General features: G+C 42.6%; 3 protein-coding genes across 6 annotated transcripts; 1 reads left to right on the top strand and 2 right to left on the bottom strand.

Moving 5' to 3' along the window:
• The first annotated feature begins 44,641 nt into the window (after positions 1-44,641).
• TCOF1 (treacle ribosome biogenesis factor 1) lies at positions 44,642-92,811 on the top strand. The gene is made up of 20 exons (XM_048487889.1): positions 44,642-45,067; positions 48,049-48,104; positions 52,845-52,975; positions 54,638-54,735; positions 56,463-56,814; positions 57,438-57,526; positions 58,080-58,314; positions 59,128-59,213; positions 61,613-61,726; positions 62,808-63,059; positions 66,415-66,604; positions 71,780-71,928; positions 74,596-74,823; positions 76,281-76,572; positions 77,530-77,609; positions 80,946-81,183; positions 84,990-85,493; positions 90,226-90,305; positions 90,924-90,957; positions 91,718-92,811. The coding sequence occupies exons 1-19, from the start codon at positions 44,957-44,959 to the stop codon at positions 90,951-90,953; spliced, it is 3,315 nt and encodes a 1,104-aa protein (XP_048343846.1). The 5' UTR covers positions 44,642-44,956; the 3' UTR covers positions 90,954-90,957; positions 91,718-92,811.
• A 1,040-nt stretch (positions 92,812-93,851) lies between these two features.
• Positions 93,852-112,484, bottom strand: CD74 (CD74 molecule). 2 transcript variants are annotated; one of them, XM_048487887.1, is made up of 9 exons: positions 112,224-112,484; positions 108,769-108,944; positions 106,715-106,797; positions 104,604-104,657; positions 103,304-103,399; positions 102,180-102,261; positions 96,829-97,017; positions 96,092-96,159; positions 93,852-95,019 (listed from the first exon to the last, which is right to left on the bottom strand). In XM_048487887.1, exons 1-8 carry the CDS (start codon positions 112,310-112,312, stop codon positions 96,092-96,094), a joined length of 837 nt encoding a protein of 278 aa, XP_048343844.1. In that variant the 5' UTR covers positions 112,313-112,484; the 3' UTR covers positions 93,852-95,019. The 2 variants fall into 2 exon arrangements, with proteins under 2 accessions (XP_048343844.1, XP_048343845.1); XM_048487888.1 differs by lacking the exon at positions 96,092-96,159.
• A 6,856-nt stretch (positions 112,485-119,340) lies between these two features.
• RPS14 (ribosomal protein S14) lies at positions 119,341-125,530 on the bottom strand. 3 transcript variants are annotated; one of them, XM_048489978.1, is made up of 5 exons: positions 125,373-125,530; positions 123,316-123,466; positions 122,213-122,374; positions 119,928-120,004; positions 119,341-119,450 (listed from the first exon to the last, which is right to left on the bottom strand). In XM_048489978.1, the coding sequence occupies exons 2-5, from the start codon at positions 123,462-123,464 to the stop codon at positions 119,383-119,385; spliced, it is 456 nt and encodes a 151-aa protein (XP_048345935.1). In that variant the 5' UTR covers positions 123,465-123,466; positions 125,373-125,530; the 3' UTR covers positions 119,341-119,382. The 3 variants fall into 3 exon arrangements, with proteins under 3 accessions (XP_048345935.1, XP_048345936.1, XP_048345934.1); XM_048489979.1 differs by lacking the exon at positions 125,373-125,530 and adding an exon at positions 125,182-125,350; XM_048489977.1 differs by lacking the exon at positions 125,373-125,530 and adding an exon at positions 123,962-124,121.
• Positions 125,531-144,179: the final 18,649 nt, after the last annotated feature.

Here is a 144,179-nt window from a genome sequence, read left to right as displayed (position 1 = left end):
TGTGCAGAAAGTACCACTGTAGCCCTATCCAATGGTAAACCCAAATCCATTGGGGGCGATTTTATTTAGGATTACACTGAACAATCTTACATACTTATCCTCCATGACCATGACAGAATTATGCATTTGGCTTGCACAATGATAGAGGTCTAAGTCTCCCAAGATAGTCAACATGTATCCGGGTGATATCACTTCAGAGTGCAGATAAGGTCATGGCCCCTCCCCAGTGGTAGGATCCAAAAATTTTAATAACAGGTTCCGATGGTGGTAGGATTCAAACAGTGGCGCCGCCGCACACACGCACCTCCAGTCCCTATTGGGCAGGGAGGTTGCTTTAATAACCCCTTCTCGGCACTCAGAAAAAATTAGTAACCACTTCTAGAGAAGTGGTGAGAACTGGTTGGATCCCACCTCTGCCCCTCCCTATACACCATATTTGGCCACCTCACATTCAGAAGAATGCACACAAAGTGCCTGATTAGACTGGAATACTATTAATATACCCAACAACACCCCAGACACACACACACCCCACCACCAGCAATTTGGCACCAGGAATTTTATATCCCTAATTCTGCTCTCTCGGCAGCCCCACAGGTTAGGACTCACATGACTGAATACCCATCCACACAGAGAACTATGAGGTTTGTACCTAACTGAACCTTGAACCTGATCTAGTGTCCAACCTGGAGCCAATGCATTTGACAGAGCACCAGCCAGTTATGCACCCACCAAAGCATCTCAATCAATACTCATGCTGCAGCATTCTGCACCAGCAATCACACTCATTGAACAATAAGACTGAAAGAATAAAAATACTTGTCAAATATTGGACATGAATGGCCTCTGCCCTATATGTTCTTCTGCTGGTCTGCCAGCACAGTGGGTATAGTCACCAGCACATCTGGCTCAGTCTTTCAAACTGCCTTGCTTGCCTTAGCGTTACCTGAAATGGTGGGAGTCTGCCCCTTGTAGAGTGGGTAATTAGCAAGAGCAGACTCTTGGCTTAGCAAAAGGTTGGGCAAGATCTTTATTGCCTGTGTATGCCCAGATCAGCTTTTGCAAGAAAATCCACAGGAGAGCAAATAAAGTTTAACAATTTTATTTTGGTATAATATGGGTACACAAGTACTCAATAATCAAAGCAGCAGAACACACACACAGTCCTATGATATATACAGTGTTGAGTCAATAGGCTTGGAATAGATGAAGAGAATGGGGGGGGATATGGGTTACTTATAATCATCTGACTTTGAAGCGGAAGGGTCCAATGAACAGAGATGAGCAACCTGCAATTAGTTCTGGTAGAAGAAAGAACAACACCTTGTGATACAGTATCAACAGACAGAGAGGTGTCCAGGAATATTGAACAATGGCTACTAAAAGAAGGGGCTTCCGATAGGGAAAAAGTGATCCTCATGGTTATGCAGAGTGGCCCTTAATCTCCTACGACAAAGAGGAGTCCTGCCTTTCCAGGGAAAGACAAGAGACAGACATTAACCTTAATGACACCCAGTTCATTCTGTCGATGGAGGGGGGAGCGGTCACCGCCCCTGCAGCTCTACAGCACTGTTTGGAGGCGGTAGCTGGTTGGTTGAAGCAGAGCAGGTTAAAGCTGAATCCAACGAAGACGGAGATTCTCTGGCTAGGCCGTGGGGGGGGGATTTCCAGCCGCCGGTGTGGGGGGGGGTTTCATTGGCACCGACCCCTTCCTGGGCCCCAGCCAAGCCTCCGGGGTCCACCTGGATCTTCGCTCTCTTTCAATGGAGACTCCAGGGTGGCCCATGTAACTCCTGGCTGGCGCTTTTTCATCTTCGACAAGCCCGGCGGACTGGCCCCCTTCCTCTCCCAGGCGGACCTTTGGCCACTGTAATCCACATGCAACGGGTCACCTCCAGGCTAGACTATTGCAACTCGCTTCTACGCTTTTCAAGCCTTGGCATGCGGCTGATCCTGAAATTGAAAACTGGTCCAGCATGCGGCGGCTCCGCTTGCTCAATACGGGAGGCAGTGCCTTCTCTTAGGAGACCACATCTACGCCCGTGTTGCATCAGCTTCTGCATTGGCTTCCAGCTGAGTTCTGGATCGACTGTCTCTCAAGGTATTGGTGTTAACTCCTTTAAGGCCTTATGCGCTGTCTGGGACTCTTCGTGATCTGGAGAGGACTGCCTGGGTCTCCATTAACTGCCCCATCGTCACGGGTTCTCAAGGCTCAGCAGGAGGCCAACCTTGCCTTCGTGATCCCAGCCCCCTCTATGATATTGGCTACTCCACTCAGGGGCTTGCCAGGGCTTTCCTACGGCCCTGGCCCCTGCCTGGTGGTGGAATGCTCTTCCATCCTTAACTGTCCGATTCCCTGACGTGGACCTTAACGAAGTTCCGCGAGGGCTCTGCAAGACCCGAAGCTATTCCGCCGGCTTCTTTGAGAGTCCAGCTGCTGATAGGGTGCCCAGAAACAACTAAAACCTGCTGCTCCCTTATGTAGAGATTTTAATAGCTGGAGGCCATCTTATTTTAATTGATATAACCGAATGCTGCTTTTAAATTGTTTTAATTTTCAACATATCCACTGTTTCCTTTATTTATCATTGTAAAACCGCCCTGATTCCTCTCTGGGAGTGGGCGTATAAAAGTGGGAATAATAAAATAGCCAAATAAATAAATAATGGTTTGAGTTATTAATCTAATGGTTGAGACATTCGCTTGATGGGCTAAGTTTGGGAATGCCTGAATGTGGGAGGAAACTGATGAAATTACAGTTTCTGACAATGTAAATGAGGTGGTCATTAGAGAGAGATTGTCAAAGGGAAAAGTATTGGGTTAATAGAACACTGGCAGGAACACATGGGGCAAATACATTAACAAGTCCTTTGTCTTCACAGGGTGAGTAGTCCAGGACTAGAGATGGGAAGCAACAGCTTCCAAGGCAGAGGCATTGTGTTCTCTTAATCCCTTTAGGAAGGGTGTGGCAGTCATTTGCACGCAGATGTGAGCGAGGGCAAGTCAAAACAGGATTTTACTGTGTCCTTGTGGGTACACTTGCCATTTTAGCACTGCATTGCTAGGCATCCCAAGGGTTGGCAGGATGGGTAGAGACACCATTCTTAAAAATGTTTCCCCCACCCACTTACTGTGGGTCAGTCTGGTAACATTAGGATTCCCTATATCTTCTCGCATGTCTAAGTCAAATATCTGTTTGCATCCTGCCTACCCTGCTATGCTAGCTGCTTTCTGGGATTGCCAAGCACATGCTGTATGCCTACTCTGTAGTGCAGGAGAGAAGGTGAATGGTCTGTAAAATAGGGATGCTTCTCTTGTCTGTTTGGAAACAGCAAGAAAGATACTATGTCTGAGGGATACAATTTCTTGCTAATGGAATGTGGACACACAATTTGCAGGCAAAAATGTGTTTCCTCTTGAAATCAAGCAAAATGACTCCAAACAAAAGATGTGAATCTCACCAGAGGTAATGCCAAAGATTATGAATACCAAGGCAACTAAGTCATAACAAGCAAAATTACATGAATCACAGTCTGGTTGGGGTTTTATTGTTGCTGTTGGCTATTTGGGAGGTTTTTGTTTGTTTGTTTACTTATCTTATTATCTGGTATTTACCCAAACAGTTTGTCCAGATAGCAGCTTCCCAAGGATCGGTTTAGCACTAGGGAGGTTAGTGTGCACTGATGAATGAATCAAGGTTTGCAAATAAACAGTATGAAATTACAGATAGCATTGCAATGACCAAATCAAGGTCAAAATATTGATGCTAGTCTATTTGTAGCACCATGGCAAACTAAAATAAAAATAAAAGCTGGTTTGTGGTTCCTGAACTCTTATTTAAATAGGCATTAGTCCATTAATCTCAGCATTAGTTATAAAGTTATGGGTTAATATATTTCACTTGTATTGCCTTAGTGACAACTACTTTATTCATCTCAATTGATTTATGAAAGTTTCTGAGATGTAGCCATTTTTAACTGTGTCATTCTTGTTGTTTTAATAGAGATTAGAGCAGTGGAAGGTAAAGCCAGAAATCAGCACAGTTTAGCTATATATTTTTGATTAGACATTTGTCTGTATCAGAAAGATCAGCATATTTGCACTTAGGGGAAAGACCACGAGCATAGATCCTGATGGAACTAAATAAACTTTTAACGGCCCTCTTTTAAACACAGACTTATTTGAATCAAAGCAGGAATGATTCCACCACATTTAAAGCTGACAAATACAGGGATGGCACCAGAAAATGAGAGAAAGAAGAAAATCAGTGGTACCCAGGTAGGCAAGGAGGAAAGCCACAGCCATTTTTAAGCTACAGGTTGCTTTATTTCTGTCCAGTGCTGTGTTTGTTTGCTTTGCTTGCAGCATATTTAAGGCAGTTGGCTCTGAAGAGGGCTTTTGTAATAATAAAAATGCAGCTTGCCAAAATACTTTGGGGTTATTTCCTGTTCCTAGGGATACATATTCATGGTTTTCTTTCCACCTTCCCAGATCCTCTTTTTTGTGAAAACTGTGCTATGTTGTTGCCATGTAATGATCCTGCTTCTTCTTTTTTTAAAGTAACTTTCAGATTTTAAAATTGTTCCACGAAGGAGATCATTGGTCTTTTAAATTTAGTGGGGTTGTACAACTGTATCAAATGTAAAGAAAGGGGATTAACTTCAGAAACAACAAAAATAGATGGGAAAGGGAGGAAAAAGTTGTGTGTTTTTTGAAATGTAACATATTGCACACAGCTGAAAGGTAAGATATCTGATTTACATCTCTGTGTTCCACATGTATTAGAAATACACCAAGTGAGGAAGGTGCTCGTGTTGACATGGTTTGGTACCAACATACCTGAACCTTTCTGACCACTCTGGTCATTATGATGTGAGAGAGAGTTGTTGGTATTCTTAAGCTTTCCCACTGCCTTGTGCCCTGAGGATTATTTTCCTTTACAATCCATGATTAGCAAGGATATCCATGGTATGATAAGGGGAAAATACATAAGGATTGTTCCAATCGCTGTATTAGAAGGCCTCTTCTATGTATATGGTTGAGTATAAAAGATTTGTTTTTATACTGGTTGTCTCCAATTAAAGCTTTTGCTAGAAAAGAAGTGAATATGCAAGAAAAATGGTCTACATAGAGAGAGTTGCTGAATTTCCAGAATGTTAAATATGAACTTAAACCTATGAATGATTTAAATGATATAGATAAAAATTGGTTCCGTTATTATCAACTTTTAGAAATGTTTAAACTTGATTATAAGAATGCTGGTTTTCGTCCACAAGTGACAGACTTTGAATGTAATCTATGTACAAATGATGACAAACTGATTATTAAAATGTGCAAGATATTACAAAAATGGGATATGAAAGATGAGGTGCCACTGAACTCAAATCTTGCTCTTCTACCTGAAGAATGGCTTCTCTTTCAGCTGTCTTTCTCATTGTTTTGTTTGTTTCCTTTCCTTGCTTGTTATGTCATCTCATTTTTCCCTGGTACAACCACTGCAAACTGATCATTTTCCAAGACAGTCCTTTCCTCTGTATCCTGGCTTGGTCTGCGAAGTCAGATGAAGCAAGGCTGAGATAACTTACACTTGAAGGAAATTAGATTTCTGCTCCCAATAAAAACAGCCCAGCAAAATAATAAAACATACCCCGCCTCTATGGTGACAGATATCAACACTCTTGGCCAAATTGGCCATTAGGGTAAAGAGACCAGCAAGCAGAAGGAACAGAAACAGACCAGAAGAGAAGAGAAGAGAAGAGAAGAGAAGAGAAGAGAAGAGAAGAGAAGAGAAGAGAAGAGAAGAGAAGAGAAGAGAAGAGAAGAGAAGAGAAGAGAAGGAACTAACAGTAGCATAGAACATACACTCATGCCAAGTAATGGACAGTGAAAACTGAATTCTTCATCTTCCATTTCATACTGAAACCATAAGATTTCAACTCCCAGCCAGCTGCTCTTAAAGATAACAAAACAGATAACAAAAGATAACATATAATAAAAACAGAATTTCCTATTGTGACTACGGAGGTGCCATACAGTGTTATTTCCCACCCCACATGGGGAGTTCAGAGGTATGCTGGGCAATTCCATTTTGAAGGGAAATTGACAAGGGGCTGTTGAAGTAAGGTACTATTGTTACCGCACTGTCCCTTGTCAATTTCCTTCAGCAAAAGCAATGTCCATTGTCAATTTCGGTCACTCCCAACTGAAGGCACATTGTATCTTTGCCTTAATCTGTCATCTCTCATTTGGGATTAAAATGGCAAAGCTATACCTGGCTTGTGCCAGTGCCCTTAGGTTACATCACTAACGCAATGCAGAATTTTTTAAAGGCTTCCTTTCAAAAATGGAGGCTAAGAGGGAGGAAAAAATGGCCAAAGAGGAGGTTGGGCAACTACACGAGGGTGTGGAGAAGGGACAGGTGTTTGGTAAGGCAGAGAAACGAAGGCCATTTCAACATGATCGCACACTCAAGCATTGCATGCTCAAGAAAAACTGGTTTGGAAACAGATTTTTTAAAATCATGGTAAAAGTGCTTGGGAAAACAACAAAGGGAACTTGAAGGGTAAACATTTCCAGAACTAAACTGTAATGTATTGTATTGATTGTGAGGTACTGTATTGTTTTAAGAGTCTGCAGCTGTTGCACTGGAATTGGTAATCAGTAGGTGTGTTATTGTAGTGATGCACTGCTGACCCAGCAGCACCGCAGAACGCTGGGGACGCCAACGTGGACTCCACGGCCTTGCTTTGGTTATTCGCATCCGCTACTCCCCACTCCCTCATCCCCCCAATGAGTCACGGGTCATGAACTGCCTGGCTCAATCAACCGGGCGCAGGGACAATGAGTTCTCTCGTCTCCCAGGTGAGAGGATTAGCTCAGACGCTTTACGCCTTCCTTCCTCCATCTTACCTAGCCAGATGAGATCATGCATCACATGATGATCTCCCGACCTCCCACTCTCCGCTGAACTCCCCGTCCTCCCCTTCCTACACGCCCCCGATAGAATAACAATAAAAGCTGTGCCAGGAACCGCAGATCGTGAGGACCTCTGCCATTAGGAACACCGGACCTCCGTCTCCCGCTGCATGGCGATCTCCACCAGATGTTATCTCCGCTGCCTCGCCTCGCTCTTTACGCCTTGACCACGCGGGTCGACTACATGTTATATTGGAGCACAGCTGCAGAGTGATTCTTTAGGCTTTGTGTGTGGAGCAAACCATGAAATAAAGTAAATTAGCTACGTTTTGTTCCTCTTGACTCTGATTTCTGAAGACATAAACATATTGGCTTAATGCAGGATGAACTTAAGGAAAGGTCTTGAAGGTTTTTAGTGAAGCGTGGAATGTGAGTAAATTATGGCCTTCTCAAGGGCAGCTGGAACAGCTTCTAATTTGGAGTTTCCTTTGAAGCGGCAGGAGTTATGAGGCCCAGTTGGAATTTTATCTTCTGGGCGAATGGGCATAACAGGACCCAGAAAGGAAAAGAGCCGTGTTTTTGAGCCCTCTGTGGTGAAGGGGTGTTTGACTTCTCACCAGAGTGTTAATAGCACCGCAGGGAATTCATCAGCAACGCCTAACTTGTAGAGATAAGCATTGACTGCAATTAAGGAGCCATTTCATTTCCCCAACCGGCCAGAAATAGCCAGGACGGAGTGTTTTTTACAAACGCGATCAGGAGTGGGACTGAAAGCATTGCAGATTATGTTGCAGCCTTAACCGACGGGTTAAGGCACAACAAATGCAATTTCTTCCCTAATTTGGGAAGAAATGTTAAGGGATCGCTTTGGTCTGTGGCCTTGAGAGAGGCATCATTGGTGAAAAGTTGCTGCTGGCAAAAGACAGACTCTGACTTTCCAAAACAGCATGTACCTGCCAAGAAGCCTTTGAATTTTGAATCTTCTGCTGCAGCCTCTACTCGGGAGGTGCATGGCTGTAGAACCAGTGAGCCCACAAGAGACTGGGCAAACAGCTGGCAGTGGGACTCGTAGACCCTGGCAATGGTGAAATCTAGAGACTGCAGCATTGGTGTAATATCGAAGATGGGGAGGAGACTCACTCACAACAGAGAGAGAGGAGGATGTCAACAGGAGAAATGCTTTGAGTTGTGGTGGGCCCCATGAGAGAGAGAAGGTGTAAATTTGAAAGAGGCGCAAATGGGGTTTCTGGCAAACATTGGGGCATATTGGGAGAGTGTGCAGAGAAAAAATAGGCATCAAGGACTTCGCAAGAAGACATAAGTTCCCGCTCATCTGCTACACACACCTCTGTGGATGCATCCTCTGCTGTCCCCATGTAGCTGGTCTTGGCTGGCCAACCCCACACTTGAGAGCAGTGTGATGGGTGTTCATGCAGCTGGATGTAATTCAACCAATGCGTGCAACCTTCCGAGATCCAGCTGTAAGTTGACGGTGACTGTGGGAGGGATCCAGGATGTCCCCTTGTGTGATGGAAGTGGACTCGGGTCAAGCACTTCCATCGCTCTTCACATGGGACACTTATAAGACATCTTTGCCCACAGGATGATTTTGGGACATTAGATCTGTGGGACGCATCTACCACCTCATCACGGATTATCAATAGCGACACATAGAGTACCTGTGGGTTGGCATGTGTAACGTCCATGTGGAAATATCATATGTTTCCTGATGGATGCTTTGCAAATTGTTAATAGTGGAAGGAAGGCGGACAAGCCTATTGGGGCTGGAGATCTGGTCTTCGAGAGGTTGGGAATTGCAATTACTGGAATTCATGAGGTTGGGGCAAGGTTAACATGGGAGGTGCTTAGTGGTAAGAACTTTAAGAGTGTTTGCTGAGGGATCTGGGGCATATGGTCCAATTCCTATATCATTGTAACCTTGATCCTTTCCAGTACCCCCCAATACGCCCAAAATATGCCCCATATGTCCCACGCCGGTCTCTGCTGCTCGGCAGAGGCCAATCTAATTGGAGGTCCCCGCCCCCTCTATGATGCGCGTTTGCTGGCCTTCCACTAGGCTACAGGGCTTTTACCGGCTCTCTGGCCCTCTGCCTCCGGTGGAACAACATGCTCTTCCGGCCAGTGCTGTCCGGGTTCTGCGTAGACCTCAGTGAATCTCGCGAGGGCCTGTAAGACTGAGGTTATTCCCGGCCGGCTTTGGGAGGCCGGGCTGCCGATAGGGTGCCCATTAACAACTGAGATCCGCTGTTCGTCACTCAGAGTCAGAGGAGTGGGAAAGGTTGAACGCCATCTGTCTTTAAAACATTTATAAGTTTTTTGGAGCTTTTCTGCATTTTAACTTTGTATAAATTTTAGTATTTTATCTTATTATCCACTCTTGTATGTATTATAGTTGTGAAATCACCCTGAGTTCCCTCTCTCGGGGAGAGGGCGGTATAAAAGTGGAAACAAAACAATAAAATAAATAAATAAATAAATAAATAAATAAAATCACGGCGTATTCCATTTGCTTTGCGCTCTAAAGTGGATGCAGAATTAGATCTGTTATTGGAACAGGGAATATTGGAGCCAGTGGTAAATGCAAAATGGGAAACTCCACCAGACCCCCCCCTGAAGGCCAATGGGGATGTGCGCATTTGTGCTGATTATAAGTGCACAATTAATAAGGCATTGCAGAAACATCCATATCCAGTGCCAGTTGTTAGTCAGTTGTTAGCAACATTGGCAGGGGGAAAGGTTTTTGCAAAATTAGATCTAGCGCAGGCATAAATTTTCAACAGCTGGAAGCGGATGACCTTGCCAACTGCAGAAGCTTCCAGACGAGATAGTGGGACTCACAGGTGGGTATTCAGAGTAAAGCGGCTACAATTTGGAGTGAGTGTAGCTCCTGGGATTTTCCAGAGTTTGATGGAAGAAATATTAAGAAACTTGCTGGGAGTCATACCCATATTTGATGATGTCTCTGATAGTGGGTGCAGCTTCGAGGAGGAACTGATGACATGGGTAACGGAAAAGTGCACTGCAGTGCTTCTGATGTAGGGTTGCAGCACAAGCGTGAAAAATGCGTGTGCTCTTGGAGTAGCTGCAAGTAGAGTTTTTTCTTTGGGATACATGGTTGATGCAAGGGGAATCCAATCCCGACATCAGGCAAAGGTGAGGGCCATCCAGGACGCCCCCAGCACCACAGTCAAAGCAAGAGTTAAGCAGGCACTTTTGGGATTGCTAAATTTTTACCATTCATTCTTAAAGTCATAAGGCCATTAGGTGAAGGAGGGAGCCACTGCACCGCTTTATTAGATAAGCCGGGCAGTGTGGCAGTGGACAAGTCAGCATGAGAAAGCATTCCGAGATGTCAAAAAAGATTGTTGTCATCAGAAAGCTGCATTGGTTCAATTTCGATGAGAGGAAGCCACTAATTTTGACGCGGTAGATGCCTCCCCGTGATGGGAGTTGGAGCAGTGTTGGAGCCATAAACTTGAGGATAAGGTGGAAGTTCCAATCTGGCGTGATTATTCTAGGAACGCTTGTTCACAACAGAGCCGCAATTACACGCAAATAGATAAGGAGGCATTAGCAATAGTGGCTGGGGTTAAAAAGTTTCATGATTACGTGTATGGGCGACCATTTGTGATTGTTACAGACCATAAGCCGCTGTTGGGATTATTTTCCTCAGAGCGCCAGACACCACAGATATTGTCTCCTAGAATGCTGCGGTGGGCAATGTTCCTGAATGCATATGATTATGTCTTGCAGCACCAGTCAGGAAAGAAAATTGGTCATGTAGATGCGTTGAGTCGCTTGCCAGTACAAAGGGAGGAAGAAGATCACTCCCCATTTTTGGAGGTTTTGATGTTGGAATCGTTATCAGAGCCTCCAGTGCAAGCGGCAGAAATAGCAGAAAGGTCAGCTAAGGACCCAGTGTTTGCCCGAGTCTTGAATTGGGCATGGAAGGGTTGGCCATTGGGTAAGTTAGAGGAAAAATTCAGACCATTTGGAATGAGGCAGCACGAGATATCTGTCCACAAGGGGTGCTTACTGTGGGGAAATAGAGTAGTGATCCCAGCAGCTTTAAGGATTAGGGTGCTGGAGGCCTTACATGTAGGGCACCCCGGAATAGTGAGAATGAAGGCATTGGCCCGTAGTTATGTGTGGTGGCCAAAGATGGATAGTGAAATAGAAGAATGGGTGGCCAGGTGCAGGGAGTGTCAGATAACGCGACCTGCCCCACCTCAGGCTCCTACCTATCAATGGGAGTCCACAAAAAGACCGTGGTCAAGGATACATATTGATTTTGCAGGGCCTTTCCAAGGCCAGGTGTTTCTCATCGTAGTGGACTCATATTCCAAATGGCTAGAAGTAGTGCCAGTAATGTCAATGACATCACAAACAGTAATTAGGGCACTGCGTAAGTTATTTGCAACGCAGGGCCTCCCGGATACGGTGGTATCGGATAATGGGACAGTGTTTGTATCCAAAGAGTTTAGAGTATTCCTGGCCAATGGTGTTATTCGCCAGGTTACCTCGGCCCCTTTTCATCCGGCTACGAATGGGCAGGCAGAAAGGATGGTGCGTACAACGAAGGATGCATTGCAGCGAATAGTAGAGGGGGATTGGCACCGGCCGGTTGGCGAATTTTTTGTTAACAAAGCACATAACACCGTGCACAGCCACCGGGAGGAGTCCTGCGGAGTTGCTAATGAATCGGAAACTTACAACGTTGCTGGACCGAATGCATCCCGATTCAGTTGATGATTGTCCACGAAAAGAAGATCAAGTGTTGAAAGCACCTCGGACATTTGATAGGGACAATACGGTGTATGTCCGCAATTATGGAGCAGGTCCGTGTTGGGTCCCAGCAGTTGTGAGACAGCCAACAGGGCCCTTGTCTTATAGGGTGGAAACTGAAGAGGGGCGGGTGATCCGCAGACATGTTGACCAAGTAAGAAAGAGAGTGCCAGGTCCAATAGTAGATCAGGAGCCCCTGGTCCTCGAGGAATCTAGGGTGTTAAGGATGCAGATGGAGCTGCAGGATGAGGAAGCAGTAAATAGTCCAATTGTCCCCGAGGAATCTGGGGCGTTAGGGGCGCAGATGGAGATGCAGGATAAGGAAACAGCAAATGGTCCAATTGTTTTGCAGAACCAGGAACAAACACAGACTCAGGAGCCAGAGAGGGAGCTGAGACGATCTCAGCGAAAGAGAATCCCACCAGATTATTACAGGAGTTAGGGGGAAGGGGTGTAATGTATTGTATTGATTGTGAGGTACTGTATTGTTTTAAGAGTCTGCAGCTGTTGCACTGGAATTGGTAATCAGTAGGTGTGTTATATTGAGCACAGCTGCAGAGTGATTTTAGGCTTTGTGTGTGGAGCAACCATGAAATAAAGTACCATGTTTTGTTCCTCCGACTCTTGATTTCTGAAGACATAACATAAACATAATGAAAAATGTGCTTGGCAGCAAGATACATTGTAAACAACTCATGTAGTAAAGGCCAGAGTTTGGATACACAGTAATCTATATCAATCAGCATTGTTATTCATTTGTCTGAATTATCACCACAGAAGGAATTAAACTGACCAGAGATCAGTCATTCAGAGTTTTCTTTCAACACCCTCTCTTCCTTTCCTAGAATGTCTTTCTTCACCCTACAGAGGATGAATTGTCTGCCTAAAAAGCAGGGTCATGGAGATTTCTGTAACGGTCTCCCATAAATTCACTGAACATGATATTCCTTGTGGGGGAATAAAGTATGAAAACAGAACAAAGGCAAGGTATGCATTCTTGAATTAACGAATACTTAAAGCCTTTTGCCTAGCTCTACCCCAATTTTAAACATATTTAATAGAATTGCCATTGATTCTACAGCATTGTGGGAATGCTTGTTTGGTGAGGAGATGAGAATTCTGTCTTCATCCTCACAAATAAACATAGAGCTACAATTCCAGGAAATTCTGATTTTGGCCTGATACTTTTGTGAAGTCTATGTGGATATTACATTGCTGCCATGAATGATCTCTTTGTTTATCTACATGCTTTTGGTCTTCATTTCCATTTTTTCATAATAAATCATTGATAGCCAACTTTTCTTCCCAATAGGGACCCAAAGTGGCTTACAACATTTTTCTGTTCTCCGTTTTATATTCACATCAACCCTTTGAAGTACGTTCAACAGAAATTGTATGACTGGCCCAGGGTTACCTAATAAACTTGCACAGCAGAATTAGAATTTGAACCTTAGTCTCCTATACCTTAGTCCCGTGGTGGCGAACCTTTGGCACTCCAGATGTTATGGACTACAATTCCCATCAGCCCCTGCCAGCATGGCCAATTAACCTTCTGGAGTGGAGTATATAGTTCTTACCACAGTGGCAATATTTTTTAAAAAAAATGGCTTAAAGGCACAGTAGAGGGTCTACTTACCAACATATTAACACAGGATACTCATTCTGTGCATAAAAAAAACTGTTAGGGAAGGGGGGTGGGTTCTTACAAGATCCTGGTTAGTTAGGCCAGAACCTTCACGTCTATATTGTAACTGGGAAGGAGGCTTATGAAGTGAGGTTGATAGTATTGTGTTAAACAGACACAAATTACATCTTTAAACTCACATTTCACATTATTTTTAGCTCTCCTCTCTGCATGTAAACTTTGTTGACTGAGCATTCCCTTCGCGTATGAGACAGAATGGGCAATACCCAGAATAATTCAATAAATCTGTTATTCTTTGAAGTGCCACAATTCTTCAAGGATTCCCAAGAGAAGGTAATATTAAGCCAGTTTCAATGCATTGTGTATCTTGGGCCTTCAGAATTTTTGAATCCTTGATGAGCCAGTTAGTATTGATGCAGGAGCTAACTGTGTTGGTTTGTAGTAGAAGGGTTAGATTTGAGTCCAATAGCACCTTAGAAACCAAAGAATTACATCTTTGACACAACTAATTTAATCCTCCAACAAATGGTTGGTTTTATACATATGTACTGTTTTAATTTCGATTTGTATTATTATTTTTAAAAAAACCATTCACAGCGCTAAGGTCCCTAATTGGGAACAAAGATGTAATCCTACTGCGAAGCAAACAGACTTGAGGTGGGCAGTAAGTGCCCAAACGTCCACTGTCTGATCCAACACACAGCTTTTCAAGATGGCTGAGACAGAGCCAGGGGCGGAGTGCAGGGGAACTGCTCCCGGGGCACGTGTGCACCCTGCGCCCCTGCCACGCCCCCATCCCAGAATGCCCTCGGAACACCCTCGCCACACCCCTGAAGGGGCGCGCACCCCATGTGTCGCATACCCCCTTGCCTCCTTGGAGCTACTGGACAGGGCTTTCAGGCTCAGTTTTGGCAAATGCTGTAAAAGCTACTTCCCAGCATTTTGTTGCACTGGAAAAATGAATAAATCTGATGTACTATTACAAAAAAATGTACCTCTCTGCCTACAGGACTGTTGTCTCGCATCATGAAATCCAACAACACAAATACTTCAGCTAGGAGGAGAGAATTTGGAGTACAAAGGATAGCTGTGGATTTTTTTTTCTGGTTTGCATTGCTTTTAGCAGCTTTATCATAAGAACATAAGAACATAAGAACAAGCCAGCTGGATCAGACCAGAGTCCATCTAGTCCAGCTCTCTGCTACTCGCAGTGGCCCACCAGGTGCCTTTGGGAGTTCACCAACATATTAACACAGGATACTCATTCTGTGCATAAAAAAAACTGTTAGGGAAGGGGGGTATCATAGTACTGGCCACAAGTATTCCATATTTTTATGTTACGTTGCCCAACACAATGCTTGCAAAAACTGTTCTTGTTGAATCTGTGACATGCAGACATTACAAAAAAACTCTCCTTGATGCCCACTGATTTGTCATTAATAGAGAGAAGGGGAGTGTCTGTCATTAGAGTGGGCAAAATGTCCTTTGACACCTTGGTGAGAGCACAGCATCCATCAACATGAAGTAATAAAGTTGTCATGTTCCTTGAGGTCAGAAGTTTGCAATATGAGAGAAAACATATTTCACAGCAGGAGGTGGACCTCCGCCATTGGTGACACTGACACTGTTAGAAACTACCAAGATTTTCATGGTATAAGCTTTCCAACTGTACAAACTTCCTCTGTCAGTTACCAATCAGCACTGTAACACTCTGATCTATCATTTTGCCTGGGAATCATGTAACATTCAGGATGACATCACATAAAGACATGTGGTCAGTGAACATATCACTTGATTGCCTGCATGTCTGACACTATCAGCATCACTAAACTGAGCAAGAGTGCCCTTTCCTGCATTAGGTAATAACCCCAAATGGAGGGATAAATCTTGTCCTATGGCAGACTACTATGCTAACAGTTCAAATGGGTAAACTAAGCCTTTTAGCCTGAATGTACCATTTCTGCTTCTAGGTACGGCATTCCACTCACTGGACTTGGCAAGCTTTTGGAATTATTCTTTAGTCATTCAGGCAGCTGTTTAATCCTGAGCACCTACAACTTGTTTAAGGCCCAGATGACTGGCATATATCCCATTATTAAATGTACAAAACCCAGTTCACAATTTGTAGAATTAGATTGATTCACCATTTGATTTTTTTATCCAGAAAAATTCACAGGGTGATTGTTGTGAGGGGGGAAAGAAAGGAGTTTGTAAGCCCCTTTGGGTCTTCAACAGGAGAGAAGGGGCGGGATATAATAATAAAAAATCCAACTGTTCTTCAGAAGTTGCAGAAACTCTGCAGGAAAGGGCAGCATCAGGTTCTTAACATCTTCAACAATCATCAAAGCAATTAAACTTGACCAACTTTGGACATTATTTATTACATGCCTTCTAAAGCTATAATAAATGCAACACGGGCTAACAAAATTGACCTTCTTAACTTTCAAGCAAAGGAACCAACATACATCAGCAACAGGAACAAAAACAATTCTATCCCACCCTTCTTCCAGGGAACTTAGAATGGTTTACACTATTCTTCCTCCCTCTGTTTTATCCTTATAATAAATCCCTGAAGTATGTCAGGCTCAGCTAATGACTGGCTAAAGTTACACAGAACTTTATGAGTAAATAGGGATTTGTCTTTTAACACTATACCACACTGATAAGAGCAGTCCCAATTACTTAGAAGCCTGGAGAAAAATGTCCTGTCCCTTTAAGAAAGGATTATGCGATTTATTTATCTCAATGCTGTGAAAAGCTTCAGCTGCCTTTTCCCACACATTAAACCTCTATTAAAAGGATGGGGTATTTTCTTCTGGGGCTGTTGACACTGGTATCACTCCAACAATTCTAAATTACAAAAAATTTTCTGGAGTTACTGCCAGTGGTGGGATTCAGCAGGTTCACACCACTTTGGCAGAACCAGTTGTTACAAGGACATAGGTAAGGGGGGCAGGTTTCCTCAGGTTCAACCGCCCCCCCCCCAATTACATGTCCGCAGCTCCACCCCCGTTTGTGTGGTTTTTTGTATTTTTTAATGTTTTTTGGTTTTTGGTCTGCAGAGGGAGTAGTTTTTAGGCTAGCAGCACCACAATTTCAGGGATTTGTTGGGAGACTCTCCTGATGATACCACCCAGGTTTGGTGAGGCTTGGTTCAGGGGGTCCAAAGTTATGATTCCCAAAGGGGGTGCCCCCATCCCTAATTGTTTCCAATGGGAGCTAATGGGAGATGGCAGCTACACCTTTGATGGTCCATAACTTTGGACCACCTGGATCAAACTTCACTAAACTTAGGTGGTATCATCAGAATAGTCTCCTTCAGATACCACCCAGGTTTGGTGAGGTTTGGTTTAGGGGGTCCAAAGTTATGGACTCTCAAAGGGGGTGCCCCATCCCCTATTGTTTCCAATGGGAGTTAATAGAAGATGGGGGCTATACCTTTGAGGGTCCATAACATTGGACCCCCTAAACCAAACTTCACCAAACCTGGGTGGTATCATCAGGAGAGTCTCCTAAAAATACCCTGAACGTTTGGTGCTGCTAGCTTAATAATTGCATCCCTGACAGCAGGCACCTCCCAAATTTCCCCAGATTCTCCTTTTAAATCCAACCCCTTTAACATAGATTTAAAGGGAGAATCTGAGGTCCCCAGTTTAAAAGTGTTGCTGTTTCAAGGTGGGGGATAATCCACCGCCAAACAGCATCACTTTCAATGTTGCTTTAACTGGGGACCCCAGATTCTCCCTTTAAGGTAGATTTAAAAGGAGAATCTGGGCTCCCTAGTTTAAACACCAAACACCATGCTGTTTGGGGGTGGATTCCAGCATCACAGTGGCCCCCCATGGGGGGGGGGGGAGTGCAAAACTCAGATTTTGCACCGGGCTCCATTTTCCCTAGCTATGCCTCTGCTTGGAGGGGAGGGCAGAAGGGATTGCCAGCTGCCAGCTGGGAGCCCAGCTGGTGGGGGGCAGGGCAGGGGCAGGGGAGTCTACCATTCCTGGCCTCGGAGCGCTGCTTTTATAAGCACTGAGGCTGAGGATGGGGCTTAGGGAGGCATGGCCCCACCCCCGATCCCCCCCCTACAAAAAATCTATGCCTACGTCACTGGGTTGTTAAAATGGTGCTTGTAAACAACCAGTTGTTAAATTATTTGAATCCCATCACCAGAACCAGTTGTTAAATTATTTGAATCCCACCGCCCCCTTAAATTTTGTTTCATTCCCCCTCTCCTTTTCCACCTAATTAGAGCCAAACCAGACAAGCCCTTTTTGGAGCAGACTGGCTATTGTCTTATTTACATCCAGGAAACATTGTTACATAGAAACAGGAGGTTTCCTACGGGTCGTAGCTACTGTTGGGCACTATAAGGGGTTCTGCCAGACTTACCTTTCTTCCCAACCTTGCCCCAACTCCATATTCCCTTGTTCTATCTCTTCATGGCTTCTGCTGACTGGGACTTCCTTAGGTGCTGGAACAGATCATTATAGTTTCATACACTGGTGTAACTTTTTGTTCTTTGGGGGCAACTTTTGGTTCTACTGGGGTTTTATTAGGTTCTGATCCTAACCCACCTAGTGGTATTACTGGAAGAGAGATACAGGCAATTCTGTATGACCTTACGTAGAATTGAGGAGTCAGAACTAAACTTCCAACAACTTTCTGGCACAAAAGACAAGGCCATGTTGGAACATCTGGTTCTTAATGAATCTGTGTATGCACATGCACACATGTGAATGGCATGTATTAAATCCCACTGTTATATTTTTGTTGTTTCCTCATTAAGTAAAATCATTTTACTCTGAAAGGCCATCAGATTTCAATTGAACTACTAATGAAGGCTTGTTTTTAATATTATTCAACTCTTTTGCCAGTCGCTAGCTTAGATCTTGTCAACTCTGGAAAATTCTGTCTCAGAGCCTGCTTATTCCTTGCCTTTTTTTTTTTTTTTTGGAGATTTCTCTTACATGACAAATTTATAGTGGCTTTTATGACTTGGACATTTTTAAATTAATGACGTGCCCGACACCATCTGTTTGATTCATTAAAATAATCATATGTCAGATAATCTGCTAATTCACAGTTATGGCCAGATTGCTGCTGCACTGAATGCAACACTCCATTCTGTACTAAAGCTTCAATACTGTGAGCTGGAATTAAAATCCGCCCCTAGAGCCTCTGAACCATAAAGCTGCTCTTTCATTTCACTGGCTGGAAGAGATGTTTTGAAAAACTCAAAGAGACCAATGACGTTTCAATAAAAATGCAGCTGCAGTTGCTTTATTTCCATCCATATATATTTATTAAAAACATATCTCCATATATAAGGATATCCAAAGGCTTGTCATCTCCATTTCAGTTACTTCATACTAGCAGTCCACACTGCAGTTGGTCATTTAATTTTTCATTATTTTAAAAAAGAAACAGGCTGAATCTCGGCTGCTGTGACTGCAGGGTTATTATATTATTAATTGCCCTAAAAACCAGCTTTTACCAAAGCTCTACCTTGGGGCTAAGTTTGTAAGTATTTCCTCATTAACGGACTTGGCAGCTAGGCTCAGCCTGCAGGCCAACATCAATAGTTACAACAGCACTTGTGTGTTTTTACAGATTTCTGCCATTCCATGGTTATGAAGTTTAAAAGTTTAACATAAGGGACTGTATTTATGTTCGCAAAGTGCATTTTTTGTAGTGCTTACTTTGTGGAGTTAAATTATGTTGTACACTATATGACAGAAAAGGGAGGAGGGATAGAAAGAAAACAGGCAATAAATTGCACACTGCGGAAAATGAGAGTTTACGAAAGTTTGTATGGGACAGTTAACACACTAAAGCTGTGAAGAGTTGACTTTTGGGGAGTGATGATCATTCTTGAAACCTATGCAACCTCATTTCGCAATTCTGAGATGTGGAAGGACTTCTATGCAGCTGAATTTATCTTGGGGACACACTGTATGTCAGACATGATGTGTAATGTTTAGCCAACATTCCTTTTTTCTTATTTTCAAAACTATTTGGGGAAGGTCAAATAGCACTTAGCACCTATTTGGGGAAGGTCAAATAGCACCTAGTTTCCAGGATATGAAACCTTGGGAAATTGTGTTGGTCTCTATGGTGCTACTGCTGCACATGATTGTCATGTGTTTGCTGGCTCTCCAGAGGGACAATTAGAACAAAAAGAAAACAACCATCAGCAAAGGTGTGATGTCATACTTCTTTAGGAATTGCTGCAAACTTTATGGTTTTTCCATAGAGTTTCCAGCAATTCCTAAAGAGGAGTGGCACCACTTCCAGGTTTTCCTAGAAGTGATACCTTGCAGTTGCTCACAGCCACTCTCCATGCCTCCCATCTCCTGTTGGTTGCCAGGTCAGGCCATGAAACCCTACTGTACTTGAAATTTGATCAGCTATAGGACTGCCACTTCTGCATGGGGAAAACCCTAGAGATTTTGGGGGTGGAGCCTAAGGAAAGTAGGGCTTGGGGAGGGGAGGGACCTTAGCCAGATATAATGCCATAGTAGAGTCTATCCTCCAAAGCAGCCATTTTCTCCATGGGAACTGATCTTGGCTGTCTGGAAATCAACTATAATAGCATGAGTTGCCCAGGTTCCACCTGGAGGTTGGCAACCCCATGTGAACCTGTCTTTGGGAAAGGTATGATAGATAGCTAACAAGGAAGGAGGGATGCCAACCCTTTCTCCCTGCCTCCTCCACACTGATTATTTGTCCTAAAATCGTCTTGGCACTACTCCTCCATCCACATTTGCAGGGTTTCAAATTCATGCTTTCAATGGTAAATATGAATTTGAAACCCATGTGCCAGAGATTACAGGAGTAGTTTGAAGATGCGAACTGGCCATTTTAAAACAGTAGACTCCTCAAGAGAAAGCCTGGGGACCATTTGGAGCTGAGATACAGCAGGCAGTGGAAGGCCCAGCTGCTTCTGCTACATGCTGATCAGGGGAAAAGGCAGCAAGTTATAATTTTCAACCATTAAGTTTTATTTCTTGAAAACACATCATCTTCAGAACAGTGAACTAAAATAACTTCAGCAATGGAGTCTGCTTTCCCCCTCTCTTTTCCCAGAGGGCCATTTGCTTGTTCCTTAAAGGGGCAATAGATTAGATATAATCAAGCACAAAACTTAGAGCAATTATGGTTACTTTTTCGACTTCTCCCCTGTCAGTTGTGCTTGGCTGAAGTGGCTTTTCATACAACTTAAGCTCTCATTTATAATAAGTTATATTTGCATGTGTATGGTTCACCTCTGAGAAACTGGTCTACCATGCTTGGTAGCCAGAAAAACTTTCTACAATTTGTTGTGATATGAGAGCAGTTTAGAGGGGGGAAACTTGCACGCATACCAACAACAGTTCCATTAAAAAAAAACCTAGATCCATAGCTACATTTTTTAAACTGGAAACATAACTAAGGTTGACACTTAGGAGAAGGGGATCTTCACACAACAACCTTTGCACCCTATTCAAGGACTGCTTTCTTGCATTAAGGTACTTTAAAAAACTCTCCTTGGTGTTTTAAGTGCTTGGAAAACCCACCATAACCAGTTGAATCCGGCTGTGAAAGCCTTTGACAATATATTATTTATTTGTTTGTTTATTTATTCATTCATTCATTCACCTAAAGGCTCAGGGCAGTTTCCGTTATCATGAGATAAGGACGCTCTGCTTTGCTCCCCAATGGGGACCCGAAGCAGCTTACAACATAGTTTTTCCCACTTCCATTGTATCCTCACAACAACTCATTGAAGTATGTGAGAAAGTTGAGGATCTCCCAAATTCTAGCCCAATGCTCCAACCACTTTACTGCACTGGCATAATGTGTCAACTGTCTTTACTGAAGGCCAGTAGAGTGCATGTATTACTTTTGTATATGTGCAGTTCTTTGTATGACTCCAATTTTGTATATAGAGACCAGTACCTTGAAGAACCCAATTTCGTATATGGAAATCAGTACCTTGAAAAATCAGGTTGTGTGCCATGTCTGTGTAGTAAACTGAGGTCTCAAGACAGTGATGAGATGGATGGAAACAAACTGAAACTTAATCCAGACAACAAGGAGGTGCTGCTGAGTGGGGGAGCAGATGATTTGGGATGTGGCATTCGATCCGCTCGTGAGTGGAATTGTACTTGCTCTGAATGCTCAGGTTTGCAGTTTGGAAATATTTCTGGTTCAGATTTTACTCTTGGAAGGTCAGGAGTGCCATCTCAACTGGTATAACAACTTAGCTCCTTCCTGGATCAGTCTGACCTGGCTACAGTTACACATGCACTAACAACTTCTAGATTGGAGTACTTTAAGTTGTATGTGGAAAATGCCTTTCAGATGCTCTTAGAAACTAATGCAAAATGTTGCTGTCCAACTTGTGTATGCGACAAGTTGCTTCAATCATATGAAACCAGTTCTGGTCCAGCACTGCTAGTGTTCAGTTTGCTTCTGGGCTGTGGGAATGTTTCAGAGGCACCCTATGCCTGCCTGGGCCCTCAAGGCCATTGAGTGAGTCCTAGCTTCATGCGCCATTGCTTACAAAGGTATGGAGGTCAGCAGCAAATGACAAAACCAGTGCAGTGGTGGTTTTGTAACTTCCTCCCCTTTGAGGTACATTTGGCACATTCCATTTTGGGTTTTTGTGCATTTAAAACATTTCTTTTCTTACTAGATTCTTTTGCAATTGGTCAACTAACGTTTAGTTGCTATGTTAATTTGATCCCCCCCCCCCCCATCCATTGAAGTCTCTCTCTCTCTTTTTTGTATGTGAAAAATCATGGGCTCTGGCATTTCCAAGAAAAATGCATTGAGTAGTTCCTTGTCTGAAGCCTTAGAGGACCACAGCCACTCTGAGTACTGACAGGGTGGTAATGCTAAGTTATATGGGCTAATGATCAGATTTAGTATACAGAAGTTTCATCCCATTTCTCTACTTTAACAGGAGATCTGTACTAAGGGAAGAAAAATGTATAGGGATGGACAAAAGGAAGTGAGATGTAAAAGGGAGACCTACAAATAGAGAAAAAAGATCAGTAAAAGCAATTATTTATATTTTGTAGGTTTCCCCCTCTCCCCCCAAAGAGGATGATGACAATGTATGGATTGAAAATCAGACTTCAGGGAATTAAAAAAGACGACAAGAACCAGGAAAACACAACAAAGGGAAAGGAAGGACTTAATCAGCTGTTAGTGTATTTTAATGTACACTTGCAATCATTCTCCTCGTAGATAGAGAAAAGGGGAATGGAGAATGTTGTTGCTGTGGGGATTTGAGTCTTTCTACTCTTTAATATCACTGCAGAGGCTAAATATATTTAAGTAACATGCTCAGGTATGTGTTGTTCAGGGAGGACTTTTGTGAGCATCTGGTGATTGTTTGATCAGCAAGCAAGAGGGCTGTTTTTCTAGGTCAAGGAAATGTGATTTTAATTCTAATAATCAGTTTCCACAGCAATATTGGTAGGGAATTCTCCTCCACTCTTGTCTCTGAATGTGAAACATAAGGGAGGAAATGCCATTTTAAAATGTCAATGCATCATAATGAAAAGCACCAGGATATTGATAAAATCCACTGAATCATTTCTCCATTTAACACGAAGAGGATCACATGTTCATCCTGTCTTAATATAGACACTCACTTTTGCACATGAAACTTTGCAGTAGCAACAAATACCCTAACTGCAGTTAACTTGCAGTCTTTAGATACTGGTTTCAGAAACAGTGTCCGAGCAACACACCCACTTAGGTTGTCAGCATTAGAAGATCATATTTTCTGTTTACAAAACAGAAACAACCTGTTTTGTTTCTGATGGTAAAGGAGATAAATGGAAAACTGTTTATTCAAGTCTTAGTATCTGCATTAGCAGAATATGAATGGCCAACATCATCACACACATAAAAATCTAAAATATTAATCCTCCTTGCCTGATTCCCAGCATCTTGTGGGCATTGTTAGGAGTTGCCAATTGCCGTATATCACAGAATAGAAATTACAGAGACTTTTCCTGTCCACTGCAACAAATGCTTACTCAAGTGGATGCAGCATCAAAACCAGGCAAAGGTGAATAATTCATGACTGAATGAAGGACTGTGAGAACTGGAGAAGAAGGTTCTCAAAAACTTTTCAAAAGTTATAAGCACAAAAAGCTGCCCCTAGAGATGAGGGATACAAGTGCGGGACTTGAATATTCATGTAAAAAGCTGGCTTCAAAAGTACTATACTTCTGTCCACCCACCTATTCTTCTTTCTCCTCTGGTTTAGCAATGGCTTCCTACTATTCCCTTCAGGATCCACATCCTCCTGGCTCTGAAACCGCATACCTGAAGGGCTGACTTTTTGAAATCTAACAGAGATGTCCCATCTTCCTAAAAATACAGAGTGGGCAAAATAGTTCCATCTCCTGTTGAAATAACATGAATGAGAAACCTCACCTTTTAATAATTACCTGGCGTTGTTCCTTCCGTACCAAAGTCTGGTCATGGTAGCGTTTTCCTATTTATAATGATGCAAATGTTTGCTCAGCTGAATAGCTCTATTTATTATTTGCCATGTTTACTAAACCACTCAAATACCTTCTGTGCCGGTGACTGTGGGATGAGAAAATTCTTGGATTTGTCCATTTAAGTGGGTTCCATTGCCGTAATACTCCCGCCTCCCCGCCTCACACAGACACAGTTTGCTGTTCATGAATGAAGCCTGTGAGCTCTTGGACTTATATGACCCTCAAGTACAAAAGACCTGTAAGTGGCCACTTCTTTGTAATAAGTCTCAACAGGAAACAAAGTTTTCATTTCACAGCTATTTTCACTTGGAGACTGTCAATATTTTCAAGCACAAGGCCTTGATGATAGCCTCCTCTGGAAGAGGTTAGCATCTGTCTTCTGTGCATCTGGTAACCCAGGATTCTCCCACTTTCCACTGTGGCTATAAATGACAAGAAACACACAAATAAATCACTGTTGAGATTACCATAGTTCTGATAGTTGATCAGGCTCAACACCGAGCCCTTCTTTCTTTCCTACAGCAAATGTGCCAAACAATGGCCTTTGTTGCATAGATTGATCTGTCATACCACTGGATAGTTGGCTTCTCTCATTGCAGAAGGTTGCAAATCATTTTGTACCTGTCAGGTGTATAATTATATGAGACCGTCTATTTGAGGAAGTCAAGCAGATAGTAACATTGCTATATACCAGAAAAATCCTGCTATTTTACTGCGCAGCCCTATGTTAACCTGTGTAAGTTCGTTAACACTCTGAGATGTCAAGCCAAAACTATATTGCTTAAGTTGCTGGGTGAGACTATACTATAACATTCCTTCCAAGCATGCAGGAAGAAAAGATGATAGAAGTTATGTAGATGGAAAGACACTTTGAAATGAAAGAATGGCCTAGCCCATAGGTAATGTAACCCAACTTAGAATTTAAGAGGGATATTATCATTAATGGAAAAGGAGTTCAAGTCTCTGACAGTGTGATCCCACCTTGTGACCCTTGCCATTCACCAGACTTACAACAAAAGAAACTTTTTAATCTGTTCTCTGTTTCATAAACAATAATGTGCAGTACAACAATGAAATATGGCAAACCAATGCATAAACTGTAATCAACATGTAATAGTTCCGGCCTGTTGTGCAAAACAGGCTTACAGGGTCTCAGTCCTTTGCAATTTTCTCTAGCTGTGTCCTTTGGCACTGTTGATGGACTTGCAGCTTTGCTGTTCTTTGCTGAGCCCTCTCTCCTGATTGTCAAGCCTTCAAGGATAGCCCTAAAATGTGCAAATTAAGTTCATAACAACAGAACTCTGTGAAGTAGGTTGGCTCCAGTTACAGGCCTCTAACAGATCTGAGGGAATGGAGCTCTTTCTTCCTTATATGGAAAATCTGAGCTCTTTAGCCCCCCTTCCCCAATTGGACCCTGGGTTACAGTAAAAGTTTTTTTTTCTTTCAAGATGTCTGACCTGTTAATCTTATTCTGAATGTATGTGTTGAGTAAGAGGGGATGAAGCATAGGAAAGTTGAATGATTTTAATTGTAATCTATGTTAGATTGAATATTTAACACATTTACCTCTTCCTTTTTCCAGTGAGTTCAAAGTAACCTTTGCTGGTTTACTATGTGTGAAGAAAGGCAGAGGTGGGATCCAACCAGTTCTAGAAGTGGTTACTAATTTTTTTCTGAGTGCCGAGAAGGGGTTACTAAAGCAACCTTCCTGCCCAATAGGAACTGGAGGTGCGTGTGTGCAGCGGCGCCACTGTTTGAATCCCACCACCATCGGAACCTGTTATTAAATTTTTTGGATCCCACCACGGAAGAAAGGTATTAATATACATAAGTATATTAACAAACAAATTGTTCTTCCATCCCCATTGTATCCTCAACTACAACCTTGCGAGGTAAGTTAGGCTGAGGGAGAATGACTGGCCCATAGCCACGCTACAGAGCAGAGTAAACATTTGAACCGGAGTCTCCTACAGATTGTAGTCTAACAACCATACAGCAGTAGGTGCCCAGGAATGTCTTCTACCATTCCTTTGAACAACACCCACCCACCCCCAGTACATTCACATCCCTGCTTTCTTTCTTCAAACTCCACTGTTCCTGTATAATTGTCAGTATGTACAAAATAAGGAGATTATGCTGGGAAACTGAATTGTTGAATTATCAGTATCAAAACCTAATCTCAGACTCGGAGCTTCGGAGTTCTTGGATTTGTTAAGAACTTTTGTAAAGAGAAAGTGGGAAGGATCTCAACTGCTCTGTTCCTCTTTCCTTCACTGCAGCACTAGTATGCTGCAACCTCTGGTGAACCTGTGGAGCAAAACAGCTGCCATGCCCCATAGGGGTTTCTCAGCTTATCGAGCAGCAGCCCCAGGCATACTAACTGACCTTTGTACCTAAGCTACTTCTATAGTTCCCTCCTTTTGCGCTCTTTTAAAAAAACCAGCACTTTTCACCCCAATTCCCCCTATAAAGCAAATAGATTGTAATCTCCACATTCCACCCATAGTAATTCTGTCATGAGGATATCTCTCAAATGAAACTCTCTTTTGCACAGCAAGCCACCTTTTGTTGTGGGGGGCACACCAAAGGAAAGAAAATTTGCCCTCTTTCTAGAAGCTATGTACCACATTCTTCTGCTTGCCCTCTGGAGCAAGACATCTTTGTCACGTTAGGAGCTACCTCTCTGCTGCTCAAGTTAGCGCTGCACAAGTTTTTTTAAGAGAAGTCTGCTCATGTCACAGTTCCACTTTTCCCTTATGATGCTGGTTTGTGCAAATTCTCATATACTTGAATGTACAATGCAAAAAAAATCTTATCTGGAGATCTTTTATTCCCATACATATACAATAATTGCTGGTTCTGCTGGAATAGTTTCATTCTCACTACCACAGAGAACAGATGAAAGATCGGCTGTTTTCCAAGGGAGGTCTCCCTGGCTAACCTATGAGCTAATGGTGGTACTATGAAAAGGCACAACTACATTGCCATCTAGTGCCACCTGGTAAGTATCACAAGCATTACATGCATTCAGACATGATACATTATTTATTTATTAAAACATTTATATACCACCTATCCTTGGGGTTCAAAGCAGTTTACAGTAATAGTTTAATATATTTTCACTTAAACAAAACTAAAATAGCAAATCTCCCTCTCTTTAAAAGATGGTTGCTGTTCAAGTTCCATCAAACGCTCTGCGAAACATGTTGCCAACCTCCCACTGAGGCCTAGAGATTCCCTGGTATCTTTATATATATTTAAGCAAGCCCAGATGGTGGAGACAACTCACTTCCAGCCAATCTCCATGCACACGTGGCTTGGGGGCAGAGGCTTATCCGGGGGGGGGGGAAATGGTGCCCACAGTCAACACTTGCTCCGGATGCCCCTTCACCCCCCTGCGCTCAGGGGTGGGGCTCAGGGGCGGGCTCGTCCGAGGCCCTGGGGATGGCAGGAGCCAGCCTGCAGGGAGACTGGGGCAGTGCCTCGCAGCGGGCAGCCTGGGAGCCAGCCCGCCACTGCGGTGCCTGTCCAAGCTACCCCCACCCCCAAGGGCCTGGGCAGGGAAGGAGGCGGACTCAGATGGGCGACCGGCAGCAGGCCGGCTCTGTCTTTAGGTGCCTCCCCCGCACTGACCCAGCTCTTCCGAGTTGGGTCAGTATGGGGGAAGAGGGGGGTGGAGGTGATTTTGCACCCACCCACCCACCCCCCGCCGGTGTGACAAGGGTCATTTGGCACCTCCTGTCCCAGTGGGTGGTACGCCCCTGCTTTGGGGCGGGGTTTATACTGAACTGGTAAAAACCAACATAAACCAAGCAGTGGAATGTAGTGGTTACTCTTGAAAAGAAACCACAAGAAGCAGCATCCGCCAGCCTTCTCTGTCCTTTGCCACCCAGCGCAACACCAGTTCTGTACATGGGGAAGTGGTGGGACTCCTGAGGAGGGTCAGGTGCTGCTGACACCAAATGGGGGAGGGAAAGATGAGGGTGTGTGGCCAGGCCTCTCTGTACCAGGGAGGGATGGAGGATGAAGGAAAGAAGGAAGGAAGTTGTTTTCTGCTTACCCACCTGCTAATACACCCAAGCTGCCAAGGACAAAGGACGAGCACCTGAGAGTGTGGAAAGTAGAGCCTCTGGTGCCCTCATTTTTTTCTTTCTACCGAGGCAACTGCCATATGCCCTGCACAGTCTGTGAAACACCACAGAACCCTGGATTACTGGATTGACTCACACACAAGCAGGCACATATGCACATATACCTACATTAAGAAACTGGTGCAACTCCGGGGCAGGGTGGCAGTGTGCTGGCCAAGTAGGCTTCCTTCCTTCCTTCCTTCCTTCCTTCCTTCCTTCCTTCCTTCCTTCCTTCTCCAAGTTTCTGGAAGCCTTTAGAATGTTGTAGCTTTAAAAATGTAAACAGCTACTTTACAATAAGACCAGTTAGAACATGTACAGGGCTGCCTGTTTGCATTTTTTCTTTCTAATCTCGCTCAATTTGTTGCTGTGCAGAGTATGTGTGTGAACTTTTCTTTCTCAATAAATCCTTTTTAAAATTTTAATTGCTAGCATTTGTTCTTCCTATCACATACACCTCCGCTGTACAAGCACACTATGTAAAACAGACCCCAGGAGAGGGGGTCACTGTTTACCCAGGAGTGCACAGGTGCAGTAAGCCATCTGAGAGCCATTGTGGTGTAGCGGTTAAGAGTAGGTGGATTCTAATCTGGAGAACCAGGTTTGATTCCCCATTCCTCCACCTGAGTGGCAGAGGCTTATCCGGTGAACCAGATGTGTTTCTGCACTCCTACATTCCTGCTGGGTGACCTTGGGCAAGTCACAGTTCTTCAGTACCCTCTCAGCCCCACTTACCTCACAAGGTATCTGTTGTGGGAAGAGGAAGGGAAAGGAGTTTGTAAGTCACCTTGAGTCTCCTTATAGGAGAACAAGGTGGGATGTAAATCCAAATTTTTCTTTTTTTTCTTCTTCTGCATGTTAACCAGTAGTTGGGTAGTGAGTGACATAGTGGCATTGCAAATTGAGTGGTAGGAATGTGAACTTTCTCAGCAGGTAATACTCTTGACCAGATTGTGGCAGAGGAAATACAAAAGTGAAAAAAACTGCTCAGAATTGGGCCTCAGAGAGCCAAAACAGAACAGGGCTCATGGATCAGTGGGGCTACTCTCCAATAAACCTCATAGAAGATTCTGTCTTTTGACCAAGGATAAAAGTTACATTCTTACTGGTATTGTCTTGCTTGTGGGGCCCAAAGCAGAATACATCAGGTACTGCTTCAGCAGTTTTCTTACCAGTACTCAATATCAGCTTGTACTGAATTACTTTCACTCCTGACTCTAACCCAGTAGCCATCCACCAGAAACACCATTATATGTATACATGTGTATGTGCATGCATAGGTATTTAGCACATACACACAGGTTCTTAAATTATGGGACAAATTGGGAAACAGCTTTGTGAACTGTAAGCTGTTTGATGGAGAATTTCTCCTCATGCATCAAAAAGAACACATTTGGGGTTTTTTTGGTTTAGGACAGTAGCCATAGCCTATTACATAAAGAAAATAGCTCTGAAGTCTGTAGAGTGATTCCTAAGAGTTTCATGAGATGTAGCTCTTGAGAAATGTGTGGTCCCAGCCAGGCCAGTTTAAGAGAGAAACTGTGGAAGTGTCATAATATTCCTAACTCCTACAAGTAAAAAACCACTGTGAAAAAGGGAGAATTGGGAGGGTGAATCCCCCTCCGGATGCAGCACAGGCTTCCACAGACGTAAATGCTCTCTCCAGTGCACTTACGCCGGCAGAATGGCAAATGCCCAGCTGCAATGCTTGGTCTCGCACCGGGGCTTGCACACCACCCCCAGCTATGCCAACATACCAGGGACATTCCACAGGTGGGGTAGGAGGCAGGGCCAACCTTAGTCAGCCTCCAGACCCATCTCAGCCCTCATACGCTGGTGGAACTGCCAGCGGAGATATGCTGCTCTCTCTATTCTCCCCCTATAGTAACCAGTTGGAGGTTGTTTTTAAAAACTTTTGGGGGGCTTCTTAGCCCTGTGGAGTGGGCAGAGCAGTGCTTCAGCAGTGCTGGCGCCATCCGCCTCAGCTCTGGATTGAGCTGTAAATTTAAGAAAATATAAAAAACCCTCAAGTTTAAGGAAAAAACTACCAAGATAACAGTAGAAAACAAAGATTTAAATACTTGTACCTTCATCCATTTCGAACTACAATATATCACTTGAGCTTAATCATCTCAAATTTCTCGGTTCTGTTAATCTGTTATAATCTACCTTTCCGTTATTGAAAATTTGTTAACCTAACTTTTAAATCCCTCAAAAAGAGACTAATAAAATTATTTAAAGTTGTATTTCAAAAAGCCTCCCAAGTTCCAACTGTTCCTGACCATTTTAATGCTCAAAATAACCCTCACCATCATAGGGGCCATTTTTTTTAATTTTAAATAAATTTTTATTAAAGTTAAAATAGTTACATAGTGTGTAAATATGATACAATGGTATAATGAAAAACAATGAAAGTCGAAGAAAAAAGAATCAAAATCTTATTATTACATCTTTGCTATAATCCAACACTGTTCCTAAATAAATTTACACAAAATGATTCTTATCTCGTTGAACATCAAGTGACTTCACAAGTGGTCTCTGTTGTGTTTATCTTCGTCCAGTACTTTACTGTATCAGTCTGTCTGTCATTCTAAGTTTTCAAAGGAAAAGAAAAATCACATACTTACAACCTCTATCTATTAGGAAAGTGAAACAATAATTTTCTTTATCCTACCTTTTTCTTATCTTCTTATAGTTTTCATCTATATAGCTCTTAATATATATGTTTAAATCTAAAATCCTATTTTCTCTTTCCCTCTATAAACGAAAAAAACGGTTGCCAAATTTCGTTACATTTTTCCGGGTTGTCTCTCAAAATCCATGTTAATTTATCACAGTTCATAATTTCATACATTCTTTCTTCCCATTCTCTGCCATATTTTTTTATAGATATGGTGTTTTCTTTTCCCAATCTTTGAGCTATTTCTTAATCTTGTCATTTCTGCTATTAAATAAAGGAAAAGTGACATATTTTTTTTAATTATTTTATCGTTTGTAATTCCCAAAATAAATATCTCTGGTTTCCTTTTTAACTTGGTTTTGAAAATTTTATTGATTGTGTTAATCACCTTAATCCAGAATTTTGCCACTTTTTTACACTTCCACCACATGTGGAGTAGTGTACCTTCATGTTTTGTACAATTCCAGCATTTGGAGTTAAAGTCTTTATTTATCTTTGCTAATTTGGTGGGGGTGTGGTGCCATCTATAAAATGTTTTATAAAAATTTTCTTTTAGTTTCTGGCAACAAGTAAACTTATTGTAGTTTTCCCACAACGTCTCCCATTCTTCCATACTTATTTCTTTTTTCATATCCTTAGCCCATGAAATCATATTTGTCTTGACTGTTTCTTTTTCAGTTTTAAACTTTAACAATAAATTATACATTTTTTTAACTATTTGGGAGTCATTTTTAAGTAAGTTTATATCCAATTCTTCGTTATCCTTTGCGAAATTCCAGTTTCTTCTATCCTTCTCAAAGGTCTCTTTCAGTTGTCTATATGTGAACCATCCACAATTTATTCCCTCTTGATTCAGTTCCTCTCTTTCTTTCAATACCCTATTTGAGTTTATTTGTTTGAGTGTGTCCTTATAAGTAGGCCACTTTTTTAGATCTGCATGTTCCTTATTTTGTATTGCCTCCGATCTGGAAATCCAAGTGGGTGTTTTTTGATAGAAAAAATCTTTATAATTATTCCACACTCTACCTAGTGCTTTTCTTATTTTATGTGCGTTAAAGTTTCGGTAATTTTTTGATTGGTCTATTGGCCATAAAAAATCGTGCCAACCTTTCATTAGGTTGAAACCCTCTAAGGTCAATAAGTGTTCGTTATCCAATAAAATCCAGTCTTTGATCCACAAAAAAGCATTTGCTTCAAAGTATATATATAGATCGGGTACTGACAGCCCTCCCCTTGATTTTGAGTCAATCATACACGTGTATTTTATCCGAGATTTCCCCCTCCCCCAAATAAATTTCATGATTTCTTTCTGCCACTCTTGGACTGGTTTTTTTGACACAATAATAGGTAGGTTTCTAAATAAGAACATCATTTTGGGAATAACGTATGTCTTGATTATGTTTATTCTACCCAAAAGGGACACTGTTATATTATTCCATTGATTGAGCATATTTTTGATTTCTTTCCAAGTTCTTACATAGTTGTCTTCAAATAAATAGTTATTTTTCCCTCTGAGCCAAATCCCTAAGTATTTAACTTTATTTGTTAGTTCAAACCCTGTTAACTGTGAGATTTCATCTTTTTCCTTTTGGGGTATGTTTGTTGTAAGAACTTTCGTTTTTTCTTTATTGATTTTTAAGCCTGCTATTTTTCCGTAATCTTCAATTACCTTGATAATTTTACTTATTTTTTCTTTCGTGGGGTTTTCTATAATCATGGTGACATCATCCGTGTATGCTTTGTACTTATAGTTCTGTCCTTTTAAATTTATCCCTTTCCACTGCTCTACCAAATTCATCTTTTTAAACAAAATTTCTATATAAATTTTAAAAAGTAAGGGAGATAGGGGCATCCCTGTCTGGTTCCTTTAGAAATCGGAAAGGGTTTAGATGGGCTTGTGTTTATTATTAATTGTGCTTCTTGGTCTGAGTAGAGATTGTCGATTGCTGCAAAAAATTTCCCTTCTATTCCTATTTTTCTGATTATCTCTTTTAGAAATCTCCAATTTACGTTATCAAATGCTTTGGCCGCATCAATGAATATTAAGCCGTTTTTTGATCTATTTTTTTTCCATAAATTCTATCAGGTTTGTCAATATCCTGACGTTATCCTTAGTTTCTCTGTTTGGCAAAAATCCTGATTGATGGATATTTATGTACTGTCTCAAACATCCCTTGAGTCTTTTGGCTAGAATTGAAGTGAAGATTTTATAATCCTGATTCAACAATGAAATGGGTCTAAATTGTTTTTTAGTTATTTCCTCGACTTTTTCTTTAGGTATAAGTATTATATTTGTTGAGGACCAGGATTTTGGTGGTTTCCGTCCTTCCATTATTTCATTAAAAGTTCTCTCTAATAATGGAGCGATTAGATCTGCATTAATTTTATAGAATTTATCTGTTAATTTATCTGGTCCCGGGGATTTGTCTTTCTTTAAATTTTTGATAGTTACCAAAATTTCCTCTTTCGTAATAGGATTATTTAATATTTCTTGTACGTCTTGTTTGATTTGTGGAATCTCAATATCCTTGAGATAACCTTCTATTTCTTGCTCACTAGGGTTAGAAGTTTCTTTATATAAGTTGGCAAAATAATTCACCAAAATCTCCACAATTTTATTTTCGTCTGTTATTATTTTCCCTTCTTCTTTTAATTTCCATATTGATCTATCATTAGTTTGTTTTTTCAGCTTACTTGTCAGCCATTTTCCAGGTCTATTCGCCCATTCAAAGTTTTTTTGTTTCAAATATTTCATTTTTTTTGCAATTTCGTTTGTATATTCACTTTCCAATTGATGTTTAATCTTGTCCATTTCTCTTTTTATTTTTTTATTTCCCGGTCTTTTTTTAAATTCCTGTTCTATTTTCATTAATTGTTGTTGCAGAGTATTTTGTTTTAACCGTCTCTTTTTGTTATATCTTGAGTTCATAGCTATCAATTCACCTCTAGTGGAGGCCTTCAAGGCGTCCCAAATCACCATTACATTTTCTACCGACTTATCATTAATTTCTATGAACTCTTTTGTTCTTTGAGTCAGTTCTTTTTTGTATTCTTCTATGTTTAAAATAAAATCATTTATTCTGTGATTCGTCAATTTCTTCCTAATATTTAATTTCTATACCACAGGACTATGGTCCGATATGGAGCATTCTAGTATCTGCGTATTTTCAGTATATCTCGTTAATTCTTCCGTTGCCCATATCATATCAATTCGGGTATAGCATTTATACCTGTGTGAGTAATAGGTATAGTCTCTGTTGTTGTTTTTACAATCTCTCCACACATCTTTCATTTTTATTGGCCAATCAAATCAAAAAACGTTTTTGGAAGTTTATTCGTATAGACACATTGTTTACCTTTTCTGTCAACCTCTGGATCCACCAACCCATTAAAGTCTCCCATCAATATTTGGCTTTCACATATGTTTTGTAACAATTCCTCCTGCAATTTACCGTAAAATTTACTCTTTTTTTGGTTAGGAGCATATACTCCTATTAACAATATTTTTTTCCCTTCACATTTAATCTCCACTCCTACATATCTTCCTGCACTATCACTAAATCTTAGAACCGGGTTTAGTTCTTCCTTTACGTAAATAACAACTCCCTTATTCTTTTTTGTAGAAGAGGAGTGGAAGATTTTACCCAGACCTTTGTAGTATAGAAATTTTTCTTCCTGTCTCTTAATATGTGTTTCTTGCAGGCATGTAATTTCTGGGTTCAACTTCTTCACATAATTAAAGATCTTCTTACATTTCATGGGGCTATTGAGCCCATTAACATTAAGTGAAAAAATAGTCATAGGCATTGTGTTCCCTTCTATAGATTTAAGTAACCGAGGGCTAAAGGCTGGGTTTCTTCTTAGCCCTTTCATCTTATCATTTGGTGTACTATATAATACATAATGAACTCTTTTACTTTTTCCCTATTCTTACTTATATTCTAAAGAAGAAAAAAGAAAAAAATTCACCAATTCTTAAGTCTTAATTATTAACTTCTTTTTCCCCCTTTCCCCCCCTTCTAACTTTCTCCCCATTACAACTAATTCATACATAACTATACTTAAATATCAATATGTTTTCAGTGTGCCACCAATTAAATACAAAACTGAGCAATCTACGGTATCTGTCACCATAATTGATTTCTCTTATATTTCTACACATATAACATACAAGCAAAAATAAATTATCTATCTATAGACTTTAGTTTTCCTCGCACCTTATTCATCCAGGTCCGTTATATCAGTTACATCAGTTTATTTTTCTGTAACTTTTCTAGGCAATCATTGGCCTCTTGTACGTTGTTTATATTACGACGTTTAGATTTATAAGTAAATGACAGTCCGTCTATTGTGTTCCATCTAAATGTTATTCGATTATCTTTCAGCCACGTAGTCAAAGGTTTGTATAATTGTCTTTTATCCAAAATAAATTGGGGAGTCTCTTTCAGAACTATTATCTCTTGACCTTGTATTCTAAGTCTGTCTTTCGAATGTTTCTGGAGAATATCATCTCTGGTCGTTTTCCTCCAGAAGGTGACCAAGACATCTCTCGGAGTACTTCTTGTTCTGGCCGTCCTAGTATTTATTCTGAAGACTTTTTCTAAGTTTTCTTCCACTTTTAGTTCTCGTATCTTAAGAAACGAGGCTATTGCGTTAGTAATAATTCCTCTTAAGTCCTCATTGTCTTGTTCTTGTAATCCTCTCAGCCGCAGGGTATTCTCTTTTGATTTTAGCTCTATTAAAGCCATTTGCACTCGCATACGATCAATTTCCTGTTTCATCATATCGTTTTGGCTTTCTAATGATGCTACTCTTTTGTACTTTTCACTTCGTTTTGGACCTCTTTTATGGTTGTTTCCATCTTCTTTAATTGATTTAGATCTTTCTTGATGTCTTGTATTTCATTTCCTAATTTATTATAATGATCGTCCAGTTTATTAAATCTATCTTTGGTTTCCTCCTGGAAATGTTTGGTATCCTCCTGAAAGGATGTTGATGCTTTTTGAAGGCAGGTAGTCATTTCTAACAGTTTTTCCAGCTTAAGGTGTAGTTCCCCATTTGTCTTTTCTGGAGTCATAGCCTCCATAGTCATTTTACCATTGTTCTTTTGTTTATTAGTGGCTAGCATTTCTAGAGTGCAGGGGAGATTTCACCCTCTGTTTCTGATTCAAAGTCTTTGGTTGTTTATTTCTCTCCCCTATATGTAGATTATTGTCCACCTGGGGGCACTATTGATAGTAAAAGTACACCTTCAATTTCCCCAAACCTCCGCCCTTAGCTGTAGTTAAGTTAGTCACACATTCTCCCTTTTCTTAGGTTGTTGAGAAATATCAATAGCAAAACTTAAGAACTCCTTCGTCTTTCTTCTATTTCTCTACCTTTCTCTTGTTATTTATTTCGCCCCTCTATCTCGTCGCTCCGTCTCGACACTCCGTGTTTTTTCCTTCCCTCCACCGCAACTCAGCTGTTTCCGCCCGTCTCTCAGTTCTGACGTAGTTCACCTTCAAACTCGGTGAATACTTAAAGTGAGAGGCACACCTCGTTGTTACGCTATACACACAGAGAGCACTTTCTATTCCTTGCCACGTTTTAATCCGTTTTGCTAAACTTTCACGAGAGTGTCAGAACCCCTCTACCTTCTAGCTTCAAGATTCCACAACCGCTCCTTCGCTTGCATTCGCCGCCGCTGGGCTCTCGCTGTGGCGCTCCCAAGCGCCGCTTTCACCTCAGCCGCTGCCCGAAACCACCGCTCGAAACCTCCGTTCCAAACGGGGTTTCCACTACGGTGGAAAGGGGTTATTTTGTCTCCAAGCTTCCCCTTACCCTTTTATCTTGCGAAGGGACCAAGGTTGGTGATTTACCTTGGGAGGAATATATAAGAAAGGAGGGTTGGGATGCCGCGCGACTCGTCTTGCGGCTGGTATCCTTGAGGGCTGACCCGGAAGTCCCATCATAGGGGCCATTTTGAGACTTAGATATTATTGGTTTTGTACTGCTCTGAGCTGCCTAACTCAACAATGGTTTTATATTCAACTGTAGGTTTTGACAGTCTATTTTAAATCTGTAAAGCCTCTTGAAATGTGGGCAGTTTTCTTCTTAACCTCCAGTAAATAGAAGTAATGGTTCTATATTTCAAGAGTAAAAAAATCCTCCCCGGATGGACATTATTAGCTCATCTAAAAATAGAGACATCTCACTGCCAAAAGGAAGATCCATTTTTTCCCCCATAAAGTATCAACTCTGGAAGTTGTGGCCACTGCTCACTTCACTTAACTGCTCCATACCTATGTATAACTTCTTATATTTTAATGTGATAGGATCAACTGAATGACAACAGCTGCCCGGAGCAGCAGTACACTTATTCAATAATCCAAAACAAAACAAACAAAAAGTAAACGAAACTCTAAAACCACCTGTTTGCCTCATTTGTTTGGTCTAGTAGGTGTCCAGAATTTTCAAATTTTCATATATAAACAGATAGTTGTAAAAACGGGAAGTACTACTTATACAGAACAATATTTATATAACTGCTAAATAGGGATATGCATTCTATGCTTGGGTATTTGGTGGGTTTTTTTTAGAAAGCCTGAGGTACCTTTTAATTCCCATGAAACTAATGGGTTTATTTGCAGATGAGTGGTTTTGTACCCAGAAACCATTAATTTAGGAATAATTTAAAGAGCTTATACTTAGCTATGTGTAAGTGTGCATGTGTTTCAGATGAGATGTTATGAAAATCCTGATTGCCCTGGATATTGTAAAGTGCCATATTGAGCAGAATGACATCTGTGTACATTCACTTAAAGTCCTAGGCAGAGCTACTCAGAATCCTACTCAGGTCTGTTCAATTGAGATTACCCCCCAGGATAGAGGACTGCATGGTTAGAACAGTGCATTCATGCATAGGATGGCACTAAAAGTGGTGGTATCAGATCTATACTTAAGTAATCTTGGAGTTGGGATTCAACAGTAATCAGGTCTAATGCTTTGAATCCACCATTCTTCAGTGATATTTAAATAATTTCTTATGTCTCCTTTAAAACTCTCCAGGATGCATGCTTTCAGTCCCTAGCATCTCTGTTAAAAGGTAACAGAATCTGAGACCATGGGGAGCTGGGGACAGAGAACATAAGATGACCTAGAAGGCCTTGAGCAATTTCATTTGTTCCTGTGACAATTTACACTTTCCTTCTCTCATGTGAAGGAAGCAGGAAATGACCACTGGTTTCTTCCCATTGCTACCAGTAGCATTTGAATGCTCACTCTTGTATTTCTGTATTGGGAATTTTCATGACAACATATGAATGTAGTCAAATTCTAAATTAAATAGACTGACTGAAAATAAAAAAGTAAAAAATGCCCATAGTGAAATAGTTTCATGAAACTGTGAAGGAGACAATTTTGCAAGCACCATTCCCTCTTGCGCCAGGAGATCAGAAAAGCCCTCACTGCTTTTCCACCTCTCTGTCCAAGAAGGCATCCTTTTCCCTTATTCTCAAAGAGCAGTAAAGGGGAGGGGCGCTATCTGAGTTCGCCATTCCCACCAGTGTGTTTGCTTGAAAGTACAGTAGAAGGCCACAGTACTGTTTATATGAGTGACTCCAATACTCACAGACTATCCAGGGAGACACAAATTGTTTTTATCTTTCACTGATATGCTTTGATAAGAATGCTAAAATTTCACCCCTTATTGCAAAATTTGGTCTGATGGCATATAGCATAGGTGTCAAACTCGCGGACCTCCAGATGTTATGGATTACAGTTCCCATCATCCCCTGCCAGCATCATGCTGGCAGGGGATGATGGGAGCTGTAGTTCATAACATCTGGAGGGCCACGAGTTTGACACCTATGGCATATAGGATTATAAGGTCCCTGGATAATTCTATCGATAGTTAAAGTGGTTCTAATGTGTACTTTTAATGTGTACCGGTAGTTTATTTTACTTAATTGATGTATTCATTTTGTTTTATCCTGTGCTGATCTTGGATTGTGAGATAAACCTTGATTGATAGCATGTGTGAAGCAGGAGATGTGGCAACCAGGCAGAGCCTTTGAACAGGTAGAGAATGCAGGTAGAGAATTCTAAATGTAGCAATTGATCTTGCAGATGATACACTTTCAGATGTGTTGATATCAAAAGTTACTTTTGATAATTTATAATCTCCTTTTGGGAGTCCACTCCACTTGGGCTCATTCACACTCTTCCTGAGCCAGGAGGAAGAAATACTCTTGCCCTTGGGCTTTTCTAATCTGTGTCCCTATTGGTGTGATATTCTAGCAGAGGTGTTTGATGATCTAGTTGGGCAACTGCATCTATAAGACCCCAAGTGTTCTGTGCTTAGGGTCTGATGACTCATCCCTGACTACTTTCCTATCTGCCAGCTAAGAACTAGCACCAGAACTCCAGTTCATCAATAGACTGAAGCCCCAATTTTTTTGGTATATCAGTGTGGTTTCTTGGATGGAGGCCATTTCTCTACAGAAACAAACAGGTCATTCTACATTGCAGGCCAATTACTAGTGATGGGGGCCATGAGAGAGAAAGAAATAAAACTACACAGAATAGTCAGGCATAGTGCACACTTGAAGGGAGGCCCACATAAGGGATAGAGTTTAGCAGCTAGAATAATTCCAATTAGTGTAAGGGAAAGTGTTTTCTTTTAAGAGTTACTGATAAGCATAGTTTTAGATGTTGGTCATGGATGTGCGTGCTTGGATTAAAAGGTACGCCATCACGTTTAACCAATGAAATAGCTATACACCTAGCATGACCATATATGAAATAAAGAGAACTATAAATTATAGCTGAAATTTCACTGTGTTGAAGAATACATTAAAGAGATATGTTGCTCTGTATTCTTCCTTTTGTCAGCAAAATAAAAGTGTCTTTTTTAAACTAAGCTCATCTCCTTAGGCTCTGTAATTGGAGGAAGATTCAAAACTAGTTCTGTGGCTAACATTATTGATAATTAATAGTGTGGGGACAATTTCAGTCCTCAAAGGATAGACGGATAGTTTTTAAATAATGAAACCAAGCAAATAAAATATACCTAATTTCCAAAGACAAAGGGTTTTATTTCATTTTAACATGCAGAGAATGATTTCCAGTCTGAACATCTCCAAGTCCCCCAGTTTTTTCTCATAGGACTTCATCTTTATTTTATTTGTTTGCTTGTTTATTTTATTGGATTTTTATCCCACCCTCCCCGACCAAGGCAGGGCTCAGGGTGATTTACAGTACTGAACTCTAGATACACTAGTGTCATACAAATTGATAAAATATAGAATATAACATTATCTTCTCAATAAAACAAGCACTATAATGGTGCCTCAACCCACAATCTTTTCCCTGCAATCAGTGACGAAGGTATAGATTTTTTAGGGGGGGTCGGGGGGCAAAGCCACACCTCCACCTTCTCCTGGGGACGTGGCCACACCTCCCCAAGGCCCGTCCCTGGCCTCAGTGCTTTTAAAAGCAGCTCTCCGAAGCCAGGGACAGCAGTGGACATACAGGAAGAATTTAGAAGGGGAAAATATACCAAGGAGCAACATGTAAATAGGCAGATCGGAAAGCTGTAACTCCAAGTGCCCTTAGCCAATGGGGGAATGGAGAGGGTGTGGTGAAACAGGGGTCGATTCCCCACTCACGATTAGATGCGTGCTCGTCACAGAAAATATCCAGATTTCCAGCAGAACTCCCCACTACACCAGCGCCAAAAACGGATTGACCCCGTCTCTGCTGCTCTCCCCACCCCCACCCCAGCACGCGTTATTTCAAAACCTGGAAGAAAGTAGAATTTTTGAAAAAACGTGCGCTGAATGTGGAGTGGTGGCGAATTTGGGGGTGAATCTGGTTTCGTTTTTCCTGCCACTGGTAGTGACATGGAGCCTTTCGTCTAATCAGGAAGCAGTGGGCTGTGCGCGATGTGCACACATCCCTTTAAAAAAATTTCACAGAGCAAAGATCTACGTCTAAGTGAAACAACGTGGATCCAGTTTGAATGCTTCACTGAGTAAAAGGCAGTACAAAGTAGCACTAAACGTCGTATCGTCGTATCCACGACCGCATAGGGTTGTTCTGCGCATGCTCACAGAGATGTGGATCCGTCAGTTTGACAATTAAAAAAAATTCCTGCCCCAGCACAACGCAGCAGCCAATCAGGACAGCCCAAGCGGATTGCGTGTTTGATCCGCCGACAGTGGGTACTCCTGCCTGGCTGCTGCATTGCTGCCGCATATGAGGCAGAAGCTGCAGTGGGGACCTTGAAACCGTGCTCAAAAGGCACATGGTCAAACCTACCCGGTTTGTATCTATTTCCATTTTTGAAGTGGGGAATCGACCAGGGAGAAGGGAATAAATATGCTGTGGATGTGTTGTTTTGGCGGAGTCTGCCCATATAAGGATGGGTCCCTTTCTTGGCAAATAAAGCTACTTAAACTTCTCTTCTCTTTGCCTGATGTTTGGTAAAGAAGTATTGGGCACCACATATCGATCTCTGTCACCTAGAGATCAGTTGTAACAATGGGACATCTCCAGCCACCACTGGAAGACTGGCAAGCTTACCAGACATGGAGGTCAACAACTACATTACCTGGTAAATAACATCCCATCAAGCTCCTGTTAGCGGTAACAGGATATTCTTTCTCCAGATTATTGGCAAGCCTACCTTTGGCCATGAAGGGTCAGATGGTGTTTAAAAGATCACTGTAAGCAGAAATGATTTCGCACAGCATATTTATAATGAGTTGAGGGAAAACGGATTCATTTATAACGAATGCAACTTGTGATAAACATGCTGTGCGGAGAGGTCTACTCAGACACTTTCTTGGCAATAGACATGAGAAGTCCGATTGCTTCTAAAACAAGTTTAGGAGTTATGTAGACTGCTAAAAAAAGGACTGTTCCGTTTCACAATTGAAGTGGCCAATACTTCTCACTACTGTATTGGGGGTGGGGGGAGGATGGACTATGCATAAGATGCCCTCCACATCTGATAGCTGAAGCGATACTGCAGTCCTCTCACTAAACTTTATTTGATAGCACGTCAATCAGGGCGGCGATATTCTTTAAGCGTGCTTGCCAACACTGTAAAACATGGAACTGCGCGAACTCTTGTGTCTTAAAACTCTACTCAATCGTGGGTTTTGAACCTCCCAATATCTTTCCAACACACATCAGTCCTAAAGTTAAATTAAAGATCTGGCCGCACAGAGTGCGTCTCTTCCCAAACACAAGAAAGGGTTCACCGAGGTCCACCGCGACTCCCGCCTCGCCGAGCCGGGTTTCAGAGGGTGACCTTGCGGAGGGTGGCCACTGGCACTGATGCTGTGCGCCCGGCCCCCCGGGCCCCCTGGACGGAGCCCTAACTCGGTGGCTCGATGCAAGGCGCCCTCCGGTGTCTCTCCCAATGACTCTTGTGCCTTACGGAAGGCTCTCTCCCGGCCCGTGAGCCGGGTGGGTGGAGTCGCTAAGATCTCCAGACTCCCCGGGCCCCCCCCCCAGAGACAGGGGATGCCCTGGTCTCGGCCTCCCGGGCTTGGCAGCGACTCTGCCCCCCTGGCGCTTCGCAGGTGTGCCAAGGCGAGTAGGCAATGAACGTGATGACCACTCGCGCTGCAGACGGGTGTGGGCGACGCCAACCAAAATGATGACCCGCAGTCTCTGGGAGGCTCCCGCCACCCCACTGCTGAACTCCCCCTTCCCCCTACAGTGAATCCGGGGCGGGGAGGGGCTGCAGCACAGCCTGCCAGGCCGTGGGTGGAGGTTGTGCCCGCCCCCCCCCCCCTCAGTGCTGGGAGGGGATCAGAGGAGGTCCGCGGCGAGCGGGAGGGAGGCGGCTGCCGGCCTCCGCAGAAGCGTCCAGCCCCCGCTTCGGGCGGGGGGCGGGTGAAGGAGTGAGGAGGCCCCGCAGCTTCGACCAGCCGACCAGCTGGGTGCCTTGTTCTCCATCCCCGCCAGCGGGTGGAGGCTCGACCCGGCTCAGCCCCGAGCGTCGCGACGCCGGTCCCCAGCTCCAGAGGCGTGGGGCTACCGGCCCAGTCGAAGCCAATCGGGCATAAAGAGCTCCCCTCCCCTGTTGTGGAAAGAAGAGTGAAGCCGACCTCTCTCTGCGGCGCTCGGCCAGCCGTCAGCGGCCATTACATTCCCATCCCCGCCGCAAGCGGGGGTGGGGCGGAGGCAGCGACGAGCCCGGCCGAACCGTCGTGAAAACTCCCCTTGCCGGGAGGGGGGGGAGTGAAACAGGTCCGCTGGCCGGGCAGCCAGCCAGAAATCTATCCCCGCCCATCACAAGTGGGGGCGGGTGGAGGCGGGTGGCCAGCCTGGCCTGGGCTACCGCTGAAAAAAACTAGCCCCCAGCCGGGAGGGGAGCAACATGAAGCCTGCCCGCAGCTCTGGCCAGCCAACCGACCATCGCAGCCCCATCCCCGCAAGTAGAGGCGGGCAGAGGCGGCGACTGAGCATTCGCCAAAAACCTCAACCCCTTTGCCGGGCAGGGGAATTGAAACCAGCCAGCGGCGGCTCGCCCCGCCGACCTTGAGCATCACTGGCCCCGCCCCGCAAGCAGGGGCGAATTAGAGCTGGCATTTTAGGCCGGCAGCCGCTGAGGTGATCCCCTCCTTGGCCGGGAGGGGGAGAGAAGCGAGGCCCAGCGGCTCCAGCCAACCGGGCCGCGGGCGTTCCTGGCCCTTCCGCGAAGCGGGTTAGCAGAACAGAAAGCGGGCGCTGGTCCCGGCCGAAAGCCGGGGCCCAGAAAAAATTCCCCTTGGCTGGGAGGGAGCGGAACAGGGCCGCGGCTCGGCCAGCAGGCCGCAGGCATCATAGCCCCATCCCCCGGGGGCAGGGCAAGGCGGGGGCGGCGGCCGGCCTGGCTGTGCCCGCCAAGGCTGGAAGAGCCCCCCTCCCATGGCCGGGAGGAGGAGCCGGCCCGCGGCTCGGCCAGCCGGCCGCGGGCGTCCTTGTCACCGTCCCCCGTGAGCGGGGGTGGGGGGGCCGCGGCTGGCCTTGCCGAGCCACCGCAGCAAAGCTCCCCTCTGCCGTTGCCGGGAGGGGAGGGAAGGAGGGCCACAGCTCAGCCAGCCAGCCGCAGGCGCCATGGCCCCTGCCCCCCACGAGCGGGGGCGGGGTGGGGGCGGCGGCTGGCCCGGCCAGGCCGCCGCAGGACCGTTCCCCCCCCCCCCGCTGCTGAGAGAGGAGGGAAGCAGTCAGCGGCCGGCCCGGACGGGCTGCCGAGGATGCGCTTCCCTTCCTCGTTGCTATGCGGAGAGGGGGTGCTGGGAGGGACGAGGAGGGTGCCTGTGGCTAAACGGCCATGCACCAGCAAAGGCAGGGGGAGCCCGAGGACTCCCTGCACACACACGCCGCAAACAACTGCCGGCTGGCAGAAGGGAAACCCCAAGGAGCAAAACCCAGCCCACTGAAAATAAGACTGACCACTGCGTCCCACAAGCTTTATTGTTGAACCATACTCACACTCGCGCACAATCGGTAGTTCCAATCGTCCAAATTGCTGGCTGGCCGAAGCACATGGCCAGAACAAAGGAGGGCTTCCCCTTTAAAGGGTCAATCTGCCCTCCCCTTGGTGACGTCAGCCCTAGCCCAACATGGCCCGGGCTTTGCTTCCACCAACAATTAGGCGGAAGCGGTCACCTTGGCTCCACCCATCCCACCCCCCAGAGGCAACCGCAGCCAGTGGGTGATTCACAGCTGTCTTTGCTTCTAAAAAAAGTTCAGGAGTTATGTAGACTGCTAAAAAAAGGACTGTTCCGTTTCACAATTGAAGTGGCCAATACTTCTCACTACTGTATTGGGGGTGGGGGGAGGATGGACTATGCATAAGATGCCCTCCACATCTGATAGCTGAAGCGATACTGCAGTCCTCTCACTAAACTTTATTTGATAGCACATCAATCAGGGCGGCGATATTCTTTAAGCGTGCTTGCCAACACTGAAAACATGGAGCCGCGCAACTTGTGTCTAAACCTATAATCGTGGCTTTGAACGCCCAATATCTTTCCAAACACATCAGTCCTAAAGTTAAATTAGACTGGCCGACAGAGTGCCCCAAACACAAGGGCGGGAGGGAGAAGCTCATGATAAGACTACATTTCCCAGAAGTCAGTGGGGGCGAGATTCGAGAACAGGAAGTGAAGTAAGCAGGGTCAAAAGGTGCAGGAGCAGGCGGCTAGGGGCATGTGGCTCCATGCCACCAGTCGCTGACCCTCGGCCTGTCGTAAGCGTCCTACGTGCTGGCTAAAACAGTAGGAAGGGCAGCATGGCAGCTGCAGCTGGTGAGCAAAAGGAGTTGCTGGCTCTGATGCACAAACATTTGGTCCAGATTGGCTACGAGAAAGCGGCAAAGGAGCTGCTGCGACAGAGCGGTCAGGTAAGGGCTACACCTTCCACGTGGGTAGACATGGGTCCGGGTTAAGACATTGCTATCCCAGACCGATAATTTTCCACCTGATTAAGGCCAACAAATGCATGGAAGCACTCGCTTAGAAATCAGGAAGCTTGTGTTTGGCTTTTTTTCTGCGGTGCTTTCTGTGTTATTGGAATAATCCTGTTGGCTTTCTTTAAAAGGTTGTTGTAAGAATTAGTGCACGCAGTACTTTGAACAAGTGAACTATCAGTGCTGGCGGCGATGTGTTCAGTAGTTCTATAGAGCTGAAGGTTACTGAAATGCAGAAGATGTGAGACGCTGGACAAACTGGCTTGCTCTCTCTCACTTGGAGTGGTGTCCAATAAAGTTTCTGTATTAGTCGCTTTTCCAAAAGTGACTGATCTGTATCTGGCACCAGCAACCCACGTGGAAGCTTTGCCAGTTTGCATGCATTGCTGTTAGTCCCAGTAGGAACTAAGAAAGTTACAAGACAGTTATATGGTTGTATAGTTATGACTAAGAAAGTTATATGGTTGTATAGTTACAGCCAATAGATCCATAGGTCTGTAAGGTACTGGCCACCAAATCAAGGTGACTAATAGCGATAACCATTGAGTTTTCAAGGTAAGAAATGTTCAGAAGTGGTTTACTATTACCTGTGTGGTCTGACAGAGTTCTGAGAGAACTGTGACTGGTCCAGGTCACCCTGCAGGCCTCATATGGTGCATAAATAGACAAAAAGTTTGGATTTATATCCCCCCTTTTCCTCCTGCAAGGAGACTCAAAGGGGCTTGCAATCTCCTCCCCCCCCCACCCACCCCCCCACACACAAATGTCCTGTGAGGTGGGTGGGACTGAGAGAGCTCCGAAGAACTGTGACAAGCCCAAGGTCACCCAACTGGCATGTATTGGAATGCACAAGCTAATCTGATTCCCACATAAACCTCCACAGCTCAAGTGGCAGAGCGGGGAATCAAACCTGGTTCTCCAGATAAGAGTGCACCTGCTCTTAACCACTACACCTCGCTGGCTTATATAATAAATATACACAACTCACTGCCACAAGATGTAGCCCCTAGCTGAAGTGCCTTTGGATGTAACTAGACAAGTTTGTGGGACAAGAGTTTCTAAATAGAACCTCCATGTTTAGAAGCTGCATGCCTCTGATTGCCGGCTGCTGGGTAGGAGCATTGGGAAAAACTGTTGCTTTTGTGCCCAGCTTCTGAAAAGTTTCTAAATGGCCATTGTGGGATACAGAATGGTGGACTAGATGTGCCCTTGGTCTGGTCCTGCAGAGTTTTTAGATAAACAATCTAGATAAGAAAAAATAACACTGTACTTTTATATATTATTTGATTGTTTCTAGGCCACCCTTTCCCATTCGGGCTCAGCACAGCTTCCAACAATAAATCAACAATTAGACCATAAACACAATCAATAAAATCATCTCTATAATTTCATGGCATCAAGAAGTAATACTAGAATCTCCCTCTGTGGTGTCCAAACTTTGAGGTTGTTTCGCATGTGCAGACTATCAAATGATCCACTGTTGCGAAGTGATTAAGAGTAGTGGATTGTAATATGGAGAACTGGGATTGATTCCCCACTCCTCCACATGTTCAGCAAACTCTTATCTGGTAAACCAGGTTTGTTTTCCAAGTTCTACATGTAAAGCTTACTGAGTAGTCACAGTTCTTTTATGGGGAAAGGAAGGGAAGCAGTTTGTAAGCTGCTTTGAGACTCTTATGGTTGAGAAAATCAGGGAATAAATCCAAATTCTTTTCTCTACCACATGTGTATGTGGACTTCAAAGAAGATAGTAGATTGATGTAGTGCAGTAATATTATACAGTGATAGAAGTATTGCCATGATCTAGTTCTTCTGACTTTCAACTTTCACTTTAAAAAAAGAAACAATGTCTTTTTCTTGCACAGATATTCTTCCTACATCCATGTTCAAGACTTACTTTTTAAAAAGTGGAAACTAGAAATTCAGAGGTTCTAACAGATTATTGCAATAGAATGTGATAATATTATTAATCTGTAGTAATCTAGCAGTTGTCAGCTTTTGAGGCAGCTCTTTGATGATGTTGAGACAAGTGGTGGCTTAGGGGATGAGGCAGGACAAATGGCATCACTCGTGAACAGGGCATTAAAATGCACACTTTCCTCTCCATATGATGTGTAAAGGTGCTTTGATTGCGGTCTTTTCAAAAAGATTACATCAAACCAGGTTTGGGACAGATTGCAGCAGAGCAGGGGAAAACATTCAAAGTGGATCATTGTGGGATTACGTTGTGTGGATTCTCAATAAAGAAGCAAACGCTGTCCCTTGGGGCACCAAGGGGAAAGAGAACATCTGTGTGGAAGCAACCTCTTTCAGTTTTATTGAAGAAGAGTTGATTTTTATTCTCTACTTTTTTCTACTATATGAACTCTCACTTACAATGGGCTTCCCTTCGCCACCCACACAACAGGCACTGTATGAGGTAGGTGGGGCTTGAGAGAGTTTTGAGAGAATTGTGACTGGCCCAAGGTCATCCAGCAGGCTTTGTATGGAGGAGTGGAGGGTCAAACTTGGTTCTCCAAATTCACTGCACCATGCTAAGTCCAGATTATGATAATTGTGTGCTGAAAAAAGTTTCAGTCATGTGTTCTATTGTGTTTAAACCCCATCCCTAAGAGTGTTTAAGACTTCAGGCAACCAGAGTTCAGTATCTAAGCAAGTTTACTTCATCATGAGTTCTGCTGAATTAATGTGACTTCTTTAAGGTATGCAGTAGAGCATACATCTGTAGAAGCTCTCTTCATGTCACCAAAAACTCAGTCTGATTTTCTATTATCTTTGTCTTGGGAAATGGTGCCGAGCTATACTGTTAACTGCCGAGCAATAGCAGCACGACAATGGTTTGACCCTGGAGCTGTGCACTTCTTTTGCATTCCTGAAGTATATTAAAGCTAGAACTATTTTTGCTTCTTGTACAGAAAAACTTCCCATCGCCCTCAGTCCCTCTTGAGGATATCTTCATTCAGTGGAAGAAGTAAGTATGTTTCTTTTTAAGGAAACTCATATTGAAAGGTTTCATCTCTAGCGCTGTCCAGAAGCCACATTTTTATTATTATTTGCGTACTTCCCCTTATGGAAAAATTACCTCAGGGCAAACATAACAATCAAGCCTGGATAAAGTGTTCTCAACCAGAGTCTCTGCATATTTTCTAGTACCCCTTTTTCCTCTATCTTTTTTTTTTTGAGATACCCATGCAGTCATTGGATTATAAAGGTAGGTGAAACCTACAGTGGTCTCTACTGGGAATCCTCAGATAAAATTATTGAAGGGCAGGGGGGTATCTTCGTGACTGAGAGATATAGTAGAATAGTAAAGTGGCTCTGACTTGCGGAAAAATTCCCGCTGTCCACAAAACAGGTATCTTCTTGGTCTCTTGGTTCTATATGAAAAAGCTCTGTTTTTCTTCTGGTTTCTGTGGGATGCACTCCTAAGGATGCAGTTTCCTGGAAGCCCCATTGAGTAATATGGGACTTATTCATATTTACTTGGGATTGCTTCCATAGTCTGCTCAATACTTATTTGAGAAGGATTGCAGAATATACACAAAATATTTGATTAGGAAAAAAACCACACATCAAGAATGGTTTAAACGATGTAGTTGCACAGAACCAAGGTTTTCTGTGCAAATAATTTTTACAGGAATAACACTTTATTTTGATAACAGTAATATAAAGCGTACTTCCCTTGCATTATTTAAATGTAGGAGCCAGTAGTACTGGCAACTCATGATACGCTAATTTTAGCATGCCCAAAAGAGCTGTGTATGATAAGCTGTGGACATGGTTGACCAGTTATCTGTTTGATAGGATTTGACTTTCCTCCATGGAGGTCACTAGGGCATGGAACATATCAAGCTGCTCTTCATTTCTTCTTTATCAGATATTTCTTCTTCCACTGGAGAAGCATATAAATAAAAATGTTAACTTTGGTTTTATCTGCATGGTCAATTGAGCAAATTCAAAATTTCACAATTTTACTTGATTATATATATTTATAGTTTTATTCTCCCCCCTCCACCTTTACCAATCAATAAAACAGACTTTCTCAAATACCGGTAATTCCTAGGGATTGTCACTTGAAAATCATGACAATCCCTTTGAAACTGCCAAGCTTATTTAATATTGTATTAGCAGTGGCATGCATTCATTGTTGCAAATTTTATGAAACAGTGAGTATTTGGAAATGAAACATATTTTTTACAGAAGAATGCATTTGCCTTTTATCTCTAACTTAATGCATCGTTAGCGTGCTGTTCCCATTAGTAACATCATTTGGGCTTTCTGTTTTGGGCATGCAATTAATTTAGTTTTCTTCCTGCTTTTATACTTCTAAAGGCTTGTATATCTGTTATAACAAATGTACTTTGAGGTTTCAGATGATCAATGATAATATATTATTCAAGATGCTCCATTCCTTTCTTCAAGTGAAAACCAGGCAGCTACATGAATACGTGTGTGACTTTAATATGCTACTTCCTTTTCAGTCTTGTGGCTTTTGACCTTCTTGTGGTCTCTGTGTCTCTCTCTCTGGTATGTCTGAATGAGAGTGAAGCAATCTACAGGCAAAACTTTTGGTTTCATCTTTACAGCACCATGCTTAAATAAGATACAGTGTTTGTTCTGTGACTAGTTCTGGCACACTTTTTTCCTTTGACTCTTTTTTGTTGCTTATTCCATCTAGCTTCAGGTACTGGGGTGGGTCTTGAATCACACATGTTTTGAACTGTCAGGAGGCATATAGTAGGGAACTTTCTCCAAAGCTGATTTGCAGTTTCCTGTGATGCTGTCACTGTGCAGCCAGGACTTACTAGTCCTGATCTTTTTGATGGGTTGTCAAAGTGTAAAGCAGACATTCCTACAGAAAACTCCTATACTCTTTTCCACCAAAAGATCTAAGTAGAATTCTAAATGCATCTGCAACTTCTTCCTGGACCTTATTTGTAGTTCAGTGCTCCATGGGGGACCTAGTGCCTGCCTTGTTCAGTTCCCCCTCCCCACTCAGTTCAAATGGAAAAATAAAAAACAAAAATTGTGTTGTACCCCTGCATTCTGACTCCAAAAGATCCCCCCTTTTTTTGTTAAACTTACTAGGCACATTTGAATCTTGTAAACAAAAGTTTATCATTTAAACTGAAACCCTATTCATTCCAGAGTTAGGAGAACATGAATCATGAAAAAAGTCATTACAGTGTATAAACACAGCTCATAATAAGAATACATTACTATATATTTACTCAAAAATTAATGAGGTGTGAAAATCAAGCCATCTGCAAAGGAATGCAGCTGCCCGCCAGTGGTTGGGTAGGGCATGCTTTGTCTTTCAGGCTGAACCACAACCATAGTAGAGGTGGAATCCGGGGCTCTTGGCCCGCCCCTTCCCTTGCAACTGACTCATGCAATCCTCTCCAACAGTCTGGAGCTGCTGCTGCTTCTCCAGTACCTCTTTGACTGACACCGTGCCAAGAGCTTGCACAGCGGTGGTCAGGCATGCCTGATCTGGAGCTGAAAACATAATTTCAGTAATCTCCCACTCTTTGGAGGTAGGAAGGAATGTGGATGGGAGTCTGTGGGTTGCTTCCTCTTTCTCATGTTCTGACAATAATTGTAGCACAAGATTTGAAAAGCCTGCTCCTGCTCCGTCAGCCATTTTTTCAATGGAGAGGAATGTCTCTGTTCCAAAAAGGCAAGTTTCCCTGACAGTCACTCAAGGCAATATAAATGCTCTGTTATCAAAATACCATGTTTAATAGTGCATAGAATGATGGTTTTGATGAGGGCTGTGCTTAAAGACGTGCCTTCTCTCCATCTTCGCCGAATACATCCAGGGAACTTCAAAAGTGCTATCAGACTGGCTCGGTCGGAAAAACCCTGGACAAGAACGAGTGGACTCTCATCCCTCTCATGTTCTGACATGTTACAGAGAGGTTTGGTCAGCCTTTTGTGGACCTGTTTGCCTCAGCACAGAATCAACAACTTCCCCAATTATTCTCCCACTACCAGCACCGATAAGCAGAGCGGGTAGACACCTTGACATTGCCGTGGTCACAGGAGCTACTGTATGCCTTTCCAAGGTCCTGTGGAAGATCAGAACAGAATGAGCAACAGTGATTCTAATAGCCCCTGATTGGCCACATCAACCCTGGTTCACAGCCTTAGTAGAGCTCTCCATTTAGAGTCCTTGGATTCTGCCACTACACCTGGATCTTCTTTGTCAGGGACCAGTATAATACCTGGACCTGTCCTGGTTCCACTTGGCCACTTGGCTCTTGAAAGGCAGGTTAGATGCCTTGGGTTACAAGCCAGCTGCAGTGGACAGTATTAACAGGAACATCATTGTTCCCTAATCCAGCTCATCCTCATGAGAGGGCCTGGCACACCCTCAATCTTCAGAAGGCCTTGCGGATTTATCTGAGACGTACAAAAGATATTCGGTGGACAGATTCCCTCTTCATCTCCCTGACCTCACCAAACAAGGAAAATAAGATATCCAATTCTGCCATTAGTTATACCATCAACAGTTCATCATCCAGACATATGTGGGAAGCAAGCTTCCCCTCCTAGAAAGAAATACTGCGTATTCTATCAGGAGCATAGCCACAACTGCAGCCATGGAATGCCAAGTGTAGAAAAATTTTGCAAGGCTTCCACCTGGGCATCTGTCTCTATCATCATACACCATTATAAGATAGACAAGTGGACCTCATTGCACGCCACCTTTGGATGAAAGGTTCTTCAGCATCTCTTGGAACATTAAACGAGCCTTCCTATTACTAAAATGCCGCTCTTGGACATCCCATCTGTGAAGATGCCCTCCTCCTCAGAGTGAGAACAGAACTTTGGATACCTACCATGAAGGTTTCTTCTTCTTTGAGGGGAGGGGGGCATCTTGGCCCACCAACATGACAATGATGTCCCAAGGACCTACAACACTAATGATACTTCTGACATTCCCTGATGTCACTGGACCACTCATAGCATGGGTATGAAAGCAGAGGAGAGAATAAGGTGGGCTTTCCTTTGCCCAGCCTCAGTTGTACTTCCAACTGGATCTGAACTGCTACCATCTGGTAGGCGATACAGGACTATCAAATCTAGGACAAAGAGGCTTAGAGACAGCTTCTAATCTAGAGCTGTGGCTATGCTAAACTCCGCGGCTTCGTGTTGATGTGTTTGGGGCTGTGTAGGGATGGGTGGAGGAAGGGGAAAGTGAGGATGGGGTATGAGTCTGAAATTGTATGAGTATGATGTATTGTATGAAATTGTATGAGTATGATGTATGAGTCTGAAATTGTGTGCATCGAGGAATGCTGCTGTAAATTTCGTTGTGCGTGCACAATGACAATAAAAATGCTGATGCTTATCTGCTACCCTGCCTTTTCCGAGAGGGCTCTCCCTTCACTCCAAGTTCTATAATCTTTAGGATTAGCTGCACTACCTTCTTTTCTCTACATATTATAGTTGAGAATTGTTCTAGTTCATTCTTTATTTGATTAAGGAGCTCTTTGCCTGGAAAGTTTTAAACTGAATTCCTCGGACCAATAGAGGGACAACAACAGGAAGTTAGAATTAGTCCTGTCTTCCAGAGGAATGGGTGAGAATAACCAATCTGTGAAGGTGCCCTCATTACCTCAGAGAAGAAGGAACCTTCACAGTAAGTATGCAAGGTTCCGTTCCCTTTTAAAGTATTTTTAAAACTTTTAATATTTTTCAACAGAGCTTCCTTCCAAGCCCAGAAACGAAAGGGAGATGATATCAAGACAGACATTCCAGCAAAGATCAGAATTCCTGACCCTGAGAGCAGCTCTGAGACCTCAGAAGAGGAGGACGTGGCAAGCCCTGTAAAAAGTAAGAGCCAGTACTGCTTAAAAAGTGGAGTGAAGCATTTCAAAGTAAGAGGGAAAATGCCAATGAGGGTGAAATGTGCAGGAAGAGCAGGGATGTTGCTGTTGCCACAGAAACTAAATTTGATGCTCCTAAACAGTGTAACTGCTGATTGCAGTTTTCACAAGTGCCGGTGTGGTAGATATCAAAAGTGGAGGGAAAAGTTGGGTAGGAATGGGGGACAGGATCTTATGAGGAGGGAGGGGCAGGCATCACTATCCTCCTGCTACAATGCTTGCCCAAAATACCCAATTTTTGTTCTTCTGCAGACATTTTCTAGCTGTATCCTTCTAGAAGGTATCTGAACACATGACTTGGACCCTGTCCAGCAGCAGGCAAGAGGCACTTTTAAAAACCAGAATTGTACGTTACCCAGGAGGAGGTGTTGGTTGTGGTTGAAATCACTGCAGCCGTTGGAGAACACAGGCTTCCCCTGTGGTGCCCATACAGCTTTACTTTTTAAGCATCTTTATTATACTGTTCTTTTTATGCCTGGCCCTTTAGATGGTGATGAAAAGAATACTGCAACCAAGGAAACATCTCGACATTGGGGATGTATGTACAAAAAATGGTGCCTTGGGCACCCACTGAAATTGTGCCCCTGTCCAAACATCTGACTCCCATCTTTTAGATAACTTTGCTATAATACCAGCTCAAAAACAAAATTCAAGCTCCTTAATTTTTTAACCATCTTAATGACTTGGTCAGATTGTTTGAGGAAGTGAAGGATGGGCCGCCGTAAGGATCCAGCATTGGGCTCTCATCTGTGGATGTTTGAACTCCTGCAGTTATAGATTGCCTCATGGTTACTAGTCATGAATATGCCACCAATTTATTGATTATTAGATCGACTAAGCACTGCTCAGTAGCGTGCACACGGGCTCAGCTTTCAGGCATACATATTGTCTCATGAGAACTCTTCACAGGCATAATTTGTTTCTCTGAAATCAAATTTAAACCAATCTATTATAGACATCTTTCAAAATGAAAATATTAAAATAGATCCTATCTTTCATTGTTCCTATTACTGTTTTCCAAATGTAGCTGTGAATTTGTGTGGATCAGCATAGCTTTCATGCGTGTGCAGTTTTGCAAGGGAGCATAGGAGTTATAGTTTTCCATAGAAAGAGGAACAGATTAAGAAAAAACAGGGAATTGGTCAAATACAGTCTCTGCATGGTTGCCACTAGTGAGTCTGGCAGAGTTACGTGGTTGCCACCACTGTCAGTGTGCCTGGTCTGACGGTGCACCGGATAAGCTGCACTCAAGCCAAAAGAGGGTGAGTAGTAGCAAGAGAGGAAAGACATATGGGTTCCTCTGCCCGGCTGGAGAAATCTTGCTCTTCCAGGCCCCACACTTGCAGTTTAGATGGCGCAGGTGTGGCAGGAAGGCAGGGATGGCACCCATCTTCAAATGGCATCTAGGACACATGCCCTGGCTGCCCTATGTTAGGTATGCAACTGTTCACCATTATTCCTGCTGCATGGGGTACTGAGGAGCATTTGTAAAAATTTTGCGCCCCTTAGGAGAGCTAAGTGATTTAATTCAGTCTTAGTGCCCTCTCTGACTGGAGTCACTTACCGTAAGTTGTAGCCACTTCTGTTTATTGTATTTTCTGTGTTACAGCTAACCTTCCTGTGAATAACAGCTCTACAGCCCAGGCAGAAAGTAGTAGTGAAGATGAAGATTCATCCTCTGAAGAAGATGTTGTTTCTGGAAAGATAGTAAGCAGCCATTCATTGTTGTAACTTGTGTTGGAAGGGTGTGTGTACTTTGGGAAGTTAATGTTGAACATGAAACTGTTTGGGTTATATTCTAGATTTGTTTAAAATACTTGTTCAGATTTGTTTGGAAATGCTGTTGTCTTGAATATGAAAAAGGAAAGATTTGAAATGCCTTTCTACCTTCCATGGAAGATGGGCTGCATACAAAATTATCAGACATTATTCTAACTTGAAATCTGCTGTATAAGAAATGCCTTCTATTATAGTTTATGGTATATATGTTCAGATGTTTGAAAATCTGGCCATGAAATGCAACATTTAAGAGCTTATGCAAAATTCTGAGCGCCATGGAATTTGAAACAACTGTAAGATATGTATTGTCGAAGGCTTTCACAGCCGGAATCACTGGGGTGCTGTGTGGTTTCCAGGCTGTATGGCCGTGTTCTAGCAGCATTCCCTCCTGGCGTTTCACCTGCATCTGTGGCTGGCATCTTCAGAGGATCTGATAGTAGGAAAGGAAAGCAAGTGGAGTATATATACCTGTGAGTAAAGATCAATAGGTGAGGGCATCTGAATAGGAGTGGCCTGGCAAGTGAGTAACAATGAAATGTAGCATGTGAGTAACAATGGAGATAGCAAGGTCAATAGGTGAGGCATCTGAATAGAAGTAGTCTGGCCTTTGTTCCCTTTGATTGTTTATTGTCCATAGTCATCCTGTGTCTGTGTGGAGCTGATTAGTCACTGTCTTGACTCTAGTGTTTTTCAAAACTGGCAGCCAAATTCTGTTCATTTTCATGGTTTCTTCCTTTCTGTTGAAATTGTCCATGTGCTTGTGGATATTTGTAAGATATTTGCATGAAAACAAATTACCTGGGCTTGTTTAGAGTGGGAAATCATACATCTTTACTCTTGTCCTCCTGGGAGTTTCCTACAATGATTCCTACAATCATGACATCTTCCAGGACAACAAAAAGTACAGTTCTTTCCCAATGTCCTATATTATGTGCTATTATGTGAATTATGTGAATTGGTTGGGGGGGGGGGGGCACATGTACACATATTTTGGACTATTCTACAGCCAGACCCAAATTCATATATTACATTGTGGTTCGTGTGCGCGTGTGTGTGCATGGTGGATAGCTTCTGGAATCCCTGCCTGATAAGATTGGCCACATCTGTAAGTCCCCCTTTCCCTGCTAATTTCCTGCCAACCAAATTGTGCTGTTGAGGTGTAAAGTCAGAGTTGGAAAATAAACCAGTAGAATTGTGTAGAAAGTTATGGTAATTGGTGATTTCTGGCTGAGATTTTTGGGAATGCTGTCAAAGACAGGGTTTTTTAACCTATTATGTCTTTGTAGAGATTATTTAGTTCCCTGTCCCCAAACCCGGGATCTTGAAACAAAGATCTTTCTGATAGTTTGACTGTTATTGGGTTTGGACTCTCACACATGGAGTAGAAAACCCCAATAAAAGCAACAGGCTTTATTGAAAAGTTTAAAGAAGTAGTTTGGGCTTATGCATAACACAAAGAATAAGCTGATACAATAAAATAACAAATCTAGCTTCCTTATATACACATACACACATGAAGGTAAGCAGGTTATGTCATCTTCAAACCAGCATAAAAAGCAAAGCAGCATGTAGGAGATGCAGCAAGATGGCTATTGTGTAAGAGACAGTATCCTAACTTGACAGTCTTAATGGATATTTCTATTATTCTTTTTTAGGTAAAGCCTACTGTGACAGGAAATCAAACAGCTACACCTCTGCAGCTTGCCGCTCAAAAAGCCAATTCTGTCCCAGGTAAAGGGGTAGCCATAGCTTCTGTCCAAGCAAAAGAGAGACCAAACAAAGCTAACTCAAACAAACCATCTCCTTTACTTATGGCCAAAGCTGGACAGAATAAAGTTCTTTCAGGCAAACCAGAAGCTGCCTCGCCCTCTCAGATTCTCAAAGGACAGACTACAGCACCAGTAACCACTGCACAGAAGGCAGCAGCGTCTGAAAGCAGTAGCAGCTCATCAGAGAGTGAGGAAGAAATGACATCAACAGCAGTAAAAACCCCAGCTCCCCAGCAAGGTTAGAAGGCTTGTCATGTGTGTCATGTTTATGTATGAACTACATCTCTTCTTTTGGCTGACAGTGAGATTGGTGCGTACTGCATTTCAGATAACATTGTAAGCCCAGTCATTCCATATATCAAACAAAACTCTCTGTGGAGAATGAGGGCAGAGATGAACGTGTAGCACATCCAAGTGTAGCACATCCGTTGCAAACTGATGGACTGCAGAGAAAAATCTGTTGAAGGATACTGTGCCTGTGAAGCTGCTCTAATCAGAGTCATGCTACCTGTATGTCTGAACATGCTTAATGGTTTCTACATTGGTTTGGTGATGGAAGGCCAACACTATGGCTTCAGGAATCCTCTCCTTTGAGAGCTGAATATGGGGGGGGGGGGGGGGGGGTGTATGGATCAGTTAGTTTAGACAACTAAAGTGAATTCTAGGTTTGTTGCAGAGACTATTTAAAAGTTGATGTGTGAAAGCACTTTAAAAATGGATAGGTGGAGTTGAAAGGATTCCTAAGGAATTTACCCTGAGGCTTTTTACTCCCTTTTGGCTTTTGTCTTAAATGTGGAAGTGTACTGAACGTCATTTTATTTGAAGAATTCAGAATGAATGCCTCCTCGCTTCACATTTTAGCTCTAAAAAAGACTGAGAGCAGCAGTGAGGACTCCAGTGAGGATTCTGACTCCGAAGAAGAAGAAGAATCAAATGCAGCAGCTGTTCAGGTATCACTACTGAAAGTGTCTTGTAAGGATGTTCATAATTGCGATCTGGCCCATAATCTCCCACCTTTCACTGTAAAGGTGATGCAGTCCTCTGAGTTCTGTGTCATGTACTTAATACTTGAATCTGCTCTGAAAACTGGGAGATAGGGGTGGAATGCATGGTCAGCCATTTGTTTACTGGATGCTTCCTAGTGCCACAATTGTGAAATTGTAATAATGTGAAGATTGAAATTGTTTGAAGGCAAGTGGAAGAGTGGGGTAGCCACCCAGCTATCCAGTTTTCAGATCCAGCTTTTTGAACTCTCTTTGGGTATTTCTCTCTGCCCTGCTTTGTTTAGGAACAGAGTCATTTGGCTTCCTTCATTGAGACCTCTCATAATTTTTCTATACCCTTTTCACAGTCCCAGAAAAGAACAGGGAAAGGATTATTATTGTTGACTTTAAATTCCTCACCATGTTTTTGAAAATTGAATCCCAGAAAGGTAATTCAGGTCTTTCCTGTCCTAAAAAAAAGAAACTGCCATGTGCTAATTCTGATTATTCTTTACACTAGATAAAGCCAGCTGTACAACGTCCACCAATTAGTGCAATGCCAGTGAAAAGCTGTCCTACCCCTGTCACGTCTTCTAAAGGATCTACAGTAAAGGTATCTCAGGTTTTCAAAGGACAAACTAAAACACAAGTAAGCATTGCACAAAAGGTAGTAGTCTCTGAAACCAGTAGCAGCTCATCTGAGAGTGAGGAAGAAAAGACATCAACAACAATAAAAGCCCCAATTCCCAAACCAGGTAAGAAGACTTGTCATGTGGTTTGTCTGTGAATTGCCTTTATGAAACGCATCTCTTCTTTTGGCTCGCAGTGAGATTGGTGTGTTCATATTGTTCTCTGTGGAGACTGAGGGCAGAAATGAACTTGTAATGCTGCCAAGGGTAGCACAACCATTGCAACCAGATGAATCACCTTCATATCCTTTAAGAAAGACTCTGTGGCTAGTTTGTGTGTTTGTATTCTGTCACAAGTGCAGAGCAACAGGCAGCTTATTGGGTTGGATTCATAGCTACCATACTGGGTGATTTGTAATTGGTTTCTTGAGAGCTTTCAGTTTTCATGTCTGGTGTTTGCCTCCCTGAGTTTCTTTTCTTTCTTTTTCCACATAAAGACAACACTTGGAATAAAATCATTTTTAGGGATTTTGGATATTAAGGATTCAATGCAGTTTCTTACAATCTGCTGTTAGCTTTGGGAACACAAACATGGAATCATGAGCCTGCCCCTGGGTACTTACCAGGATACAGAGGACTCTGAGGCAGAACCTGACAACACGGTGCGGGTGGGGTGTATGGATTAGCATAGACAACTGAAGTGAATTCTAGGCTTGTAGTGGAGGCTACTTAGAAGTTGATGTGTGGAAAGTTTTAAATATGTTTTTTTGAAAAGTTTTAAAAAGTTTTAAAATTGATAGCTTGAGTTGAAAGGATTCCTAAGGAATTTACCCTGAGGCTTTTTACTTCCTTTTGGCTTTTGTCTTAAACGTGGAAGTGTACTAAATGTCATTTTATTTGAAGAATTCAGAGTGAATGCCTCCTTGCTTCACATTTTAGCTCTAGAAAAGACTGAGAGCAGCAGTGAGGACTCCAGTGAGGATTCTGACTCCGAAGAAGAAGAATCAAATGCAGCAACTGTTCAGGTATCTGAAAGTGTTCTATAAGGATGTTCATAATTGCAACCTAGCCCATAATCTCCCACCTGCACTGTAAAGGTGATGCAGTCCTCTGAGTTCTGTGTTATGTGCTTGACTTCTAAATCTGCTGTGAATACTGCACTGGGGGAGAGGAGGGTGGAATGTATTTCCAGGCATTTGTTTACTTGATGTAACTTTTTAGTGACAAAATAATATATGGACCTCAAATACAATCTAAGGCATATGATAGCGAACCAACTAATCAACTTCCACGTCCAGCTTTTAGAATTCTCTTGTTTTTTTTTCTCTGCCTGTTATGTCTAGGAACTGGCTGTTTTGGCATTCTTCTTTGTGTGTTTAAGTGCTGTCAAATCAGTTTCAATTCATGGTGACTCTATGAATCAATGTCTTCCAAAATGTCCTATCATTAACAACCTTACTCAGGTCTTGCAAACTGAGGGTGTGGAGTCAGTCCATCTCATGTTGGGTCTTCCTTTTTTCCTGCTGCTTCCAAATTTTCCTAGCATTCTTGTCTTTTGTAGTGACTTGTCTTCTCATACTGTGACCAAAGAATGATAGCCTCAGTTTATTCATCTATTTATTTTTAAAATTTCTATCCTGCCTTATTCCCACGGGGCTCAGGGCAGGTCACAACAAAATTAAAACAATCCATTAAAAACATTGAAAATAAAACTATACAAAATTTAAAACAACAATACTATAAAACGCCAGTAACAATGATAAAGTGTTGAATTGTTGAAAACAGATGGCAGAACATAATCCCCTCTAGATCATCCCATTCCCCCCTCCCCCCGGAGGTCAAAAGAAGATGACTATGTTCCTAAAGACAATTCAGGCTTAACTTAACCTAGAATTCACTGATTTGTCTTTTTGGTGGTCCATGGTATCCATAAAGCTCCAACACCACCTTTCAAAGGAATCAACTTTTGACCTGTCAGCTTTCTTCATTGTCCAACTTTCACACCCATAGAGGGAATACTGTGGCATGAATTAACTTGATCTTGGTTGCTACTTCCTTCTTTATGTTTCAGAATTTTTGTAGCCCCTTCATGATTGCCCTTCGTAGTCTAATGGCCCAATCTGGGGGGCAGGAATAGCCATCAGAAGGCGGTGCAACCCTGCACTAATGGAAATGCCATCTCCTGGGTGTTTACCCTGGCAGAGGGGTAAATCAGATGGCAGGCAGGTGTCACGACCCTGCTGACATCGCGGGGGCATTCTGGAGGGTGGCTGATGGTAGAGCCAACCTTACTCGACTTCCACCTTGGCTTTGCCTCCAGATATGCAGCATAATCCCATTGAGCCCAACAGAGGGCTTTTTGGCTGCAGGGATGGTTTTTTGGTATATTGCCTCCCTGCACCAGCGGCAAGACATTTGGAGATGGCAGGGCTACCCAGGGCTCTGGAATGGGCTGTTAATCTTTTGGTCGCAATCTCTCCCTTTTTTGTTGATAATGGACCCAGGGAATAGAAAATCTTGAATAATTTGAATTTCTTCATTGTCATCCTTAAAGTTGTGTAATTCCCCAGTAGTCGTTACTTTTGTCTTCTTGGTGTTCAGCTGTAGTCCTGCTTCGGCACTTTCCGCTTTAACTTTTACCGGTCGTCATTTCAAATCTTCATAGTAATGTAGTATCATTGGCATATTTCATGTTGTTAATAGTCCTCCATCCATTTTTCATTCCACCTTCATGTAAATCCAATCCAGAGGCAGTGAGATAAAATACATCTTTGTCTGACACCTTTGCTAATTCTGTTTTTCCATATTCTGTCCTAACAATAGACTCTTGTCCAGGGTTGAATGTCAAAACAATCAGATGTTGTGGTAGCCCATTTCCTTTAAAACGAGCCATAGCTTTTCATGATCCATCTGGTCAAAGGCTTTGTGTATGGATGTTTATGATGATTTTATGTGGTTTTATGCTGTACACCGCCCAGAGCCCTTCGGGGATGGGGCGGTGTATCAAATTAAATAAATAAATAAATATAAATCTATGAAATGCAAGCTGATTTTCTTCTGAAATTCTCTTGTATGTTCTAGTAACCAACCTAAATTTGCAATAATGATCTCTAGTATCTCTTCCTTTTCTGAATCCATCTTGAACATCAGGCATTTCTCATTCCATACATGATAAGAGTCTTTGTTGTATGATTTTTAGCATCATTTTAATGAAATGGTTACCTAATCCTTTTCACTGAGACCCCTGTTAATTGTTTTTGTATCCTTTTCACAGCACCATAAAAGATCAGGGACAGGATTAATGTTGTTTACTTCAAATTCCTCACCAGGTTTTTGAAGGTTAAGTTACAAAATGGAAGTTCAGGTCCTTCCTGTCCTAAAAAAGAAACTGCCATGTGCTAATTATGATTGTTCTTTACTCTAGGTAAAGCCAGCTGTGCAAAGTCCACAGATCAGTGCAACGTCAGTGAAAAGCTCTCCTGTCACTGTTGCATCTTCTAAAGGATCCACAGTAAAGGCCTCTCTAGCAAAGACAAAGGTAAAATGAATCAAAGCAGGATTTGGAAATCCAACTGAAAACAAAAAGCCAGCAGACAGTGCAGATACCAGTGACTCCTTCGACATTAAGGATGAAGAATCCTCCTCAGTGGCTTTGGATACCGGTGCCTTGTGTTTGTGTCTGTACCACTAGGCACAACATGGAGAGTAAATGGAACAGAGTTTAAATATAATGTATTGTATCTTTCCTTATTTCTCAGCAAAGGGCAGTGTGTTTTGTCAGCAGAAAGTATATTCTGTTAGCACAAAAAGCTCCTTCATCGATGCCATATGACTTGTTCTAACAGAATCAGTGTGTGTCTATGTGGGCAGAGGGAGTAATTTGATCCAAGTGCCATGTGCCTGGGTCACATCGGGAGCACATTTTAGTCCCCACCCCTCTCTCCTCTGCCCAGCCAGTGTGGCAGGATCAGCAAGGCTGTGCCTCTTGTGCTCTTCTTCCCTCCCGGTCCCACACCCCTCACCTGTGGCGCAGCAGCAGTAGCAAGTCAGGATCAGGCAGCCATCAGGAGGATAAGCGAGGCCAGAACAGGTCCCCCCTGCTGAACTCCCGGCCGCCACCCCCGCAACTGCAAAAAACACACCTTTTCCTCCCACCCCCCTAAATGTGTTTCTTGCTGGCACCGAACTGAATGGAGGGGTGGGGCGGTAGGAGTTTAGCAGGGGGAGTTCGGCTGGGGAACTGGGTGAGTGGAGTTCATGAACAGAGTGATAGGGAATAAACAGTTGATTGTTGACTTGCTGGGAAATACCTGGTGACTCAAGAAGGCTTCTTCCCTGGACATCAGTGTTGAATGGGAACTTAGATCCCAAAATGCTTTTTGTGTTTTTAGATGAGAGTTCAAAAATTTTAAGCCTGTATGTTAGAAATACTGAAACAGCCACTGTCAGAAATGGCTACATCAAGTTACTCCTCCTGTTTCCCCTGTATGAGTTTCCTAGACTTCACAATCAATGCTTTCCAAAACAACATCGTCATCTGTAATTCAAAAAGTTTAAAATGTGAACGAGTTGAGTTTTGAGCTTTTATTTATTCCATTCTGTTAATTTCTTAATGCTAGGCAAAATCATCTGAAAAAACACCTCAGACTTCTGCAGCATCAGTGAAAAATGCACTGCCAAACCTGCTGTCAAGCAAGGCAACCTCTACTCCAGCTCCTTTGAAGCAAACATCAAAGCCCTCTGTGCCAAGCTTGGTGAAACCTGCACTTCTGCCTCCCGTCAAGGTTGCTGGGAGTGCAGAGAGCTCAGAAAGCAGTGAATCATCATCTGAGAGTGAGGATGAAGTTCTCCCAGTTCCAGTAAGCCAGAAGGTTGGAATTATTTCTTTTCGTGTGAAATAGTAGGATTAACCCTTGCTTTCCCCCATGTGAAAGAAATGGTGTAACAATTTAGTTGCATCCTCATGGGCCAGTAAGATCACCATTCTGTAAGGCAGTTGAGCTGGGATGTGAAAGAGAGGGAGAAGGTGAAGTTAGCCTTTTTTATGGTAAGGCTTTTTTATATGTTCCTCTAGACAGAAAAAGTGGACTGAATACATCAGCTAGAGGCTAACTAGAGATGTTCAGTCCTTTATATTATGAACTTTTGTGCAGCCTGTGAGATAATTAATTTTCTGATGTCTACAATATAGATGAAGCAGCTGGTGGGGATGTCCAGGCAGAAATGCAGTATGGCGATTTGTGAATCAATGCTGTTTAGAATTCCCATTTTCTCCCTTAATACTGCTTATACCCATGACTTGACTTCCTGGTCAGTGACTCATTCTGTCTTGGTGTAAGTCAGTTGCAGCCCCCATGGCTTTTTTGTTTGTTCCTTACCTTTTTCTCCACTGCGGAGATCAAAAACAGCTTACATCATTATCTTCCACTTCATTTTATTCTCACAGCAACTGTGAAGTAGTTAAGGGTGAAGTAGATAAGGGTGAAGTAGTTAAGGGTGAAAGTTTGTGTCTGGCCCCAAGTCACCTAGCAGGTTTCTAAGGCAAAATGGGGATTCGAGCTTGGTCTGGGCCTCCCAGACCATGGTCAGACACTCTAATCATTTCAGCATGCTGGCTATCAAAAGGAATTACTTCATAGAGTACTCCAGCACTGTTATTAGCATGGATATTCACTCCTAAAGATGTGACCCACGAGACACTGTGGTACATGCAAGACTGAAGTTTCATGAACATTTTACACCTCAAAAGCTGGCATTTTGGATTATTATACCTTTTATGTCTTTTGCTTTTTAGAAATTCATATAACTGTCATGGTAAAAGCAGGCCTAGAGGAGAGATGTTGTTTGATAACCTGAATTTGCTTCTGCTTGACAGTTATTCATATTATTTCACTTCTTCCCTGTTGTGGATTTCTCTTTAATATAAATAATCACTTTCCCCTAGATAATTTTCAGGCACATTATTTTGTGTTGGGTAAGCATGTATAATTCCAAAAGATAGTATTTAGGGGAGTTGTATGTAATACATAGTGGCCCATTTTTTCTCATGGTTGTGTTTAAACAGTTGTAAGGTACCAAAAAAATCCCCAACCCAAATTAGATATGATTGTTGTGGTTCGCTGGGTAGCCCCCCTGTATCTCGAATATCACCTAGGCCAGAAGTGGTACACTACCAGCAAAGGGGGGGGGGGGGGCAAGTCACCAGGGCCTTCAAAGCCTGGCATTGTAATGGCAGAGGAAATGCCAGGGGCACAGCCACAGTAACCAAAGAAGGCCCAGAGGTGGCAGGGCCCAGTCTGGCCCAGAAAAGGCCTCAAACCCCTAGAGGCCTGGACAGAGGGAGAGCCTGCAGGCAGCACTATGGCTGAGCCCAGTATGGCCTGAGGAAACAGCAGAGTCAGAAGATCTCCAAAAGACCCAAGGCAAGTTGGAGAGGCCCAGGGAACCCCAAACAAGAGGTAGGACCAGAAGTTGACCCCGGGCTCCACAGGGTTAGCAAAGGGAAAATAGGGACAGAAGGAACCAGTGGGAACCTGCCCCTTACAAAGGAGCAGGGAACCTAGTATGAGGGTCTGGAAGGATGAGACTATTGTTTTAAATCATCATTTTTGCATTGAGTAAATTGACGTGATAATTAATTGTTTTATTGCATGTTTAAATAACCTTTCTACAGAAATAGTAACATGTAGCCCAGTCCAACCCATATACTTAGTAAAACTTGACTGGCATTGTGCCCGTTAGTGGCTCAAAATTTTGGCCTAGGCATGATGGAAGACTCAGTACAAAGGGTAACATTGAAAGCCAAGTTATATCATTCTACATTTTCTCTGATCAAATCACCATTCCGTACCTTAACAAAGGAGGACTTAGTTTTGCTAAATGGAGTAGGCCCAGAGAGGGGGCTTCAGAAACCAAATTGGTTTTTAAAAATCCTGTTCCTCTAGACTGGAGATGCATGCCACACTTAAATTGCAGGTTTGGGTTTTAATGTTTTGCAGGGTAAGGTGACCCTGGTGGGTGCTGTGTGGGCTGCTTACATTGCAGTACCTGCTTGTAATTCCCAGTCCACTCTTCTTCCACACAATGTCTGCTGGCATATAGGGGTGAGGAGTACATTGTACCTCTGTTAACAAGTCCCAACCCTCACAATAAACTGGAAGCTTCATTTCTTTGGGGGAACGAGTGTGGATTGGCATGACTAAAATGGGAATCGTGTCTGAATTGAATGTAACGTTTTGGATATTTATTCAGCTGATGAAGTATTTGCATATTTCCTGTGAGGCAGAGAAGCAAACAAACCTAACCTTGAAGCTCTAGGCATTTAGTTCTCATTAAACATTCCTGGTTCCATCCTGGACAACATCTTTGCATACCTGCAGCTGTTCCTGGATATGCAGATAAAAGGCAGGCTCTGTGGGCACTAAAATTCCTTGCTTTCCTTGAAAAGAAGCAGACACTGGTGCTTTATGTGAGAGGAAGCAAAAAATCACTGACTTCTGGGTGTAGTTTATAATCATTTCCTTACATAGGACTGAAACAACGAGAAGTAACTTATCTTGGTGGTCTTGCATGGGGCATCCAAAATCAGCATTTTTACGCAACAGTACTGTGACATGGATCATTGTAGAGGGAGGGATGCATCACATTCTAAACAATAAATCGAATTCTAAATAATAACAGTTTCAAAAAGGTCTGTCCACTACAACTAGCAAGGCATGACAGCTAGAGATTTGGGATGTCCCCCAGGTCCAGGGACCGCAAAAAAATATAGACCCTGAATTTCTTGTAGGAATGTAATAAAAGAAGCAGCATTTAAAGTGAGAGATAATCAGAGGAATTTGAAAAGAAATAGATGCATGCATGCGCACATTCATTTTTGTACCCTTGGGTCTTCCTGTCACAAGCCCATTCTCTTAAAGCCTTTTTTCCCCTCTTCTCTCACATGAAACTCCTTCATACCAAACTTGTCCTTCAGTTGTGATCCTAAACTGTTATGCCAGAGGTTAAGTAATACAAATAGCCTCTTCATATCAACTGTATTTCATCCGTTTTAAGGATTATCTCCAGTGCTGGCAATATGCCTTTTTGATTCTGTAGGGAAATGGCAGTTTAATAATGTGTTCAAAATTCAAATGGACCTCTCAAGCATGGAAAATAAAGAACTCACTGTGGCTTATGTCCCCCCCCCCCCCCCCCCCCCCCCCCCAAATCCTCATGGTGCAAGAGATCTCGCAAAATCGCACTCCAGCCTCCCCAGTTTGGAGTCGGGAATCCAATCCGGCTGCTAAACCTGGCACCCCAGTGAAGGCTCCTTCAAGTGTTCTGAAAAAGGAGGAAACTGAGAGCGAGAGCAGCAGCTCATCTGACAGCGAAGACGAAACAGTCCCAGCAGCACAAAACCTGCCACCTCCATCTGGTAAGATGCCTTCAGTTTTCACTGGTATTCGGAGCCTTTTCTGCTTTCCTCTACATTTCTCCGATTCTTCAGTTAAAAACATTGAATGAAGGCTTATGAGTAACAAATAGGCTTCCTGAAGTATGTGCACAGTGTGCTCAGAAGCACTGAGGGATGTGGGAGCTGATGCCAATTATTCTGAAGCTGTGATTGGACAGACGTGTCAATATTGCTCAATTCTATGCTAATCTTATTTCCGAATATCTTTCCAAATTAGCCAAAGAATTGGTGGGGGATGTGGTGGCTGTTGCCAACTTTTTGTTATATTGCAAAGCCAAATCCATTTCTAAATGATAAGCTGCCTAGAGAGTTATAAAAACAACCGGTAAACTAAATTATACTCACTGAGTTATTCCCATACAAGAAATCAAATTTAGCCCAGGACTTTCTCTGCTTCCCTGTTTCTGTGATTTGGAATGAATTCCTTTCCTATGGAATGAAACCGGTGTGAAGGGCTCCTTTATCATATAATGCAGCCACTGGCAGAGTCAGGCAGAGCACAAGGTTTTCTTGAAGGCCTTCCCTTTCTCCCTTTAGGTTACTGCTACTCCAGATGAAAAAGAGCTTGCTTTTTAATAAAGCAACATTATGAATTCTGAATGATTAGTCTGTGGAAAAATAGGCATCAGTTTGAAAGCCAGTTGATGGAGAAATTCAGAGGCTTCATATCAGGAATGTTTGTAAAGAGATGGAGCATATGCTAGAACTATCGTTTTTCTGAACAGAGATCTGGAGTATTTTCATTCTTCAAGAATGCTGCTTGCAGCAGTAATGAAGAACAGTAATGAGGCATTGGGTACAAGAGGTGTGGGACTTAGGGGAGTCTTAAGGGAATTATGTGTAGGAAGTCTAAGCATGGATATAAATACTCCAACTTGTTGCATTTGGAGAGAAAAGAAGTAAAGGCCTCGTAACAGTAGTGGAGCAATATGCTTTGCTCGCACAACTGCTACAGTTTGCCAGTTGCATTAAGGTCCTTGGTTCCCTTCCCAGCAACTCTGTCTGGGCTGTGAGGTCTGTGCAAGATTTCAGCATTTGGCTCATATTAGCTATCCCAAGAACTGAGTTGATGCTGAGATAGATGAGCAAATGGTCCACCTTGGAATAGTACAGGTTAATATGAAGGGGGAGGTATTGATCAACAGAAGCGGGATAGCATAGCACCTTTGACGTTGTGTGCTGCATGTGGGGTTCTTGAGGCATTGTTGGCAAGGGAAAGAGCTCTGGAATACTAGGAGGCTGTGGCATCATGAGCAAGAAAAGTAGTCTGGTTTCTGGAATGATGAGTTAACATGTTGGTAAGCTGGGCTATTTGGGACTCAAATAATGATGCCACAGGCTTACAAGGCCTACTTGAAATGCTATGCCCTGACTGTCTTTTGGTTATGTATTGTCAAAGGCTTTCACGGCAGGAATCAACTGGCTGTTGTGGGTTTTCTGGGCTGTGGGGCCGTGGGCTGGTAGTTTTTGCTCTTGATGTTTCACCCATATCTGTGTCTGGCATCTGCAGAAACATGTTATGGTAAGATGTGTCAAGAGAAACACATCTTACTATAACATGCCTTTGAAGATGCGGACAAAATGTTGGAGCAAAAACTGCTAGACCACAGCCACACAGTCCAGAAAATCCACAACAGTTTGTCTTTTCAACATTTGTTCTTCCATCTGTAGAAAAACCTGACAAAGGTGTACTATCTTCAGTGATTGTTTGGGTTATTGCTAGATGATATCATTCAGTGTCTAATCTGAACCTATCGTGGTTCTGTGATGAGTTGACCTTCCGTATGACTAACTTGACTTGTGGGGTATAAGGAATTCCTAGGCTATTATTCCTGTCCCTATTGATCATCTGATGAACTTTCACCTTGAACTATCTATCTGTGCTTGTCTCTCCATCTAGCCCAGGGGTCTGCAACCTGCGGCTCTCCAGATGTTCATGGACTACAATTCCCATCAGCCCCTGCCAGCATGGCCAATTGACCATGCTGGCAGGGGCTGATGGGAATTGTAGCCCATGAGCATCTGGAGAGCCACAGGTTGCAGACCCCTTCTCTAGCCTATCAAAATTGTGGGTGCAGGTTTAAGTACTGGGATTTCCTCCTGATTCCATTTGAGCTCAGAACCAAATCATGAAATGTCTGTAATTCAATAAGCACAAGAACTCATGTGGTAAGAGGGGAGGGTTACTTGTTGCCTCTTCTATCCCACTCCCCATATTATTTCCTTTTTCTTTCCTTCTGGTAGCCCCCATATTCTCACCCTGCTTACTTTCTTTCCCACTCACCCACCAACCTTCTTTTTATTCACTTTCCACTATATTATTTATCTACTGGTACTTAAAATATACCTCACTTTATATTGGTCTCCTGCCCTGCTGTTTATAACAACCTCATAACAACCCCATGAGGTAGTTTAGACTGAGTGACTAGACCAGGGTCAGCCATTCATGACAATATAGGGATTGGAGTCTTCTAGGTCCTAGTCTTATATTTTAACCACTACACTGGGGTCCATAGATGAGACCCTGTTGAAATTTACAAGTATTGATGATAGACATATTGCTGCAGATATCCAGCTGTAGCATTTGCTTTTGTTTTTAGTTGAAGAAGAGAAGAATTTGGATTTATATCTCTCCTATTAGGACACTCAAAATGGCTTACAAACTCCTTTTCCCTTCCTCTCCCCACAACAGACAGCTTGTGAGGTAGGTGGGGTTGAGAGAGTTCTGAATAACTGTGACTAGCCCATGATCACCCAGCAGGAATGTAGAGGTGGGGAAGCAAATCTGGTTCACCAGATAAGAGTCTGCCACTCATATGGAGGAGTAGGGAGTCAAACCCAGTTCTCCAGATTAGAGTTCAACTGCTCTTAACCACTACCCCATGCTGGCTCTCATTTCATACTACATTCTGCTAATTTGTCATTACGGTACTTCCGACATAAGTTGTTGTAAATCTTAGACTCTTGTCCTTTCTTCTTTGGAAATTACTAAACTTCAGTTTCAAAAAAAGATCTTTGAATTGTGGCAACTTGAGTTTTTATTCTGTGTGTGTTTTTATTGTGATGTTTTTAATAGTGCTTTGTAAGCTATCTTGAGCCTATTGGTAGGCATCTAATAGACTAGTCCTAAGATATTTACCGGTACTTTGAAGCAGGAAAACATTTGATTTTGGCGTTGCTTACTTATAATTACTAGCCCTTTCTAACAGTTGCTTTTCTCTTCAATGTGTCTTATTTTCCATTGGTGTGTGGTAATATTTCTCTGGTGATTTGAGCTTGAAAACTGAGCAATGAAGTGAGATAAGGAACCTTTTGTTTGACCTTTTCTAAATTATCTGCTAACCAAATATATGATTATTCCTGTGATGTACCCAAGAGCAGCCAGAACTACAGAGTACAAATTGCCTGGGCTGCATGTTAAATATATTTACAATTCAAATTCACTGTTCCTTCCTTCCTTAATAACGTTGAGAAAATAATTATGGATGCTTGCCAACTTTGAAGTTGCTGCTGCAAATGGCTAGCATCAGCGGAGTCACTAATGTGTTTATACTGGGGCCTGTGCAGAGTTAATAAAAACCCCAGGTAGTCTGTGCATGTCACTGTTTCATAAAATGAGCAGCAAAAAAACATTCCTGGAATTTAAGTAATAATAATAAAGGAGAACACCTGAGGGACCACATATTCTTTTAAAAAATGCTTCTCTAGGAAATTCCTAGAGGAGGTTCATCCATGGAATATTGGGTCTGGAACGGTTTTGTTTCTGTGTGAATCGGAATGTTAATTGAAACGCATAGGGCTTTCTTAAAATGTTCAGGAGTCAAAAGGGGGGGTGGAGACTGTATGATGTATACACCAATGTTGTGGTTTTCAAATCTTAGTGAGAGCCAGAACGTAGAGTGTAGAAGGTAGACTGATTTTTGTGTAGGACAATGAACTTGTATCTTCTTTCAGCCATGAAACTTGTTGGGTATCTTTCAAAAATAGTTGTTAGAGGGTTCTTCTGAAAGTAAAATGGGAGAAACCCATGTATATAATCTTGAAATGGTGTACCTGGAATATTGAAACATGTGCTACACTGAGTATAATACATGCATTTACAGAACAGATACCAGGATTTGTTTTTTAAAGAACTTCATCTTTTATAGCATAAGTTTCTAGATATCATGTCTCGGGAAGAAATTAGTGATGCCATTCTAATGGGCCCAATTTTCTGAGCCCTGTATAACATCCTTCTGTTAGACCTTGCCCTGCTTATCCTGGCCAATAGCCTGTGTATTTTGTTCTTTTCTTTCCTTCCCTATTCATGAAGAAGACAAATATTGTAAGATGAACTTTGACATATAATTTGGGAGTGATGTGGAAGTTGGGTTTCTAAAGGCTGATAGGGAGGCCTGTCTTACATTTATCTTGTCTACCTAAATTGTACAATTAACACTGCCATGATGATGCATTGGTGAACTTTTTAGGGGGAGGTGTGTTTTTCTTTTGTGGATAGGCCTGTGTTAGAAATTACTATAGGAATCTTCCTTCATCCAGGTCTGTTCATACATACAGTTCAACAAAGTGGTTCATTTCACTGTCCTGGAACTAGGTAACTCTTCCTGTTGTATGTTTGGCAGGCTTTGTAGTGTGGAAAATACTACATGGCAGTTTGTCTCAAGATGAAGTGAAAACATTGGCAAGTGACTGGTTTTGGTGCCTAGACATTACAAGTTGGATTCCAGCTGACTTCTCCTGTCTTCATTTGTTCAGACATTAGAGAAAAAGAGGGGTTTTTTTCTCATTGTGATGGTCTAGTTGGAATTGTAGTTCCTGAACATCTGGAGAGCCGCAGGTTCCCTACCCCTGGTCTAGTTGTTCTACCTATGAAACCCCTAATTAATGGTGTTTTTCCTTGACCCAGAAGTACCACTTGAGAGCAGACCAGGGAATTGCAGGCAAACATTTAAAGGACCATTTCTATGTCAGGGCAGCAGGCTTCCTTCAAATTGTCATTTGCTAGGAGATGTGTCTCCCTCCCCATCTCCTTTTTTGGACAATAATAAATGGTTATGGCCAGGAGCCTTAAGTAAATGGACTTTTTCCTTCAGTTTTAGTTTCCTTGACCCTTGTCTTGCCTCTGCTTTCTTTTAGCAACCAAATCAAATGCTGCAGCTCAGCTCACACATGCCAAGGCAGCCAGTTCTGCATCGGCACCACTCAAGGCATCCCAACAGAGTGAAGACAGTAGCCAAGATTCAAGCGATGAGTCTGACACAGAAGAAGACACGGTGTTCACTCAGGTTATTGTGGGACAGTCTTGGTAGGATGGTGGGGGGATATTCTTTTACGTACAGCTCCATTTAGCAAACTGGTAGGAAATTTGTAGCAGGACTTTTACAGGGCTAGAAGAGCAACCCACTTGGAGCTTCTGACGCTATAGATCCATGAACTAATATTCTGTGTATCAACTATTGATCGGGGGGGTTGGAGCAGGAAGAATTTAAGCCAGCTACTATTCTCCCTGCCCCTACCACACACACCCAACTGATAGGTTTTACCTTCTTAAAATGAGCCTTGTGCCATTCAGAATTTTTGTTTGGCTTTAGGAATGTGCACCGAACTAAATTGCCCACACAGTTCTTCATCCATGCAGAAATTCATTTTGTATGAATGTTGCCTCCTTAGCTGGATTGGTGTGTTTGTGTTTGTTTGTTTGTTTCACTGATTGGTGTACATTGTATAGTGAGTAGTGGTAGAGTGAGGGTTCTGCTGTGGTTTTGTAGAGTCCCTTATAATCTTGGGGTGTTTCTAGGCCACTCAATTGATCTGCTTCATTTAGAAGTGTTACCTGGCCTAGGTTTAGGCTCCAGGATTGAAAAACTTTGTCTGAAACAGTTCCTGGTATATCAGCATCCCTGCTGAACAACTACTTAAGACTTAAAACAGATTTATAGTAGGAGTTAACCAGACAGTTTCTGGCGGTGGATAAAGAGGTTTTTATGTTGCACAGCTGTCAAATCTGGCAACCAGATAAAAGTTTTTTAATATTGTTTTTGTTGATGTCAGCGGAGCTCATAAATCACAAAAAATTCCTACATATATGCTGGATTCATAAAAATATGGTTTATATTCTTATGCCAGATGTGGTATATGAAAAACACATGAGAGCCCATAGAACTCCAGTCTTGGGACCTGTTTGGGAGAGGCGGATGGCTGACTCTGTCTCCAGCATTTTAAAAAGAATTTCTGAGGGTAGAGACCTAAATCGTTTGTCTGGAATACATTATACAAATCTTATGCCATCTATTTCTACTTAGAAGATCTAAATCTGTGCAAGTCTAAAATATCTAGTCAGGGAAAGAGGGGAGAACTGTTGATGGCAGAGCTTCATACACAGAAAGAAACTTTCTCACTTGGAAAAGCTGAATCTAGCATGGGTCAATTACTGCTTATTTCCCGTTTGGCTAGTGAGGCAAAGAACATGGCCGAGGAGCTATTGTAAAAGCTAGTCAGACTTCTCTGTTCATCCAGTCAGTCTTGAATTCTGCAGCCTGCAGCAGAGGTTCTGGATACATTCAGATGTCACAGTAATGAAGCACAGATTTGTCACCATTGTGTATGAACACTGTTTGCTGTACTTGCACATGCCTCTTCCACATGGTGCTTGCTCAAACCAGGAAGATTTCAGCTTGCTGTGCTTTCCATAAGCGAGTGCTTTGGCAAACTACTTTCCCCACTCTCATAACCAGAGTTCTAAACTTGGCTTTAACTGAAGTTTAAAATCCCAGCTATTGGGTGGTGGTGAAGCTGCAGGGAAGTATTCGCCAAGTGTCTGTACTCAGATTTCATGACAAATTTGGCCTTGTTCCAACTGGGAAGCATGAGGGGTGGGAGCATGAAGAATGTGTAACTACGAACTAAGAACAAGTTTCAGATAATAGAGCTAGATTCAGTAGCACTTTAGAGACCAACAAGATTTTCAGAGTGTGGGCTTTCAAGAGTCCAAGCTCCCTCTGTTAGATGCCTGACGAAGGAAGAGCTTTGACTCTCTAAAGCTGATACCCTAAAAATCTTGTTGATCACTAAGAAGCTACTGGGCTCAGATCTAACAGCGATATGCTCATGCACAATTCTGATAAACCTGTGTGTTCTGTGTCATCTGAATACAGCCTCTACAACTTCTCTAGACATTTCTCTCCAAGCTTTCACTCCATGTTCCCAGTTTCTGGGACTGAATTGCCCCCCTTTTAATTGAATGGTGTGGTTTCTGAGAGCCCAGTGTTATGTCTCTAGTTTGTTCTTTTGCAGTGCAGATCCAGAATCCTTGGGACTATCTACAGCCCTATTTCTGGGCAAGATCTGCCATTCTGAGATTCAGCACAGGGAAATAAAGAAGCTTATTTGCACCATTTCATACACTGAAACCCCACCTCTGTTTGGTTTCCAAGATGCTAACAGATGTTGTTTACATATTTCTTAATTATCAGAAAGGAATAGAATTTGGAGAAGATTTTTTTGTGGGGGGGTTCTTTTTAAAAAAAACACTGTATGATTTTAACTCTGTACATTTGCATTGTGTTCATGCTGAGATAAGGTCACATTTTACAGATGGAGCACTGAGACTGGAATATGGCAAGGAAGAAGCCTGCCACAATGTGCCATAAGAGAAATAGAGCTTGGACCGGGAGGGTGGGGGTCTCTCACACAGTCCACTCTATCCACTTGTCTGCCCATTTCAGAGTCTGATCTGTTCTGCATGTACAATGCCACCACAGTCCAATTAGCAGGATGCTTAACATCCCACACAGGACCTAGTAAACTGCTGAAATGTCTTGTGTGTGGTGGTGAGTCAGGTGAACTTTCTTGCTTTTGTGCTACTAAATTCATTCCCTTGAATCAGGAGGCTCTATGCATTGGGGCTGTTATCCTTGTCACAATCTGATAATAATATAATCTTCTCTTACTAGAAATCATCTCCGGTGGCACATAAACTCTTAGTCACTCCCATAAGAGCTCTGACTGCAAAGACTACAGGTGTTGCATCGGGCAAAGCATGCAGTGTGCAGTCAGCAGGGAAAACCGCAGCAAACATGGGGAGTTTGGCAACTGCCTCTCTTCAGAAGTCATCAGAGAGTTCAGAGACTGACAGCTCTGATTCCTCCGAGAGCGAAGAGGATGAGAAGCCATCAAAACAGGTAAAATGGTCACTGACAGTGGGAACGAGAGAACCAGGGGGAACACAAGCAAAGCTCACTGGCTATAGCTTCGAATGTGAGAGTCCTAAATCTTCCCGTGGCAGTGATATTCGTAGTACAGTGCCATCAGCGTATAAGGGGCTTCATTAGTCTTCCCCACTGAGCTCCTATCACACACATTGGCAAGTCTGCACTTTTTCTCCCTTGGCACTGATTTCCCCATCACCCAGCTCTCTGCCCTTTTCATGATTAACTTTGTAAAGTCAGCACTACTTCTCTGTAGGACCTTTTAATTAAAGTCTTTTTTTTTTAAACGGATGTGTGACGGACTGCAGATTAAGGGTTAATTTTAAAGTGCAGTTCTGTCAGAGCAAAAGGAATTTAAGGACTTAATTCGGATCTCTACCTGATTGGCTGGCTGATACTGCAGCTGTTTAAAAAAACCAGAGGGTGGGTGTTTGTGAGCAGAGGGGGGAAAGAGAGAAGGAGGCTGGATAAGCCGGTTTTTGGTGAAGGATCCAGAAAACTGAATGTGAAACCTGTGCCAAGGTCCTAAGGAAACATCATCACAAGGGCAATACTTAACTCATGTGGAGGGTTTGTTTGTAGGTCTCTGAGGAGAAAGCACCTAGATATGGGATAGTGGAGGGTGTGTGGTGTTTCGTTAATGGAGTCAGGAGTGGGTTTCCAGGTGGAATAACCCAGAGCCTGCTCTGGGAAGCCCAGTGTGCCTCTCTTTTGGGCGAAAGGAGTTGGATATTTAAGTATATGTCAAGTTCTGTGAAGGAAAGATTTTTCCCAGTGTAGGCAGTTTAGTAGGATTGTTAAAACTTGAGCCAGAGAACTGTTTGGAAACTATAATAGAATATCTGAAACAGCTAAAGTGTTTAGTAAAATATTCCTGCCTGAGAAAAAGAAAAGTTTAATTATTTCTGTAACTTATGTTCTTGTAATTCTATAAATAAACTTTTCATCTTTGCCTGTTAATAAGCCTCAAGAGTCATTTAAGGGTGTCCAAATCCAGTCTGGTCAGAGCAGTCAGTTTTGGAGGGAAAAGTAAAACTCCCCTCACAGAACTATCTGTATACCCAAGTGGCGGCAGTTAGAGTAAGGCTGACAGGAACTTCTGAGGATCCTTAAGTGTGTGCCCTCTCGGTGGCATTACTGACCATTACAGGATGTATTAGTCTTCATTACTTCATTATGTATTAGTCTTCATTACTTCATTATGAGGGAGGTGGTGATAGCACTGAGGAATTGCATAGCTTTTATTTATGTGATAACTCACAATCTAGAAATGAGAATTTCCTTCTTAGCCATAATACTGTTTTCAATCTATGAGTGGTTATGAAACTCCACAGCCCTTTAAAGATTTAATGTGGGTATGTATTTTCTCTCTTCCCTTTTTTTCAAACCCTCCCCCCCCTTTTTTTTTTTTACCCATTTTTCAAAAGTAGAAAGTATCCCCCCAAAAAGCAGCCACTCCTTCACGGAAGATTGTGCAGGTCAACACTGTAACACCTAATTCCAATTCCAATAAGTGCCAAGGAAAAAACCCTTCCACAACACCGGGGAAAGTGGAGTTGAGCTCTGCCAAGCCGTCTCAGAGCCAGACATCCCTTACGAAGTCAGCTGAGATTCTAAAACACAAGGAAAATGCAACAAGGAGCAGCTCTTCAGTCAGCAAAGAGGAGGAAGACTTGGACTTATCGCTACCATTCGCAACTTCCACACAGATTTTACAGCCTGGTAAGAGTCGATGGGGTTGACCATGGGGAAACTTTCTAGCTTCATCTGAAACCCAGCCAATCCTATCAATACTGTGGGACATCACCCATATAAGAGGGGCTTATTCTAAATAGGAGCGGAATGGCAATGCATTTGAAGTATATTTGTATATATGGTAATTAAAGCCTTCCTGAAAATCACACCCTTGCAGCTGGAAGTGCTTCTATATCCTGACACTAAATGAGGAAGTATGTACTAAGGGGAGAAAGGGAGATGGAGATGGAGGGCTGAGCCTTAAATCAGTTGAACTTCAGTGTTTCCTGTGGTTGGGTATTTAGAAATGCTGTCCTGTGAAGTAGATACACAGCCACCAGTAAAATGGTATCAGTGGCTGAAATAATTTCGGTGGGCTTTCCTTGGCTGTATCATTTTGCCAAATGAGTGAGGAGCTTATGAGAGCCGGAAGTAGCTTCATGGCCTTTTTTCCCTCCCCACCTCACAGTAAATTTCTGTACAAAAACAACATTGTAAATTTGCCATCAGAAAATCAGCATGTGGGTTAAACTTGTTTGGTAGGTAGAATGGGGAATCTATGCACTGGGGGATCTGCAGAACTTGGTAACTGATATAAATCCTCTTCGATGACCTATCTGTGAATACAGCAGGAATCACCAGTTAGGGGAATCAAGGTAGGACCAGGATCAGGGATTTGCCCTTTGCAACTTAGTCTCGCCAGTCATCTGCCTCTCACCCCCTGCTTCCCGATGCCATGACCACTGTACCAGTGAGTCTCTCTCTGCCCACCTTAGAACCAAATGGAGATCTGTAGCATAGTGAAACCAATCTTTGCAGTAGTCCTTAGGGAGATTTTTAATAGGAGTCCTTGGCAGAATTTGTAAAAATTCCCAAGGTTCTTGGTTTCTCCTGACCTTTGCAATAGTGCAAGAATCTCAGAGGTTGGTTCTTGTCTTTTAACAGGTATAGCACAGAAACAAACGACAAGAGAGACAGACAGCTCATCTGAAGAGTCCAGTGATGAAGAGCTGGAGCCCTCCCAGGTACTGCTCCTTTGCTTATATATTATGCTTTGAGAAAACTTTCCTTTAGTCTGGTTTGGATGTGAGCCTTCCCTGATGCAGTTCGTATGCTTGAATCAAGGAATTTTTTTTGAATGGATAGCAGCAATACTAGGTTCTCCTTAACAGTGCAGCACTAGCCTTGCACGGTTGATTACAGCTGCACTGTTAAGTCTGTGGGTGTTGATCCTATAGAACTGTGGTGGCGAACCTTTGGCACTCCAGATGTTCATAGACTACAATTCCCATCAGCCCCTACCAGCATGGCCAATAGGTTCGTCACCACTGCTATAGAAGCTGGCTCGTATCTCGTTACCACTTACTTGTTTAAGATGTGGGCCTGTGGGGAGGCCTTTCACAGGCCATTCATAGATCTTGAGTCACAAAAGCAGGCTCAGCTGCCAAAGACTTAACAATGGCCACATCACAGTATTGCTTTGTGCAGGAGTTTAAGGCACTTTTTGGTAAACAAAAAAAGTGCAAATGTGACAATAGTACAGCTTCAAGTAGGATCTGAGAGACCCACGTTCAGATCCCCTCCCTGCCATGATCTGGTGTTATACTCTATCATCAGCACCACTTACATTTCCACCTGGTACATCTGCCCCCTCCATCTCCATCTCCCTTTCTCCCCTTAGTACATACATGATAGGAAGTGGAGAGGGACCAAGATTAGGCTTGAGGTTTATTAGTTGCAGCCATTTTATCTGGTTTTGAACTAATACATCATTGTTTTGGATTTGGATTTATGCTGTAGTTTTATCTGTGATTTCCTGATGTTGTATTGGATATTTGTATTTGTAAACTGCCCTCAGCCTGGCATTGGGCGTGGTATAAATTTAACAAAATAAATAAATGGGAGCTTGCTGGGTAACCTTGCCCCAGTCACTCTCCGTCAGCCCAGCCTACCTCACAGTGTTGTTTTAAGAGAGGAGAATGATGGAAGCAGCTTTTGATCCCCCTTAGAGAGAAAGTCAGGGTATAAATGAGAGGTGACTTCCCCAGCCCCACCCCTTAGGGCAGGGGTAGGGAACCTGCGGCTCTCCAGATGTTCAGGAACTACAATTCCCATCAGCCTCTGTCAGCATGGCCAATTGGCCATGCTGGTAGGGGCTGATGGGAATTGTAGTTCCTGAACATCTGGAGAGCCGCAGGTTCCCTACCCCTGCCTTAGGGTATGTGTTAGCCCTGTCATTTTGGGTTCTAAAGGTGATGATTTTGAGTGATAGGACAGAACATTTGGCGCATAAGCACCACAGATTCAAATCCTTGTTTACTACATTATCTTGGGTGTTGTGCTTTTTCATCTTACATTTACTGGTCTAACACTACATCTATCAAATAGATTGTGATTAAACTGATTCACAAAATGGAGATGCATTTGACAGTTAATATAATTCATATTTTTCATTAATCTGAAATAAAGATAATAAGTGTGCAATTATCTGGGGCTTGTGATGACTCTCAATCTTAATTTTTTTGAGGTCTCAGAGACCCCTGACATAATTAACTGTTTTCGTTAACTTCAAATCCTCTGATAATGTTTAAAAAAAAAGAATGGTTAACTGTACCTTATCCCAGTTGTTGCTTCAAAATAAAATTTTCATTTTCCTGTTGGAATGAATTCCTGATACCCTGGACTTGCATTATTTTTCCTCTTTCCCTCAATTTTCTGTAGCTGAGGTCTAACAGACCCCATTGCATTTATTTTTTTTAAAAAGAATAGAACAATGAGCAACTGTTATTGTAGGAGTGTTCGCACAACATATATGCAAAGGTTTGGAAAATAAGACCAGTGTTAAATATTTTATACTAAAATGGCTATAGAAACATTGAATTATAGGAAGGAGTTTGCTGCCGGTATGGTTGTTAATTGCACCTGCTCTAGAGGTTTCAAAATGGCAGGCGTACTCCATTTCTAGTGCTTGCACTTGCCTGACTTTCAGTTAACCTGCTGAACCCAAACAAAGGACTGTGGGAAAACTGCTGCACAGTGAAATGGTTAAACAAGGGGAGCTGCGTTATGTGTACAACAGCAATTTTTATTTGTAATTTAAGCCCTGTCTTAAGCTATAAACGTCTTTATAAGTAATGTATGTATGCGCCATACATCTGTGACACATTAGACTTGCATGCAAGCCTAAGAGTACACTAATGGCCAGCAGCCTATACTGTGTATCCTTAACAGGGAGAGAACAGAAAAGCAAATTTACTGTGTATGCCGTAAACCTATAAAAACACTTACATAAATGCTGTTCTCCCATGGGAAGAATGTAAGCATTTGGCTGCTTTTTCACTGTGCCTGTTTCCAGCTACGCGGCCAGACTTCTGTCCGCAAAATAGCACAATCGGATTGCCTTCACAAATTCCCAAAAGCCAAAAGCTTCAACTGTGGCTTATGCGGGTTCATAATTCAATTTGTATAGCCACAAGTGCCCCTCAAATCATAACCAGGGTATAGCAGATTAGATAGTAGCACTAGGGCACATGAACAAACCTGTCCCTTGAAGGACAATTTAATGATGATGATGTAGTAGAATCTGAGTCACAGAAGAATGAAGGATGCTCCTAATGCCAAAGGCTCCCCCCCCACTCTTTCTTTGAATTATACCCCCACTCACTTGTCAGATTCCCACGTTCCACGGAAATTGGCAGCCTGCCCTGCCAACTCATATATTTGCGCATATATTTCCTGCCACCATCATCAGTTGGCCGCCATTGCACATATATTTCCTGCCACCATCATTAATTGGTTGTATGTAGAACTGCATAAAAATATACGAACAGGGGTGGTTTGTCATCGCCTGCCTCCGTGTAGCAACCCTGGTTTTCATTGGAAGTCTCCCATCCAAGTACTAATTAGGGCTGACCTGGCTTAGCTAACGTGGTCAGGCTAGCCTACCCATCCAGAGCAGGGCAGTTAAAATATGCTAGGCAACTAGCAGTACATTCCTAAGGAGAGTGATGCCTGTCTAATCACATTCATTTCAGTGGTTTTAGACTGGGTAATTCTCCATAGGGTTGCACTGTAAAAGCAGTAAATTGGTTTTTGTCCCTAAGCTCACATTCTAAAATATATGTTTTTCTTTTCCTTGACCATCAATACTCCATAGCTTGCTGAACTTCAGATTAACAGACCGAAGAACCATATTTCTTGGGTTTATCTGTCCGCTCTGCCCTAACAGGGCTTTGAGAAGCTGTCTGATTAAGTGGTCTCTTTTTAATTCTTTTAGAATGTCTTGGTGTCGCTTGTAGAATAAGCGTGGCTTAGCTAGGCCATGATTTCTTTTTAACCTTGTATGTGTGCACTCTTTGTAGTCTCTCTTAGCAGGTTTTACAGGTCTTTCCAAACCCCCAGTAGCCACTGTGCAGAAGAACATTGCATCTAAGCCATCCAAACAAGGCTCTGGGAAAACAACAACCTCCACTACCGGTACTCCTGCATTCAATGCCCTTGCAAAGCCTTCAGAGAAAGTGGGCCCTGCTGACATCTCATCAAGTGACAGCAGTACCTCTGATTCAGATGCTGAGGAAACACCAGCTGGGCCAAAGGCAGGTTAGTCTTGGGGAAGGAGGCCTCAGAGCAGGGGTCTAACATGGTGCCTGGGGGCCAGATGTAGCTCCTGGAGAGGGCTTATCAGGCCCGCAAGCCAGCTGAAGCAACCCGCCCCTTGTTCCCGATTTGGCCTGGTGGCCAGCTCACAACCCTGGGAATCCCTCTCAAGGCAGCCACTCCACTCTGCTGCAGGCTCAGTCTGGGGCCAACTGAGGCAGCCGCCACCCCTCTCCAACCCAGCCTGACCAAGTCACCTTTATGTTGTATCCATGATCCAGCCCTTGGAGCAAATGAGTTCAACCCTCCTGCCTTAGAGAATGCTAGACAGGAGAGGAATGCTAGCTACGGTTATTCAGCAACCGCCTCATATAGACGCAGGCCTCTGCAAAGGAAGCTGCCAAGGCCAGAGCCTATGGCTTTTTGGCAAGGACTTAGTTCAGATTCTCCCCTTGACTCTAGAGTAGGGAAGAGGGAACCAGTAGTTTGCACTGTCCTTGTCTGCTGCAAGGTGAAGTTTTCCGTGAGACACTGCCTTTTCCCCTGAGATCGTGCACACAGAGAACTTGAGAGAAAAGAGGGGTTAAAGGGGACCAAATGTCACAAGGTAATGGGTGGCTAGTAAATCAATCCAGAGTTTCTGGAACTCCTTTAGCGATGCATTCTTTAAACAGGTATAGTGACTCTCTTCACTAGGAACATAAGGATGGTAGGAGGATTGGGTTTTGTTTTTTTACTAGTTGGACTATAAGGCTTAATTTCATGGAGGATGTTTTCAGGTTTTGAAACGGAAAGCTTAATTTTTTAAAAAAGCCCTGCGTGCTGTATTTTTTATAATTTTAGCAGCATGTATTGTGCCATTCTGTGCTTGGAATGCAGTTCCCGTAGCCCAGTGGTGGCAAACCTATTGGCCATGCTGGCAGGGGCTGATAGGAATTGGAATCCAGGAACATCTGGAGTGCCATAGATTCGCCACCATGGCTGTAGCCCCTTCCAGTTCCCAGAAGGTGTTGGAGTAAGGAGGGACAAGGGGGTGGAGTCATCCCTCCTGCCACTTCCACAACCACATTTCACTGAGGAAGGGAATTGAATTCCATCCTTTTCTCCCTCCAGCTCACTGACCTACAAAACTGTTCCTTCACATGGGTCTTGTAATCCCAAGAATTGCCTTTCTGAGAGTTGGAAGGGCCTGCAGGAATGTGGGAAAGCTCGGGTAGTTGGATACACACTGGTGTGCTAAATTAGTTTGCATTATTAAAATAGCGACATTTTAATATTAATGTGTTGGGATGTAAGAGCAGTGCCTCAAACGTGGATGGGGGAAAGCCCCTGTGTTTCCCCCCTATGAAATTGCTGCTTTCCTCTTGCAGCTTGACCAGTGTTATGAGCCAAAACCATCCAGTGATGCTGCAGCTTAATTGTAAACAAATGCATCTTAGTGGCTGCTTCAGCCAATTAGAAAGCCTCCAGAAAACAATTGATGTACAAATGGACCACTTGTCTGTGTCAGCAAAGCCCAGCTTTTGACATGCTGATGTTAAATTTAACAACTTGCATTCTCTGCCTGTCTCTCTGGATTTCACCTCAGCATTTCAATTAGTTCATGCAGCTGTGGCTTCCTACATTTTAAGGATTCTGCCATGCAAGAGAAGCACAAGTCCTCATAGCTTTGGATCTCACTGCTGACTTGTGCTGCTTGCCCACCACAGCTCCTTTTTTGCTCTTGGGATGGTTGGTGTGTTGTGAAGCCAGGTCATCTGCTTTGAAGGAGCTCAAGAACAGGCAGTTATTTAGTTCCTTGCTACTCATCAGCCATTGACTCAGCTTTGTGACCCTTGCTTTAGGGAGAGGGGGTATATTACACAGAACATCTATACTCTGTTCTGCAGCAAGATGATAGTATGGTCAGTTGAGGTGCAGCGGTTGAGAAAATTGTGTGCTTCTGAATTAGAGTACAGTCCCAAATTAATACAAGAATTATGATTCATTTTTATGCTCTGCCTTTGTCAAAACTTTGTGCATTATTGAACATGGTACTTTGATAGAAGAGCATTTATAGTTAATTGAACAACTTTCATACGGGTGGGGGCAGCAGAGCTAGGTACACACTAAGAACCAGCCGGAGCATTCTACAACAAATAAGGTCTGGCATTCTTTGTCCTGTGGCGGAGGAATATACAACCCTGCTGCTATCTTTCTGTGGAACAGAATATAGTGTCTTATCTTTTGGACATTCCTAGGTTTGAAGGGCAGCAAACAATGTTTTTTCCATGTCTTCCATATTAGAAATATCTGTAATCCACATGGCTGGTCCATATTTGAAGTTGCCTGAACAAAACATCAGAAATGTCTGGCAGTTTAAAGCTCTGGTGCCTGAAATGCAAAACTTCCATTATTCTGTCTGCATTGGTAAGAAGCATCCACTAGAGTCCGTGAAACATGCACGGTTCTGGAATAAAAAGGATGCTTTAAATCAGTGGTTCTCAACCTGTGGGTCATGACCCCTTTGGGGGTCGAATGACCCTTTCACAGGAGTCACCTAAGATCATCGTAACAGTAGCAAAATTACAGTTATGAAGTAGCAACGAAAATAATTTTATGGTTGGGGGTCACCACAACATGAGGAACTGTATTAAAGGGTCATAGCACTAGGACAGTTGAGAACCACTGCTTTAAATAAGGCCTACTGTCAACCCCACTGCTAAAGCTGCTGCTGCCACCTGTTGGATATCCCCAAAAGCATCATAAGCTATTTTACCTCTTATACTGAATGTCTGCAGGGAATAATGGGTCAGTAGTGGTTTTGCAGAGACTCTCATGTGGACTAGCAAAGCAAGTGGTTGACATAAGCGTCTGTTAAACCTCCCTTTCCCCCCCTGCTGCCTGCTTATGTGGCTCCAGAGCTGGTGAGATGAACATACAACGGGGTCTTGCCTGTAAAATAAGAAAAAAAAATCTATTTCTCAGTGAAAGCTACAGAAATATGGGCAGCCTGGAGCTTGTATTGAATTGGATTTGCTGTTGGTTGTATTGCTGCCCTTGGAGATTCTTGATTCATCTGGTGAAAAAAGGTGAAAAGTGAAGCTTCCAAGGATCTGACTTTAGCTGCTGCTTGACTGAAAAGACAAACACCCACGTCGTGAAGTATTTTAAGATATTTCATGTATTGAGATTAATAAGGCATTTTTCCTAGCTTCTGAGGGCCAAATCAGAAATATGGGCTAAATAATGTTTATGCTGTTAACTTTGAAGACTAAATAAAAACGGTTATAATTTCAAGAACTTCAGCACGATAATTGAATAAATTGCTTAGGAAAGGTGAAGATTTTTTTCTTAGTTTTAGAAAAAGGCTTCTTAAGTACTTTTAAAAGATGTATTATTTGCCCCACCCACAAGTGCACAACTGAAGCAGGCAGTTTCATAGCCTGCTTTAAAATAGCATGTCATCCAACAGCAGCGCATTGGTGTATTCACTGGGGCAACCCACAAAGTGGCCGTGGGCCTGTGCTAGTTCTGGAGAGCAGCATGCAGTTACAAAAAGCTGTGGGCTTTGGCATGCTAAGTATGCCACCAGAGGGGCCCCCCTTTCAGTACAGGAAAGAAATGTTTCTTACAGTGTGCATATACATAATTCTAGCCTTTTAAAATGTTGATCATAAGCTTTGTTACCAATTCAGTGAATGGGATGATTTACCTGTGAGCCACACTGTTTAGTAGGAGCTGGAGGCGTTAGAGGGGCATGTACATCTCAACAGCTGCTTGGGCAGTAAAGAGAGTTTGAGTCATCTTATTTCAAATTGTTTCTACAGAGACTGGGGCCATGCCATTTTCTGCAAAGGGAGCTGTTGTGGCGAAGATGAGCAAGGTTACCGGGGCGGGGAAAACTGGACCGGCTGCCATTACTTCGAAGGACATTTCTGCAAAGAAAGCTTCAGCCAAGTCTGAGAGGAATAGCAAAGCCAAAGGAAATGGAGCCATAAAGTTGTCTCTCATTCCTCACACTGAGAATGGAGATAAGGCTGTAGCCCAAGGCCCTGGTGCAGGAGCCCAGGGGGACATGAAGACCAGCCCTGTTGTGGCGGTCAAGACTCCCAAAACAGCAAAGTCATCAAAGGCTGGCGTCAAAGAGAAGCAGAATAAGAAACGGAAACTGGCCGCTGGAGAAACTGGCCTTAAGGAACCAAAAAGAAAAAAACAGAAAGGGCAGGCTGACTCGGAGGAGGGGAGGAAGAAGAAGAAGAAAAAATCCAAGTCTAAAAGCAAAGGAAAGGTGCCAAAGGAAAAAGATGGCAAGGAGAAAAAATCCAAATCCAGTAAGAGCAAGAGCATCTCTCTCTCTCTCTCTCTCTCTCTCCCTGCAAAATGACCCCCCCTTTTCTCCATTCACCTCTCTCTGCTGCCCCCAGATGGGGATGTATGTCATTGCTTGTTAGCGACAAGACTTGATTTCCCTTTTGTGCTAGTGATCAAAGGAAAACTCTGAAAGTTTGGTTTGTTTCATATCTCATGTTGAACTCTAGGAAAGAGTGTCTGGTCTGCAGTTCCAGCCATAGACTTACTGTTCTTGTTGAGTACTCTTTTGGGAACCTGGAACTTAAAATGGGTGCAAGAGGAGAATTGAACAGAATTGCTCCCTGTGCTGCAGATGAGCCGTCTCACTTCTATTTGGAGCAGAGGGAGAGACTCCATAAATACCCCAATCTCTAATTCCATTTGTAGCTCTGATTTCACCTTTTAAAGCTCCCCAGAAGTAGCAGACCAAGAGATGGGCCCCATCTCTCCTGTCTTAGCCAAACTCCACTGCCCTCTCATCTGCTCCATCTCCAGCAGTCATTTTCTCCCAAGCGTGAGGCCTGGCTCCCTGTCTCAACTTCCCTGGTGTCTCCTGTTCCATTCAGTCTCACTTCTCGCTCACTGCCTGGACTTTCACTGCTGTGCCTGCCTGCACTCCACCCATCAGGCTGTCTCCAGTAACATGAAGGGCAGCTACCATCTCCTTCCCTTCTGTACTTCTCACACCAGTCTGGGGCCAGTATTTGTGTTTCTTAGATAATCTACTTTAGTAGCCCCCTTTGACTCATGGTGACAGTCAGAGACTAATAAATCCCTTATCTCCATATACACTGAGCTTTTAAAACAATTCCACACCCATTTCTGGTATGATTGCACATTCTAAACGTGTCCACACTGTCACTGGTAAGGCTTCTTGTGGACTAGGGAGAAGAGGAAATGTGAGTGAGTAGCGTGACATATAGCAGCCTGAATAGCCTGAGCTCATCAGAGCTTGGAAGCTAAGCAGTGTTGACCATGGTTAATATTGGAATGGAGACTACCAAAGAAGAAAGGCGTTTTTATGTAGGAGAAGGCAATGGCAATCCACCTTTTGCTCATCCCTTGCCTTGAAAACCCCATGAGGAGTCGCCATAAGTCGATTGCAACTTGACAGCACTAAATTACTATTATTTGTAGCAGGACAATTGGGAAATGCCCTTTTCTTTCTCTGCTTTAAAATGGAGTTGGAGACGACCATTACAGTCCCAGGCATATATTCACAGCCATCATAGAGCAGGAAAGCATGCTTAAGTTTCAAAGGGGTGCTGATTTTTCTTTCGTTAAGCATTAATTGGGCAAATCATGAATATCTTTGCAAATGAGTCAGTGGCTTCAAAGCCGCCATCAGACTGTGAGAGCTGCTGTTTTAACAGAGTGAGTGAGCTGCTGGACTGCTGTTTGTCATTCTCCATTTTGAAAGAACAGCTCCAGCTCTCCTACGCAGTACATTGTTCTTCCTAGTACACTTCTGCAAAGAGTCCTCTCTCACAGTGCCAGCTCATATAGTGAGAGGAAGTCACAGCCATCCTCCAACAAAAGATGAGAAGGGAAAATGGAGTGGGAGGGAGAGGGGACTGGAGGGGGTTTCTGAGGGAACTGAGTACCGTTGTCGAACAAATATGCAGAGTTTGGTTCTGGCAAATGTCATGCCTCAAAATCAGTTCTTTGTAAATGTACACTACTGTCCATATGATCAGGCTTCTGACGTTACTTCTTTTGTTGAAGTTAGCAAGCATGAGGTTACAAAAATCTAGAAACTGGATAAGGAAGTTAACTAGTGTGTGAATGATGGGATGTGTTTTGGGTACCCTTGCTTCTGATCCTAGTGCATAAATCCACCCTAGGCTAGTGATCTTGTACTTCTGTAGGGTGTTCCTCAGGGGTAAGGTCATGAACATCATCTGGAGTGCCCTAATTTAATGGAGGAAATAACTTTCAAATGAAAGTTACTTAATAATATCCTTTCATCTTCTACAACAACCATTTCTGCTTCTAGTTGTACACTCTTAAGAGGGAGTGCAGGATCCATTTCAGTTCAGTCTCCCTGTCTTCCAGATATGGGTATTAATCAACCTACCACCTCTTTCCCACCACTGACTTTGTATTTGGGTCTTAGATCTGTTGACTTTCCAGGGGAACAGCAAGACAAGTGAGAGCGGAGCAATTCTGGCTGGTACCTCAGTATCTCTTGATAGAGTCAAGGCAGATCAATATGTCTTTTCCGAAAGACTCCTTAACACTCCTTACATATGTGGTTCACCATCTTGGTTAGGATTCTTTATGGTAGCATCGTAGTCTCCATATTTCAAAAGATTTCTGGAAGCTTTTTTCGCTTTTGCTGCCTTTTTTCTACATCTGACTGTTGTTTGGATTGAAACCTTCGGGAGATTTAAGGATTAGTCAGAGCAAGTCATATTTTTTGGTGTTTAATTTCTTTCCAGTTTTTTTATTGTTTATGTAAACAGCCAATATGGTGAAGAGGGGGATTTATTTAAGGTGCCATAGGTGTGCACTTTTGTAACCAAGGAATTCAGAAAAAAATATTTTCATATTGCAAAATAGAAAAAAATAGAAAAGGAAAAAACCCCTTCAAAAGTATCCTTTCTGTGGGAAGAAGCATTTTTCAGTGTTCCGGCAGAAAAAGAGCTAGTTTTGAAGGATTTTTATTTCTGTATTGCAGAAGCATGTAACTGCATTCTTCTGTGCCACAGAAACCTCTTTTTGATTGAAAACTCTTTTTGATTGAAAACCGGCCTTTTGATTTCTGAACATATTTCTTAGGTCTTCCCCCTTGCCCCCTCCCCCCCAATCCTTTGAGCATGCACTGGACTAGTTTTAAAGGGGTTTCATCTTTTTTTTTTTCAGACAGATGTGATAGCATTGTAGAAGTGAACATATACTGCAGAAAAATAATTACCCTTTTGTTGATTCCACAGCCACTGGAGAAATAGTTTTGGATCCTGCAATAAATCTCCACTGGTGAAAGGGATTTCAGCAGAACTAGACTTTCTTGCCTTTGCGCACCCACTGCAGCCCAAAATAATCCCCAAAGTGCTGTTCCTAGGGGACAGGGGATCCCCCAAAATAATATGAAGGGAGAAGTCAGAGGTCTGCTGTGAAATGGGAGATCATCTGAAATCCCCTCTGTTAGTTGAAATTTACCACAGTATCCAAACCATAGAGAGGGTCATTGCCTCTTCAATCTTTGGGTTCTGCTTCTTAAAATTCTGTGATATTCAGTTGACTATCTGAGTGAAATTCCCAAATTAAAGACTGTTCTGGGCCTGATCCAAGTAGGACATTTATTCTCCTTAAACCCAATATATATGGCATTCTTCCATGGCTGATTCCTTAACAATTGCTTTCTCACTTCTTACTTCAGTGTTCAGTTTCATAACTTACCCTTCTTTGTAATAATTACAGGATCACTAGCAAGACCTTACCTGGTCTTGTCTCCTCTGGTTTCCTTTTCTCCCATTCCCTTGAACTTGCTCAGCGGTTGTTCTTTCAGTTGTTTTCCTTCCCTATCTTAGCCTTCATAGAAGTTGGGGCATGCTCTCATTCTTATTTGCTTAACCAAAATTCTCAGGGATGTGATGATTCAGGGTTACAACCATTTACAACATTTATAATTTCCCTGTAGAGAAGGAAGGTTGCCACTTGAAGTCCTCAGTAGGATTTAACATTCCTCATGTGCAGTTTCTTTCTCTGCTGAATCTGTAGCATCTCTTTTTGGTGGCATACACATAGATTTTTTCCCCTCAAAGACTCATTATTGTGGGAAATTGTTTGAGCATTGCCTGTATTTCAAACTACTGCTGCAGTTCATTCTGCAAACTTCCTTGCTTGCACTGCCATCTTTAGGAAGTCTTAAAAACTTGCCTTCCCTGAATTTGCCTTCTCTTAAGAGAACAGACATGTTATATTCTAAATGTTGAAATATCTTGCTTGAAATGTCTTCAGATTTGAGAATGTGTTTTAAAATCCTACCACACTCCCAAATATTCTTTGTCTTCACCTTTAGTTGGCCCAATTCTGCTTTTGTGGCCAGTTAGGTGCCATGCAGTCTGTGTATCTCCTTAGAGGGCCACATGCTTCCTTTCAGAATAGGAGAACACTGCCTTCTAAGGTTTCCAAAGTGTTGCGTGTAGGTCGGAAAATCCTATTTCCCTGAGTGTTTCCTGTTTTAATTATCCCTTCCAAAATTGCTGCCCCTGGAGGATTGTAAATATCAGAGCTTGGCCTCTGAAATGACTGCAAATTCAGGGTTTTGTTTCTCAGCTCTCTTAGGGAGTGATTTTTTAAAAATCTACCTAGACAATTTAATACTTTCTTGTGCAACAGGACTACACTAAGAACCAGACTAGATATGTAGCCAGTACTTTGCAGGGAGATCCATCGCAGCCTTTGTGGAGAGAGCTTTGTGAAGCCTTGTACAAACCACTTTTATCCCCAAGGTAAATTGATTGAGATGTAATCATTATTTAATGAAAACTTCAGGGAGACCTTCTCCTGAAAGTTCTGTAACAGGTAAATTGGTTATGATTATAATTGAGCATGATCAATACCAGATAGGTCCCCCATGCATTTGTTTCTTCTCAGGTAGGAAAGTTCTGCATTTAAACAAATGTTTGGGGTTTTTTAAGGGTGGAATATAGTTCTGATCTAATGCAGTCTCTTTTTCACATGCCCTTTTTGTATGATGTTTTGCAGAGAAAGGGAAGAAAAAAATGCCTTCTTCTGTCACTTCTGATGGGTCACTTTTGTTAAAGAAAAAGAAGAAGAAAAAGAAGGTAAGAACCCTCCAAGGTACTTATTGATAGATCTATCTTTGATTGATTTGCGTGTTGCAGCTTGGATCCTACATAGCATGAGCAGAAGGTAACTTTTCTGCCCCTGCTGTCCTAGATCCTGGGGAACAGCTTGTGAGGCAAAGTGGGAATCCGCCATGGGACTGGGGAATCATTGTAAGTCACACAGGCACCCTTTTTTGGCTGGTGGAAGTACCTGCCATGGCCTGACTGGATCCAGTAGCAGAGTATTTCTCAGCTCCAGGTTTAAGGTTTGATTTGGCTCATTGTGTGTGTCAAGTAACCTTCAGCTGTGGTTCAGCTTAGACATATCTAGCATACAAATGTTCTTGCTGCATTAGTTTCTCAGCATACTCTGCCGTATTTCTTTTATGGAGAAATAAGTAATTTGGCCAGCATGTGAGAGGGAGGCAGGAGAGAAATGGTTATGTGGGTGGCTCGGAAGAACTGGAAGGACCTATTTCATCATCTGAAATAGAATCTCGGTTCAGTCTGCCGGTAGAATGAGCCAAGGATGTCAGAGGCAGTGCCAATTCTTGCTCTGTTTTTTTTCTAAAAAGAAAAAAAAATCTCAGTAACTACTTTCCCTTCCCCCAACAGAAAACTAGTGATCTTGAGGGAGCAGTTTGAGCAAGTGAGTATCGTTGAATGTTCTGCATGCTAATTATTTTATGTTCAGTTTGACAGATTAATCTCCCTTCTCTAGCTAGAACCGGATGCTTAAGGGAAATCGCATTTATTGAACAGATGGGCCAGGTCTCCTCCCCCTTCACAAAACCCTTATATTTTGGAGGGATAGATGTGTGCTCTTAAGAAATAGTTTGGTGTGCTGATTATCAGCCCCCTTTCTTTCAAAAACTTGTGTCCACGCTCCTATTTGTTCTCCCTTCCAGTGCAAGTCAACCAAGCCTTTTGCTTGTTGTCTTCCCATGTGTGGACAGTTCTATAGCAAGGTCCTGTGCCTTCTTACAAGCTGACTGTTTCAGAGTTGAGCTTAATGCTGCAGGTGGACTGAAAATGCAAATACCTTTTCAGCCATTCCTTTATCCAGCTCTTACGGCTCCTCTGGGAGCTGGATATTTTCCAAGGTGTTTGTGACGGCTGTGTGCTGCTCTAATTGGTTGATTTAGAAGAGCTGAATGGAAAACCTGAAAAACCCTTAACTGGAACACTACTCAGGGGTACAGGCATGAAAATCCTTCAGTGTCACCTGCAGAGTCTTGCAGGATAAATCAGGAAGTGGCAAGAGGAACTGGTTTCCTTGATGTCAATGTTGTTGGCAAGAGTACCTCATTTATTTAGGACAGGAATGGGTGGTAATTGCATTTCTTCATTAAATTATTTGCTGTTAGGATCTTGCATGGAATTTTAATAACTTTTTTTTCTTTTTGCAGTAACTTACCATGAGAAGTGAATATATACTTGGAAAAGTTCAACAGAAATGTGCTTGTATAGTTTTTTTAAACAAAAGTGATCAGACGTCAAAGATTGAATTTAAATCTTAATTTATAACTATTTTTTAACTGTCGCTTTCAGAGCTAAGCTTTGCTATATCCTTTTCTACCAAAAGAACTCAGGAGATGTGTGAATCAACTCGCTACATCTTCTTTGTGGTGGAATGGTCGGCCAGGGTCCTAGGGCCTGCCTCCTCCACTTCTGATTCTCTCCCAGTGTCTAACAGTCTTATTAAAGCACTGCCTTCATCAACAATATTATTCTCCACAATATAAAACATAGTACTTTGAAAAAAGAGCATTATATTGCCCCAGACAGCCATTACCAAGGCTTTTGCTATAGTTGCACCCATTATTTTGTTTCCCGTTCGGTAGGCTCTGTGTTGCTGTGAGAAACAAAATGGTGGACACAACTATAGCAAAAGGTAAGTCTTGCTAATAGCCATCTGGGACAATATAAATGCTCTTTTCCCAAAGGAATAGTACAGGGAATAATGATTTTGACAGAGGCGGCACTTTAATAAGCTTGTTAGACACTGCACAAGAATCTGCACTGTTTTTGAAATGTGGAGACATGCTGCTGCAACTTCCACCACAGCAGGCATGACCGCACTTGGATCTTTGGAAAAGGGTATAGCAATTGCCCTACATGGGAGCTTGGGGGTTGGGGGATATACTGGTGATGTTGCAAGGAGAGGGCTCGGGCACTTGTAACTACAATCGGATTTAGAGAACAGGAATCCTGCTGTGATGACACAGTTTTTAACACTGTAATTTTCTTTCTCACAGTCTGCTTCTTCTGTTGCTCCCATTTAAGCCTTTAAAAGTTATATTTTTAAGAGCATAATTGGTTTTTGTGCTACTCGCTTTCCAGTTAATTATCATTTTAACTTTAAAAGGGGGAGGTTCTCTGTGCTCTGTAGTCTTCTCTGGACTTGTGTTCAAAATGTACAAAACTGTGTTGTCCCTAGGTTGGCTCTTGTTTTCTTTTTATATATAGAACACAATAAAACATTTTTCTTCAGAAAAAAAAAGAAAATGTGCCATTTTTTTAACAGACTCAGTAAACCAAATCTCAGCTAAACATCTCTGAAGAATTTTGATCAGTTGCACGCCTCAGCTGGGAACTTGGTCAGAGTGTGTTCCCAGTGCTCTTGGTTGCAAGGAAAGTGTGTGTGCCTTTTCTTGTTAAAAAGTTGAAATCCATTCTGTAAAAAAATGCTGTGCCATGTATTCCATTTTCTCCCCTCAAAACGTAGGATTCTGCAACTGATACGAATATTTCCGTGATATCTATGATATCTACGATAGCTGATACAAAGGAATCTCTAGGAAATGCCTGGTGCAGTGGAGTAAATCTTCATAGAATGATGATGTGGATACAGTTTTTTGCCAAAAGGCAAAAATTTCTTTGCCGCTAAATGATTCAGAGACAACACGCACACCAATGGTGAAGGAAAACAATTTTATTGAAATCTCTATAGAAATGAGAAATCAACAAGTCATAAGAACGAAACAAAGAATGCAGACTTTTGCTACAGGAACTTTGGCTCAGGCTGGGCTGCAGAGCAGCACTGGGCACACTGGCCAGTCCCTGAGAGTTAATCCACTGTTGTTCTTCAGGGTTCTTGCAGCAGAAGCGGTCATAAGAGTACATTCTTTATTTTGTTGATTTCTCATTACTACAGAGATTTCAACAAAATCGTTTTCCTTCGCTACTGATGTGTTTATCACTTCCAAATTCCTTTATGGAAAATAAACTTTTTGCCTCTTGGCAACATACCCCCACATCATCACGTCCTGCTGTCATTGAATGGGAAAGCATAATTCGTCACTCTTAAGTCCGCACAACTCCTCTGATTTCAGAGCTGAGTGAGACCAAATTGAAACCATGGATGTAGGCATGGAACTGCAACAAGCAGGTGGAACATAAACACACCCGAAACTAATTAATAGAATGGAAAAAACAAATTTGTGATATTTCTTGTAGCAGCTAGTAATTTTGCAAAGGACATTTTGACCCTTTATTACACCAACAGTATAGCAATCAGCTATCTGAATGAACAAGACAGCATTTTATTCGTGGTTATTTTTAATTTTTCAAGGCTTATAACTAAAATCATCGTTGTTAAATAGTTACAAAGGACTGATCATACATTCATAACCCATAATTGCCATGTCATAGAGTAAGATATGAAGATTAAAAATCTCATCTATTGCTTATTTATAGATGAAACACTACTTTGCTTTCTTAAAGAAAAACATATTGAATATTGCCTGCACTGGGTGAAAGAAGCATGTTCTTTAGCATAAGCATTAGCTGTATCCTTACCTATAATATCACTATTCATGTGCTAGAAGCTTTTCTAAAGTCTATATTAGAGTAAAGAGCAGTGGTGGGATTCAAATAATGTAACAACTGGTTCCGGTGGTGGGATTCAAATAATTTAACAATTGGTTGTTTGCAAGCACCATTTTAACAACCAGTTCTGCCAAAGTGGTGCAAACCTGCTGAATCCCACCACTGGTAAAGAGGCACTGTTAAAGGGCTTCCAACTCATCTGCTGGGGAAAAGTTACAGGGCATTATCTCCCAAGATTCCCATAATTTTTCCTTTAATATTGTATGTAACCCTTACATGCAGCAACAATTTATTCCCTGTAGAGGGCATCTCAGCTCCATTCAAGCAATGAATTCAGAGTTCAGTAGCTGAAACCAGGTATCTAGAAGAGCACAGAGTAATAACATTTTCCCATATGTCTTTGATATTACTTCTTGCATTCCATCTCTTGTTGGTCAACAGCCCAGAGCTTGCATTTCAGAACCTGCTAACCTGAATTTTTCCACGATACTTGCAATGGCTACTCTACCTGTGTAGGCTGATTAACTACAAAAATCACTGGGATATATTTAGCTAAAAAAATTATTCTGCTTGAGCTGACTATTAAAGGAACGATCCTTGTTCACTGCAAAGCTTTTTGCTGTTCTTGTGTGGAATGTTAATTTCTGCAAGAAGATAACTCAGCCCTGAAATCAGTAACCAATGATACTTTGTCTACTCTCCCCTCCACTCTATTAAGGAAAATGTCTAAGTGTAGGAATTTTTAAGTTTGTAAATGGTTCTTCATGCACAAAAATCAATTCAGAAGCACAGCACAACATAAAACAGAGCCAGATGGAGAAAAGCTGAAGTTTGTGAAGTGATGTGGCTGATCTTGCCTTCATCCTTTACTTGGCACTTTCTAAGGAAAGAAGAAAAATACAGCAGATGAATAGTACCAGTTCAGTCCCAGAAGTGTGTTCAGCTAATGATGGGACAGGAATGTACAAAGTGAAGAGAGCAACAACAAAATATGGCTTTAGCAGTGCAAAATTAATGATGTTCTCGGTAAACGTAGGGATGTCTTGCTGTCACAAATTGTGATTCACATTATTGAGCAATTCATGATAGATGCAGTCCTTACTTAACCACATACTGAAACCTTTCCATACTGAAATCTTTTTGCCTGCTATTTAATACTCCTAACGCCCCTCCCCCAATAATGCAGAAATTTCTGAACATTTCTGTTCAGGCTAAAGAATACAATTTAAAGAAATTTTAATAAACACATTTCCCAGAGTACTTCTGATCTGGTAGGAGGCAAAATGTTCCCTCGTGGCTTTCCCATCCATATACTCTTCAATCCATCCCTTTCGCCAAACATGTTGTTTTTAATGTCCTAGGAAATTCTACATGGCGACACTGATTAGAGACAGGAATGTGCCAGGTGTCCCGCTATGGCAGGACACCTCTCTCCCTGCCAGCCCTTCCCTCTGCCACTCAGGTAGGTGGCAATTAAATGGGGGGAGTAAGCAACATCGGGGTGTGATGATGTCAGCATCCTAGGATACTGCCAAGTTTTGATTTAATGCTCAAACTTTGCCAACAACACACTGACATCACTTCCAGTCGCACAAAATATGCTAGCAGCATCATTTTGTCACCAGCAAGGCTCTCCCCCAGGTTAGCTTCCACCAGTTTCCAGCTTTGTCCTGGCAACCCAATACACATCAGGGGCACATTCAGCCATTGCGGTCCATATCATCCATCACTTTGCCAGTGGTTGCCCATCTCTACACTGAGAGTTGGAAACGGCATGTTGAGTGTGGCCCAGGCAGTGTGGGCAGATGAATAATATTTTGAGACTACAAAGCCCTCTGCATTTTGTTCTCTTTTATTCATCCTTGCACATCTGGCGTGAGGACAGAACTAAGCCCAGAAAGTTGCCTCCAAGACCCAATAATAAACTATCAGAAGGCAGTCAAATTTCTTACTCAGTTGAGATGCAGAAGATCCTGCCCTGAATATGTTGCATTCTCAGGATCTACAATCTGATGCGTTTCTGCAGAAAAAGACAGTAAATGCTTCCATTCTTTCCAGTGTTCTGAGAACTTCCCATTACCACTTCTAAGAACCTTTCTAGGAGACTCTGCTATACTGTGTTCAGTAACCTTTATTTTTCTTTGTGATTTTTAAAGAAATCCATTCAGCTAGCCTCTTTAATAGGACACAAACATTGTTACAGTACTACCTTATTCATGGAAGGTAGCTAGGGGGGAAACTGCAAACTGCTAGAGAGATATTAAGTTGATTCTTTGGTCCATTCTCCAGAAAGTTGTGGATTTCATTTGATGCAAAATCAAGAATGAGGTAGACTTGTTTCATTTGCTTATAGAAAATAAGAAAATTGGAATGTCTGGGGCTCCTGAAAGACCAGTGTGCATGTTGGGATGGCTGAGCGTTCTACTGCTCCTGGCTTCCCAGTCCACTTTGCCTCACTTGTAGCCTATCCTTCCTCAACACATCTCTCATCTGTGCTGTGTAAAAAGGAGATGATGGTATCATATCAACATGGCTTTGGTTTAAGCCCTAACAATGTTTCATGGCTCTTCAGGATGAGATCCTAGACATGGCTTTCTAACTATTGATAAATCACTACGCATAGGAACATAAAGACATCTCATTTCTTATTAGCTCCCCACACCCACTTTGATAGGTAGCAGATACTTACCAGTGCAGTTCAGAAATCCACGACTTGAGGTACCCTCAATCTTAGTACCATCTTTCTTGGCACACCAGCAAAACCCAGTGCTATGATTGCACTGCACAGGCAGGTAATCGCCATTTTCGTCACACTGGGGGCGGAACTTTCCTGGATAGACACCCTTGAAACTTGCTTCTGCCTGGCACTTGGTTTGCACTGAGTGAGAGAGAGAACGTTTAGCCTATAGAGTTGATCACTAACCTGCATCTGTGGTCTTAACGCATACAGTTTTACGTCAGACCCATGATATGTGAAACATTTCACACAATAGAGAACCCTGTAGTAAAATGTACTGCTTTTCAGCAAGCACTACAGGCAGCAAGATGGGTTTACATATTAAGCATCTCAGGGAGCAGGTTTGTTCCTAGCATGCTTCCCCCCTCCCCCCCCCTTGCCTGCCCACCCGCCAGTCACACAGAGTGTATTTTAAATAAGGGAGTATTCAAGTACAACTCTCTCACACACACTCTACCACCCACCAGCCAACCCAAATGGTCAGTCCAAGAAACGCTTTGCCTTTTTCTTTGGCTGAATCATCTTTTAACTCATTAAAAATCAGTTGTTTCACTTCAGCTACACTAAAAGTGCGGGGGGTGGGGTGGAAAGGATCAGGAAAGAACACTTTTTGTAACAATATGCCAGTTTAATTAGGACAGCTACTTTACTGGGATGGCTCCCAGGGAACCCATTTAGCCTAATGAGAGCAAATGCTAATGAGTTCTGCTTAATGGAGGCAGTATTAATATAAATTCTGCTAATGGGGATGCGTCGGACCACTGCTGAGTGGCTAATTGGCATGAAATTCTCAGATTGGGCTTTTATTTCAAAAGCTGCTGAAACTACAAAAGAAAGATGTACTCTTTTTAAATGTTGTGTTTCTGCCACAGTGATGTATAGAAAAGTTACAGTCCACATTGATATCAAAGTTCAGGATGCAATTTTGTGAGGCACTAGGGGCGGGAACTGTTCAAATATTTAAGATGGTCAAGTGGGTTTTTATTATTCTTTGAAGTAGGCCATAATTGAAATACCAGGTCTTCCTTTCTCATGGGTGCATCATTTGGCTCAGATAACTGCAGTTTTAAATGAATTCCTCTTCACTAGTGGCTTTGCATACATTGCCCAGCTTTGTGACTTCCTGGGGGCAGGCCATGTTTTTCTTCCATTGGATTTTGATCAGTAAGAAGAGACTTAAAAGCCAATGGCTCTAGAGTATGAAGACGTGCAATTCAAAGCTAGATAGCAAGTTGCCAAAATGCCCATTTGCAGCCATGTCTTTGAAAATAGAGCAAGTTGCTTCGAGCTCAAGCTGCTCCCTCCAGCCAGCACATTTAGAGCGCTAATTGGTAAACATTATGACATGAAAAAAAGGGCTGTTCATATGATCTACCAAAAAAGGGGGGGCATTTTAAACTATTCAGTTTGTAATCACCCAGGCACCCAACAGCACAGCTGACTTATGGCAACCCAGTAAGGTTTTCAGGGCAATAGACATTCCGAAGGACCGTCTCTCCTGGTACGCCCCCCAAGATGTCACTCAAGTCAGCGAATGCAAATCTACTGGTGGTCCCTGGCCCAAAGAAATCCAGCTGGCCTCAACCAGAGCCAGGGCTTTTTCAGCCCAACCCCAGCCTGGTAGAATGTTCTGTCTGAGGAGACCAAGGCCCTGTGGGACCTTATGCAGCTTTGCGGGGCCTATAAGACACAGCTGTTCCACCAGGCATATGGTTGAAGCAGCTATGATTAACATCTGGAGGCCTCTTCCATCTATTACTCAACTTTTAATCAACTCTTGACCATCAATTTGTCAACGCTGTTATATAACCTTGACTTAGCTCCCCTTGATGTGTTGGTTCCAAAATTGGGATGAATTAGAAGTGTTGCCACTCGATAATCTGTATTTATTGATGTGATATTTAAATGTTTTAAATTGTTGCACGCCACCCCAAGTGTGAATGGGGAGGGGTGGAACATGAAAACTGATAACAAAAAAACAAATAAAAAGAGGTAGTTTGCCATTGGCTGCCTCTGCACCATGATCCTGCTATTGGTCCCCCATCCAAATACTTGCCAGGGCAGATCCTGCTTAGCTTATGAGGTCTGATAAGATCAGGCTAGTCTGGGGCTATCTATGTCAGGACAATCAGGGCTTTACAAGTTTTTAATTTGGGTAGAAAAGGAACCCGAAGTATGACAGGGAAATTGATATAGTTGTCCTTTCAGATATACTTTATGTCCAGGCATTGTAGTGATTTAACCATAATCTTAAATAAGATTTTGAAACATACAGGTGGCCAATGCAGATGAGCCAAGATCTATAGCATTCCCCCACATTAGGAAATCAATACTGCGGGCACAACTAATCAAAAGTTAAATACTTTTAAACACTTGTTGAGTGCAATGGAAGAGGCTTAAGCAATTTTTTAACAATTCTATTTAAATCAGTGAGGCTTAAAAGGCTTTGTCTTAACCTATGCTGATCAATCAATTGTGCCTAAATGTGCTTATTTTGCGTAGATTTTTTTAATGTTGTATCCAGTATTATTTCCATTCAGTTGCTGAAATTTTCCATTATTTGTAGTATTTTGCACCTGATGTGATATAGTACTAAAATTATACATATTGTAAAAGTATGCCAGCAGGAAAACATGAGGGAGAGACTAATAGTGAAACAAGGCATACTGGCCCCACCTGATAAACAGCACAGCTTTTTCAAAACTCTGCCTGAATGTTCAGCTTCATAATAAATGTTTGCGCCTATATAAACCTTCTCACATTCATGTAACAGTGTATTAGTGAGTTTGTTGTCTGATTTTTGCCAATGTGTATGTCAGAAGTCGTCAAATTGCTTCTGACTTTTGGCAGTCCTATGAAAGAATGACTTCCAAAATGTCCTGTCACGGGCCATGGTTTCCTTTATTGAGTCAATCTATCTGGCATTGGGTCTTCCTCTTTTCCTGCTGCCTTCAACCCTTCATAGCATTATTGTCTTTTCCAGTGACTCTTCTCTTCTTCATGACAGCCTCAGTTTAGTCATTATAACTTCTAGGCATAGTTCAGGCTTGATTTGAACTAGAACACACTTAATTGTCTTTTTGGCAGTCCACAATATCCATAAAACTCTCCTCTAACACCACATTTCAAAGGAATCTGGTTTCTTCCTGCCAGCTTTTTTCATGGTCCAACTTTCACACCCATATAGAGTAATGGGGAATATTATGGCATGAATTAACTTGATCTTGGTTGCCAGTGACACATGCTTACACTTAAGAATCTTTTCTAGTTCCTTCATGGCTGCCCTTTCTAGACTCCTTCTGATTTCTTGGTAACCTTCTCTCCCTTTTGGTTGATGATGAAGCCAAGGAACAGAAAGTCTTGAACAATTTCAATTTCTTCATTGTCAGTCTTCAAATTGTGCAAATTGACCAGTAATCATTGCTTTTGTTCTCTTGATGTTCAGCTGTATTCCTGTATTGGCTCTTCTTGCTTTAACCTTCACCAGGATTGATTTCAAGTCTTCACTGTTTTCTGACAGCAATGTAGTTTTGCCTAAAGGGACATCTGATTGGAGTCAGGTACTTGACCCCAAATGCTAATATATTTTATGGCTATGGTAGTTTCCTCAATGGGCCTCCTGAACTAGAAGCCATCAGAGCTTAGAAAAGTTGTAAACCCTTCAGCAGAGGAAAAGAGCAAGTATATGAAAGTATGTATGTATTTTTAAAAGCAGTAGTTTGGAAGGGACAAGGAAGCAGAGGTATCTAGAAGATGGCTGAAAGCAAAGATCCTTGGGATCTCACTGAAGTGTCTCTGCCTCCATGTATCATCTACTTGTGTATTTTTAAGCAAAGTAAATATAAAGACACTGCCAGGTCTTCAGTACTTTCTTCTAAAGGAAATCAAACCTGGATAATATTTTCTCTGGAACTCTCCTTGAATGTACGGAACATGGATCAATATTATAAAAAGAACGATTTTTAAAAGAACATTGCCCTACAGCAAGTGCATCTCGGAAGAGGAAAATATTTGCTATCTTGGGAAACAAAGCAAAGATTTTTAATGGAAGAATAATGCCAGTGCAAGAACTGGCTCCCAAGAGGGAGAGGAAGGATAAGGTATTTTTAAAAATTACTACCTGCAGAATGTTTGAGGTCAGGAGTACAAGTGTTGGGGTTGTGAGCATTCTTAAGTGCAAAAAAATGCTCTGAAGAAAACAAGGTAGTCTTTTAGATCTCAGTCATAACTTGTCACAAAAATGTTAATCCTCGTCCTTACAGAAAAGAAATATAGTCAATAGCCAGTCAAGGCTGCAAATGCCTGTTATTCTTTGGTTAATCTCTTAGGCAGCAACCTTAAGTTGTTGCTTTCTGAATCAAGTGGTATAGCTAGACACCTTTCCAGGACCAGCCTTGAATAGTTCTTGCAAGCAAGCCCAAGAAGGCCAAGGACTAATGCATGAACCATAGCTGGATAGCATAATATTTAGGTTGTCTTAATGACAAGGGTGGTCAGTGGTCCCAGCCCTATACATAAAATGGGGTTCGTGAAATTAACAACATTTAGATCAGCGGTTCTCAACCTGTGGGTCGCAACCCCTTTGGGGGTCGAATGACCCTTTCACAAGGGTCGCCTAAGACCATTGGAAAATGGTCTTTTTATATTTTATATGTATATATATCTCAATTTTATGGTTGGGGGTTACCACAACATGAGGAACTGTATTAAACAGTCACAGCATTAGGAAGGTTGAGAACTACTGGTTTAGATCATATTTGCATTAATAATAGAATTCTGGTGGAAAAGGTGAGAGGGAGAGAATGGCCTTCAAGAGGCTGAGTCTGTAGCTTGGTTTAGGGCAAAGCACATTACAAAGGCAACACTGTGCTGAGTTCTTGCCCTGTAACATCACTTTCCCCATGTTATTATGCCTTTGCCCACCCTTACCTCACATCATTGGTTGTTGCAGGCAGAGGCATGAAACACATGGTGATGTGACATCACACAGAGGACGTGATTTTGTTTGTTACACGAGAGAGGTGAGAAAGTTGACACAGGGCTGCCATTTCCAGAGACAGCCCTGAGACCTTCAGAGCATCTTTAGTCTGATGTGAGTCATCTTAACAGTTAATTCTCCCACAAAGATGTGTGATATCAGAGCACAGTTTATTGTGTGTTTTGATTTTGTTTCACTTCATTTCCTGCATCTCTTTAAGAATGGCCTAGAACTGCAAAAAGATGAATAAAACAATCACCAGAAAAAACTAGAATTTGCCTAGGACACCCATAGTATTCTTTTCAATCCTACAGAATAAGCATACCTTTTACTGCTGCAATTTCTTCTGGGTCTTTAGTTTGGGCCATTTGGAAAAGCAGCCATTTGTACATCCACATCTCAAAGGCCTATGACAGACCAAATAATGCCAATAAATAGCAATCATTAATTATTTTAAACATATGAAGAAAAAAGTTCAGCATTTCTCTTAAACACAGACAAAATCACATTGGCCCAACTTCTAAACTGTCAGTTTTAGATTTGTTCCATATGTTACACTGGCAATATGGATGTCTTCTGTCATTCTGTGAAGCCATTCCATGCAGTCTGGACAATTTTAACTTTAAACTAGCAAGTCTGAAGTTTCACTGGCATAGTTAAAAATCAGATGTCCAGAATTGTTCTCCCTGCATGAGAGAACTCCTACGTTACCAAATAGTTCCCAAACCCTTCTTAGATTTCCAGATAGTCGGCAAAGGAACCTCAAACTGTATCCAAAGTCTCATGGGCAATCAAATTCAACACCCTGAACAGATTCTGAAACAACTTAAAAAGAATTGTGTGTTGCAAAGAATATCTACTCCCTACAGCCTCTTGACAGTCACTTGTACACTCTGAAATGGATTTCATTAAGTATTTTCTACATCACTGACTTAAAATATAAAATGAAAAAATCTAACCTTATCAGTTGCTTACAAATTGGATAAACACTCTCACTCTCTACCAATTGCAGCATTTTGTTACTGTTTTATAGTTACCGGAACTTTCTTTTAAAATGCTGTTTAATTATCTTGCTATAGCTAATGGGATCATAATTTCTTCATGCCTAGGATTTCATGTCTCACATTTTGAATCCCCTCTCCAAACACACATACTATTATTTTCTCCTAAAAAGTACAATCCTAAAGACTCCTTGCAGGGAGTAAGCCCCATTAAATAACATGGGATTTACTTCTGAGTATACCTGTTTAGATTGCTCCCAGACCAAAGAGAACTAGAGCTGACATTCATTACAAAGAAGAAGCCTCCCACAACATCTCTAAAGTAATAATTGCTTCAGGATTTTTCTGTGCAAAAGAGTCTGCTACACATAATAACTCCACTGTATTGTGTGTCCAGAAGGGGCTTCAAAATAGTCTGCTGGGGTCTTTGAATGGCGGCAGCACTTACATTCCAGTCAACATAATTCATGGATCTCTTCAGCTGAATCATATTGTCCATAAAGGCTTTCTCCAGTTTAGGAAACTTTCTGGTGGGATCTCCCATCTGCAAAGACGGCATATTTAACAACATTGTAGGAGACCAAGAAAACAATTACCAAGCACAGACTAATATTTTTCAAGTAACAGCAAGCCTACTCTCAGGAGACTGCAGAACTTAATGGCAAACAGAAAGAACAACCTGATCTCACCAGTTCAATGAGGTGAATGATAACAGTCTAAATAGATGGGTTGGTGTCAAGTCTGTATGTTGGGGTCATCACGAATTACTACAAAACAACAGATGATGGGGTGATTTAAAAAACAAAAGTCCTCACCTATCTCTTTTCAGGAGTAGCAGTGGCGTAGTGGTTAAGAGCAGGTGTGCTCTAATCTGGAGGAACCGGGTTTGATTCCCCTCTGCCGCTTGAGCTGTGGAGGCTCATCTGGGGAATTCAGATTAGCCTGTGCACTCCCAACACACACCAGCTGGGTGACCTTGGGCTAGTCACAGTTCTTCTGAGCTCTCTCAGCCCCACCTACCTTACAGGGTGTTTGTTGTGAGGGGGGGAAGGGAAAAAAGTTTGTAAGCCTCTTTGAGTCTCCTACTGGAGTGAAAGGGGGATATAAATCCAACTATTATTATGATGATGATGATGATGATGATGATGATGATGATGATTATTCCTTCCCAAACCTACTTCTGCTGGGGCTCAGAGATTGGAAGAATCCTTTGAGAGTGAGGAAAAGAAATGAGAGGGTCGCCACCACCCTCTAGTTGCCTCTTCTGTGCTGTAAATTACCCTTCCCACAGTTTTCTGAGAATATGTGGAGAAACATATATTCTAATATCTGGGCACTGACTACCATCACTGCTGGGCCTGAGATAATAAGCAAAGTTGAAGCTGATCAACTGTCTTTTGCCATGTGATTTAAATAACACAGAAAAGTGGTCTGTACACAGTATCATTAAATAAATAAAGCATTGTTCTTCAACAAGTAGAACCCTGTGCACAGATCTCTTCTTGGATCCCCTGAATATATACAATAATTGCCAGTGGTGTTCCAGGACTCCCAACCAATTAAATTTCATTGAAAAGCAAAGTCAGATGAGCAGTTCTTAGGGCAATAAAATTGCCTAACTGCATTAGACCAAGGGTCTAGCCAATGCAGTGCTTTGTCTCCAGCAGCGTAAGCTTCACATGGAGTACCATCAGTTCTGAGGTAAGTTACAAAATATTACTACTTGGGCAACAGGGCAGGATTCTTACCAGGAGTAAGCGTTTAACTATGTCTTCAGTCTTATTGCTCAGCTGGGTTGGATCCTCCGAGGATTACAAAAAAGAAACAAAAAAACAGCGAAGAAGTAAATAACTGGTGATGGTGAGAGAGTTAGAAGAAGCTCATTATAGTAGGGAATGGAATGAATATTAGCCAGGGTTTAGAATCAGTTGCATTAGGAACATATCCCATAGCACCTAAAAGACTAACGAAGTTTATTCCAGTATAAAGCATTTTGAGAGTCAGAGATCACTTAATGAGATCATTATTAGCATTGGAACAAATATTCAGATTAACAATACATTTCACGCATTAGTTAAACTGGTTTGTTTCTGCCTTAGAGCACATAGAAAATGGCTTAATCCACAAAACTTCTTGTACCTAGACAACAAGATTTACCTGCTTTCTCCCTTAGCCTGGAATATCCCAAGATCCTATACCTGGAGCAGGAATGGGGGGTGTTTTGGGGGGTTGGTTGGTTAGGGTTACAAGCCTTTGTTCGCATGGAGTGCAGTTTTCTTGCCATCCCCTCCATGAAAATGCTAGTTTGAATCCAAACTAACGTCCTCCCCTGGTCTGCCTCCTGCTGTTGTGTCCTTGCCCCTGGCTGTGCTGCCATACTTTGCCACAGAGCAACAAGGCTAGAAGGGGATCAGAGGTGAAATGCTTCTCTCACAGAAACTGACACTGGAAACTGACAGCAATTTACAAAATTGTCTCTTCAACTGTGCAGTGACCTGAGTTGGATCTGGACCAAGGGGACTATGGTTTTCCTGGGGCCATTTCAGCCTAGGCAAGCAGCATTTGGGGTAAGGCTAAACTCCCCCATGTGCCAGAGTCCCAATGCAAATTGGACCCACACACACTCAGAAGTTAATTTTTACAAATTGCTGGGAGGATGGAATGCAAAACTCCTGAGCTTGTCAGTTTGGGCCCAGAGACTGCAACCTAAAGACCTACTTTACACTCTCCCAGTGAGCGTTTGACCCTTTTTTTTTTTTTTGGGGGGGGGGGGGCGGTGGTAAAACAGCAGAGTTTTAAAAGTGGTTTACCATGTAGCATGTGCAGGTCGAGGGACACAAACTCTAAGTCTCTGATGGACACACAGAAGGAATTGTAGTGGTCAACTTCACTTTACAACTCAGCTACTTCTAAAGCACGTAGCCAAATTGTAATTGTAAGCCACTTTGAGACTCCATAAGGCAGAGAAAAGTGGAGTATAAAAACCAACTCCATCTTTGCTGGTCATTCTAATATTTTTTTAAACAATTTCGCTGTCATTAGGTACAGAAATAGAAGGTGCATACAAACAATTTAAAAAAAAATTTCTGTGGGATATGACAGGAAAAGTATGCCTTGGAAACAGAAATCTCTGGAAGTCTTTGCAGAGCCCTTTCCTAGCATTTAAAAACCCCAACATCCCCAACAACTTTGGGCCCCGCAGGCATATTTGGAATCTTGACATGGCATGCAGGGTATAGCAACAAAATGGCTGCTGTCAGAGGCAGAGACAGCCACAAAATGATTGTTACCGATTAACTTCAGTAATGTAGTGCAGATTCTTGTGCTATGGTATGAGCTGCTGCTGAAGTAACCTTTTTAAAAAATCCGCACAGGCAATTAAATCTCCAGTAGTCAAAAGCCTTTCTCACTACAACTATGGAAACTCTCAATATTTCTACAGTAATAGAGACTAACGACCTCTAATTTACATATTTTTCTCCATTTTTGAACAGATATTTAGAGTCAACCAAAGAAGTACCATTAGCAATATCTCGTATCCCTATTGTTTTTATGTTTGACAGTCTCATTTAAAGTTGATAAAAATTACATACATTAATAATTATTATGTATGTGTATTTCTTAGTATTTATGTAAAAGATTTGTAATAAAATATGCATGTAACGATAAAAATGTGTGTGTAATATTTGTTCATGTCTTGTGACTCTCAAACATCTGAAGCTTATTCTATGTGGCTCTTACATTAAGCAAGCCTCACGTAGAGGCTCATTTTATATGCCAAAACGTGAAGGCAATATTCAACCATGGCACCTCCCTTTGTACAAGTTAAGCAATATCCCTATTTTTCTGTCACGTTTACCTCTGCGTTACTGTCTGTGTCCCTCATGAGCAGTGGCATCATATTGGCCATTGGCATTCTCATCCGGCCAGCCGGCTTGGGTTCTGTAGGAGGGAAGAGTAAAACAAGTAGTGAGGCTCCAAAGTGTGTGTCCGGCAAGGATATTCTGCTTTTGCTTGTTACTCACTGTTTTAAAAGTCAGTATAAAGCACTCACAGCTGGGTATGCTGGTCAGTGCAGTGGATCTCCTCTCTTTCTCCTGGCCTGCCTCCTGCTTTGTGTCCCTGGCTGTGCTGCCATACTTTGCTACAGGACAGCAAGGCTGGAAGGGGCCACGAGGGCTTGGGCGTGGGGGGTCAGTGCCAGAAGTATCTCTCTTACAGAAATTGACGCTGGAAACTGACAGCAATTTACAAAATCAGCTCTTCAGCCATAAAGTGATCTGAGTTGGATCTCGACCATGGGGACTATGGTTTTCCTGGAGCCATTTTAGTCTAGGCAAAAAAGCATTTGGGGAAAGGCTAAACTCCCCTTCCCCGCACATGCCAGAGTCCCAATGCAGAGTCCCACACAACCAAAAGTTAACTTTTACAAATTGCTGGGCGGTTGGAATAAAAACTCTCTGCGCTTGTCAGTTTGGGTCCCAAGATGTTTGAGTCCCTAAAGACCTACTTTACAGTTTGGGTCCGTAAAGACCTACTTTATACTCACCCAGTGAGCTTCTGACTTTTTTTGAAGCGCAGATTCAAAAAACCCCAACCCCACCCTCCTTGGGCTCCATTCCCAAATCTCCAGGAATGCCTTCACCCAAAGTTGGTGACCCTAGTGTGAAGCCTTATACATAAAAAAAATTTTGTGATACAGTAGCTTTCAAGTTGCAAATAATAAAAAAATACAAAGGAACATTTAAAATGCAATTCTGTTGTTCAAAGTTCTGTACTCCAAACAATCATGTATGTACATAATTATTACAAATGTATAGAAGAAGCAATTAGAATTTGATCTGTTTCTCTGGCCAAGGATTAGTACAAACAACAGGAGATGGCAGTCGGAGTTAAACTGTATCAACACTGAGTGCCAGCTCATGCATCTATTTCCTTGGCCATTTCCCCACTGAGAACTTAAAGCCGGATACAACCAGGTTGCAGTTTCTCCCTCCCCACTGCAGCGTGTGTCTAGTGAAGATTGGGTCTATTCTTCCTCGTCCTGATTGGCTGTTGCATTGTGTTGGGGGTGGGAACTTTTAAAAAAACCTTTTTTCCATGCAGCTACGTCGCTACATGGATGCATAGGCAGAATTTCCCTGCTTTCTGATTGGCTATTGTGTTGGAGCAGGAACACTACTCCGCCCCTGATTGAAAATTCATGTTATTCTTCTTCTCGTTTTTACGTTCGACCTTAGCCACGTATAAACAATTTATCAAAATCATTATAACGTAGCTTCCTGTTTACATTCCTTCGTAGCTACGCCCAGCATGGCACAAAAAAAAGACTGTGTGTGCTCTGCGCACAGCCCACTGTGCTCTGATTGGCTGGAAGATTCGAAGGGTGGGAAGAATAAGCCGCATCTGTCCCGTTTCTTCCCACCAATCCAGCTTCGAAGCATGATTGGGAAAAAAGGTGTACTTCAATGCAGGTTCTGAAAAAATGCAGGATTGGGGGGAAGCATGTGCCAGAACCGTGCCAGAACCGGGTGAGGACAGAGGTGTAGTAAGGGGGGAAAGCGCCCGGTGTACCAGTGCATCCTCTGCCCCGTCCCATCCCGGAACGACCCCACCATACCCTCAGAACGCCCTCACCACACACCCCCAGGGACATGCACCTAGTGCGTCATGCACCCCTCCCCCGCCACCCCCTTGGAGCTATGCCTCTGGGTGGGGAGCCTCTGGTGTGTTTTTTTGCATGAGTATCACGCGATAAATTGACAGTGGGGAATCGACCATAGTTTCTAATGGACCCAACCTCTACAAAGACAAGTGAACATTTAAGAACCTTGAATCTTTGAAGAAAGGCAGGACACAAGGAGCAAATAAAATCACTTTGATGAGGTAAGGGTGAAGGAGGAAGCTACTAACCATGAGGAAGACTGCTGACCATTGCTTTCAGTTGCAGGTCGTTGGTGTTCTTGGTCAGCTTGGAAATCTGGTTCTGATGCTGATATACAAAATAAGCAGTAAGTGCCTGGCCTGCAATCAGCAAGACTGCCAGTATGGTAAAGACAGAGTAGGCAACTCGATTGTTGGAAGGAAGTCTGTAAGATATGAGAGAAGAGGTCAGTGCTCAGCCACTCAAGCAACTTCTTTCTTTCTTCATATAATTGGTGTAGAACTGAAAGAAAATGCATTATGCTGAATAACAAATGCACATGCATAGATCAAAGAGCTCTGGTGAATACATCCTGCTTGCACTGTCACAAGGGGTGAAAGTAAGCTGGTATAAGCTGGCATTGAGAACTAGAGTTGCCAACTCTGGGTTGGGAAATTCCAGGATATTGGGGGGTGGGGCTTGTGGAGGGTGGACTTCTGCAAGGATGTAATGCAACAGGGTCTACCTCCCAAAGCAACCATTGGCTCTAGAGCAGGGGCGTCCAACCCTGGTGCTCCAGATGTTTGTGGACTATGATTCCCATCGGCCCCTTGCAATCATAAAGTAGCATTTTATTATTAGAGTTCTCAACATCTGCAGTGTTAGATTCTATTCCCCTACTTTCATGGTTCTCTCACATGAACTCTTGTATGTGCATGATGAGAATAAGCCTAATCTATTCTTGGGCTCATGTGCTCCCTTCGCTCCTTCCATTGAGCACAAAGAAACTATAATTCATTGTGACATCTGAATCAAGCGATTTAACAAACTGTGGCTTGTTTCTTATCTATAAATTGGGATTCTAAGGGCTCAACTGAGGTTTAGAATCATGGTCTGCAGTGGCGTGGCGCCAAGGGAACGGGGGTGCACACGACACACCAGGTGCAGGCGGGGACATGGTTGGAGGGTTCTAGGGTGTTCTGGGGGCATTCCGGAGTGGGGGCAGCAAGGGCGTGGCAGGGCGCACGCATGCCCCAGGCGCAGTTTCCCCTCGCTCTGGCCCTGATGGTCTGGACACAAAATACAATTCAATAAAGCAGCCAGTTCAGATGACACACAAGCTGTGGTTTCTTCCATATTCTTCTTCAGTCAGAACTCTACATGAATGGAGAGGAGGTACAAGAGATACAGCAGAAGCTCAAGAATAAACCTGGCTCATGATGTCTGAATGGAGCTCTAATACCTTCCTCCAGTCTGGAAATCGCACTGGGCACACCCACCCAGTTCTTATACCCCCCTTTCCCAATTCCTACTCCATCCAACCTCTGCTGTCTTCTGACATTCAGACATTCCTTCTCCCTCTACCAGAGGCAACTGGGTTCATAGTGGTCTCAAGTCCATGGTCTTCTCCCTTTCAATGTATCCTGCAGAGTTATCACCAGAGGTGGGATCCAGCAGGTTCTCACCAGTTCCCGAGAGTGGGTTACTAATTATTTGTGTGTGCCGAGAGGGGGTTACTAATTGGGTCCACTTTTCCATCTCCATGCCCTCGCCTCCCCGAGAGGCATACTGCCTTTGAACATGAAGGTTCCATATAGCAATTGTGACTAATAATGTAACTCCCTGAACTGGGTTAATCCCTTTCAGGTACTGCAATTCATTGATTCTCAGCCTTTCATACCTTTTATCTCACCAGTCTCTATCGAAGAATCTCTGTGTTTCACCATTGCTGTGTTCAGATTTGTGAGTTGGGACATTTTCTAGAATGTGATGATGATTTAGAAATGACCTGGTGCAAAAAAAATTTGGGGGGGTCATGGTGGGGTGGCTGCCCATGGGGGGGGGGGCATCCAACTCAGGTTTTGCCCAGGGCTCAGGTTTCCCTAGGTACGCCTCTGCCCCCTTTGCTGAGGGGGGCTGGCGAGGGAACCTGTTACTAAAATTTTTGGATCCCACCACTGGTTATCACTTATGCAAAGCTTCTGCTTCAACAGTCTACAGTTCTGTTAGCAACAATATATTCAATAATGTTTGTTTATTTCTTTACTAGTTTTTGACATTCCCAAATTAGACATTTACAATTCCATAGATCGCAAGTCTGTACTTTTCTCCTCATGTTCAGGCTAGGATTCACAAACTGGCATATTTTTTTAAAAAAAATTATCTAGAGCTGAACCATAATCACAACATATTTTTCCCTTTTAAACTCCATCTGAACTACAATGTAGTTGCATGCAAACACCATGATTAGATTCAATCTGGCCACAAACTCTGTAAAAAGGTTGAAAGTATAGATGTGAGCTTTCTGACTACCCTTCACCCTAGCAACAGATGATGTCATCCAGTATCTAATTTCTGATTGGCTGTCTCTGATTAGTTTGGCAAATACTGCCAGATGACAGCATCATAGCAATATGATACTCTGAAATGGTGGCTTATTTGAAGAAATGATTATTCACTGCAAAGAAAATTTAAAAATCCCCCACAAATGTTAGGCACAATCGAATAAGACGAAGTACAAAACTGAGGCGTGCTTAAAAAATATAGATTATGCAGTGACCATAGAATTGGGCTTTGCCATGAAAAGCATGGGTACAGATTCTTGCTCTGCTATGTAATTTACCACAGACAAGTTGTTTTCAGTCTGGCCCACCTAATAGTGTTGTTCTGAGCCTGAAATGAAGTTCTGAGTTGCTTGGAGAAAAATTAATAAAAAATGTAACAAACACATAAGCACCTCACCCTGCAAGTTTCTGTACGGTATCTAATAAACAGGAATACTGTTTTTAATTGAAGAAGTTTTAGACTGACTATTTAATACTTGCTGTGCAAATATTTTCACTATCAGAATGTTTCTAATTTGGAGAGAAATGTGTTTGGGAGAAACAAATATCCTAAAAGTAGCATTAATCTGGGTATCCAAACTCATAGGGCCGGAACTGAGATAGTGGGAGTGCATTATAAAATATTAATCACCCTGCATGGGGAGGCAGGGTGGGGGGAGGAACTTACAATTGTCCTTCAGTGATAGAAAAGCAACACAGATGTTCAACACAGTCTTGTACAGAGTTACTTCAATCTAAATCCACTGTTAGCTTAGTCTGGAGTAATTTTGCTCAGAATTGCACAGAACTAGGCAGAATAAATATCCTTTGTTAAGTTGTCCAGTTTAAGTTTTCAAGTTTTTACTATTTGTTCCTCTCGCCTTCCATTTCAAAGAAATCCTATAATATTTACTGTCCAGCCAACCAGGATCCATGACATTCCTACCTTCAGTCTCCCTAAGCTGGCACTGCCTGTCTCACCAATGAATGTCTAACCAAGTTGCAAGTGAAAGCCAAGCATTTACAATACTGGCTCAGCTTCTCTCACTCTCTTGTGCCTTTCCGTAGGAATGACCTTCCATAGGAATGAGCGCTGGTGAAACCTTGTGCAGACCTACCTCGTGCATATAATCAAGTATACAAAGTGATTCAGGTGAATTAAACAACAACAAAAGAAATACCTCTGCTGATGCTCTACAGTGCCAGCATACACAGCTGTCTCAGTGGGTTGCTGCTGGTTGGCAAGAAGGGTTCTTCTGTCATTCTCCATGATGCTGGTGGTTTCCCCTGGAGCAGACCTGCTGCTGTGCTTGCTGCCTGCAAGTGGAATACTCTTCCTTGTCTCAGCACTGACTCTAAAAAGGGTTTTAAAAAATTCTGTTCTGTTCCTCAGAATGCTAGAGGAAGTGAAAGCAACAGGTCTTACCAACTGGAAATACCCCTGAAGCCCGCCCTTCCACCTCCCACAGTACCATATACAGCTCTTACAGTAGGCTTATCTTATTTCAGATGCAATTTTTAAACTTCCTATTGGTTTCTTAGATGACATCATTAGTTGCCAGGCAGACCTTTCCATGAATTCCTTTCACCAAGTAGTTGGTGCTGAAACAGCACCGACTTGTCAGCAGCTTTCCTCTGCAATACTAAGTTCAGACAGAAAAGGGGCGAGAGGGGAAGCAAGCCGCATTTTAAACTCTGATAATTTTGGTGGTCATTAACATCAGATCAAAAGTAACTGCAGAGATTCTATGTTATTATGTTCCTAATTCTTGTTAAGATGTGTTAGACTACCTAATAGCAGATTTCAGCAATCAGTTACAAGGAACCTAGACTCAGAAAGCACTGCATAAATTAGAAAAGCATGCCATTTTGCTGCATTTGTGCTATCCCTGAGTGTACTTTGCCTGTGGACAGCCCTCTAAAAATATTGGTCATTCGTGTGCATGAACAGAAGTGGGGAATGGTCTAGGATCCTATTTTTGAAACCTTTGTGGAAGCAAGGATAAGCCCAATAATGGGGCCTGGGCTGCAGTACATGTATGGTTGACTATAAAAATTCATTATTTTTCCCAGCAGTATAAGGTCCAGGGCAGCTTATCTTCATCTGGTTATCACAAATGAGCAGTAGAGCTGAATATATGCAAAGTTCCGGTTGGAAGTTTAAAAATATGTTTTAATCCTGCTATCTCCCTTGAGAGAAGATTAAATCACGGTCCCCCTGAGACCATACGGGAAACAGTGTTTTAAAATGATGGCATTTATATGCAACCAAACCCTTCCTTTTCACATTAGGATGTATAGCAGGTTTTGATTAAGAAATAGTTATGGAAAAATATAAAAGCCAGAATAGTAGTTTTAATCAGTAAAATGGTTGTTTTGAAAGAATGGGATCTGTTTGACATATCTGAAGATAATGTATTTGGGATTAAGAAAAAGATGCTAATAATTTTTACTAATCCCTTTTCAGCTGCAATTTACCAGGTGACTAAGAAATAATAATCTTGGAAAGCCCAGGTGTGACGTAGTCTGTGATTCTACCCTGAGGAAACACCCCAGAGTAAATCTAACTCATGCAGGAATGAATAAACCCGAGAGCACAGGAGATGCACCTGAGACCTTGTAGAAACTGTAATAGAATATTTAAATTTCTGAATCTCAGACAATAACATGTTATACCCAGCTGTATGCTGAAACTTTGAGCAAACACAGAATTAATTCAGCTAATGGTAACAACACGAGTGTTTCAGCAATGCTGGATAAACTGTTGAAAGATGTACAGGGCAGAGTTTAAGAGAGATTTGCAAGGTTCAAGGATAAGACTCCACAGCCCTGCTTAGCTCCCTGTCCCATTCCCATAACTGGCAAAGGCCTAACCATGCAAAAGGTTGCCAACTCTGGGTTGGGAAATTCCCGGAAATTCAGGAGTGAAGCCTTGGGCAGGGATCTCAGCAGAGCATAAACAAAGCCCACCCTCCAAAGCAGCCATTTTTTCCCAAGGAAACTGATCTTTTTTGTCTGGAGATCACTTGCCATTCTGAGAGCTCTCCAGGCCCCAACACAAACACATATACTAGATTCATATAATTCATATTGTTTGGATAATTTAGCTTCTCCTGAGACATCATGTCTTTTTACATAGGATCTCCAAACCTGCATATTAACCCTACTGGACAAACATTGTAACAGAGGAGTTATTTTTATTTAACTAGGTAAAATCAAATGATTTCAGAATCTCTCTTGAAAAACAAAACCAGCCACCACAACAATTGGACTATATGTGCAATACATTCATCTATGTTTTAAAATGAATAAGTATTGGTTTGGTCTGTTGTGATGGATGTTTTCCCTAGCCACTGCTAATATCAGAAAGTACCAAATTTCTCATTGGCTGGAACAGTCACTGTTTCCTCACTACTTGCATTTTCACTTTTTTACAGCAGGGAAATGGGGAAAGTCCCTAGCCTGCTCTGTTTCCCTTCCCCCTGAACTGGCTACTATTCTTCTTGATCACATGGATGGAGTCGAACAGAATTAAATTAAAATTATTTGACTGTTTTAGAACGATTATAGAAAAAGCGTATTTTAGTAAATCAGCATGACATCTCTTACTTAAGAGCATGAAAAAATAAATTAATGGACCATTCTCCTGAAAGCAACGAATATCTGGATATATGCATGCATTTATTTAAAATCTTTGTAATCCTATCCAGATAAATGGAACCCGAAATGGGTAGAATTCAATTATCTTGGTTACCCAAATTTCTACAATTGCAATGTCGATCTGCACTAAACTTATTTTTTGTTTATGCCTATCTGATTAATGATCCATTGTGTGAACCTAAAAGGATGCCAGAAATGTAACCAATGAGATTTAGGGATTTAAACTATTTTTTGATACTTTTACAGTCAATTTAAAATATGAGATAAGTACAAAACTAAGTTTCTCTACCAATCTCTCCCTTTCAAAGAGTACTAAGAGATTTAATCTGAATGGCAGAGTTGAGAGTTTTTCTAATAGGTACCATCATTCCTGAACAGACTTAACCAAAGATGTTTACTGCAACTAAGGATGTTACGCACAGCTATTCTGTAAAATAAGGTCAATATTTTGGTGAATGAGATTTTAATTCTGTTTGCCCACTAAGCAGCTCAAGGCAATGTACATAATTTTTCCACCTTCTTTATACCATCACAAGCCTCTAAGCTAGTTTTGGACAAAAAATAATGCCTGGTGCAAAGACACCTAATAAGTTTTATTGTGAGTAGGAATCGGAACCTGGGTTTCCAGTCTGTATGTGTATCAATAAGGACTGCTACTTACAAGGATCCACATTCTGAGACAAGCATAAGCAAACTCTCTCTTCCAACTACTTCTCAGTCTAAAGGAGGGATACCCATAGTGGGCACGTGGAGGCATCAAGGGTAGCGGTGAGGAATTTTGGGGTAGTAGGGGGGTGACAGAGAATTTTGGGGCCACAGGGAGGTGGGGATTCCAGCTGGTAGGTGAAAGGTTATTGGGGCAGAACACCAGTGTTATAGCCCAGATCTGAGACCTTTGTGGTTAGTCCTGCCTCGAAATCATTTCTCTGTACTTCTGCCACTCACTGCAGCTGTCCCGGGGGGGTGGTCAAGCCAGGTTGAGACGAGGCAGCGGGATGGACTCCCTGGCCAATTGCCCTACAGCCCCTGAAATGGGTGGGTAGTCTGTTTCTTCCTTGCAGGCAGCTGCCCAACTCGTGCCCTTTTGGTGGCAGTGGCTGCAGGAAAGCAAGGGAACACAGGCCAGCTGCCAGGGGTGGCAAAATGCTCAGGCCAGGCTCCTGTGATGGGCCAGGGCTATGGCAACTGGCAGGCTGGGCAAGAGTGGGAAGAGGTAGGCTTGGCACTCATATACTAAACCCTGCAAGGTCAGAGCTGCGTGGCTGCCCCACCCTCCCCTGCAGAAAGGGCGCACTCCCTCTGAGCCAAACACTCCTGACCCAGGCCAAGGAAGGGGATGTAATTTCAGTTCTTGGGCACCATTTTCTGTAGATATGCCCCTGGTGACATCTCCTCCAAGGATGTTGAATTCTTTGGGTAGCAGCCAGAACTCTCATTCCTTCTTTGTTTCCTTTCAACACCCTTTCATATTGCTAAAACAAGCTCAATAAATTGGGTTTACTTTTATAAGGTAATGCTTTATTTGTGAAATACATGCGTTTGCAGTGTTAAAAGTTGTTTTGGATTTGCAGACCTAACACCAAAAAAGATGTGTGTATTCGTATGAGTGGCCTGGGAGCCACAGGGGTAATAGCCCGAAAAAATTTGGGAATCACTGCTCTAAACATAATACCCACATTTCTGAAGGGTCTTTAAAACAAAGCAAAGGTCTGAGAAACTCAGCAAAGCAAAACAAAGGCCTGAGAAACTCAGGAATGAATTCAGAGGCAGTAGATTATCATTTATGGAGAGTAAAAATACAAGAACGTAATCAATGTAATATTAGCTCCTCCACAGCTAAAATATGATCATCTAAAAAAGTCTTCTGCCTCCTTTGTCCTATAAATATCCTATGGACAAGTCCTAGGCAAGAGCCAGACAGAATTTTGACCTTAATAGAACCAGTAGGCTGGTCACAGGCCAAGGATTAGACATTAATGCCAACAAAATGGAGGGTGAAAAGTCATGGCAACAACCTATAGGCCAGCATCCTAACCATTTCACTACACTGGCTCATTGGTATTTGAACACCAGCGAGATTCAAGATATTTCTGGAAGCATGAATGATCAGTAGTAGAGTGCAGTTTACATAAATTAAGTCCCATGTCTATTCCCAAATCTCCCCAAAGGATCTTGTGGTAGCTATTTGGACAGACCATTCTCTGTCTGGAGACCAACTATGAGGTGGGGAAGACAAGATTACAGACTAGAAATAATTGAACATTTTCATTCTAACAGATTTAATTACCGGAAGTTTCTGTATCTAAGTGTGTTTTTGTCCTCCTTTGGAACTGGTCTCAAGATGTGTTTAGTAATTTCCACTGCTCTTGATGTAGTTAGACCTGATGTTAAATATATAAAATTGAGGTAAATTTCCATACAAGTAAAAAAACTGAAAAGGGAAGAGGTCTCTTTTGAGAAAAGTTCAGCTTAGTAACAGCATTAGTAAGTAATTTGTTTCTTACTGACTGGCACATGGCCACTGTTTTCTCAACAGGGAAATTTGTCTCCACATAAAAACACAACAGAAAATGAGAAAGGGACTTTTATTTTAAAATGCCTTTCCCACAAAAATAATTGAAGAAAATACAAGATGGCTAATATGGGTCAGATGTCAGCTTGAAAGGATACATGAGAGGGACAAGGCACCAGATATGAAAAAAAAAATAATTCAAAATCCTAACTGTTCTTTTGCACAATTTATCAAATCTAGATCCAAAAGCTGCCTTGAGCTATAGTCTCTCACATCATTATACACAGAATTTCTTCAAAGACCAGGGGGATCCCAATAATTATGCTGTCACGAACTAATCTGTCTTCAAAACGGCACTACAGAATATTGTTTTGAAGGGGTTTCTAGAATTTGGAACAGTAGGTTTGTACTAGAAGTCTGGATTTATACTCCACTTTTCTCATCTGTGAGTCTCAAAGCAGCTTATAAATTGCTTGCTTCCTCTCCCCAGAACAGATACCTTGTGAGGAAGGTGTGGCTGAGTTTTGAGAGAGCTGAAACTAGTTCAACGCCATCCAGCCAGCTTCATGCGCAGGTGTGGGGAAACTAACCTGGTTCACCAGACTGGAGTTCACCACTCAGGTGGAGGTCTGGGGAATCAAATCCGGTTTTCCAGATTAGAGTCCATCTGCTCTTAACCAATACACCAATTAGCAGAGAACTACTCCAAACAGAAGTGCAATCTAAAATGCCTAATGCCTATTTAACAGACCAGCTGGATTTGGTAAAGACTCAGCTGCTCTGATAAAAGGCTACTTTGGTGGGGTTTTAGACGGTAAGACTGATACAAAATTCAATATTTGTATGGTCTGGTGCAAAAGTTCCCAAGCTGTTTAAGCCTGTGGGCACATCCGGAACTCTGAAAAAGTCACGTGGGCAGAGCAACCATTTGGCTGCCCCAGAGAAGCCAACCACAAAATGATTCCCACAATTTAACTTCAGTAATATGGTCGTTGTGCTGTGGTGGCAGCAGCTATCAAACCAACATTTTTTAAAAATTTGAATGGTCCAATAGCCAGTTAGAAGACTTGCTGGGCCAAAGCTCTCCCTAGTGCCACCCACTTCTTAAAAACACTTGGTGGGCACCAGAAAAGGTGTCTGTGGGTATCTAAGTGCATTAAGTGTGACACCAGTCACCTAGAATTGCACAGATGTTTCTAGCACAACAGTATTAGTGATGGCGGACAGTGTCGCCAAGTTGCAGCTAACTTATGACAACCCTGTGGGGTTTTCAAGGCAGCAGACTAACAGAGGGGGGTGGCCATTGCCTTCCTCTACATAATGACCCTGGTATTCCTTGGAGGTCTGCCATCCCAGTACGAACCATGGGTGCCCTTGCTTTGCTTCCGAGATCTGATGAGGCTGGGCTAGTCTAGTCCACCCAGATCAGGGGACACCACAATATATTTTAAAAATTCTAACCAATCTAAATATATCTAAATGCTTCCATACTAACAGCTTCCCTGGCCAAGCACTTTTTTAGAATTCAATATCCTGTGTGTCCTTTCTAAATTTTTATGTCACTGTTTAATGGTCAATTTCTGCAGCATATTGCAATCAGTTTACCAGAAACTAATAGGTATAAATGGGCAGAAGAGGAGGGGAAAATTATGAGAATATTTCTTCTGTCTGGGATGTCTGAAACACGTGGAGAGTAATGTGACCCCAGTATTCTGCTGGACAATCCCTTCACAGCATAATGCAAGAGCTGGGCACTAACCTCTCTGATTCAGAGGTACAGAAGCTTTTTGCAAAATGCTGGAAGGGATTCAGGTATTTTCTATGTCTGCGTTTATTGACCACCATTTTCCTCCACCTTCAAAACTGCACTATAAAAGATGCCATGTTCAGCTTGTATCAAGATGTTTTTGTGCCAAGCAGTATGGAACAGATTCACAGAAAAATAATTTGAAAACTGACATAACAAAATGCCTGTGGGAGCTATTAACAGAGGAAATATTCCCCACAGAGAATGGTTTTCATGTAAGTAATTACTGGGAAAAGGCCCAACAGCAGCTGAAGGACATACTTCATGGAATACCAGAACCAACTAAACTTGTATGAAAAAAACCCACAAGAGAACAAAGTTTTATCGGAAAGCTTTAATGATGAAAGATCTCGGCTACTGTTTACAGACGGCGACCACGGCGACCACCCTTTCTGCGGGTGCTGTCCGAAGGGATGGGGGTCACATCCTCTGAGAAAGGAAAGAAACATTTCATGTTCAGAAAGAGATTCAGGTTTAACATGAACAAGAGCAACAAGTCAGTTAGGAAGCCTCAGAAGTCAACAGGCAAACAGTGAGTGAAAACTATTTGAAAAAAATGCAGAAGTTTACCATTTATAATCTTAACATTAAAAACCGAATGTGGCTTGTGCTAGTTCCCCATTTCAAGTTTCAACCGCCAAAGATGTGAAAGATGCTGCAGCAGCAGCTTTCGGGACATCATTCCACTTAATCACAACTACCAGGAAAAGCCTAAACTCTGTGCGTCAATGAGGGCATATTTCTAGGATTATGGAAATATAGTTTAACACAGGTCACTAGTTCATGCCCAAGGAACACAAAATTTATTCATTTATTTGAGTGTATTTTCTTACACTTTTTTTCTCTTCAACGGCAGCTTGTTGGACCTGGGATAGTCTTAAGAAACATTTACAACAGGTCACTCACCAATACGCCCAATCTTCATGCCAGATCGAGCCAGAGCCCTGAGGGCTGACTGTGCTCCAGGGCCAGGAGTCTTTGTCCTACAAAATAAAAGGCCACACTGATCAGATCAGCATTTACCAATTTCCTACAAACTCCAAACTTTCCCCACTGTACCTACAAGTATAACATTCGTTCATGACCAGAGAAGATTTTAGAATTATTTAAATATTTTTATGCTGCCTTGATCTGTTATTTGACATCTTCCCACCTCTTCAAATTATATAGTTGGCACAGTAGAAATGAGCGCAACCATGTTGTTTGTTACACTGCTGTTAACTGATTGTATATTTTCTGATCACCTGAGCCTGTGAGAAGGGTGGGGTATAACATGAATAATAAATAACTCATCTGTAAAGACAAAAAGAGATAGTCCAGTTTTTTAGCCAGTCCTTATTGGCTTCCTTTTTGCAATACTGTAGGGGCCTTTTATACCTAAATTTTTATCACTGTTCTAATCTTTGTACTTTTATCCATTGTATCGCAATTTTAGGTGTAATGGGATTTTAAACATAAGTCACAGGAAATTTTTTTATATAAATTATTTAATTCCTGTGAACATCCCCTCAGTCAGCAATATTGACTATATATTTTGTACTATGTACTATCTTTGATTCGTGATTCATTATTGCTGAATTGTGTATTTCTGTTATTGCTGTTCTGGTCAATGACCGTAAATAAAATGATTTGGATTTGAATAATAAATAAAAATAAAAACAGAATCCCCAAGGCAGTAAACAGCAAAATATTTAAAACATTACAACATCTAAAAATAAGATACATATAAAATATTTAAACAATTAAAAATATAGACATACAAAACCCCAACATCACTGCCACAGAGGAGAATTAATACAAGTTACTGGTGGTATGCTAAACAAAACAAAATGTCTTCACTTCCTGAAAGAAGACAACAACAGAGGGAGACAGGCTGATTCCCTCAGGGAGGGAGTTCCAAAATTCTCACACCATGACCAAGAAGGTCCTCTTTCGGGTTCAACAGTCTGGCCTGAGAGCATGGGGGCATCTGCAGCAGGGCCTCTGAAGTTGACCAGAGTGGACAGGGAGGTTCATGAGAGAAAGCGATCCTTCAGGGGATCAACAGAGTGACAAAAAATCGCCATTATGGGATTGAGGGGCTTTTTTGGAAGGGAGGAGATTGGCTACCATCTCTGTCTGGGCAGTTATGGAGTAAGGGAACAGGGTCTGGTCTCAGACTTGCTGGACAGCAGCAGTTGGAGCACTGGACTAGCAGGTACTGTAATTCTCAGCTAGCTTCACTGGCTCTTCTTTTCTGAGATGGATGTTGAGAAAGAAGAGATGGCATTTTACTTTTTATAAACCTGAACATTTATACTCTGTCAAACATACTAGTAATGTCCTGGAACTACTTTAAAATTAATTGACAGCAGATCATGCTACTTTTATTATTAGGTATGTGGGCCGCTGGAAGACACTGTGGGAAATGTTTCTAGGTGGGTTCTTTCTAATTTTGGGAGTCGTGTTTCATAAGAATTCTTAAGATTTCTTCTTCAACATTCTCTGTCTTATATAGCATTTGGAATGACTAATTAAACTACGGCTCTTACCCACCACTATGAATGTATCAATTCACTCTTCAGGTTTACACTAGTAACTACTTCTACAAAATGTCTGAAGTTGCTTTTCATCTTTTTCAGAACTTGATACTGAAACTAGTTGTCTCTCTGTAAAATGCTCTATGTATGGACAATATTACTTAATGACATACACGTTATTATCAAAGACAGCAACATCAATTTGATTTCAGTTAATTCAGTATCATAAAACTCTATTTGCCTCACTCGTTCTGCACACATCTTCAGGTCTCATGCCATAGAATAATTGTACAAAAGGTTTTAATTTTTTTAATTTCTGAGCAATGCAAAAGTATACGTGTACACTGAAATCTATTTAAAACACAGCTACTGCCTGCCTTAAATTTTTTTACAACAGTAACTGTTGAGGTACACTTCGGGCTGAGGTTTCACGATGAGTAGTATGGATGCCCCTTGCTAGCCTGATCTTGTCAGATCTCAGAAGCTAAGAAGGGTCCTGCTCAGTATTGGATGGGACACCACCAAGGAAGTCCAGCTCATGATGCAGAGGAAAGCAATGGTAAACAGCCTCTGAACGTTTCTTGCCTTGAAAACTCTACATGGTTGTCATAAGTTGGCTGAGACATGGTTGTCAAGACTTTCCGCCACCACATATACAAAAGAGACACATACCTATTTCCACCTGTAGCCCGCAGCTTGATATGAAGAGCAGTGATGCCCAGCTCTTTACATCTCTGAGCCACATCCTGTGCTGCTAACATAGCAGCATAAGGAGAAGACTCATCCCTGTCAGCCTTCACTTTCATGCCACCAGTTACTCGACAGATGGTTTCCCTAAGACAGAAGCAATCAGCCCATTAGTGGAGGAATCTATGAGCCTGGTGTTCACTGGGAATGCAAAGTACACAATTATTACACAAACTGTGAAATGCAAATGTCTGATTTGCCACCCCATTCAAAGACAGAAAGAGCCATTTCAAAAATGTATTGCATGTTCCAAGTGAATAGTGACAATGTTCAGATACAGCAGCTACCTCGCTACTTTTAACATAAAGAACAGAACCATCTGACTCTCCCAGGAAAGTCACCTATATATTGTCCCTTGCTATGTATGAGGCCAGCATAAATTTGAATTATCTTAGTCTTCCCACCATCTTGTGTGCCTAAGCAAATTAGCGGGTGTTTAACGAGAAGACTGCTTTATGTATCAATTCAGGGGTCTCTGGCTCCTGCACCACATCCACGATACTAGCACTGTACCACATACTGTGGAAAACAGAAACTTAAGTCCAACTAGATATATTTAGGAGACCTGAGGTGGCAAAGATTGCCAAACGCTGTACAGCAAGTCTATACAACCTGTGACCACTAAACACAGTGCAAAGCACTAGTCATATACTGCAGTCTGTCCAGTGCTTGCCAACTCACTATAGGACATAGGTGGTCTCAGGAAAGCAACTAGAATAGGTTTATAGGGCTGGTGGGCTGAACTCGGTTTAGTAATCCCCGATCTGTAAAGACTGCTATAGGAAATCTCAGGAAGCCCGATTTCCACCACAATCTCTACTATCCCCGATCATTAATTCAGTTGATAACCTTATTTATTTCCACTGGTCTAACTAAAATGACATGACATATTACACAGAATCACAGAAATACATGTAGATATGCTTATTGATACCCTACATCCCAGGTATATGAGGATTTTCCACTCATGCCGTTTACTGTTTTAAAAATATATAAGGATGGTGAAGCCACCAGCATCTGCAACTCACTTGCCAGACAGGTCAGTTACATGGACAAAAGTATCGTTGAAGGAAGCAAAAATGTGGCAGACTCCAAATACATTCTCCCCTTCAGCGACCTGTGGTCCCAAGCTGATAACCTGTTCTTCTTTCTTTTCCTTACCCTTACGAGGTGCCATTTCTGTGAAAACAACAAATTATACAGAAGATCAGAAACTACAAAACATTAGACCAGGAAGTTAAAAATTCAAATAAAATTAAGGGTTATTTGAGAAACATAATACCATGCTGATAGAAGTAAATAATTCAGACAAATTCACAGCAACACACAGCTGCATGGCAACCACTTTGAAAGCAGCTACATGGAGCTTATATATGCAGCTACTTCGTGAAGCACACAGAATTCTTTCTGCAGTTCCAGCAGGCAGTACATGCACCTGGAGCTAAGAAATTCTCTCTAACCTGCATCATCCACATTGTCAACAACCTGTACATTTCCCAAGCAACCATCCACACTTGAAGCCCCTGAGTTTTTCCTTGCCAGACATAATGAGAAAGATCATGATTCAGATCGTTTTATTTCCTTCTAATACTTGAAACTGCCCTCACAGAGAAAAATAAAAGGGGAAAGCAGACCCTCTCAAAGAAAAAAATGAACATAAATATGTGCACTGACCTCCTGGTTTTTGCCAATAAACAGAAGCAAGTGGGGCTCCTTTAACCATGAACAACCAGTGATGGAGGTGAGTGATGTGCCCAGAGCAAAGGACAAGGTTTAACTTCAGTTACTTGGACTGATATCAGAAAGGTTTTTCTTCATCTAGCTGCACTGGTGAGATATCATATTTACCCAACCAGAAGATGACCTTCCACAAAAAAATTGTACACAAAGAATTTTTTGTAAACCTGTGCATACTCATATGCGAATGTTAGATGAACCCCACTTTTTCTTGACAGCACACCTGGAAAAAATCCTAGTCCTTCTTTTGTAAACACAACAAATTCTACGGTCAGATTCTACTGAGGTCTCTGCTCAAGACCAGATTTGCCTTTTTGCATTTGCTACTTCAGTGCACAGCATTTGTTAAAAGCAGGTGTAAACAAAATCTGTTGATGACAGACTCATTAACCACAATTTGTCACATTAATCAAGGTACACAATTCACACTCAGCCTGCTCAGAAGCCGAAGACCAAGAAATTGACTTATTCCTTTCTCTGAAGTATCCACTAATAAGCCAAGGACCAGCTCATTTGAGAGAAGATAATAAATGATGTTTGTCCACTATGTAATTTGAAAAAGTACCTTTCTTGATTATGGCATATGTAATATATGTATTAAAGTGCTACAAACAAAAGTGCTACAAACAGAAGCCCCACCACAAGACAGCGCTGCCCGGTGGTTTTCAAATAAAGTTTCTATCCCATACGGTCATGGGGGGAAGACTCAGGTGTAGATAAAAATGAAGTTTGGAGATGAAGGCTGTAAGCTTGCTCCCAATCTATTTAAACCCCGGTGCTTTGCAAGGGGCTTAATCTGCCCAGCTACCTGCAGTCTCGCAGCCTTCCACATGCAACAGAGTCTGTGATGTAGACAGCTTTTTAAAAGGCCCGAAAAAACAATATTCTACCAGCCTGGTCTTGAAAAAGCCAAGTGGAAGGTTCTTCGCTTTCCTTCCCAAATCATCTCGGCTACAAAGAGCGGAAACATCGCGCCTAGTGGGCACCAAACCCAGGCTCAAACTCACGAGGAGGCCTCGGCTGAAGCCATGTCGGCATCAGTTCGCCCACAATTAATAACTGCTCGCCCTCTATTAAGATGCAGGGCCGGGAAAGTATCAATCAGTAAAGCCGAGACCGAAATAAATACATTTTCTTTAGAAAGCTACGGGGCCCACCCAAGTATCTCTCGTCGCCGTCCTGCCTAAACTAGCCGAGGCCCAAGAGGGCGGCCGTCGCCTTCCCCACCGACCCGGAGGCCGCCCCCTCGACCGGCCGGGCCCGGGGAACACAAGAGGGAGCGCCCGCCAGGGACAATGGCGCAGGTGAGGAGGATGGCGACGGATAGAGGATCACCCCTGCCACTTACTGCAGCCTCCCTGCAAGCAGCGACCAGCACCGGAAAGGAAGAGATCAGCGTCACGGGGCCGGAGGTCACCTCGTATGACCCGGAAGTTATTCTTCTGAGAACGAAAGGTCTCTTCCTGCTTATACGGTCCGGGTTTGTTTTCGTCATTAGTCTGTTTCACACTGTTTGGAATTTGAGCCGGGATCGATGAATATCAACGGGAAAATTAAGTGATGAGAAAAAGTCACTTCCCATCCTAAGATGGCGCCAGTAGTCATTGAAGCCCTCACTAAAGATGGCGTTGATGACCCCGCCACCAAACACTCGCGCACGAGGGGGTGGGGGAGAGAAAAAATTCCCGTATCTTCTCATCTCTTCGCCATTCAACAGAAAACGTTGGAGTGATTGTTTGCGTGCCGTCGTCCCCGGGCACAGTTGTCTAAGTCCAAGTTGCGAGTGCAGATCCAGACATGGAGACGGAAGGCTGAGGAGTTGACGACTCCTCCTGAGACTGACTGAAGTGTGGAGATGCTTCTGTATCTGAACGCGCAGTAGCCGAATAGCTCTGATGTGTAATGCAAAATTTCGAAAACGAAACAACGCATTTTCAGATGGTGTGGGCGAATAGTACCAAGGCAATCCTGTCTACACTGTCTACACCTTAGTTATTATTTCTGTGTAATGGTACAATGCATGTCGTATACATGCACCAAAAGCATCTGTTTGGGGATTATCACGGGGGGGGGGGGGGACACAGTGGTTGTCTAACTTAGTCTTCAGATGACTGTCCCTTCCTTTAAAGGAAATATGCCTGGCTTTTAACAGTATGATCAGAAACACTATTTGCTGAGTCTAGAAAATCTACGCAAAAGCTTCCTTTGTTTGTTTATGTATGTGGTTTTATTATGTTGCGGCCATAGACTGTAGCATTGCACACATGTGCACACAGTTAAAACAAAACAATACAAAAGAAGAATAAGCCGGATTTATACCGCTCTTTCTCTCCTGTAAGTAGGCGTAAGGAGCTTACAAACTCCTCTCCCTCTCCCCATAACAGATACCTTGTGAGGTAGGTGGGACTGAGACAGTTCTGAGAGAACAGTGACTAGCCCAAGGTCACCCAGCAGGCTTCACGAGTAGGAGCGGGAAACAAATCCAGTTCACCAGCTAAGAGTCTGCTGCTCATGTGGAGGAGTGAGGAATCAAACCTGGTTCACCAATTAGTCCACTGGTCTTAAACACCACACCACTACAAATTTCAAAATCACAATACGATACTTTCACATCAGCCCTCGATCAAAAAAGAAAATGCATAATATAAAATCTAAGATACCCTAAGACAGTGATGGCGAACCTGTTTGAGACCGAGTGCCCAAACTGCAACCCAAAGCCCGCTTATTTATCGCAAAGTGCCAACACGGCAATTTAACATGAATATTGAGGTTTTAGTTTAGAAAAAATGATTGACTCCAAGGTGTGCATTACTTGGAAGTAAGCTTGGTGGTAGTCGGTGGCTTTGCTTTGAAGCAGCAGTGCAACTCTTCCAACGGGTGAATCACGACCCTAGGAGGGTTTACTCAGAAGCAAGCCCCATTGCCAGCAACTCAGCTTACTCCCAGGTAAAGGATCGCACTTTAGTTCTTCGCATGAAAATCAATGGGGTTTAACAGTGCTTAACAAGGTTATCTACACTGCTTTCCCAAAACTAGGTCTTAGGTTTAATGCTAATAATCGAGCCCAGCGGCCCAGACCAGCCTAGAAGTGGGGGGGGGGGCACTTTGTTTGTGCATGCCCTCAGAGAGGGCTCTGAGTGCCACCTCTGGCACCTGTGCCATAGGTTCGCCACCACTGCCCTAAGAAATCTAAGAAGAAGAGGAGGCGTTTGGATTTATACCCCGCTTTTCTCAAACATAAGGAGTCTCAAAGCGGCTTATAAACTCCTTCCTTCCTTTCCCCACAACAAACACCTTGTGTGGTAGATGGAGCTGAGTTCTAAAGAACTGTGAGGTCACCCAGCAGGTTTCATGCAAGGAAACAAATCCAGTTCACCAGACAAGAGTGGGGAATCAGACCTGGTTCTCCAGATTAGAGTCCTCATGCTCTTAACCACTAAATCATGCTGGGGCTAATAAAAGGATAAACATGTATTATTAATTTACCCTTCCCTCTCGGTTAATACAAATGAATTTAGCCTAATTAGCAAAAATGTAAAAGTAGCAACAATACAGATAATAGTTAGATTAACATCTGCCATTAGAAAATTCGTACGATCTCATCAGATCCAGAAAAGTTCATCAAGGTCCGATTCATCTTGGTCAAGGTGGCTCCTATGTTGGACAATAGAACAAATAATGAATAAGACCCTCTGGCTTGCCAAGGCTGTAGGGACAGAGAAGAAAGTCCAGGATGGTGGTATTATTCTAGATATTTAACCCAAAGCAAGACCTGAATACTTCCATTCCATAGATGAAGTATGGTACTGACATATTAATGTCAAGTATATATGCATAATTAGTTACATGTGTATTTAAAAATCTGTTGGATTGACCACAGTTACTAAGTCAAAAGGACTTTTAAAATCATAAGCATGCATATCTGTCATCACTCAAGTATTTAGGACTTTTACAGCCAAAGTAAATCTGACATCAGGAGATCCATAAACAATTCTCTCACATTTCAAAAATTGTACATCGGGTGGATTTTAATCTGGTTGTAGCTGTAGCCAGAGGGACAGATAATAATTATTTTGTTTTAATATACCGGTAGTTTTGATAGACATATAGTGTTAGTAGAATTTGATTTTATTCTGGTTGTCTGTAAAGGTTTTTCCTCCCTGCTGTAGAATGTATTATTCCCTGAAACCATTGTCTAAGTCACAAGCTTGCTGAAACAAAAAGATTAGATTATGCTAAAGGTGGACCCAGAGAAACAGGATGCAGACAGTTAATGAATCAGGCAAACCTTTGGTTATTTTTCCTTTAAGATTTAGTTTCCCCACAGTCAGTATGGTTTTGCTTATTGTTAAGTTTTCCTTGGGAGGGTATTTTAGTTAGTCCCTGCCCCTTTAAGACTTTTCCCAGTAGGCAATTTCCTCTCTTTACCCAGCATCCCCTGTTTTTGGTTAGTCTGTCTCATTGAGGTGCAAAGGGAAGCTGGGGTCCCTTAATATTCGTGACGTTCATGTGTCCATATGGTGGTCCAAAGAGGAGTCCATGTGTTCATATGGTGGTCTAAAGAGAGCAAGCCAAGTTAATCAGCAGCCAGAGCAAAGACCAAGACCAACAGAGCCGTGAGGAAGCAAGACACAGTGATCCATCTGAAAGCAGCCAGAAAAGGACACTGTCTGTAGCTCCTATCATTCTGAAGACAAGCAAGTACTCCCATTAGTTAGAGCCAGGGAGGAGTTAGAGTCTTGTCTCTCTCTGTTAATAAAGCCATTATTAGAACTGTTAAGACTGGCTTGTGTCTCTACCTTTCTGTCCCAGCCAAGAACAGGGCACCTCCAACAGAGTCACGGGGGGGGGGGGGGGGAGCAGAATAGTCACAGAACACAAACCCCTTTTGCATTTTGACATAGCCCCAAGTAATTGTCACACACACCCAGGAAAAAGCCCACAGCCAATGGCAGAATTTATAACTGAAATCATTCAACCATACTAAAAGTCTCTCCCAAAATTGTACGTTTAAGGAATAACCTTTTAACAGTTAGATACAGGGCGGAACGTCAAGGTGAATATGCATAAGAGCCAGCAGGCAAACATCTGAGTTCACAGGAACGACTATCCGGAGGTGTTTCCTGACCGAAGATAAGACCGGACGTCTCGGAAGAAGAAATTTAATGGACCTTGATGGCCCTGTAGTATTACTGTATAATTCAATCCATGATGTAACCTCCAAAAATACTATAAGAACTTGGTGTTTTTCTGTGTTCAGCGTGCATTGCGCTTGTGTGCCAGTGTACCACCGAGCCTGTTGCTGACTTCACTCTCTACCAAACGACACTCTGTTCGACCGCATAAAAACATAATTTTATTTTCAATTTGAATTTTGTAGCTTCAATTTTATTGCTGCCCTCGCTGTGGTAACATAGCTAAGGGGGTAAGCTTCTTAATTTTTTCCCCAGTTTCCCAACATCAACAGGCCTTTCTGGAGTCCCCGTTTTCTCATTAGAAAACACACAGGTTCCACAACATATATGATAGTAAAGTTTGAACGTTATTGAGTTCTGGCTGTAATCATCACAAATGAGCAACCCAAAATATAACTTATCCTAATAGCATATCCTGTTTCCTCTAAAGTCAGATGAAGATTTATCAAGGTCTTTAGCATCACTGTGACATCCAGCCAGGGCAAGTCATCCACCATCACTAATCCACCCCCCCACCCCCCAATAACAAACCTCATAGTTTTGGCATTTTGAGGAGTTTAAGGGCATTTTCAATTACTTCAAATGCAGGAAATGGATCAACCAGGAGTCTGGGCCAAAAAAAATGTACGAAAGAGTAAATCTGTAGTCAGTTCCAACCTTTTTATTACCCTGTTCCATTTACTCAGACAACATATTACATCTCATTTATCTTCTGAGAGAAGCTTTGCCAGGTAATTTTACAGCAGGAAGGAATGATTGCACAGACACCTCTCATTCATCTGGAACAAATCTTCTTCATTAGTTTCCTCTAATTTTAAGAGAGAGATTTGCCAAACATTTCAAAAGGACCTTTAAGATATCACTGCAATGTGTGATGTTCTTTTCATTCAAATTGTCATTGCTTGACAGGTCTGGATGGATCTACATATGCGAGTGGGAAGGCATGCTGACACAAGAAAACACTGATTGGTGTACATAAATGGGCACTCTTCTTTTCCTCATCTCTGTCATGATGAAGTTGCCATCCTTTAATACCCAGTCTGTCATTTAATATTGGATGAGACTGGGGAAATATTGAGAGTGAAAAACTACAGAAGCTTGTCAGGGTAGCTGTTGTGAGTTTTGTCGGCTACGTGGCCATAGTCTGGTAGCTTGTGCTACCACATTTTGCTTGCATCTATGGCTGGCATTTTCAGTGGTATGTCACAGTCAGATCTGTTTCTCTCCATGGCACACACCTTGTTGTGACACATCTCTGAAGATGCCAACCATAGATGCAGAGCAAAAACTGCCAGACCATGGCCACAGAGCCTGGAGAACCCACAACAGCCAGTTGATTCTGGTCATTAAAGCCTCAACAACAGTGGCCACTCTTCTGGTCACATGGGGGGCACAAAATCGCCCCCCCCCACATGACCAGAAAGACAGCAGTGGGGGGCGGAGCCAGGTGCCCTTGACCTTGCCCATGTCGATGATGACATGGGCAGGGTCAAGGACACCCGGCTCTGGCCCCGCCCCCACACTGTGCCCCACCCCCTGCCCCCCATCCCCTGCCAGCTGCGCTCGCAGATGGCAGTCCCTTCTGCTCTGCCCTCCCGGGCACGCCAGAACAGACTGTGGGCCCCAGCCTCGGAGAGGTGCTTTTATAAGCACTGAGGCCAGGTGTGGGGCTTGGGGAGGTGTGGCCACGTCCCCAGGGGCAGGTGGGGGCATGGCCACACCCCCTGAGCCCTGCCCCCAGACCTCAGTACTTATAAAAGTACCTCTCCGAGGCCGGGGACCACAGTCTGTTCTGGCCTGCCTGGGAGGGCAGAGCAGAAGGGACTGCCGGTTGCCAGCTGGGAGTCCAGCAAGTGCGGGGGCACCTGGGGACAATTTGTCTCTGGGCACCATTTACCCCCAGTACGTCTCTGCTCAACAATACTTAAGGGGCTGGTTCTTCATTTAAAGTAAGTTCAGTGTTTCTGATAAATGAAAAAGTCAACCTGGTGAAATAGGATTGATTTGCTCCTGCTGAAAACAAAGACATTATTTTTAAAAATTCTTAAGATATTTACACATTCCTTTCTCTGTAATAGTGACCAAAGCCACATCATGTATAGCGGTTTGAATCCCTACTGTGCCATGGAAGCTCAATTGGTGACTTTGAGCAAGTAACTTCCTCTCAAAATAATCATAGGATGTTGTGAGGATAAAAGGGAGAGGGGAGCAAAATACTGCAAGTCATCTTGGATCCGCATTGGGGAGAAAAGCAGGCAATCAATCAAACAAACAAACCATTATTTCCTCCTCCATTTAATCCTCACAACTACCACTCTATGAGGTGATTTAGACTGAAAGAGAATAACAGTCTAAAATCACCTAGCAATCTTAAGTGGAGGGTTCAAAATGGTCTCCCAGATCCTAATCTGACCCTAGTCACTCCAGTTGCTTCCCCACTCACGATTAGATGTGTGCTCGTCACTCCAAATATCCAGGTTTCCAGCAGAACTCCCCACTTCACCAGCGCCAAACACATATTCATCCCATTTCTGGTGCTCCCAGCCCCACCAGCACATGTTATTTTAGAACCTGGAAGAAAGTAGACCTTTTCAAAAAACGCGTGGGCAATCTGGAGGGGTGGGGAAGTTGGGGGGTGAATTCAGATTCGAACTACCCGCCCTTGCGAGTGATGTGGAGCCTCCCATCCAATCAGGACACAGTGGGCTGTGTACAATGCGCTCGCAGCCCTTTTTTTAAAAAAAAATTTGCGGACCAGAGATCCACATGGATCTGAGGCAATGTGGGGCCGATTTTCTGACTAAAGACATACATAGCAACGCAAGGCAGCAGTAAACCTTGTATTCACTTAAAGACGAATACACAAGGGCATGTTTCCCTGTTTCTACTTGTGTAGGGAGACTTAAGTTGCATTTTCCCCAGCCTTAAGCCAGTGCAAGGACGTAGGTAAGGGGGGGGTTCTTGGGTTCAACCCCCCCATTCATGTCCAAAGCTCCGCCCACCCGTTTGTGGGTTTTAAAAACATTTTTAGTGTTTTTCGGTTTTTGGCCTTCAGGGGTCGCATTATTTAGTCTAGCAGCACCAAACTTTCAGGGATTGTTTGGGGGAATCTCCTGATTATATTACCCGGGTTTGGTGAGGTTTGGTTCAGGGGGTCCAAAGTTATGGACTCCTGAAGGGAGTGACCCCATCCTCCATTGTTTCCAATGGGAGCTAATAGAAGATGGGGGCTACACCTTTGAGGGTCCATAACTTTGGACACCCTGAACTAAATTTCACCAAACCTGGGAGGTATCATCAAGAGAGGCTCTTACTGATACCACCCAGGTTTTATGAAGTTTGGTCCGGGGGGTCCAAAGTTATGGACTTCCAAAGGGGTGCCCCCAGCCCCCATTGTTTCCAATGGGAGGTAATAGGAGATGGGGTCCATAAGTCTGGACCCCCTGAACTTTGAGGGTCCATAACTCTGGACCCCCTGAACCAAACTTCACCAAACCTGGGTGGTACCATTAGGAGATTCTCCTAAAGATGTCCTAAAAGTTTGGTGCTGCTAGCTTAACCATTGCACCCCTGACAGCAGGAACCCCCCAAATTTCCCCAGATTCTCTGTTTAAATCCACCCCCTCTGGCATGGATTTAAAGGGAGAATATGAGGTCCTCAGTTTAGAAGAAGAAGAAGAGTTGGGATTCATATCCTCCCTTTCTCTCCTGTAGGAGACTCAAAGGGGCTTACAAACTCCTTTCCCTTCCCCTCTCACAACAAACATCCTGCGAGGTGGGTGGGGCTGAGAGAGCTCCAAAAAGCTGTGACTAGCCCAAGGTCACCCAGCTGGCATGTGTGGGAGTGTACAGGCTAATCTGAATTCCCCAGATAAGCCTCCACAGCTCATGCGGCAGAGCAGGGAATCAAACCCGGTTCCTCCAGATTAGAATGCATCTGCTCTTAACCACTACGCCACATTGAAAGTGATGCTGTTTCAGGGTGGGGGATAATCCACCCCAAAACAGCATCACTTTCAATGTTGTTTAACTGGGGACCCCAGATTCTCCCTTTAAGGTGGATTTAAAAGGAGAATTTGGGCTCTCTAGTTTAAACACCATTGAAAGTGTTGCTGTTTGGGGGTGGATTCCAGCATCACAGTGGCTGCCCGGGTGGGGGGGGGGCGGGCAAAACTCCATTTTCCCTCTATGCCTCTGCCCAGAGGGGAAGGCAGATGGAACTACCGGCTGCCGGCTGGAGGCCCAGCTGGTGGGGGACAGGGGAGGGCAGGGCGGGGGAGTCTGCCATCCCTGGCCTTGGAGAGCTGCTTTTATAAGTGCTAGGCTGGGGGCGGGGCTTGGGGAGGCATGGCCACGCCCTAGGGGCGGGTGGGGGTGTGGCTCCACCCCCGAACCCTCCCCATAAAAAATCTATACCTATGTCCCTGAGCCAGTGGTATCTCTATGGCACAGTTGATTGAGTGTTGGGCTGCTGGGCAAGAGGTTGCTAGTTTGAGCCCACCAAGGGACAAGTTGTTTTCATTTCATTTTAGCCCCTTAAAATGCTGGAGCAAGTCCAGTCCCTTCTGCGCCACATTCATGATTTCAGGCATAAATCCCCACCTCTGGACCCTTTAACCTTTTTGTAGTTGTGGGGAGGGGGGTGGGGGAGTGTGTTTGTGTCTACCTTGCATTCACTTAAAAGCTACTGCATGAAGGCACGTGGAAACGGGGCTTTGTTTTAATCGCCCGTTTCCCTGTTGCGTTTCTGGGAACAAGGCGGCAGAAGCTGCAGTGGGGACCATGAAACCGTGCTCAAAAGGTCCCGAATCTTATCAAACTGGTTTGTATCTACTTTCATTTTTGAAGTGGGGAATCGACCTCCCTCTCACTGCCTATCTTTTCTCGTTTTATAAGCTGTGTTCCAAATTCTCCTTATGCTTACTAAAAGTCTTCAATAAACATGTCCCAAAATTTGAATCACTGGATCCTGCTGGAATGATTTGAGGCTAATTCTGATATAAGAGGAAATGGGGTCTGCGATAGGTGACTTAATGGTCAATGTGCAACTAACTGCATGCATATTTAAGCAAAAGTGAGTCCCACTGTGGTCAGTGAAACAGATGCTAATTGAACTTTGCATGGAATTACACCTTTAGTTAATTGCTGATCTTTAGGGCAAAACTGACATACTGAATGCTTGAATTCAGGACATGGTGTAGATGGCATAATATTGCCTTGGCATTGACAGCTTAGTAGTAGGGAGCAGCAGATTTGGGCTGACCTGTCTGTTAAGTGTGCGCTATAGAAATGGCACAATTAAAATCATGGCCAAATACATATTGGTCTTCTCACACTTTAAAAGTCTTCTAAGTAGCAATACTTGCCACTAACCTTTCCCCAAGGTGTATGTCTCTAAGTGTTAAAAGAGATTTCTATTAAAACAAAATAGGAATATAATACAATTAATATAAAATGAAGTCCCAGTGAGACAACTCATAACGAAGCTATAGCCTTCTTATGAACATTTATCTGTGTTCTAGAATTATGGAACACTATGTAAGGATTTTAATGCATGTAATAATTCTGTGGAACATTTTCTCTTAAGAGTCTAATTGGTGTAGATTTCAATTCATACTCCTCTCTGTGGGGACATAAGGCTATTGCTCTGAATGACACAGCTTTTGTGAAAAGAATGACAGATCTGGGACTGCCATTTATTTCTTCCTTAAACAGTTGCAACACACAGGGAGACTTCTTTGGTTGTAATGTGGTAGAGCTTACATTTATCAAGTTTTATACTAACGGAGCAATCTTCAGCCGAGTTTCGACCTTGTACGGCCATGTTCTTTAATGATGTTAACTTGGTTCAGGATTGCACAATAAGACAATCTAAAGACTGTTAGATTAAGGTCTTAGATTAAGAGAAATATTGATATAGTCTGATTTGGTCTTTGAAAAGGGTTTAGAATGAAACTTGTGGGTGATTTTGATGAAATAGGGGTACCAGAAGGAGCTAAACTACTTTCCAGAGTATTCTTTGTTAAATAAGAGTGGAACAATATCTATAAATTTTGCCCATATGTCCAATGCCATTGACTGGCTCAATTCTGTGGTTAAGATGGTTGAGATATATTTCGCAATCCTGAAACTGCCACATTATAAGGGCAATGAAAACCCCAAGACTTAACAGCAATAGGTGAGTGGTGTTATTTCTATTGTCCCCACTAGAGGGTGCATATGATATCACAGGATGGAAACAGAAATGAAATTTGTTGATGAATATAAACCTGTAGTGTAGGCAGAGGTGGGATCCAACCAGTTCTCACCACTTCTTTAGAAGTGGTCACTAATTTTTTCTGAGTGCCGAGAAGGGGTTACTAAAGCAACCTCCCTGCCCAATAGGGACTGGAGGTGTGTGTGTGCGGCAGCACCACTGTTTGAATCCCACCACCATCGGAACCTGTTATTAAAATTTTTGGATCCCACCACTGAGTGTAGGGCTTGAGTAAGGCTTGTGGCTAGTTGATCAGTTACAGAAAATGATGTTTTCCATTTGTTATTATGGTAATAGTTAAGTCCTCAGCATGGTGTAGTGGTTATAGGGTCAGACCACAGTCTGGAAGACCCAGGTTCAAATCCACATTCTTTCACAGAAGCTTGCTGGGTGACCTTAGGTCAGTCACACACTCCAAGCCTAACCTACATTACAGGGCTGTTTTGAGGATAAAATGGAAAAGAGAACAATGATCACATTTATTATCTCATGGGGTCATCCTTGAACAAATTGTTGTCTTTCTACCTTTTCAGCTAGTAGACAATCAGTGCCTTCCTAAGAACACTTCCCTGTAATTAAGCCTCACTGAATAGACTCAAGTAGGATTCTGAGTAGACCAGTGGTGGCGAACCTATGGCACAGGTGCCAGAGGTGGCACTCAGAGCCCTTTCTGTGGGCACACGTGAACAGAGTTCGTCATGTGGGGGGGGGGGCGGAAAATCACACACGCCCCACACACATATCTAGGCTGGCCTGGGCATATCTAGGCTGGCCTGGGCCTGGGAGTAAGTTCGGTTGCTGGCAATGGGGCTTGCTTCTGAGTAAACCCTCCTAGGGTCGTGATTCACCCATTCGAAGTGTTGCACGGTTGCTTCACCAAGCTTACTCCCGAGTAACACACACCTCAAAGCCAAGTTAAATTGCCATGTTGCCCCTTTGCGATAAATAATTTGCAATTTGGGCACTCCGTCTCAAAAAGGTTTGCCATCACTGGAGTAGACCATCTGAGGATGGCAGTGTGTAGGATATTTTTAAAGATGAAGCACTGTGAAGTTGTTCACTGAATGGTTGTATAGCAATGACACATTTTTTTAAAAAATCGAAGTCACCAATTATGTTTTCTCCAAGCAGTCAGGAATTTGCTATGGCTGTAGCTTGATTTATGTGAAAGCTTCTCCCTGGGGAAAAATTGTATATTTGCATATGATAATTCATTCATATTATGGGGTTTTTAAAGTGTCTGCTACCTAATATCAAAAGCATCCAAGAGGAAGAGGCAGGTGGCCAGAAATAAAGGACTCCAATCTGATTCCTTTAAAAATGGCCTAGCCTCTTTCTTACTCCTGTATTTATATGTGATAGTTGGTCCCCAAGCAACAGGCATTCATTTAGCAGTTGCATACATGATTAGATTTCTAGAGTTCAAGGGAAAATGGACTCATGGGAACTTGTTCTTTATCATTTGAGACACTAGATTCATTTATAGAGCTTGATGGCCTATTATTCAGATCCCAGAATTCATCCTGGTGGATTACCTGTCCTATTACTAGAGATCTGTTATATCTTTAGTCAGTGTTGAGTATGGCTGTGCCAAATGATCTCTAACAAACATTTTCTAGACAAAAGGGATATGTGTGTGTTCACAAAATGTTCCCTAACAAACCACTTTACTATATATTTTTTTCCTTTCTGTTCAGTTCATGGCAATTCCAGGTTTCGCTTCTTGTGCTTATGTTTTCGTGCCATTTTTCTCCCCATCCCAAGGGATCCCAGTCAACCCGAGATCATTTAAAAAACAAAAAAATGTGTTCTGTAATCTTTTAGATTGGATTATGTGACAACATTTCTTAGTGAACATGAAGCCAGTAGCTTGCCTTCACTCTAAAGTGGTATGCAGGGGAAACATATCCCTGCTGCCAGGGCAACCAAGCAAATGATCCCTGACTTGCTAGATGGCGGCATTTTCATTGGCCATCATCCCTGCCTTTTAGAGTGAAGGTTAACTGGCAGACATTGTCACCTGCTTTCCAGCTGGGCTATTGAGAAGACAGGGACAAGGGGTATACAACTCTAGGCTGGAGACAGGTTACCTTCCCAGGGAGTCGGGCGAGGTGCCACTGGCAAGACAGAAGACATTTTCTAATCAAGCAACTTATATGTGCTCTTTTGAACATGATGGAAGCACAAAGGAATCCTTTTCTGGAGACAATGATAGCAATCAGCGGTGCTGCTCAAAAATTGTCAAAGGTGCAACATGTTTCACAGTGGGTGGAAAAACTGTTGAAAAGCTCCTATTCATTTTGACTCATTTTGGTAAGCAGACATTTGGTATGATTGACCTCTCTTAGAGTGCAACTCCCCTGATTTCTTTCCCTCTGCTGTGACTTATGAAAATAGCTCAAATTCATCCATTGGTTGTTTTTGAAGAATCTATTATTTTCCTGTCCATTACCATTTCTCCATTTGAATTTTTCCAGAATAGTTTTTTATATGTTCTTATTGCATTTAATTAGTTTTATGTAATTAGCCTGAGTACGAGCCGCAGGGGAGGGAGAAGGGGTGTAAAAAATGAACTAGAGGCAGCCTATTATTGACAGTTCAGATGCCTTGACTGTGAACATTTGTAGTGAAGAGCTTCAGACTTGAGTGGTTGTGACCATGTTTCACATCACAGTCTGGCTAACTATCACAAGAATTACAATTTGAGAAGAAACCATTTTATAGCCCTTAAGGACGCAAAAAAAAAGAGAATACTTGAACACTCATGACCCTTGTTTAAAGGTCAGAAAGTCACAGAGGCAGAATTGAGGCCAGGAGAGAAGGTCAATATGGCTACGGACTGGCAGAAACATAGGTAGAAGGATGTGTCAGGGATCAAATGGGCAGGTTGAGAGGAATGTTTGGTACATCAGGCAGAAATGGATAATGCAAAGGCCATAAACCAGCTTTAATTTGTTAGCTGACCCTTTAGTATACATTTGATCAATAAGTTATTTGGTATGAGGCTGTTCCATTCTTTGTGGAATTGAGAGTCAGCCATAGGTAGGGAACTCTGGCGAGAGGGTAGTAAGGGCAAGTAGAGGAGCATTTTATGGAAGACGTTTGATAGACTGGGACAGGGAGACAACTTCACAAAACCCCACACACAGTGACAGTGTTTGTAGCTATCTACACACTTGTAGTCTCCTTTGCATGGAGCGTACATTCCCTTTGGGTTTCCTTGGTTATGTACATGTGTCTCCCTTTTCAGAACTCATCGTGTTCTCACATCAGACTCTCCTCACGGTTTCCGCAACCCATTAAAGTGTGACTTTTTGTCTCCCTTCACAGGAAGAGTAAAGGAGAGCAGTGAGTGCCAGTTCTCTTTGGGTTTCCCCACTTATCCCTGCCTTCTCCCATCCAAACAATAGCAACTCCAGGCACTCTTTGGGTCAGTTTTTCAGGAGGATCAGAGGGGCTTTAAAAATTATTATTTTAACTCTGTATGTCTATAACATGGCTGATAGACCATGTAAAACCCTATTTACATATTTTCTAAAAGTGGCTGGCAACATTCCCAAATGTTGGTTTCAGAAACAACAAGGAAGGGAGCAGGACAGGTGAAATGGTGGCTCAACTGTCCCTACACTTTGCAGAGCAAACAGAAAAACATGGCAAACTCCCGCTGTAAAGCAAACAACTGCAGAGTAAGTATTGCATGCATAAATGGCCTGTGATTCTGTATCTTCTTTGATTCCCAAATCAGATTTGCTGCCGTCCTACTGGCTGCAACTCATTAACACCTTTGTACATGATCTATATATGCATTTTTGTTGCTCTCATATGATTGCATTCATAAACTGATTTAGACTCTTTCAGCTCCAAGCAGAATTTCCACTGGCAATTTGCACTGCACAAGAGGTTAGTGGAGTTCAGATGTCACTCCATTTATTCAACTTCCTGTGGCTAGGGAGGGATCTCAATGTGGGTGGCCCATCTCAACCGGACAACACAGGAAAGGTGAATAAAGTGGGATAAGAGTTTACCCCAGAATTGCTATATGAGAAAGGAAACATATGTGTGTGTGTAAGAATGGGCTGGGTAGATTACAAATAGAATTAGCATCCAAGAGGACATAGCTGTTCTACATGAATATTTGGAAACAGATGTTGCAGGAGATGGTAATTTTTTTATTTTTCACTGTTTCAGACAGGCTGTCCCAAAGGGGAGGAAGCTGAAAGGGCCAGTGGAAATGGTGCACGGCCGCACTGGCACATTCGCCTTCCCCTGGGCCCTTGCTCTGGTGGAGGGGGCAGATAAGCTGGTGTCCTGCAGACCTGCTGCCAGAAGACCCAGAAGTGCAAGCCACAGCGGGGCTGTGCTGGCATTAATCAGCTCTCTCCTGGGTTGAGGGCTGGTTGTGCTGTGCACCAGCTCTTGGACATACACTGCCCTATTGTATGTCCAATACCTTATTTCAACCCTATGTGACTTTTCAACGTCAGTAAGTTTCAGAACTTTTCCCTGTTCCCCTTGCTACTGGAAAGCCCTTTTAAAGGGGGAAGGGCAGCACTGCACTGGTGCCATGGCCTGCCGCCAGGGAGTTTGGATGGGCCTGTAAAATAGTTTGGGCCACCAGAGGAACTCCTCCTAGAGCATACAAATAAGTGCTGGCTCCAAGATTTTCTATGATTTGGGGGATCCCTTGTTCAAGAAAGGTTCCCTCCTCTTAGCCTGGAAGGTGGCACTTGCTGATACTCCTCACTGCAGTTGGAAAGGGTGGGTGGGTTTGCTTTCTTTCACATCCTGCATGTGAGCTCCCAAAGGTATCTGGTGGGCCGCTGTGAGTAGCAGAGTGCTAGACTAGATGGACTCTGGTCAGATCCAGCAGGCTCTTTTTTATGTTCTTAAGGGAAAGAGGGAGGAGCAAACCAGCCTTTGCCTGCCCCTTCTCCTACAGAAGAGTTCATCAGAGAACTGATAGAGAGAGAGAGAGAGATTGGCAGGCCAAAGGTTGTTGTTCTGTCTCTCCTACTCTTCCTTTTCTTGCTTCCCCAAGTATTGATCTGCCACTTCATTATGTTATCTTCATTGCTCTGTTTGCTGACTGTAGACTGTATGCCCCAGCCTGTATGTCTTCCTGGGCAGGAGACAGGAGAGCAGTACAGAGGAGTAGCATAGGCTTCCACCTTCCCTATCTAGTTCACATACAGCCCCTTTTTTTCTGATGGGGAAGAAGGGAAGGGTTCTGTTGCTGGAGCTGCGTGGTAGCTCAGCTTGAAGTACTCGGTGGCTTCAAAAAAACAGCAGAACCATTGTAGCAGAGCAGGATCTCCATGAATCTACTCAGAGACATTGGAGCAACTCTCAGGACATACAGAACATATTGTTATTGTATCTGGGGGGGCGGGGGGTGGGCTTGGAAAGGTTAGTTAAAGCCTAGTTGCAGAAGGTTCTGCCTCTCTGCCTTGCTACTAACTTTGTACTGGTTCTGGCAACTCTGTGCAATCAACAGTGGGTTCTAGCCATGCTGACTGCTGATGCTGATCATACTGATAATAGCCTGAAATTTCTAATATAGCAGGAAGCCTGCAGTATTACTTTTATAGGCTATGTCTGAATACTGTCTTCTCCTCATATGCTTCTCCACTCCCTTTTTCAGTGATCAGAAGTTGTTTGAGATTGTGTGTGTTTGTATACCAGTGCTACAAACAAAGGTGCAACATGGCCCTTTCCACACAATTCATTTAAAATGTTTTGAGGTGGGAAATGAAATGTTTCCTCCATGGAGTTCCACGTTGTTTTTAACGCAAAACATTTTATTTCCAACCTCCAAACATTTTAAATGGATCCCCTTTTAAAACTATTCTTGAGGCTGAAACCTTTTAAAAACTTTTTCACTTACTGTTCGTACCTGTTTGAAACATTTTACAAGCCCTGGTGTTCCCGAACTTCCTCCTTGGGGCCATTTTGTGAACTAACTCACTGTTCCCCTTCGCCTGTTTATCACATAACTTCTTTAATTTTTTTTATTTTGGGGGGTAATCGATGCATCAAGTATATGAGGCTCAGAGAACTCCCAAAAGGGGGGCGTCGATAATCATGTAATGGCAACCAGAAATAGTTTCAAGGGGGTGACTGAGGACAAAAGGTAGGGTATGAAAATATTTTACAAACATTTTACAAATGTTTTAGCAGATTTGTGTGGAAAGGGCCCTTATCAGTGGCAAAAGGAATGCAGGTTTACCCAGAAGCCTGGTCAGGGCAATCAACCCAAGAGCCTTTCATAACTGATATAAAAGACTCCATCACAAATTAAGGATAATGTAATTCTCCGCATTTCATCCAAGGAGCTCATTCATTCAAAAGTCACATCTATATTAATATTAGGGGGGAAAACATACTTTGGTCAGGTTTATGCCTTTGATGTGCAATTCCAACCTCACCTATTCTTTACCAACAGCCTCCCAAAACCCTCTTAATTATTAATGGCTGGAAGGATTTCAGGATCATCTCATAGCAGCATTAGAATGATCACTCCCCATTCGTAAATGTTGTACTGCAATTATTAGTATTAATATGAGCATTGCTGTTGTCTGACTCAAGATGAGTAGATATTAGTAGTACTAATCTGCTCATAAGAAGAATGCTTTGTTGGGATTAAGCTCCATTGATCAGACCTGAGTAGAATCCCGAGTTGATCTGCTGAGGATTGATTTTAAAAGTATGTGTATGACACCATCCTGAACCTCGTCTGCACTAGAGGAACACCTCTGGAGATCATGGGATAATTCCAGAATATCTGTTCAAAGGACTGCAGTCATCCTGAACTTTGCTTTGCTATGTAAAGGCCATAACCCTGCATTAGTTTGTTAGGTGACCTTTTAAGATAAATTCAATCAAGAAATTCTTTGGTACAAGGCTGATACATTCTTCCTGTGTGGTCTACCAGTTCCCAACAAGTGACAATCATGAAATTGCGCAATTATGTTTTGAGATCTGATCTGTTTATCTGTTCTTCTACTCCAATAGGCCTGGTACATTTTCTTCTACTGATTGAAAGACATACATCGGCAAATGTCTTTCTGAACCCCTTTAAGGGTTACATGGTTATTGTGCGGGCTGACGGGTATTTATAAAGGCCAAGCTGAATACTTAGCAAATTCCTTCCCCCTAAAGAAAAATTAATCAGTGAGAATATCTTTTTCCACTGGACTTTATGAACTTTAGCTCCCAGGCTAGCTATTACTCATATTAGTTGGGGGAGGAGGATTTGTTTGTTTGGCATGAAGATTTCTGTGTGAATTCCCCTTCTAAAGCTCTTACAAGAGTTCAAGTGTATTAAAATACATAAAGTTTTTCTTGGAACAATTCTAGCTGAGCTTGCAAACCATTTTAGTTCTCAACAAAATCATTCCTTTTACTTAATTGACCACAGTTTAGAAAACCACCCTGCTTTTTTCTTGATAATGAAGGTATTTGGGGTTATAAGGGAAAAAGGAAAGCAAGGACCTTTAGAAAGAAATCATGAAGACTAAATGATACCAAACTGTTGTTAAAGTATGAACAGTTTGACTTCAAAATTTGTCCTATACAGACTATCAGACTACATGCTTCTTCGTTCCTTTGTTATCTTCCTATTTGTAAGAGGAGGGAAGCTAGTTATTTTAATTTAAATTGTTTCTTTTCCCATTTGTAAATGGGAAATTATTTCAGAGAACCATGCCAGAGGCCAAATTCCAGAGATCAGACAGTCTACTTCATCCCTATCTAGTACACAAAATATCACAGTATCTCTTTTTCCACAGAATTGAAAAATATTCCAAGTTTCGTTGTGTGTGAGAACCACAAATGAAACACAGATCTGGGAAATAGAAATGGATACCTAGAATGTGTATTGTGATGTTTCTTAGGCAAGATTACTTTGGCTTGATTGCATCCCATGCAAGGACATAGGTAAGGGGGAGGGGTTTCTCGGTCTCAACCCCCCCATTGCATGTCCGAAGCTCCGCCCACGTTTGGTTTTTTTTGTATTTTAAAGTGTTTTTTTCAGTTTACAGCCTGCAGGAGACGCATTTTTAGGCTAGTGGCACCATAATTTCAGGCTATTGTCAGGTGACACTCCTGATGATACCAGCCAAGTTTGGTGAAGTTTGGTTCAGGGGGTCCAAAGTTATGGACTTCCAAAGGGGGTGTCCCAACCCCCATTGTTTCCAATGGGAGCTAATAGTAGATGGGGCTACCCTTTTGAGGAGAGTGTCCTGCTGACACCACCCAGGTTCAGTGGAGGTTGGCTCAGGGGGTCCAAAGTTATGGGGGTCCAAAGTTATGGACTCCCAAAAGGGGTGCCCCATCCCCCATTGTTTTCAATAGGAGCTAATAGAAGATGGGGGCTACACCTTTCAAGGTCCATAACTTTGGACCCCCTGAACCAAACCTCACCAAACCTGGGTGGTATCATCAGGAAAGTCTCCTAAAGATACCCTGAAAGTTTGGTGCTGCTAGCTTAAAAATTGCACCCCTGACAGCAGGAAAATTGACCCCTCCAGATTTCCCCAGATTCTCCTTTTGAATCCAACCCCTTTGGCATGGTTTTAAAGGGAGAATCTGAGGTCCCCAGATTAAACCTTGAAAATGATGCTGTTTCAGGGTGGGGGATAATCCACCCCAAACCAGCATCACTTTTAATGCTGTTTTAACTGGGGACCCCATATTCTCCCTTTAA

Source organism: Sphaerodactylus townsendi, linkage group LG03 (assembly GCF_021028975.2).
Source record: "Sphaerodactylus townsendi isolate TG3544 linkage group LG03, MPM_Stown_v2.3, whole genome shotgun sequence".
Lineage (NCBI taxonomy): Eukaryota > Metazoa > Chordata > Lepidosauria > Squamata > Sphaerodactylidae > Sphaerodactylus > Sphaerodactylus townsendi.
The sequence above is the reverse complement of the archived record's forward strand: the minus strand, read 5'-3'. Positions and strand labels throughout refer to the sequence as shown.

What these genes read in the sequence shown, in the direction of transcription:
- TCOF1 (XM_048487889.1), top strand. Translation starts at nt 44,957, where the DNA reads ATGGCAGCTGCAGCTGGTGAGCAAAAGGAGTTGCTGGCTCTGATGCAC. An exon ending in CAAATGCAGCAACTGTTCAG is followed by an intron (nt 59,214 to 61,612) that starts GTATCTGAAAGT and finishes TCTTTACTCTAG; the next exon opens with GTAAAGCCAGCTGTGCAAAG. An exon ending in CAGTTCCAGTAAGCCAGAAG is followed by an intron (nt 63,060 to 66,414) that starts GTTGGAATTATT and finishes ATGGTGCAAGAG; the next exon opens with ATCTCGCAAAATCGCACTCC.
- CD74 (XM_048487887.1), bottom strand. Translation starts at nt 112,312, where the DNA reads ATGGAGAATGACAGAAGAACCCTTCTTGCCAACCAGCAGCAACCCACT. An exon ending in ACTGTAGAGCATCAGCAGAG is followed by an intron (nt 108,945 to 112,223) that starts GTATTTCTTTTG and finishes CATATCTTACAG; the next exon opens with ACTTCCTTCCAACAATCGAG. An exon ending in GGTCAGCAGTCTTCCTCATG is followed by an intron (nt 106,798 to 108,768) that starts GTTAGTAGCTTC and finishes TCCCTCCTACAG; the next exon opens with AACCCAAGCCGGCTGGCCGG.
- RPS14 (XM_048489977.1), bottom strand. Translation starts at nt 124,010, where the DNA reads ATGGTTAAAGGAGCCCCACTTGCTTCTGTTTATTGGCAAAAACCAGGA. An exon ending in CGGGCTACAGGTGGAAATAG is followed by an intron (nt 120,005 to 122,212) that starts GTATGTGTCTCT and finishes TTTATTTTGTAG; the next exon opens with GACAAAGACTCCTGGCCCTG. An exon ending in CATGAAGATTGGGCGTATTG is followed by an intron (nt 119,451 to 119,927) that starts GTGAGTGACCTG and finishes TTCCTTTCTCAG; the next exon opens with AGGATGTGACCCCCATCCCT.